The sequence below is a fragment of the Xenopus laevis genome, chromosome 2S (assembly GCF_017654675.1).
Source record: "Xenopus laevis strain J_2021 chromosome 2S, Xenopus_laevis_v10.1, whole genome shotgun sequence".
Taxonomy (NCBI): domain Eukaryota; kingdom Metazoa; phylum Chordata; class Amphibia; order Anura; family Pipidae; genus Xenopus; species Xenopus laevis.
Window position 1 is genome coordinate 15,091,116 of NC_054374.1, and position 144,179 is coordinate 15,235,294.

At 40.4% G+C, this 144,179-nt stretch overlaps 1 protein-coding gene across 1 annotated transcript; it reads right to left on the minus strand.

The window, feature by feature from the left end:
• Nucleotides 1-18,044: 18,044 nt before the first annotated feature.
• c21orf91.S (chromosome 21 open reading frame 91 S homeolog) lies at nt 18,045-43,724 on the minus strand. The gene is made up of 5 exons (XM_018248856.2): nt 43,160-43,724; nt 36,250-36,380; nt 25,414-25,920; nt 21,881-21,943; nt 18,045-19,178 (listed from the first exon to the last, which is right to left on the minus strand). The coding sequence occupies exons 2-5, from the start codon at nt 36,371-36,373 to the stop codon at nt 19,012-19,014; spliced, it is 861 nt and encodes a 286-aa protein (XP_018104345.1). The 5' UTR covers nt 36,374-36,380; nt 43,160-43,724; the 3' UTR covers nt 18,045-19,011.
• Between the last annotated feature and the right edge of the window lie 100,455 nt (nt 43,725-144,179).

Consider the following 144,179-nt stretch of genomic DNA (forward strand, 5'->3'; position numbering starts at 1 on the left):
ATAACACAGGAGGGTTAGCATTGCCCTCTCAGGGTTGACGACTGCTGTCCTGGAATGGGCTTATGCATATGCAGTGGTGTAACTACCATGTAGCAGATCCAGGGTTGGACTGGCCTGCCGGGGCCCCGGGAAAAAACCTGGTGGGCTCCAGACATTAATTGACCCTGTGACCAAGAAAGGCCCATCTGTTGTATGGCTCCATTCCCACCCTCATCTTCCAGCTCTGTTTGCTGAGAACCAGTGTACAAGGGGGGCACTATGAAATGTCATACCAATGAGAAATGCGTTAAGAGACTGGGATGGAGCAGATTTGTAAAGTACTGCAGTAGTGCAAAATGTATGTAAATGAAGGCAGTGATATAAATAAGAGGCTTGTGAGTGGGAGTTGTTATAGAGGTGTGTGTTCTCTCTGATATGTGTAGGCTTTATTGTTCCTATTTATACACAAAAAACAGAGCGTGGCTCTTTGGCTAAAGCCAGTGAGCCTATGATTAAATGCCTAAGCGCACAAAACGTGTAAGGGTTTGTGCATGTCTACTATTTGCCTTATATAAAGTCTGCAGTTCCTTTACTCTGCCTGACTATGGGATCTGTGAGTACCTGCTGATCACTCCATGGTTTTATACCTTCACCTTATGTTTTAGGTGTGGGGTACTTGCACCCAGACCCCACGTGAGAGCTGTGAGATTCTCTACTAACACCATGAAGTTCTTTATCATATTTTAAAGCCAGTGACATGAGCCATAAGTGTAATTTGCATTTATGTCATTAGATGGCACATGTAATGTTAGTTGGAGTTCAGAGTCCTCTGGGAAGGTCTAGGCTAGGGTTGCCACCTGTCCGGTTTTGACCCGGACAGCCCGGTATTTTGAAGTGTTGCCCGGCTTTCCAAATAAGGAAACCTGGGCAGGATTCCCCATGATTGACACTGTGATCAGCCAATCACAGATTGTCACATCATAGCCCCACCCCTCAATGTCACAGCCCGCCCCTATACATCACAGCCCCAACCCTGCCCAGTCTCCACTGGGGGAAAATGTGGCAACCTATGTCTAGGCCCATGAACCTATATAAGTCGGTTGGGATAAAGGAAGTGCCCTCTCTGGTCTGTCAGAACACTAAAAAGTGGACAATCTTGAAGTACCGTATATACTCGAGTAGAAGCCGAGTTTTTCAGCCCCCAAAATATGCTGAAAAACTCTACCTCGGCTTATACTTGGGTCAAGCGCAAAAACGGTCGCCGGCGTCTAAGAATAGTCGCCGGCGCCTAAGAATAGTCGCCGGCGCCTAAGAATAGTCGCCGGCGTCTAAGAATAGTCGCCGGCGTCTAAGAATAGTCGCTGGCATCCAAGAATATTCGCCGGCGTCCAAGAATGGTCGCCGGCATCCAAAAACAAGATGCCGGCACCTCCAATGGGAGCAGAAACCCTCAATTTTGAAACTTACCAGAAGCTGCTGCATTTCTCACCCTAGGCTTATACTCGAGTCAATAAGCTTTCCCAGTTTTTGGAGGTAAAATTAGGTACCTCGGCTTATACTCGGGACGGCGTATACTCGAGTATATACGGTAGGCGTTTCCTCAGCCCAAGAAAGGAAAAAGTTTGGACCCCTGGTCCATAGTTAAAGGACTAAACCCTAAAACTGAATATGGCTAAAAATGCCATGTTTTATTTACTGAACTTACTGCACCAGCCTAAAGTTTGAGCTTGTCAATAGCAGCAATGATCCAGGACTTCAAAATTGTCACAGGGGGTCACCATCTTGGAAAGTGTCTGTGACACTCACATGCTCAGTGGGCTCTGATTGGCTGTTGAGAAGCTAAGCTTAGGGGTCGTCACTAATTATCCAGCAGAAAATGAGCTTCCCCTGTATTATAAGCTGATGCTACAGGGCTGATCATTAAATTCTGATGCTAATTGCACTGGTTTCTGTGCTGCCATGTAGTAATTATCTGTATTAATTACTAATCAGCCTTATATTGTGACATTTCTATTCTATGTGTACTGTATATTGTGAGTGGCTCCCTAAGCTCAGTAAGTGACAGCAGCACAGAGCATGTGCAGTGAATCAGCAGAAAAGAAGATGGGGAGCTACTGGGGCATCTTTGGAGACACAGATCTTTACTGCTAAAGGGCTGTGGTTGCCTTGGGCTGGTACAGAAGCCCAAAACGTAATGTACAACATTTCTAGCTATTTCTTTAGTTAGGCTTTAGTTCTAAGTTAGCTACCAGGTGTGCAGACTTTGCAGCAAAAGGAGTGTGAGTCATTGATGGCCTTTTTAGTTTGTGGTTTTTTTTTTGTTTCTTCAGCCCAGGTCCTAGTTACTGTGTATCAGGGTAGAACCAGTGTTAAATAGACAGTGTGAGATAGTAAGGGCTGTTTTGCGCTCCACCTAAGAGGCTTAGTGAAGTGAAGTTCTCCACCAAGTTGTAGGGACTCCTGTGGGCGAGACTCAAGGAAATCTTGGTGTGGGCCCATGTACACGGGAGGCACTCACCTTTGGTGGAATACTCATGGTTAACCTGGTTTATGATGTGATATTTTGCCACATATACCTGGAGTACAAAATAAGAAATCTACTATTCCTGGATAAGAACCATTGGCCTCCAAGTTTCTGTGTGACAGTCAATGTGGGACATTCACTAAGATTCGTTGTTGCGCCAATGTCTGCTTCGCCGCGCTTCACCGCACTTCGCCAGGCGTATTTTCGCCAGCGCTACGCAAATTCACTAAAATCCAAAGTTGCGCTCAGGGGAAGCGTAAGGTTGCGAAGTTGCGCTAGTGTTAATTCGCCAAGCAAAGCGAAGTTACGCTAGCAATGGTTAATTTGCATACGGCGCCAAATTGAAGTTACAATGGAGGTATATGTAGCATCACTACACAAGCCTGGGAAACCTTCAAAACAGAAAATAAAATTTTTATTTTGCCCTACACATGTGCCCACTGTATAGTTAAGGTGCCATGAGTTAGGAAATGTAGGGGGGAAGGAGGGGAGCTCCAAAAACATTTTCGATCTTTTTCAGCCTATCACCCATAAAAAATTAAAAAACGCCAGCGTTTTTTGGGACTTAGAAAAATTTTGAACTTTTTGTGAAGCAATCCCTATCTACTCTGTTGCACTTCGCCTGGTCTGAAGTGGCGAAGGTAGTCTGGAGTAAAAGGTAGCGTTCAGAAAAATGCGCGAGTCAGTGAATTTGCGTAGTTACGTCCGTTGATCACTTCGTCGTTTAGTGAATTGCCCCAATGTGTTGAGAGAAGTAACGGAGAAAGGATTTGCAGGACAAACTATAATTTTGGGTCCAGTCGAGAGACTGTAACGCTCTGCTGGGAGTTACAGGGAGTTCCAACTTGCTAGGCCAGTTTGGGAAGGCAAAAAAAAGCACAATCCTATATATGAATGAGTAGAACAGTAATAAAAGGTTACTTTATGCCAGGCATATCCAAAGTCAGGCCCGGGGGCCAAATGTGGCCCGTTTTCAAATTTACACTGGCCCTCAGCCTCCATCATGAAATTAATAATAATGCGGCCCGCCAGCAAAGTGCAGTCAGGAATCGCGTAGCTGTAGCAGTCATATCTGGGCAAATTCATGAAATGATCTGCCACTTGGTCTATACTGCTGCCGGTGCGAACACCGGCAAAAAATGCGAACAGTTCGCGAACTTCGAACACCCGCAAAATCGTTCGATTCGAACGATCGAAGGATTTTAATCGTTCGATCGAAGGATTTTCATTCGAATCGAACGATCGAAGCCATTCTATCGAATGATTTCATTCAATCGAATGGCTTCGATCGTTCGATTCGAACGAAAATCCTTCGATTTTAGCGGTCGAAGGAATCGAATGGTCGAATGGTCGAACGATTTTTGTTAGAATCGAACGCGAACTCATATTGGCGAACGTCGCGCGACGTTCGCGAACATTCGGCGGACGCGAACAGTCGAAGTTCGCGCGAACTAGTTCGCCGGCGAAAAGTTCGCTACATCCCTACCGGTGTGCTGAAGGTGTTAGTAATAGACATACACTAGAACGTAGTGATGCATCGATCTCCCATACTTCTTTAGGGCTGAAGGAGTCAATAGACGTACTGACGTGCCTCTACAGTAAACTAAAGAAGTCTGGCGTCACTATTTGTCAGTACGTGTCTATTACTAACACCTTCAGCACACAGGCAGCAGTATAGACCAAGTGGCAGATCATTTCACTAATGTGCCCAAATATTACTGCTACGGCTACTCGATTCCTTGTTTAAATGAGTTAAATGATGTTAATGGTTCAAAGAATGTCAGGCTGAATGGTCGGCCCCCACACATTTTCACCTCACCAATTCTGGCCCTCGTGCAAAAAGTTTGGGCACCCCTGTTTTATAGTATTTTATAATCAGGAGTCCAATCGCCTCAGGCAGAGTCAAAGGGACATGCCCCGGTTCAAAGGCACAACCCACAACATTTTTTATATCAAAAGATACATGTCCCAAGACTCATCTTCAGTAAAAAAAAAAGATATTTATTATTCACATTCTTTAAAAAAGTATTATGATACATACTGACCCCACATGGCCCACCTTACGCGTTTCGCACCCTCCGGCGCTTAGTCAAAGGTGTCTCCATGACTATAGGTGACACCTATGACTACGCGCCGGAGGGTGCGAAACGCGTAAGGTGGGCCATGTGAGGTCAGTATGTATCATAATACTTTTTAAAGAATGTGAATAATAAATATCTTTTTTTTTACTGAAGATGAGTCTTGGCACCCCTGTTTTATGCCTAATTACCCATAGCATTTCAGTGGCTGCAGCTTGAAATCAAACATCTTATTGGTTGCTATAGGTTATCAGACTTGAGCAAGCGTTGCAGCATTAGTCAGGAAGTGGATGTATTAAGTGAGACAACGTTATGTTAGGGATCTTCATCCCATGGATGTTAAATTATCCCGGGAGGTGCAGAATAACAAGGTCAATTCTCTTTAGAAACATCTCTGTTAAACCTCTCGCTCTCTCTATGACACAAATCCTCCTTACTATAAGCTGCTTGGGAGATGGCGCTTCTGCAGCAGGAGAAAAGCGACATGATGTTATTCTATATGTTGGCTACGGCTCAGGCTACAAGCCTCCATGTATTGGCAGATGGCAGTGAGAGTGTAAATACAGCAGGTATTTGCTGAATAAAATCACAGCTAATGATATGAGCGGGAGATGGAACGCTGGCAAGCGGCCTGCACTGGGACACATCACCCTAATTACTAGTTAAAGCCATCACGGATTAGTAGGGATTGCACTAGCTAATTATAATACAGCAAAGAGGCCTTGGGGAACGGCAGAAAAGATCAGCAATGAGTATACACAGAAATGGACTATGCAAAGGCAAGGGTTATGTGAGCTCCCTGAGAGATGTAGCGCCGAAAGAAGTTCCACTTCCACCTCGCTATAATATCTCTCTCTCTCTCTCTCTCTCTCTCTCTCTCTCTATATATATATATATTTATTGACACAGTAGAATCCTGATTTTACATATTCCCAGAATTGATACCGTTTCGTTGCTGTCACATTCAAGCAACCGTTTTTCCAGATAATGGATGTTTCCATATTTTGGATCGTCATACCTTAAGTCTACTAGAAAATCATGTAAACATGAAATAAACCCAATAGGCTGGTTTTGCTTCCAATAAGGATGAATTATATCTTAGTTGGGATCAAGTACAAGCTACTGTTTTATGATCACAGTAATTTTTTTAAAATTTGGATTATTTGAATAAAATGGAGTCTATGGGAGACTTTCTGTGGCTCGGAGATTTCTGGATAACGGGTTTCCAGATAACGGAGTCACAGAGGAGTTTCATGATCATATAAAAAGCACAAGGCTTTCCTACAACAGGAGGTTCGTTATTTGATACACAATTATAATAATACACAGATTTCATTTGACAGAAATGACATCACTAAGTACCAATTATAAGAGATGACATCACTAGGCACCATTTTTAAGGATATCATTTACAAGATGGCTCTTTATAACACAAACACAATCTCAGCCATTAGAGTCAGACTAGTGATGCCGGGTCAGAAATATACAACCCGCACCCAACAATAACCCAATCGCTCCCAACTTGAACCTGGTGTGACAGCTCTATCTATATACCCACCCCTGACCTGCCCATCTCTGATGTCACAAAAGGGCGAGGGGGTAGGATCACAGCTATGAAGTTGACAGTTTAAGGTCGTGGGCAGGGAGAGTGGAAGAAAGAGCTCAACCCAAGCCTGCCCATGACATGGTAATCGTCTGTAGAAGCTGGCCTGAACCTGCACGACCTGTGGGTCCAACATATATTCCTGTAGCACAATTTTCTGCTGCACTATGGCCTGGTCTGTCTTCTGCACATGGACAATTGCACCATAAAAGGGCAACTGCACACAGAGTGAAATAAAGTAAACTCCACTGGGGATGGGGCTGCAGCTGTGGGATGTGTGTATAGTAAGGCAAGATGTTGTAACTGTGGGATAGTGTTCTACCTAGAGAATCATTCAGTGTGTGCATGGTGTGGAGTGTAGGGATGTAGCGAACTGTTCTGCGGCGAACATCGGCTGTTCGCGTCCGCCGCAAGTTCGCGAACGTCGCGCGACGTTCGCCAATAGGCGTTCGCGTCAAAATCGTTCGACCATTCGACCATTCGATCGCTAAAATCGAACGATTTTCGTTCGAATCGAACGATCGAAGCCATTGGATTGAATGAAATCATTCGATCGAATGGCTTCGATCGTTCGATTCGAACGAAAATCGTTCGATCGAACGATTAAAATCCTTCGATCGTTCGAATCGAACGATTTTCGGATGTTCGAAGTTCGCGAACTGTTCGCATTTTTTGCCGGTGTTCGCGAACGGCGTTCGCGAACACATACTCGGCGGTTCGCTACATCCCTAGTGGAGTGATGCCCTGTAGTTTCCACCTGACTGAGTGGCCCTCAGTATTTATGGATCCCAGTAGGTCTTTTTCATAGGGGGATGAGCATAAGTCAAGTTCTGACAGGCTGGTTAGTCTTTGTATAAAGAGTTAAACAGCCTATAGCAAAACCTCATTATTCTGAGCCAGGGTCAGACTGGGGGGGGGCCCTACAACCCCCTACAGCGACACCGCGCATGCGCAAAAGGAACCGTGTACTTGCATGAAAGGAGCCACACTCATGCGTGAACGGCGATGTGCGGCACCACTTTTTTTTTAGGGCCAGGAGTTCCGGAGGGGGGTCTAGCCCAGCAGGGGCCCATGAGGGCCGGGGCCCAACGGGGTTTTTGCCGGTGTCCCGCCGGGCCAGTCCAAACCTGCTCTGAGCTATTTAGTAGAGATCTAGCCAGAAAATGTGGTCTGTTGCCATCCAGAATCAACAAAGCTTCAGATTTCTCTTGGCTGCCTTTAAAGGAAAAGGAAAGTCTTCTTCCACTTGGGGGTGCCAAATGTTAGGCACCCCCAAGTGAATCCAGGGCCATTGCTCCTATCAGCAGAAAACTGCACCGGCCCGGGGTTATTCCAGCGAGCGCCACGGAGCGATCCTCTTCTGGCTTCTTGTTTCTTCAAATTTCCCGGGGCAAACGCATGAGCAGTAGAATGAAATAGGTGACTTTTTAGTTAAAGTTCAACTTTTCGCTCTACTGCACATGCGCAGCCGCGAGAAGCCAGAAGAGGATCGCTCCATGGTGCTCACTGGTATAACCCCGGGCTGGTGCAGTTTTCTGCTGATAGGAGCACTGGCCTAGGGTCTCAGGTAAGTAAATACATTCACTTGGGGGTGCCTAACATTTGGCACCCCCAAATAAAAGAAGACTTTCTTTCTCCTTTAAGAGACTGCTGGGGTTATGTAATAAAATGCACAAAGTTTGCCTAGATGCAGCAGGTAGCTTTTATTGGTCACCAGTTTAAAAGCAAACACCTTATTGGTTGCTATGGGTTACTGCTCCCGGTCAAACATAGCACCTTTTATTACATACAGTATCAAGGTTGGAAGTGAAAGACTGTGGCTTGGCCTCCAGAGCTGAGGAGTGATGGATGAATTTGTCCCGTTTCACCGAAAAATTCACGAATATACTGCGAAATTTCAGCGAAGTGTGTCAATTCTGATGCTCGCGTCAATTTTGACGCTGGTGTTAAAATCAAAGGGCATCTGAAAAATGTTCACGCGAGCGACTCTTCCGACACGCGTCCAAAATTTTTTGATGGCGGCGAATTTTTGATGCAGTTTTGCGAATTTCGCAAATTCGCGCCTGGATAATTTATTCGCCCAAGTCTGGTCGGAAGCAATTTTGGGTACCTGGAGTCATAGCTGGCAAAAATGTACCAACTCTGACTCCTAATAAACTTTAATTATAATGCAAATAAAAATACCATATTTTACAATGTTCTATTTCACAAACATTAATAAAGTACTTGCCTGCTGTAACAATACAGACCAGTGCGTAGTTGTTTCACTAGTGTGAAGTCCATTATAACCTAATGGTTTTCATTTTTTGTATCTTTTGTTTAAACTTTAAGGAATGTTTGTAGTTTAATTTACAAATAAAATAAAAAGCCTTAATGGCATAGGCCTAGGACATGTTTACTAACATTGGAGAGATTTCTGGAGATGTTGCCCATAGCAGCCAATCAACAATTAGATTTAAACAGCCACCTATAAGTTAGAAAACAAAAGCAAAGAACTGATTGCTTGCTATGGGCAACATCTCCAGAAATCTCTCCAAATATTTATCTCTAGTGTTTAGTTATAGATTTTAAAAGATTTGCTGAAAATAATAAGGGTAGAAACACCCGGTCAGATTCGGGGAGATTAGTCGCCAGGCGACAAATCTCTTCTTGTTCCGGGTGACTAATCTGCCCGAACTGCCTTCCCCTGCATTCCCGTCTGCTAGAATGAAAATAGCAATCGGAGCGCTGCATTTTCCGAAGTCGTCCGAAGTTTCCTTGTGAGGCAACTACGGAAAAAGAAGCGCTCCGAGTGCCATCCCGCTGGCAATTTGGCACTCGGAGTGCTTTGTTTTCCGAAGTTGCCTTTACAAGGAAACGTCAGGCGACTTCACAGAACACCGCTATTTTTAAATTCCAGGCTTGGAGGCAAGTTTTGGTTGTATAAAAACTAGATGTACTCCCAAACAGATCCTGTAGGCTGCCAGTCCACACACAGTTTACCAAATAGCCTATCACAGCCCTTATTTGGCATCCCCGGGAACTTTTTTCATGCTTGTGTTGCTCCTCCAACTCTTTTACATCTGAATGAGGCTCACGGGTAAAAAAGGTTGGGGGACCTGGTTGCCAGTATGTACAGTCCTTTCAGCAACTGCTCGTTCCTACCAAGAATCTGATAAAACTTTAAAGCACTGGACGACAACGTGTTTCCTCATGCTCCTGGGTCAATGATCAGAGCACTCAGGTCCCAAGATGACCAGTCACAAGAGCATTCTTTCTTCTTCAGTTTGACTTTTAACCATGGTAGGTTTTCTGTCCATCAGCCAACAAAACCTACAGGTGTAAGCAGCTACAGAGCTATGTCTCTATACATAAAGAGGGCTTCCAGATCTTCCACCCTCCTCCCCAGAAGCAAAAATCACATTAAACAAAAAAAGTACCAGTATGAAAATATTTTATTTAAAAAAATATCAAAACATGGTCACACGACCTTAACAAGGAGAATATATGATTGAAGCAATGATGTCATCGGTTCCCCTCCCCCAAAAATTCTTCTTGTTAACCAAGCAAATAAAGCTCAGCTTGTGCCAGTGTACAACATCCACCAAAACCCCTGCCATGTACAACGCTTCCCCGTCTTAATGCAATAGGGCATTGTCAATAAAAAAACTGTTGTCTAAGTAGATCTGCACACGCTAATTCTACTCATAATAATAATAAACAAAGCGTTGGATTTCTACATAAAAATATTTTTTAAAAATGAAAAAAAGATTCTAAATATTAATGGCAGATTTATTAAGGGTCGAATAAGAAATTCGAATTTCCAAATACTTTTTTTGGTCAAAACGTCCAAATTCGAATTGGGAATAATCCCAAATTTGCTTTGAATTCGAAATTCAAGAAAAAAAGGAAAAATACTGTTGTTTAATTAGATCTGCACACGCTAATTCTACTCATAATAACAATAAATAAAGCATTGGATTTCTAAATAAATTTTTTTTAAAAAACTTAAAACAAGATTCTAAGGGGCAGATTTATCAAGGGTAAAAAATACTTCGAAATTCGACCATCATATTAAAATATTCGACTTCAAATATCGAAGTCGTAGGATTTTTTACCGAATTTGGCAATCAACCGATCAAAGTAAAATCGTTTGATCGTAAGATTAAATCGTTCGAATGGAACAATTCGAACGATTTCAGCGATCGAGCGGAGGATTTTCCTTCGACCTCTAAAGACTTAGAAAACTGCTCTAGAAGGTCCCCATAGGCTAACATAGCACTTCGGCAGCTTTAATTTGGCGAAGTATTGAAGTCTAAGCTTTTTTTAAAGAGAAAGTACTTCTATTATCGAATGGTCGAATATTCTAACTATTTTTACTTCGAATCGAAGTAAATTCGAAGTCGTAGTATCTTATTCGATGGTCGAAGTATCCAAAAAATTACTTTGAATTTAGAATTTTTTTACTTCGAAAATATCTCTCGAATTCACTTCGACCCTAGATAAATCTGCTGCTAAATATTAAGTTTAAATTTTCAAATAGTTTTTTTGGTTAAAACTTACAAATTCGAATTAGGAATAATCCAAACTTGCTTTGAATTCCAAATTTATCGAACATTTACCATGGGAATAATTCAAATTCAACATCTAAAACCTGCCAAGTTCATGTTTCAGTCAATGGGAGAGTTCTAGTGACCCATTTGAAGATGTTAATAGCCTTCCTGACATTTGATTTTTTTTTTCGGAGAAAAAAACTCTATTCGAGTTAAGTCTAATTTGAATCCAATTCAATTAGTTTTCGAGTCAGTAAAATTCATTCTTTCTTAAATAACCTCCCAAACGAATTTTGAGTCTATTCAAATTTATAAGAGTAAAAAAAAAAAAAAAAAAAATGAATTCGAAATTCGACCTTTGATAAATGGGCCTCTAACTGTACAGGAAATAACGTTCAGCTTGACTGAGAGTTGTAGTTCTGCATTGGCTGGAGTAAGATTACTCATCTCTCTGCATTATAAGCCCATACCAATTGATTCCACAAATGGAGAAAAGTAAGCAGATTTACTGCTTTATAGCGAGTCACAGTTAATTCAAACGGGAACGGTATTGAAGCAAAACACATTGTATTCAATTAAAAGTAAAATTCTAAAAATAATCCGATTGCTGAAATATAAGAGTTCAGCATCTGGCGCACACAGTCATCCATACTCCTACTGGGAGTGTTAAGAATAAGCAAGATGGAGTCGCTTACGACAATGGCATAAAAAGACAAAGATTTCAGCTCCACTTTTTTTTTTCTTTTAAGTAGGGGGTGACTTCACTACTGGTTGGCAATTTTGAGAAATAGGCCCACCCATCTGTGATCCGTTGGATTGCCATGTCCCATACAATAAGGGGCAGATTTATCAAGGGTTGAATAGTCAATGAGAATTTGAACTTTTGAGTTTTCAACCATGGAAACAGTCCTAATTCGAATATTAGCCATCTAAAACCTGCCAAGTTCACTTACAAGTCCGCTGAACCACTTGGAGATGTTAAAGGGATAAGGTCATGGGAAAACATGGTTTTTTCAAAATGCATCTGTTAATAGTGCTGCTCCAGCAGAATTCTGCACTGAAATCCACTTTTCAAAAGTGCAAACATATTTTTTTATATTCAATTTTGAAATCTGACATGGGGCTAGACAAATTGTCAGTTTTCCAGCTGCCCCCAGTCATGTGACTTGTGCTCCGATAAACTTCAGTCACTCTTTACTGCAAGTTGGAGTGATATCACCCCCTCCCTTCACCCCCCCCCCACCAGCAGCCTAACAAAAGAACAATGGGAAGGTAACCAGATAACAGCTCCCTAACACAAGATAACAGCTGCCTGGTAGATCTAAGAACAACACTCAATAGTAAAAGCCAAGTCCCCCTGAGACTGGTTCAGTAACATTAAGTAGGAGAAATAACAGCCTGCCAGAAAGCAGTTCCATCCAAAAGTGCAGGCACAAGTCACATGACTGGGGCCAGATGGGAATCTGACAATATGTCTAGCCCCATGTCAGATTTCAAAATTGAATATAAAAAAATCTGTTTGCTCTTTTGAGAAACGGAATTCTGCGCAGAATTCTGCTGGAGCAGCACTATTAACTGATGTGTTTTGGAAAAAAAAAAACATGTTTTCCCATGACAGTATCCCTTTAATAGCCTTCCTGACATTCACGGTTTTTTTTTCGGGAGAGTATATTCGAATTTTAAAAAAAACTCACATGAATTCGATAAATGCGCCTCTTAAACGTGGCAATACCTTGTGCCATTGCTCTAAGGCAGTCATTCCCAAACTGTGCACCTGGAGCAGTTGCTGGGGGGGGACCAAGCATAAGGACTGGTTATGGTGAGATTTGGTAAGGATGCCAATTTAGTCTCATTGATACTCCTGGAAGACCCAATTATAGGCAATTTATGCAGTGCAGAACGATCAAACCAAAAAGTCTGGACCAAATTTATCTGAATTTAGCATTGGTGAACCCCCGTGGCTTTACCTTAAAGCCTCTGATTGTTTGAATAGCACCAATGTGGCAGTTAGTTATTTCACAGGTGAGTTTTGGTGACCATTACACGATACAAGAAAATACAAGCTCCTTTCATTTGGAAAAGCTCTACACATTTCACTAAAATGTCGTCTAGCGTTCGCACCCACAACGGATTATTCAACGGATGAAAGGGAAACTACGTCCAAATGAATGGAAGAAATGCATGGGAGCATGTGACTGAATCCAGCCTATGACACAAAAGGGCTCTGAAATTTAAATTGTTGTTACAGGAAGTCATTGCGTTTGCCGCAGTTACAAAAGAATCGTTAAAATACAGCAATACAGGTTTTTTTTCTGTTTGTATCTGGTCATGCAGCACCTACAAATAACCAATGTTCTATTTTAAAAAAACTAGGGATGCACTGAATCCAGGATTCGGAATTCGGCCTTTTTCAGCAGGATTCGGATTCAAATCCTTGTGCATGGCCGAACCTTAATTTGTATATGTTAATTAGGTGTGAAGGGAAATCACGTGACTTTTTGTCACAAGACAAGGAAATAAAAAACATTTTTTCCCATTTTTTGCTTTCCCATCCCTAATTTTTTTATGCAGATTAGGATTTGGTCAAATCTTTCACGAAGGGTTCGGCCGAATCCCAAAAAGTGGATTCGGTGCATCCCGAAAAAAAACATTTAATAGCGTAGCTTATGACCCCCGGTTATGTAAATGTGGCCCCTACTGACCAATTTTAACATGGATGGCCCCCTGGCTTCACAGCATTTTTTTTATAGCAAAGACACATTGTCCCCCAGTTGGGGGTAACAATACAGTATATCCCAATATATACATAACCCTTTCCTTTTTTGGTGTTACTGGTCCTGTAAATTCAAGTTGTGTGAAGAAGGCAACCAGCATGCTCGAAATATAGATGAAATTTGTTTTGTTTTCAACATACTGAAGGTCAGATTTAATAAGGATCGAATTGAAAATTCTAATTTTTTTTATGGTAAAAACTGTCAAATTTGACTAAGGAATTTTTTTTTTTTAAAAAATCGAATTCGATTTTAGATTTATCATACTCTGGCCCTTTAACAATTCGAATTTGTTTATTCGCCACCTAAAACCTGCCGAATTACTGTATAAGTCAATGAGAGAGAGAGAGGTGCAGTGACCAATATGGAGTTGTTTGTAGCCTTCCTGACATTCAAGGTTTTTTTTGGGAGCAAAAACTCGAATCGAGTTTGGTCGAATTTGTTTAGATTTTTCGAATCGGTAAAATTTGTCCGATTTTTGCATAGTTGTTTTTTTAAAATAAATAATCGAATTTTAGTAAAATCAAATTCATGTGAGTTTAAAAAAAAAAAACCTCACATGAATTCGAAATTCAACCCTTAGGGGCAGATTGATCAAGGGTCGAATTTCGAGGTGATGGGAGTTTTTTTTTAAACTCCCATCAACTCGAAATTCGAATAAAAAAAAAGGCTAACCAAATGACTCCAAATAGGTTGTAGGAGGTCCCCCATAGGCTAAAACAGCAATTCAACATGTTTTAGATGGCGAATAGTTGTAGTCAAATTTTTAAAGAGACAGTACATGATATTCAATTTTTTTTTCAAATTCAAATCAAATTGGGACTATTCCCTAGTCGAAGTTGTACTAGAATTTGCTCGAAATTTGAATTTAAAAATACGATTTTTCAATTCAGCCCTTGATAAATCTGCCCTTTAATAAATGTTCCTCTGAGTGTTGAATTAAGGGGCTACAACCTCTAGGGCCACCGATGGGAGCAGACCCGGGCCAGTGGGTCCCACCTTTTTTTCCCCTTTATCCCATCAGCCTAGGCCAACTCTGTTAACACACCACATATCATTCAGTTTCTTCTTGCATAGATTTGGCACAACTATACAAGAAATTTCAAAAAACAATAATAACAAACAGCATCTGTGGTTATGACTGTACATATGTACTTGCATATATGTGCATGCAGTCTAATGATGGAATCATTCCAAGAGAGCTGCACTTTGCAGTTTTCTACTCATTTTAAGCCAGATAAACCCTATATGGAATAACCGATTCAGTTAAAGGGGTGGTTCACGTTTAAATTAACTTTTAGTATGATGTAGAGAGTGATATTGTGAGACAATTTGCAATTGGTTTTCATTTTTTTTTATTATTTGTGGTTTTTGAGTTATTTTGCTTTTTATTCAGCAGCTCTTCAATTTGCATCTTAACCAATCTGGTAGCTAGGGTCCAAATTACCCTAGCAACCATGCACGGATTTGAATAAGAGACTGGAATATGAATAGGAGAGGCGAAAATTCGACTGGCCATAGAGTGCGAATGAGTGGTAGTGTCTGTCTCTTTCGCTAGCGAAGTTACTACAATGCCCATTAGTAAATAGGCGAAGTGCCTGAAAGCGGTAACGCTGGCGAATCGCCCTTTAGTAAATCTGCCCCATAGACTCCATTTTATCCAAATAATGCACATTTTAAAAAATTATTTCATTTTTCTCTGTAATAATAAAACCGTGCCTTGTACGGGTATGGAATCCATAATCCCGAATTATGGAAAGGCCGTCTTCCATAGACTCAATTTTATAAAAAATAATCCAAATTTTTTTTTCCCTGTAATAATAAAACAGTAGCTTGTCCTTGATCCCAACTAAGATATAATTAATCCTTATTGGAAGCAAAACCAGCCTATTGGGTTTATTTAATGTTTAAAGGATTTTCTAGTAGACTTGAAGGTTTGAAGAACCAAATTATAGAAAGATCGGTTATCCTGAAAACCCCAGGTCCCGAGCATTCTGGATAACAGGTCCCATCCCTGTACTTGATCCAAACAAAGATATAATTAATCCTTATTGGAAGCAAAACCAGCCTATTGGGTTCATTTAATGTTTACAGGATTGTCTATTAGACATAAGGTTTGAAGAACCAAATTGCAGAAAGATCCATTATCCGGAAGACCCCAGGTCCCGAGCATTCAGGTCCCCAAACCTGTAGTACTATTTCTTCTAGTCATTTGATTGCCCAGTAAAAAAATGTGATGAAGTTGAATTTGTCATAACAGAAGAAGAAGTGAAAGCTAGAAAGAAACTGCACTACGAACATGACAATTCCGTTCAGAATGCAAACTTAACGGACACTAGTGATGTGCAGGTTGGGCTTTTCCTGACCCGCGCCAGCCCGAACCCGACTTCCGGGTCTCTTTTATAGACCTGCGTCGCCCCACCGATGATGTCACAAAAGGGGCGGGGCAAGAGGCACACGCATCTATAAAAACTCAACCCAGAAGTCAGCATTTGGAAGGTCGCGGGTGGGGAGAGCAGTAAGAAGAGCTCAACCCAGAAAGAAGCGTGCAAGATCGGCCCAAACCCACGGGTAAACCCGCACATCACTAACGGACACGGATATTGGGAATAATAAACCCCCCCCCTGTAGCCAACAAGATGTTTCAGGAGCACAGGAAGGCAAGAGGTCATGGGCCTATTGACTTTTCTACAGGTTGTGAAGCCTACAGATCAATGCAAATATCCTTATATTTTAGAACTCATACACATGTCCATCACACCAGTGCCTTTACTGAGCACTGCTCATATGGATATATATTTATTTTTTTACACATTATTCATGGCTTGTGTATTACAAAATGCCAACGTACAGATAATCTTTAACCTGCTATTGCATAGCAATTTATAAGATAAAAATATCCTATTGGTCGCATCTCTTAAGCACCAATACATAATATATAACATTTGCACATATTCTTTAATCATGATAGGTTTATTAACAGGGATGCTCACTCTTAGTGTGGTATAGATTGATCTAGTCTTGGCAGCTTTTAAACTGGTCTTGCCTTCCTATTCATGTTGTTGGGTCACTGACCCCAAACGATTCTCTGTAAACTGCAGTTTTGTTGTTTCGGTTTACTTTTTAATTGCTTATCCTTCTGTAGAAGGTCAAACCACTATCTGGTTACGAGGGTGTGTGTAAAAAAAAAAAAAAAAAAAAAAAATCTAAACTTAAGAGCTGAAGAGCAAACAATTTATATATAAAAAACAAAACAAAAAGAATATATTCTAGGAATACCATTCTCTTCAACACACTGAAAGTTAACTTTAAAGGAGAAGGAAAGGCTAAAACTAAGTAAGCTTTATCAGAAAGGTCTATATAAATACACCAGTAAACCCTCAAAGTAATGCTGTTCCGAGTCATATGAAACACTGCATTTATTTCCTTCTATTGTGACTTCCTGTTTTTAGCATTAACCTTTAGGGCTAGGGCTTGAGCATGCTCAATTTGCTTCTCCCCCCCCCACCCCGCTCTAATCTGAGCCCAGAGCTACGAGTGAGCAGGGAGAGACTCAGGCAGGAAGTGATGTCACACCAAGCTAATATGGCAGCTGCTATCCTAAAGAAACAGAGTGCTTCTAGAGCAGTTTACTCCGGTATGGTAAAACATTCTGTAGAATAAATATAGTGTTATAGCTTGCACTATTGTGGCTAATCTATTGGCAATAAACTGCTTTGTTAGCGAACCTTCTCCTTTAAGATAAACTCCTCTTTAAAGGTATGCATTTGTAAAATTGTATGCGTATAAATCCTTGTCAATACCCTTGCCAATTTTACCTAGGGTAGAACAAAAAGTCTAAAAGATTCTGGGGCACATATTATCACGGTTAGCATGGCACAGAAAGCCCATGAAACTTTCTTGTAGGGAAGCACCGAATCCACTATTTTGGATTCGTCCGAACCCCCGAATCCTTCACAAAAGATTCCGAACAAAATCCTAATTTGCATATGTAAATTAGGGGTGGGAATATGGTTCAGCCGAGCAGAATTCTGGATTCAGTGCATCCCTACTTTCTTGCCAAGAACAAAATGTTGATAAATGCGCCACAATATTGAAATGTAACCAATTAAAACCCTTAAAATGTATGGAAAGGTATCACACTGTTTTGAAAGAATATTTTAGGCCTAATTCACCCCGCAGATTTTCACCTGTATTTTCAGACCAATGTCCTTCTTACAAGAAAACCCCTAAAAATCAAACCTTGCCATTTGCACTTTTTATATAAAGTGCAATTTCTTTGAAGCACCACCTAAAAAGGGAATATGATTGTCTTCCTTACTGAAGTCAGATGCTGCAACCCATAGTGAATTATAAGGGTAAATGACCCCCCCCCCCTTAGTTTGAGAATCTCAGGCCTATTTTATGAAGGTCGGCCATGACAGATAAAAATCTGCAGTATGAATGAGGCTTAAACCCATTTTAAGACGGTGAACATTTTACACACTGAAATCAGGATTAGTAGTGCAAACGATGTATCCAGAGTATCTGCGTAAATCAATAATGGAACAGGAAGGGTTTCGGTAACAGGATCTTATTGCTACACAGTCATAAATAATCTTTCCTGCTTTTATAGGGAAGAAATTGTAAATCAAAACAAACAATTTCCTTGAATTCCTCCAGCGTGCATGAACCAGATTTAGAATCAAACATTTTTTTTTTATATAGAACTGTTTTCTGTACCCAAAATATTCATCTCCGTAAAAAACGTAGCTTATAAAAATGTTGCTGTAAACATTGAAAAGTTACTAATACAACCAAGCATTTCAAGCAATTTATAAACATTAGCTAAAGTTTATATATATATATAAAAAAAAAAAAAAAAAAAAATTAAAAAAAAAAAAAATACTCCGGTTCGAAATAATCAGATAGACTCAGTCTTCGCATTGAGATGCAGCTCCTTTTTTGGAAGTCTTCAGTTGGACAACCCTGTCCTCAATGACTAGACACGATATGCAATATCTGCCATCTTGGTTCAGTCAAGAATCTTTCCAAATAGGCACAAAAGTGGCGTGCAAATGTTTTTGTCCCCAATACTGATCAATGTTAAAAATGTACATTAAAAAAAAAAAAAAAAACTTTTTTTTGTACAAGGCCAATGATGGACTTATTGCCTCACTGAATTTTGGTAATAATGTCCCCCCGTTCACAAGTTGACGTTGGTTTGCCGGTAATTGCTGGTAATGAGACGCAGCGATCATCAACGGCTGAAGGTTTTGCATATTTTGCTGTGCTCTTGTTGTGCAAAGGAAGAATTCCGCATGTTGAAATTACTCCGCAATAATAATAATAATCAAAACATTTCTGAAGTTCTTGCTAAATGCAACAAAATGTTTTTTAAATAGGATTGAAAATTCTCATCAGTTCCAGAAGCAAAATGAACTAAACACAATTTACAAATTTTTTCTTCATTTCAAAACCAGAAAAAAAAAAAAAAATGATGGGAAAGGAAATTGGAAGATTTGGAGTGTATGTGGCAGGTTCCTCAGTTGTTGACTGGAACGTTAGCCTTGAGCCCGGCTCGACCCATCTGGAGACACGGAAGTTTGGAGCAGTTCTTCAGTAACTGTTCTATGGCGATGTGCCGTACGTGAAGTTCTGAAGATAACGAGTCCTTGTCTTGCACTACAGCACTCAGATCTTCAAACACATCTGAAGCCAAAGAGACTTTTGTTAACAAACATTTGCAAACTGCACCACTGTTGCTAGAACTAAAATTCCCTGCACCCAACAGACAGCTGGAGACTGTCAGGGTTTCTGAGAGATTTCATTTAAAGGGATACGGTCATGGGAATTTTTTTTTTTTTTTTTCAAAATGAATCCGTTAATAGTGCTGCTCCAGCAGAATTCTGTACTGAAATCCATTTCTCAAAAGAGCAAACAGATTTTTTTATATTCAATTTTGAAATCTGACATGGGGCTAGACATATTTTAATGTAACTGAATGTGTCTCAGTGGGACCTGGCTTTTACTATCGAGTGCTGTTCTTAGATCTACCACGCAGCTGTTATCTTGTGTTAGGGAGCTTCTTTCTGGTTACCTTCCCATTGTTCTTTTGTTAGACTTCTGGGAGTGAAAGGGAGGGGGTGATATCACTCCAACTTGCAGTACAGCAGTAAAGAGTGACTGACGTTTATCAGAGCACAAGTCAAATGACTGGGGGCAGCTTGGAAACGGACAATATGTCTGGCCCCATGTCAGATTTCAAAATTGAATATAAAAAAATCTGTTTGCTCTTTTGAGAATTGGATTTCAGTGCATAATTCTGCTGGAGCCTCACTATTAAATGATGCATTTTGAAAAAAACATGTTTTCCCATGATAATATCCCTTTAATGAAGTTACATGCTGCAACCCATAGGGAATTATAAGGGTAAATGACCGCTCTTAGTTTGGGAATCACAGGCCTATTTTATGAAGGTCGTCATGTCAGATAAACATCTGCATAATGAACGAGAAGAACGTATCCTTCAGGAAGCAGAAGCCCACCACCAGTAAAATGTTATCATCTACATGTGTTTCCCAGATCAAGAACAGTTTCCTTCTAAAGAGTTATTTTTAGAGCAAATCAATATAAGCCATTAATACAATAAAGCAGTACTAAGTCTTTCTGTAACATAGAGTGGCGTAGCCATCCTTACATATGCAGTTGCCTTGAAGTTTGTAGCGGAACTTGCTGATGTGCCATGACTTAATGCAAACTAATGGGGAGGATTGGAGCATCGTTTGACAAATTATAAAAACTGCTTCCCGAAGACTATTGTGCATATAAATGTTCTGCCGAAGAGCAGAAATCAACTGACCTATATACAATGTTCCAATCTAAACAATATGGTGCCTGCCCTTAAGACAGTTCTAAAAAAAAATGACTCCAAAGAAGGGGAAGAAATCAAACTTTTTTTTTTGGGGGGGTGGGGGGGATTGGACTAGTTTCCCCTTTTTAATAGATTTTTTTTCCAATACCCAACGGACATATGGGCAAGGGAGCTTTTAAAGGATAAGTAAACTAAAGAACTTAACTAAAGAAGTAGCTAGAAATGTTGTACATTATGTTTTGTGCTTCTGTACCAGCCCAAGGCAACCACAGCCCTTTAGCAGTAAAGATCTGTGTCTCCACAGATGCCCCAGTAGCTCCCCATCTTCTTTTCTGCTGATTCACTGCACATGCTCTGTGCTGCTGTCACTTACTGAGCTTAGGGAGCCACTCACAATATACAGTACACATAGAATAGAAATGTCACAATATAAGGCTGATTAGTAATTAATACAGATAATTACTACATGGCAGCACAGAAACCAGTGCAATTAGCATCAGAATTTAATAATCAGCAAACCTGTAGCATCAGCTTATATTACAGGGGAAGCTCATTTTCTGCTGGATAATTAGTGACGAGCCCTAAGCTTAGCTTCTCAACAGCCAATCAGAGCCCACTGAGCATGTGAGTGTCACAGACACTTTCCAAGATGGTGACCCCCTGTGACAAGTTTGAAGTCCTGGATCATTGCTGCTATTGAAAGCTGGTGCAATAAGGTCAGTATAAAATATGGCATTTTTAGCCATGTTCATTTTTAGGGTTTAGTTCTCCTTTAATCTCAAAGTCCAAGTTTAAGAGTGTTAATGTCACAGCTGCCACAGCCCTGTTAAGTAGCCTCGTGTTGCCAGAGTGTTTAAGAAACGGATCCGCACACACAGATTAATGCAGTCGGGGAATATCCCCTTTTATTCAGCCACCAAACATCGTCATCAGGGTGGGTGTTCCCCCCCAAAACGTTGATCCGTTTCTTATACACATTGGTTGCTAAGGGCCCCGGCCGGGTCAACGGAAGGAACGCACCACCAACTGCAGGATTGGTGAACTACAGGTGTGCGGTAGGAGAATTACATTGTAATTTGTGTTGCCAGAGGGCAGACATGATGGAGGCATATGGTCTGAGAGCACTTGCGTGCCTAAACGCAGATAAAATATTCCTGCACCCCAAATACATATTCAACTAGGGATGCACCGAATCCTTTTTCAGCAGAATTCGGACGAAGCGAATACAAATCCCAATTTGCATATGCAAATTAGGGGTGGGGAAATCTCGTGACTTTGTCCTTTCCCCATCCCACCCCTAATTTGCATATGCAAATTAGAATGTGGTTCGGTATTCGGTTGAACCTTTTGCAAAGGATTAGGGGGTTCGGCCGAATCCAAAATAGTGGATTCGGTGCATCCATATATTCCAACGACCAGTAATAAAATAAAATGATCTGAAGAGTTCCTAAACTCATCATACAATACAGGCATCAATGGGTCCCTTTACTTACTACTTTTCCCCAACGCAAGTCCTATGTAACATGTATTTGAACCTTACCTTTAATTTGTCGAAGGAAGTTTTCTTTTAAGTGCCCCAACTCTTCAATGCTCAGTAAACTTACTAAGACAGAAACAAAAAAATAAAAACAGAAAATAAGATACATGCATGCATTCATGCAGCTACCTGGAGTCAAGAAGACGCATCCTTATAGTGACTACTGATTACCCAATTGTTTCACAAATAGGAAATATATGCAATAGACATAGAGAAGGATAATAATGTTGACTGCAGCAATACATTTTACTAAGAAAACTTACAAGGCTCTTTGTTCAGGAACTGGTTATTATGTTTTGCATTTTGCAATCCGTCACCTTCAGCTCTCCCTAATCTTCAACTGTAATGCCAAAGCTTGTCTATCCTTGGATTAGTTACAGTAAATATTGCAGAGCTATGGAGCATCTTTGTACGGAACGCATTTTAGGACATCGTCAGGGGAAATCGTTGTCCTGCATGAGCAGTCCTAAGCAAGAGGAATGCGACATGGCATGCTTTTTTACTCACCTATCCTCCAAGGCTGATGTCACACCTCGCTCCTCCCTCCTCAGCCACCAGTTCTTGCTCCTCAGCCATCCGTCCTGGGTCCTCGCTTCTCACTCCTCAGCCTTGAGTCCTGGGTCCTCGTTCCTCACTCCTCCGCCCTTGGTCCTAGCTTCTCCCTGCTCAGTCGTCAGCTCTTGCTCCTCACTCCTCAGGGTGCCCATATTCAGCCCTGCGCCCTGATTATAGTTACTTGTTCTTGTCATTTGTTTTAGCCAACAGGCGGTTTAGGTTTAATTGCAGCAATCAAATTCCAGCTACAGCTGACGGCTGAGGAGGGAGAAGCTAGGACCCAGGACGGATGGCTGAGGAGGAAAGAGAGAGAGCCCCAGGTCGGATGGCTGAGGAGGGAGGAGCAAGACCTGACAGCTGAGAAGGGAGGAGCTAAGTGTGACGTCTGCTTTGTGAAAAAAGCAGGCGACGTTGCATTCCTCTAGCATAGGAGATCACACACAGGAGATGGATTTCCCGTGACGATGTCTTAATATGCATTCCGTATCTTTGATAGCTTGAACTTGTATACTTTATAGATGACCAGCAATTCTTTTGCCAATTGCTCTCTTACGTTTTACCTGCAGAAATGCTTCCCAAGTTTAAAACTAGCAAATGTTGCTCTTTTTGTTTAAAAGGGAGGGCATTTTTTTTTTTTAGTGCACAAAACGTTTTCCAAAATTTTTAAGTGCAAGAGGACCTTTTTGTTGCATGAATTTTATGGTCACACCTTAATTTTTGTGGACACATGCCTCACCAAATGGGTTTAAGTGGGGAGCACAACTATCCCTTTTTTGTTGTAATTTATGCAGGAGCAGTGGCCAGCGCCATGTTGTAGCTTTCATCACTCCCAGATAAAGTCACGTGATCCCAGCGGTGGCCAATAAACGGGCAAACATTTGGGAGTTTTAAACTTGAAAGCAAGCAAGTTAAAGGAGAAGGAAACCCTTTCGGCGCAATCTTCCTGGATTCCCCAGCGTTTGGCGGTGCATTCGCCGGTTCTAGTTCAGCTCTTGTGTGCCTTAAAGTCACAAAGTTTTCAGATTTCTTTTTTCGGCAACTTCGTGACATTCGGTGCATGTGCAGTAGATTCCAACCGGCAAATGCTTCTACTGCGCATGCGCAGCCAAAAGCCAGGGAATCCAGGAAGAAGACCGCACGGGAGAAGATGGTGCCTGCGAACTTCACGGGATAGGACCTGTGCTGAGGGGTAAGTAGCAACTTAGGGGCATTTCCCCGGTGGGGGGGAGGTAGGCCGGGGGGAGGGGTTTGCGCCGAAAGGGTTGCGCACAAAGTCCATGTGTAAAATGTATCATGAAGAAGTAGAATTCTTTCTGAATCAGATGAAAGTTAAGTGTAGGACTGGCCATACCAAGGATAACTTTGACGTAGTTGGCCAGCTTAAATATATTGCAATATATGGGCAAACCTTCCCGGTTTTGTTTAAAGGGAAGGGCATTTTTGGTAACTTTATGCACAAAATGTTAATGTTCTTCATAATAGTAGAGCTGTTTTACAGAATAAATATAGCTTCTAGAGTGCACTATGGTGGCTAATCTATTGGAAATAAACTGCATCTGTAGCTTTCCTTCTCCTTTAAAGGATTTTAAGGTTTCAAAGTAGATGGTTGACATTCTGTGCTGCAACAGGAATTGTCATTTTCTATTCTCGCAGCCACTGTAGTATGGGGTAAAAAAATTAATGGTTTAAAATCAATAAACTATACATATGAGAAGTTCAATTTATAATACAAACAGTTAGGAATGAAGGCACAGCGTATTGTACTACTATTGCTTGCAGACAATCATATGCGAATAGTATGCGACTGTCACTATTAGTTCCAGGACAAAGTAGCTGAGCCTTTGAGGAGTTGCGCATATGAGGCAATTCTCTACAGTGCCCAAGGCCTCTTTTTGGAATGCCAAATGTGGGCTCCTTCAGCAGGCTGTCTGAGAATAATAAAAATAGCAGTTTGCTAAGAACCAGACATCCTGATTAATTCACACTTTAACCAATAAACACTGTGTGAAACCAGGCATATTACAATTAAACGAATGTCTCAGGTGGAGGAAAAAGTATAGCACCCCTCTATCCCTATGAATGCACATTTGCTGAGCAAGGGCACAGTGATTCCTCATACTTCATGAAGCTCACATCAAGTGACCAAATGTTGCCCCTAAATTCAGCAAACCCTAAGGAATCTCTATGGCCACCTTCAAAGGTAAACTATTGCTAAAAATGGGATTTTTTTTCTATGAGCTTCAACACACTGAAATAAGAAACTTTCTAAATACAATCAATTAGAAAGTCTGTACTGTTTTCCCGAAAAAAATCGAGCTAATCTTCACTATCCCTCTCTCAGCATCGGTTTCTCTTCATTCTTTCTTCATGCAGGAGTCAGATAATCATGGACAGTTAGATCCAGTATATCTTAAAGGAGAAGGAAACCCTTTCGGTGCAAAACCCCTCCCCTACTCCCCCCAGCCTACCTCCCCCCAGGCAAATGCACCTAACTTGTTAGTCACCCCTCCATGCAGGTCCTCTCTTGCCGAGTTCACGGGCACCATCTTCGTCCGATAGCTCTTCTTCCTGTATTTGGCGGTGCATGCGCAGTAGGAGGCATTTGCCGGTTGGATCTAATGCGCATGGGCAGAAATACATGAAGTTTCCGAAACTTTCGCCGCCTGTGCAGTTGGAGTAGATTTCAACAACTGCGCATGTGCCGAAAGTCGTGAAAATTTCCGAAAAATTTCGATTTGGGTTGCGACCGGGAATTTACTCCAACTGTGCATGCGCCGAAATTTCCGCAAAAGGCCGAAGAAAGAACATGGCACCCGTGAACTCCGATGGGCAGAATCTGCATGGAGGGGTGAGTAAAAAATTAGGGGCATTTGCCCAGGGGAGCAGGTAGGCTGGGAGGGTTTTTTTAAATTACGGGTTGAATTCTCCTTTAAACAAAATAAATTAAAAAAAATGGAGACTAAACAAAGTATTACACTTACGGTCTTCCCTGCAGTAATGCTCGTATCTCCTTTGAATACAAGAGCCAGAACTAAGGTGGACGTTTTCTATCTTTTGCGGTTTATTAGTGCTGGGCCACAAAGTGTTCTGTAACATGCTTGCTCTGAATTCTCTGGATTTGCTTTGCTCCAATATTCCCTGTGCGCAACTGGAGATGCCACCAGCACTTGCTTCAAGCCACTTGGAAGAATACCTGGGCACCTGGGAATCATTTTGAGGAAGAAGAGTCCTGTCGCTTTGGTGCCGGAACCTACGGAGTTTGTGCTGGGAAGATTTAGGACATTCGGAATCCGCATACAAGTCCTTGTTTTGTGCGTACTGTACAATCCAGTTGATTTTTTTGCTTACGATATTCTTCACTTCCTCGTAGGGGCTCTTCGAATGTTTGGACTGGGGGCAGTCCTGATTGGCTATCAGATGGAATTTCTCAAAGCAATCCTTGTGCCCTCGTAAGGATCTCGTGTGTAGGAGATCTGACCTGGGAACTCCTGTGGGGGCAGAAAAAAAAAATGTGATATAGTAGTAGAAATAAACTTTTATACAATTCTTGGTACATGCACCGTTGGTAGGTTTAAAAATCACATCTGTCAATGCTCCACCTCACAGGGCACTGGAAATGAGGGAGTGAAGAGAAGCCAATGGGTTTTTTTTTTCACTTGCTTCTGCTCCCATCATTTGGAATGTCAGCCCAAATAATTGAACAATAGAAAGGTGGCCTTACCATGCACAAAAATATAACCCAGAAAACTCCATAATTAAGTTAAAAGGTTAGCTTTTATTTAACATAGAATCAAAAAAGTAGGCATACAGACCAACTAGTATTCCGCCTTACGCGTTTCATACCCTCTGGTGCTTATTCATAGGCATTAATGATATCAACTTTATGAAGGGAGGGGTTGTCTTGGGTTTAAAGGAGAAGGAAATCCAAAATACGAATAGAACTAAAAATGCCATATTTTATATACTGAACTTATTGCACCAGCCTAAAGTTTGAGCTTGTCAATAGCAGCAATGATCCAGGACTTCAAACTTGTCACAGGGGGTCACCATCTTGGAAAGTGTCTGTGACACTCACATGCTCAGTGGGCTCTGAGCAGCTGTTGAGAAGCTAAGCTTAGGGGTCGTCTCAAATTATCGAGCAGAAAATGAGGTTGGTCTGTAATATAAGCTGATGCTACAGGGCTGATTATTAAATTCTGATGCGAATTGCACTGGTTTCTGAGCTGCCATGTAGTAATTATCTGTATTAATTACTAATCAGCCTTATATTGTGACATTTCTATTCTATGTGTACTGTATTTTGTGAGTGGGTCCCTAAGCTCAGTAAGTGACAGCAGCACAGAGCATGTGCAGTGAATCCGCAGAAAAGAAGATGGGGAGCTACTGGGGCATCTTTGGAGACACAGATCTTTACTGCTAAAGGGCTGTGGTTGCCTTGGGCTGGTATAGAAGCAAAAAAAACATAACGTACAACATTTCTAGCCTACTTCCTTAGTTTAACTTTTCTTGTCCTTTAAATACCGTGGTTAAAGTTGATATCATTAATGCCTATGAATAAGTATCAGTTGGTCTGTATGACTACTTTTTTTAATTCTTGGTTGAAAGGCCATCAAGCAGCAGCCACCTCCCAAATCTCTTTGGCTGGATAATATCCTAGTAAGAGGAAAATACACAATGGGAAACTTCCGAGTATAAAAACAGTTCCAGCATTTAAATAATGTCATTTCAAGTAGAACAACAGGCCGCGTGCTTGGTCCCTATTATATTTGTGCATTCCTCTTTGTAAAGTCGTTACGCTTCATTTTTTTGTTCTGCCCCGTCAATTTAAATTAATGTTAGAGAGGCAGGACTCCTCAGCCATTGGCTTCAGATCACTAAAAGTTTTCCAGTGGCTTCTCACATTTCAACAACTGAACACGGGACATATTATCCAGTGGTGGATTTTACCTAGAGCCTTGACGTGCCACGTGAGCTTACATATTTTGGCTAGGGGATTTCAAATTCACTACATACTTAGGATATTAAAGGAGAAAGAAAGGCTAAAATTAAGTACGTTTTATCAGAAAGGAATATATAAATACACCAGTAAACCCTTAAAGTAATGCTGCTCTGAGTCCTCTTTCAAAAGAAACACTATTTCTTTCCTTCTATTGTGTATACATGGACTTCTGTATCAGACTAACTTCTTTCAACTTAAACCTCCAGGGCTTGGGCATGCTCAGTTTGCTTCTCTCCCACTCCCTCCTGTGATCTAAACCCAGAGCTATGAGTGAGCAGGGAGAGACAGGCAGGAAGTGATGTCACAGCAAGCTAATATGGCTGTTGCTATCCTAAACAAACAAGAGAGCTTCTAGAGCTGTTTACTCTGGTTTGGTAAAGCATTCTGCAGAATAAATATGGTCTTATAGCTTGCACTATTGTGGCTAATCTATTGGCAATACACTGCTTCGGTAGCTTTCCTTCTTCAAGTGCAGGACTAGCTTACAATGAGGGGGTCTTGACATGGCACGTGAGCTTACATATTTTGGCCAAAGTGTGGTACGAACACCTCATTTTTTTGTAATAATTATTTTTAAAGGCTAACCGTGGCAATTGTTCTCTTTCTCTAGGTGCGCACTAGTGTTTGTGAAAGCAGTACAACTGCATTATGGCAGCTCCCGGTCACATGTTAAAATGCAAAAGAAGAAAAAAAAGGAAAAAAGAAAGAATTGCATCTCTGGGGTAAAGCACAAAAATCCTGACTGTGGAAACATTAAGGCAGCTAATGTGCTAAGCAAAATGTTATGGTTGCCAATAGCCGGCGTTGTTACAGATTTCACAGCAAAAACGTCGTTCTGTTCCACAGGGTAAAGTTCTCCCAGCCCATTAGCTCTGCTCAGTAAAACGTGCCTCTTTCTGTTCATTTCTCATTATACAAGTTGATTAGGCAGATTTTGGAGAGAGATCTGCACGGAACAGTTAAATTCCACATTAGCCGCAACCGTCCGATGCACCGAGCTCACAAAACAGAAGCTCTTGTTCTGAGCAGACTCCAGCTTTAAGGGAAAGTAAACACTGTTTTATGGATGGACACCCCTCCTAGAATTGTGTGAGATTCCATAAGAACGCTGGCATCCACAGCTAAGCTATGCCATTCCACTGGGTGTGTGAGATTTATCACAACAAAAATATAGTTCTTTGCAGGGTGGCGAGACATTCTTGTGCCTTCATAATTGTATTATGTACTTTGTGATTCTATCCTGGTACTGGACTTTCTGAAGGCCCCATACAAGGGTCAGCAGGGTACAGACTTGGTCAGCTTTACCCTAAGCAACTTTTCAGTTGGTCTTTGAATTCTGTCCCCTTTCTCAGCAACTGATAATGACATTTTAGGGGTCACTGGTCTCTGATTTTACAGCCATTTTTATTGGTCCCCTAAGTGGGTTCTACTGTATTCATTCTCAACTTCCACTGCTACTTCTGAACTGCTGCCTTTTTACTATGGGAATGAATAACTAGCAACCAGACAATGGTACAAATTCTCAAAGCTGCATACAAAAAAAATATGCAGGTACAGGATCTGTTATCTGGAAACCTGTTATACAGAAAGCTCAGAATTACTGAAACGCTGTCTCCCGTAGACTCCATTTTATCCAAATGATTTTTTTTTTTCTCTGTTAGGCAGACACACCGTCGTCACATTTGGGGGGAGATTAGTCGCCTGGCAACAAATCTCCTCTTCTTCGGGGCGACAAATCTCCCCGAACTGCCTTCCCGCCGGCTAAAATGTAAATCACCGGCGGGATGGCAGTAGCTTGTACTTGATCCAAACAAAGATATTTACTGGAAGCAGAATATTGGGTTTATTTAATGTTTACGTTATTTTCTCATCAACTTAAGATACAAAGATACAAATTACGTAAATATCTTATCTGGAAAGCCCCAGGTACTGAGCATTCTGGATAACAGCTCCCATACCTCTATATATATATATATATAAAAAAAAAAAAAAAAAAAAAAAGAAGACTGCTATTATTATGTACAGTGTATGTAAAACCCCCAACATATTCCACATCATTGCACAAAAAAGGGTATATTCATTAAACACACAGGAAAACACACAAATACAAGAGGTTAACAGGGTCCTGCCCAAGAGCTTACAACATCGGCCTCCAATACCACGGTCTACATCATACTAAAAGATCATTTTAAAATGAACTAACTCTTAAGCTGGCCTTAGACACAAAGATCCGATCGTTCGAATCCTCGAACGATCGGACTTCCCCATCTCCCGACCTGCCACTAACCTTCAGTTTAAATAAAGTAGTAAAAGAACAGATCAGCCGTTATGCCCCTGATCGCAGTCCTACAAGTTTTATGTCCTACAAAGCTGGTGACAGTCTCCCTCTGAAAATCGTCAGATCGGCAATACATGCAGAGATATTATCGGAAATAACCAGGAATCTTTTAACCTGGCAGATTGTCCATACGACCGATCTCCGTGGGACGAAAAATGTCAAGACTCTATGGCCAGTTTTAAGAGGGAGATCCGCTCATTTGGCGACCCGATCGTGGGCTCAAGAATTGGGTCAGAATGGAGGCTATATGGGCGGTTGGATCGCAACAAAGAACAGATGCGGCCACGATTCGACAGGAGTTTTTACCCTGCCTGATCGGTATCTGGCCAACTTTCGGGCAGATATCAGTTGGGCACGCCTATCAGATGGCCCCATACATGGGCCAATAAGCTGCCGACAGCAGCTTTTATCGGCCGTGTATGGGGGGGCCTTCAGAAAGCTGGTGAAGAATTGTACCCTTTCACCAGCGTTACTTTGTTACATACAAATTACAGCCATTGATAAGTCTCAGAACCTCGTGTTCAGGTCATTCCAAGCAGCTGGATTGTGCTTATGGGAAACCCAACAATAATCAGGAAATCACCGGCCCATAAAGTTTACAGTTCTGACCTTTTATACAGAATGGTTGAAAACAAGTTTTTCTTTAGAGCTTCCTAAAATATTGTTCTTGAATAAAGCTACAAAGGCGGTCGGTGTCAAACAGGAAACGTCCTGCATTTCAGCTCAAAATAAGAACTGTACTTTTAAAAATAAATATTTATCCTACTAAAAAGGTGCAAATTCCATGATACCAGGATCTATTAAGAAGGCCAAAACAGGATTTACAATATTTGCACTACAGGCAGCAAGAGCGGTTATACCCAGAAAATGGAAATCGAGACGGCCTCCCTCTGTAGAAGACTGGATTAAGGAAATAGAAACAATGAGAAAAATGGCGGAACTGGTCTCCCAGGCGAATGGAACACAGGAGAAACACTTAAATATATGGACAACATGGATAACTTATAAAGAAACAAAAAAATATAAAAAAAAGATATAACAACAGAAGCGTTATAAACAAGAAATGAAAAGAATATAAAAACAATAGAAGTTCTGTAGAACATAAGCAAAGATGGAAGTGAGATGCTCAGTTAAAATGGAGATATAATGGGATGGCTACATGTTTCCTTATGTTCCTTCTTCTCTTTCTTTTCATACACCAATAAGCGGCTAATAAAGAAATGGTACGGCAAATGCGTTTGTCTTAAAAATGGTGTAACTTTTTTATGTGATGTATATTTTTTACTATGAAAAATGGAAAAATAAAGAAATTATAAAAAAAAAAGTGCCAATTCATGGATAAGGGAAATTGAGCTTTATAAAAGAAGGATTTATTTTATACCTCTTATTTTCCTTTAGTTATATAGGGCCAATAAACACAGCTTTATAAACAAACCCCTATGTGCCCAGGACATATTTGCAGATCTACAAAAGCTGGAGCAGTTATACGCTCCTGGGACAGGCTCCAAAAAAAAAAACAAATGCCATCTTATATTATTTTTTATTTAATCAAAAAGTAAAGTAAATGTAATAAGTCTAATTAAGAATGGCATTACTTCATCCTGCTATTAATATTTTTTTTCAGCTTCACACTAGTTCCTCTCAGCCGGAAAGTTAGCACTTACGGTATATACGAGAAAATATTTTATGGAAGCTGAAAGATTGTAATAAATATTGTTTATGCAGTGGAAGCCCCTATACATGCCCCAAGCTAAATGGAAACAACTTTAAAGGAAGCAGCGCCCTGAATTCGTTATTTACTTCAAAGTACCCAGCACAATAAACAGGAAACACCTTCAAATCGCTTACTAAAAAGACAAGTTGTGTCAGGAGGGCTCCACTTCAGAGGGTCTCTCCAAGCAGGGTTTGGTGGTCTAGGAGGCACAATTAAGGGTCTAATTTCAAAATTCATGCTTTTTTTTTTTTTAACTCACATAAACTCTATTTTACTCGAAATCTGAATATTCGACAATTTATTAATAAAATTGAATATGTAAAACTCAGACTAATTTTAACTAGGGATGCACCGAATCCACTATTTTGGATTCGGCTGAACCCCTGAATCCTTCACGAAAGATCCGCAAAATTAGGGGGGGGGGGGGAACATTTTACACTTCCTTGTTTTGTGACAAAGTCATGTGATTTCCCTCCCCGCACCTAATTTGCATATGCAAATTAGGATTCGGTTCGGCCCGTAGGATTCGTCAAAACCGAATCCTGCAGAAAAAGGCAGATTCCTGGCCAAATCCCGAACCGAATCCTGGATTTGTTGCATCCCTAATGTTAACGAAATGAAAACTCGAATCAAATTCAACCAAACTCGATTCGAGTTTTTTTCTCCGAAAAAAAGAATGCCTGGAATGCTACAAACAACTCCAAATTGGTCACTGCACCTCTCCCATTGACTAATACAGTAATTTGGCTGGTTTAAGGTGGCGAATAGTCAAATTGTTAAAGGGCCAGTGTATTATAACTCTAGAAAACTGAATTTGAATTTTTTAAACTTGAATCGAGTGTGGATAATTCCCTCGTCGAAGTTTTGACCCCCAAAAAAAAAAAAAGTGAAAATTCTAATTCGATCCTTAAATAAAGTGTCAGATTTGGGGTACATACTGATGTTCTGTCCTAGACAGTGCTGTATTTAGGTCTGATGCTGCCCTAGGCTGTTTTTTGCTGCAAGTATCTGCCATTGGTTTTGGGAGGATTTTGTTTTCATGGAATTTTTATTTACCATATACCTGTATTGGCACCTGAGGCCGCCCCGTAAATTTGCTAACCCACCCCTAATGCCTATTTGGAAAATGCAGCCCTGGTTCTGGATACACACAGAACTATAGTGGGGTGACCATTATGACCAGGTTTTCTAGGGATGCAAGATATCCAAAATTCAATCTGGGATCAGAACCAAATTCCAGTACTTTTTTAGGAAGGGTCTGTAGAGCCATTAGCCTTGCATTTTATAGGAACATATATTTTCTTTAAAAATTAAAAAAAAAAAAAATGTAAATCTATATTGCAAGCAACAAACGAACAAATGTATAATTTTCCAGATCTCACAGTACAACAATGTATAAACAACAGCTTCCAGCCCACAACTTCCATTGATTATGCTAGAGATTGTTAGAATGACATAGTTGTCTTACTAAACTATACAAAATACAAGTTTTACCTTGTGAAGCACCTATAAAAAAAAAAAAAAAAAAAAAAAAAAAAGCTTGATATAAATACATCACAAAGACCAAGTTATCAGCGTGATTTCCATGCAGATCGATAACTGCAAACGACAGCAAATTTGCGGATATTCAAACAAAACCCATTAGCAATATCTTATGTAAACTAAGGCCTGGGTCACCACATCAATACATATATTTTAATTGTACTAGCCAAACCGGTTTAAGTAAGTTAGTTATCAGGCCTATATGTTATTTCAGCACACATACCCTTTGCCCAACTAATCTTCAGAGATTACTTGCGACTGTTTCTCATGAGCTAAAAGCTCAGTCAATTGATGGTTTAAAAGGGGAAGGAAACCTAGTTGGCGCAAACTGCCCACCCGCCCACCCGTTTGTTGCCCACCCTCCCTCCTGGCCTACCCGTGCCGCTGGGCAAATGCCCCTAACTTGTTACTTACCCTTCTGCGCAGGTCCAGTTCAGGGAGTTCACAGACGACATCTTCTTCCATGCGTTCTTCTTCTTGCTTTGAACAGCGCATGCGCAGTAGGATCATTTCGCCGGTACGATCTACTGCGCATGCGCATGACTTTTGGCACATGCGCAATAGTCCGTACCAGCGAAATGATCCTACTGCGCATGCACCAAAACGCCGTTCACAGCAGGAAGAAGATCGCGTGGAAGAAGATGTCGTCTGTGAACTCCCTGGACTGGACCTGCTCAGAAGGGTAAGTAACAAGTTAGGGGCATTTGCCCAGCGGGACGGGTAGGCCAGGGGAGAGGAGGGAGGGTGGGCAACAAACGGGTGGGGGGTTTGCGCCGACTAGGTTTCCTTCCCCTTTAAAGGGGTGGTTCACATATTCTTTTTGTATTTTGCCTTCCTCTTCTTTATTATTAGCAATAACACAAATTCATTAAGTGGCAACACATTCCACAGCGTTGTACAATAGATGCGTGTATACATCAAACATACAGACTACATACTTAGCATTTCAAGGGCAGTAAAGGCAAAAAAAATCAAATCCCATTTTTACTTTCTTAAAAAAAAAAATATCTCCAATATACTTTTATTAAAAAATGTGTACCGTTTTTATAAGAAACCTGACTGTATGCAGTGAAATTCTCCCTTCATTTACTGCTGTGGATGGGAATTGTCAGACGGTCCCTAAGTGCTCTGCAGTGAAACAATCATACTTATGAACAGCAGGGGGAGGCCCCAACTTACTTCCCAGCAATGCAGAACTTAAGCAGCTTTGTTTGTTTCCCTGTAGAGCAGTCAGCGACTGTGTAGAGATTTGTATTGGATTTTATTTTTGCCTTTACATCCCCTTTACTGTTTCCAACTGCAGCTGCAGGGACAAAGATCATGGAGCCAGATATAAATAGATAAACTGGGATTCTATTTGGAGGATTATTTTGCTGCAGCCACTGGTTCTGCAGAATTGGAAATTGCACAATACAAAAACGATAAAATCCACAATAGATTACATGACAACAAAGGACCCAGTGCAGTCTGTATATTTTGATTATTAATCAGTCTTGCTGTATCGGCTTCTGGCAGATATTATTTGACTTGTGTTGTTTTGATCAAAAAAAAAATCTTTTTGGACAAGAACTACATGAACACAAAAAGGCAGTCCCCTCCAGATGGGTTCCATAGGCCTGGTATGCTTAGTTTATATACAATGCAATTTGAAAAAAAAAAAAAAGGATTCAATACCCAATGGTTAATTGTGTGTTTAAAAACACATTTCTGGTCTCTTTCAAACAGAAATCAAATATTGTATACATTACAGATAGAGATCTGGTACCCCCCAGAGCACAATGTAAGCACAGGATGTGAAACAATTACAGTCCAGATTCCATACTATAAACAGGTGGCTGCACAAATATCCGTCTCTTAAGTAAAACACAGAGCACCCAAATGCAACGTCATACGTCAAAATGCTTACAACTCTTTGCCAGAACAAAAAAAAAAAAAAAAACCAACACACACACACCAATACAGGTATGGGATCCATTATCCGGAAATCAGCTATCCAGAAAGAATTATGGAATGGCCATCTCCCATAGACTCCATTTTATCAAAATAATCCAAATTTTAAAAAAAATTATTTCCTTTTTCTCTGTAATAATAAAACAGTGCCTTTTACTTGATCCCAACTAAGATATAATTAATCCTTATTGAAAGCAAAACCAGCCTATTGGGTTTATTTAATGTTTACATGATTTTCTAGTAGACTTAACGTATGAAGAGCCAAACTACGGAAAGATCCAAACCCCAGGTCCCAAGCATTTTGGATAACAGGTCCCACACCTGTAACAGTGAAAGCTGAGGCATAAGGAAGAACTAAACCCTAAAAATGAATGTGGCTAAACAAAATGCCATATTTTATATACTGAACTTAATTGCACCAGTCTAAAGTTTCAGCTTGTCAATAGCAGCAATGATCCAGGACTTTAGACTTGTCACAGGGGGTCACCATCTTGGAAAGTGTCTGTGACACTCACATGCTCAGTGGGCTCTGATTGGCTGTTGAGAAGCTAAACTTAGGGCTCGTCACTAATTATCCAGCAGAAAATGAGGTTGGACTAGAATATAAGCTGATGCTACAGGGCTGATTATTAAATTCTGATGCTAATTGCACTGATTTCTGTGCTGCCATGTAGTAATTATCTGTATTAATTACCAATCAGCCTTACATTTTGACATTTATATGATAAATATTCAGTATATTGTGAGTGGGTCCCTAAGCTCAGTAAGTGACAGCAGCACAGAGCATGTGCAGTGAATCATCAGAACAGAAGATGGGGAGCTACTGGGGCATCTTTGGAGACACAGAGGGCTGTTGTTGCCTTGGCCTGGTACAGAAGCCCAAAACACAACGTACAGCATTTCTAACTACTGCTTTAGTTCTCCTTTAAAAGAATAATGGTCCTTTAGAGGGAATAATATACATTGTATTTCCTTACTTATGTAGGGATTTCAGCATTGTCATAGCAGCAGTAACTTAAAAAGTTGAATCACCGGTGAAGTCAGAGTAAACTCCTGAAGAATAATATTAGGTGATTTTTTGATATTCTCCATAACAGCAGACTCTGGATTTTTGGGTAATTTACACGCTTCTTTAGCTTTAGAAAAGACTATGAAAACAAGATAAAATTTCCAAATAGATTCTACAGAGGAGACCAAACATTTGCTGCCTTGTTAGAAGAACATGACCTGCTCGTGACACCATAAATGAACATAACCAGAGAAGACAGCCTTACCCTCAATGCTTAGCTCAAAGCAGATATGGCAGAATGACAGGGTTTCAATGTCGGTGCCCAGTTTACATATACTGCAGACATTGTCGTCCAAGTCGATGTTGACAAACTGCTCCTCTTCAATCATGTTGCCCCTAGCAAAGACAAGGCAAATTAAAATCAATATATAAAGTATATCACAGTGGTTTGAAGAGAAATAGTTTATTCAAAGCTGAAAAAGAAGAAAATGCACAGGATACATATCAGATAAGCTCTGCCCTCATGGCTACACAGCAGCTTGTTTATATAAACTATAGTAGTACTTATCTGTTATCTACTGTGTATCCTGTGCTTGAATGGCTGCCCCCATGGCTACACAGCAGCCTGTTTATATAAACTATAGTAGTACTTATCTGTTATCTACTGTGTATCCTGTGCTTGAATGGCTGCCCCCATGGCTACACAGCAGCTTGTTTATATAAACTATAGTAGTACTTATCTATTATCTACTGTGTATCCTGTGCTTGAATGGCTGCCCCCATGGCTACACAACAGCTTGTTTTTATAAACTATAGTAGTACTTATCCGTTATCTACTGTGTATCATGTGCTTGAATGGCTGCCCCCATGGCTACACAGCAGCAGCTTGTTTATATAAATTGTAGTTGTATTTCTGAAGCAAACACACCAGTAGTACTAGTGCAGGGCAACACTACATTATGTAACAGCTTTATCAAGGGTCGAACTGAAAATTCAAATTTGAAATTCAAATTGAGGGTTTTTTTTATGGTCAAAACTGTCAAATTCGACTATGGAGTTATTCAAATTCGATTTGAGTTTTTGCGACCCTTGATAAATGTGCCTCAATATTATAATTTCTTTACAACACATGCATTTTTTGTAGAGACGCTCCAAATCCACTTTTTGGGACATCGGCAAGGGTTTTGTGCTAAATCTTTAGATACAGGTAGAATTCTATTGTTTCTCTCTGTATATCTGACAATTCAGCTCTACACGTGTGTGTTGAAACAAGAGATCTTTCCTGGAAAGATTGTAATATCTATGGCCCCCTTTACAATCTGACATTTACCTTTCTACTATATGTTATATCAACCGTGCACAGACCAGAATTAAAAGTGAGAGACTAATTTAAAAGAAAAATAAGACATAAAAAGACAAAAAGCAATTGCTAGATATGTTGCTCCATTAACTTCCGTCTGTTTTCATTGGCTTTTTCTTTGTAAAGCCTGTGTCAGATCTAATTTTAGCAAAGAAGTATTAATGTACTATAAAATGGGCAACTCAGCAGATTTAAAGAACAATTAATTCTGGAAGCGACTGTTTAGTCTCTTTTCTTCTTGTGGTGTGTGGGGACGAATTGATGTTATTTCTAATTATTTTACAAACTCAAACCATTAAGATACTGACTGCAATAAAAGGGTATGGGACTGGTTATCCAGAATGCTCGGGACCGGGGATTTTCTGGATAACGGATTTTTCTATAATTTTAATCTTCATACTTTAAGTCTGCTAGAAAATCATGTAAACAAATAAACTCAATAGGCAGGTTTTGCTTCCAATAAGGGATGCAACGAATCCACTATTTTGGATTCGGCCGAACTCCCGAATCCTTTGTGAAAGATTTGGCCCAAATACCGAACTTGCATATGCAAATTAGGGGTTGGAAGGGGGAAGACGTTTTTTACTTTCTGGTTTTAAAACAAAAAGTCACGCAATTTCCCTCCCCACCCCTAATTTGCATATGTAAATTAGGATTCGGTTCGGCCGGGCAGAAGGATTCGGCCAAATCAGAATCCTGTTAAAAAAGGCCGAATCCCGAAGCGAATCCTGGATTCGGTGCATCCCTCCTTCCAATAAGGATTAATTATATCTTAGTTTGGATCAAGTACAAGGTATTATTACAACTGAGAAAATGGAAATCGTTTTTAAAAATGTGGATTATGTGGATAAAATAGAGTCTATGGGAGATGGCCTTTCCCTAATTTGGAACCCCTGTAGCCTTCTGATTAACGTCTCTATATAGAAAAGAATTTGCTGCCCTGAAGGGTTATTTACACCAAGGTGTTAGAATCTGAATAAGGAGAAGCCACTTTTGTTAAAAGCCACTTTTAACGGTTGTTAAAAGTTCTATGATACAATATGCTGTGACTAAATATACCAAGAACTGCAAATTTAACTGAAGCAGAAACAATGTGGCACATGGAACTGATACGAGGCATTTCAGAAGAATCATGTAAAAGGGGAACTCCACACAAACATAACTTAAGCTTTTTGAAAACTAACCCTAATTTCAAGCAACTTTGCAATATACATCAATTAAAAAAATATGCTGATTTTTAATGCTTTGGAACTAAGCCAAGCCCCCTGCTCTCCTGCTGATCTGTCTGACTACTTTGCTGAGCTGGCTGACTACTGTTACTTTGTATCAACAGCCATCTGTACTCAGCCTGCATCCTCCAAACCCCACAATTCCCTGCACATGTGATTTAATTAAGGAACAGAACATCACAGTGCAATGCATTGTGGGTTATGTAGTTCCTGCATGATGTCTGTAAGCTGTGGAGAAGTTCTTACAGTTTGTAACATCAGTGTTTAGTCCCTGCTCCACTGCCAGAATTTCAAATGATGCAGAAAGAGAAGAACGGTTAAACAGCTGGATTTTTTTGAAACTCGTATCCGACCCGTAATCAGGGTCACCATCCGATGGGCACAGCGGAGACAGTTGTCCCAGGCCCGCAAAATCTAAGGTGAAAGAGCGTGCGAACTGCCAAGACTCGAATCGGCAAGACCTGAAGTCGTAGAAAGACGCGAAGCCAGAAAGGAGCCGAATGCTGTAGAAGAAAACCAAAGAATCTGCCATCGCTGAGGACAAGGAAAAAGAACCTAAGGTAAATTTCATTGAACACCAATGTTAAGGGGGGGTCCAGCCTTAACCAGAACCAAAGAAAAGACAAAGCAGATTGTATCTGAGTAGCGGATGAGCCCCAGCAAAAGACTAGGAAATATATTTTATTTTATTATTACTGTGCAAAAGTCCTGAGGGCATAGAGAATGTGATGTAGCAACTAATAAGATACAGTTTATCATTTATTTACAACATATACTACCTGCAGAATAAACCACACAAAACAAAACCATGATGTGATGGGCCAATCACAGTGCGAGCTTTGGCTTTTCTCTGGAAAGTCAGAACTGCTTTTTTAGTCATATGGGAAACTGTGCCCCCGGGGTATGTGCACTTTGTTCTTTCCTGAGCCTTTTGTTGTTCAAAGCACATTTTTTAACACATGATGTGTTGGGGGAGGCGGGATGAGGTACAATTTACAGTCTCCAGTATTATAATACAGACCAGGCTGTTAAATTATATATATGATCTCAGTTAGGGAGTTGGGATTGTTTTCAATCCAGATGAGGTGCTTGAGGAGGTTAGAGGCACCCAAAATCCCCTTGCTGATTGCTATTGACTATAAAGGCGACTGCCTGTCAGCAATTTGTACAGACAGCAGATTTTGGCCTAAGGAAAATAAATGTGCTGAAAAAAAAAAAAAAATTATATATATATATTTATTTATATTTATATTTATTGTATTACATTCGCATTACCAGCACTGATGTATGAAATGCGGGAATGTAAATTCAGAATCTTATTATACTTAGTCCAGCGTTTATCCGAGAGCTGCTCTAATTGCCTTTTAGGAGTCAGAACCTTTAAAAAGGGCAAAACTGGCGATTTGAGGCAATTTAGTCGCCCGGCGACAAATCTCTCCGAACGGCTTCCCCCTGTCTTCCGTCGGGTATAATGAAAAATGTGCGGCATGGCACACACGGCGCTTCGTTTTCTGAAGTTGCCTCCACGAGGCAGGAAATGTTTCATTATAGCCGCCGGAAGACAGGGGGAAGACGTTCGGGGAGATTATTCGCCCCAAAGAAGAGGCGATTAGTCTTCAGGCGACTAAATGTCCCCGAATCGCCAAGTGTGCATTTACCCTTAGTTTTCCTCCAATGCTGAGGCAAACTGAAGCTAATTTCATTAGGGGAAGCCTGAACTCTAAAGATCAGCTTTAGACTGTTTTAAAGGGAAACTACACTTTGTACCCCATTTTCACCCTTTGATATTGTTCCCCTTAAAGTGCCTCAGCGTTCTCGGAATAAAACCTGCAGGCTGTGCAGTACTGAGCTCTAGGGCCGGCACAATAGTACCAGCATAACCTCTAACAGCCTTCACACATACACATGAGACTTAAGCATAGGAAAAGCCACTGAGGCTCACATGAGTCACAAACACAATGTTACTGAAGGAAAAGCACATTAACCCATTCAAAGTAATGCAGAATTCATTATTGTCCAACTACTCTGAAGTAAACCAAAGTTTTAAGTTAAAATGAACCAGCACTCCAGATATTTTCAAATCAACGATTTATTGAAACATCACTCGTGTATCCAACGTTTTGGCTCTCGTTGGTCAAGGCCCCAACGAGAGCCAAAACGTTGGATACACTAGTGATGTTTCAATAAATCGTTGATTTGAAAATATCTTGCGTGATAGATATATATATATCTCTCTCTCGTAGGATGCCTCCTGCACTCAACTTATCTGGGTTGTTGCCCTGGTGCTAACAGAATATATGTATAAAAGTAGAATGAAAGCTGTTGCACAACAGGGTCTTGCAAAAAAAGTAATTATTTATTATTATTTCACAAATCAACGTTTCGACCCTCACTATATTTATATATATATATTTTTTATTTTGTTTTTTGAACACTCCTGACGAAGATCCCCGTGAGGGTTCAAAACGTTGATATTTCAACAAATTTTGTTGTTTTTTCATACTCAAACCCTTTGAGTGCTGCAATCTCTTTTGCACCCAGGTATTATTCGGTTTTTGCACCCAGGCATTGTAGACCTCCATTGACGAGAGTGCTGGTATTCCATTGGTGTGTGATATATATATATATATATATATATATTTATTATTTGCTCTTTTCACTTTCACTTTAAGAACACTTGGAACTGAGGCATATCTAAAGTGTTCCCGTAGTTCACAGCACCGGCTCAACACTCAAAGGGGGGGGTGGGGGGGGCTATATAAATTCATATTATTTTGGCAGCATCTTATTGGGTTTATTTAATGTTTAATTTTTTTAAGGTTCAGAGATCCAAAATGATGGAAAGATCTCCTGTGCGGAAAACCCAGGGTCCCGAGCTTTGTGGGAAACAGATGATATTGAATCATCCTTCCGAGTCCTACCCGAAGGCATGGGCTCCGTTGCCCAAGCTGTTCCCAGCTACCGCCAGCGAACAGCTCGAACGGGTGGGTCGCCCTTCGCCGAAGCTAGGGAGGGCCCACCACCCCGCCCCCCCGAAGGGGTTTGGGGACGTTTGGACTCCCCTTCGCCGAAGCTAGGGGGAGTCCCGTCTACCCTGGGTTCTGCCGAAGCTTCCCCCAGGGCGTGTCATGGCCTGCGAGTCCAGCCAAAAGACCGTGACCCCATCCAGGGTGCTCAAACCAGACACAAAAAAGGTGCTGGAGTGGGCGGTGCAAGGCCATTGGTTGCCTTTTGCAAGGCTCTGGTTGGCAGCCAGAAAAAGAAAAGACTTCCCGCCCACCGAATGGTAAGCGCAAAGGAAGTGACGCTTGATTAAGCATGGGTGCATGTGCATCTCCCCCGACTCAAAATGCAAGTCAGGGGCCACCCTCATGGGAGCACAGCGGCCCAGCTTTCATCAAGCTTCTGCTTCTCAGACTAGTCCAGAGGACCAATGGTTTCTCCGTTCTTCAGATAGGATCATTAGAACAGATACTCCTCTTTGGTCTTGCCAGCCAGAGGACCAAGTGGTTCCAAAGGTACTACACTTGATCTTAGCCAAAAGGCCGAACAGATACTGTACCATCCCAGTGTTGGTTCCTCATGTTAGCAGTAGGGCGCTTCTTTTACAATAATTGGTACAGATCAGTTGTTGATCTGGTGTTAGAAAACGACTACTACTCCCAGCACCCTTCACTGGAATTGCTGTTTGGAGTTCCGACGCTTTAAAAAATGCAGCCGTTAACCACCAGGATCTCCAAACTACAATTCTTTACAGCGAAGGGTGCTGGGAGAAGAAGAAGTAGAATATAAAACGTCTGCGAAACAGTAGAAAATATATAGTGAATAAAGTACCCCCTCTTGTAAAATAGAAGGATATTATAAGTTACAGAGGAGTTTCAGGATCACATAAAAACACAAGGCCGAAGGCAGAGTGTTTTTATACAGGTCATGAAACTCCGAGGTTACTTCTAATATCCTCATATTTTACAAGAGGGGGTACTTTATTATAACACACAAATTTCAGCGAGTCATGTGACAAAAACGACATCAGAACTCACCGTTTATAACTGATGACATCAGAACTCACCGTTTAAAAGGATATAATTTACAAGATATTCAAGGCTTTTGTGTATTATACAGATAGAACGAGCATTTCCTTTGCAATCATTCAATTCATCATTTATTTCTATAGCGCCGACAAGTCAGGCAGTGCTTTACCTTTAGTTCTAACAAACAGGGAATAACTGGTTTGTAACAAACAAGGGTTTACTGGGTACAGTAGGAAAGTGAAAATGAGCTGTAGGAGTAGGACAGTCCCTGTGGTGTTTTATGTTTAAGTTCAGCACAAGGAAACTTCACAGTCACATACAGGACACTCTCCTTGTGAACTGTCGGTTACCCCCTCTGATTACACACACACAGCACAATCAAACATACACATTTCTATACAAGGATTTAAAGCTAAGACTGTAAAGGGATTCAGGCAGAAGAGTCAACTTCAGCTCCTGTTAAACTACAACTCCCCCCCCCTCCCAGTAAAGCAGCTGTAGAAGAAGAGAATGAAGGCGCCATCCAGCCGAGCAGAGGGCATTGCCTTCCATTACCTGAGCGCGCTGCCAGTCCAGGAGCTTTCACAATGCGTCCGTCTCAGCCACTTCCACTATTGTCTGAGCCTCTCTCTTACTGTACAAGCATGGACATCCCTTATTCTCCCACACAGTCTGCTGGGCTGTACCACAACATCCACAAGATAGGGGGTGTGAGAAAAGCACAAAGCCACTAAGCGTGTAAAAGCTGTCGATCCTTCAGCGAATTCATATCTCTGTTCTTATAAATAAAGATAATACGATTACACATCCCCTTGCTCGGGCATGGCACGCGTTAAATACAAAGCAGGGCGCCCCTGTTTACAAAGCGTTTGGAATCACCCAACTGAGAGCCTGGCGGACTGATCCATACCAAAACGGGGGTGAATGAAACAGGAAACAATTTCGCTTCACACTTCCCAACAACAATAGATGTTACTAATGTAAAGTTGAGTACAAGTATATTGTTTGGATACTAATAAAAACACTGCACTGACTGAAATTACTTCACTCTCAACACTTGGCTAGATGGTACAGTCCAGTGCTGTGCGTGTGTCCCGGGAAAGTACACGCTGTTACTGTCGTCACAAGAAGAGACGCGCTGCTGACGTGTGGAAAGCGGATGGTGAAAACACTGGTAAAACCCCGCCCCCATCATCATTTAAAGGGGCGGTTCACCTTTAAATCAACTTATAGTATGTTATAAAACGGCAAATTCTAAAAAAACATTTCAATTGGTTGTCATTTCTTTATTTTTATAGTTTTTTTAATGATTTGCTTTCTCCTTCTGACTCCAGCTTTCAAATGGGGGTCACTGACCCCATCTAAAAACAAATGCATACCTCCCAACTGTCCCTTTTTTCTGAGGGACAGTCCCTCTTTTGACAGCTCAACCTGCAGTCCCTCATTTGTACTGGAAAGTCCCTATTTTCTCTGCACTGAACATCCAGAAAAAGAAACAAAGTTTCTCACTTATATGGCTTTTAGCAGAGAGCAACAGCTAACAGGTTCAAGATACTTTGTAACGATATTGACATACCTCCCAACTGTCCATTTTTCGGGAGGGACAGTCCCTCTTTTGACAGCTCAACCCGCAGTCCCTCATTTGTACTGGAAAGTCCCTCTTTTCTCTGCACTGAACAGCCAGAAAAAGAAACAAAGTTTCTCACTTAATTGGCTTTTAGCAGAGAGCCCAGAACAGCTAACAGGTGCAAATAAGATACTTTGTAACAAATTTGAGACACAAAAACACAGTTTAGATACGGAGAAATATTTTCAAACTTTCATAACCTGCCAAATTTTGTAAAACAAACATGGGGGGTGTGGCCACAGAAAGGGGTGTGGTCAAAATAATTGCTGCGCTACGTGCGGAGAAAAAAATGTTGTCCCTCTTTTTACTTCCAAAATGTTGGGAGGTATGTATTGAGACAAAAAAAAAAACTGTTTAGAGAAGGAGAAATATTTTCAAACTTACATAACTTGCCAAGTTTTGTAAAATTAACATGGTAATTAGGGGGTGTGTCCACAGAAAGTGGCGTGGTCAAAAAATTCTACGTGCGAAAAATTTTTTTTTTGGCCCTGTTTTTACTTCCAAAATGTTGGGAGGTATGCAAACGCTCTGTAAGGCTACACATGTATTTGTTATTGCTGCTTTTTATTAATGGCTTTTCTGTTCAAGCCTCTCACATTCATATTCCAGCCGCTCGTTCACATCATCAATGCATGGTTGCTAGGGCAGTTTGGACCCTAGCAACCTGATTGCTGAAATTGCAAACTGGAGAGCTGCTGAATAAAACTTAATAATTTAAAAACCACAAATAATAAAACATGAAAACCAATTGCAACTTGTCTCAGAATATCACTCTCTACATCATTATAAAAGTTTATTTAAAGGTGAACAACTCCTTAACTGGCTTGTCTGCCCATTTTTCCGTGACGTCACATTCCACTTTCTCAAAAGGTAATTAGGGATTTTAGGGAAACTTTATGAGGTGTGACGTTATCTGTTTATTTTGTTGCTGTGAGGAATCGCCTTCGTGCTTTCACTTTCCATTGTTGTGGCAAAGAAATCTGTCTCATGCTCATGTGTGCTATGTTTTAAGGTTTAGACAGTTTGCAGTTGGTCTTAAAATTTGTGGATGTTGATTTTATTTTTATAATTCAGCATTTCTCCAGTTTGGATTTTCAGCAACCCCCCCCCCAGCTGATAAAACTGCCAGATAGAAAGAGCCCGAGTTACCAAGTTACCAATTCTCTCCCACAGTCTGTCTGACTTTCTCCCAACCTTTCTGCTTTCAAAAGATCTCTAATAACACACTTATTTAGAGAAGCCTACCCTCACTCTCTTTAGCTACCAAATGCAATACCATATGCTACATCTCTCACCTGCTTATTTCTGATCTTGCCCACTCCCACACTTTGCCCACTCCCACACCTTGGGGCAGATTTATCAAGGGTTGAAGTGAATTCGAGGGACTTTTCTAAGTAAAAAAATTAGAAAATCAAAGTAATTTTTTGGATACTTCGACCATCGAATAGGATACTACGACTTTATATTTACCTTGAATATTCGAAAACTTCGACTTCAATACTTCGCCAAATTAAACCTGCCGAAGTGCTATGTTAGCCTATGGGGACCTTCTACAGCATTTTACAAAGTCTTCACACATCGAAGTAAAATCGTTCAATTGTACGCTATAATCGTTCGATCAAATGATTTTACTTAGATCGTCGATGGCCAAATTTGGTGAAAAATACTTCGACTTCGATATTCGAAGTATTTCAATTCGAGGGTCGAACTTCGAAGTATTTATCACTTCGAAATTTGACCCTTGATAAATCTGCCCCCTTCTGTCTCATTCACTTCCCCTTTAGATTGTAGGGTTTTTCGGTTTTTCTAAGGCTAAGGCCACACGGCGCGATTTCGCCGCGATTCTGCGCTGGGCGAGTTGCGAGTCGCTGCGGTTTTTAAGCCGAAATAGCTTTGCTAACTTTGGCGCTGGCGTCAATGCAAATCGCGGCGAAATCGCTGCGCTAATTCACACGCGGCGATTCTTTTTCTACTGTCGCCCGGAAACGCCCAGCGAGGCAACTTCGGGCGACAATAGAAAACGAATCGCCGCGTGTGAATTAGCGCAGCGATTTCGCCGCGATTTGCATTGACGCCAGCGCCAAAGTTAACAAAGCTATTTCGGCTTAAAAACCGCAGCGACTCGCAACTCGCAACTCGCCCAGCGCAGAATCGCGGCGAAATCGCGCCGTGTGGCCCTACCCTTAGGCCTGTTTGGGTCTCCAGTTTCTGTTCGGTTTTCAGCCTTGTGAAAACCGAACACTTATCTGGCCAATAAATTATCAAGTGAGGTTAATGTCTTATTACAGAAACAAAAAAAAAAGAACAAATCAATCAAAAATAAGAAAACTGTATTTCTAAATTAGTATTGCTGTATTTCATAGCTTTCTATGTATGTAATTCAAGTGATTTCTTTGTATAAACACATTTATTTTACAGCGCTGCACAATATGTTGGCACTCTAAAAATACATGTTTATAACAATTGTATAACTTACATGTGATTAAAGGTGAATTATTCCTTTAGGGTAATTAAAAATGCAATTTCTTGCTCATGGACAGGTGACAAATACACACCCCCTGACCCACAACCTAACTGTCAGCTCTATAAGTTACTCAATTTGGACCACTTCCCGTCCTTACATTATTTTCCCGGGGTTTTCAGGATTCTCCATCAAATTAAATGCACACGTGCAGCTTTTTTTAGCCATGCGCAGTAGTGATGTGGAGGCTGGCCCGATGCCCATGGGACCCTGGGTGGCAGGAGGGTGCGGGTTGAGCTCTTCTCGTGCTCTCCCCGCCCACCACCTTCAAATACCGGATTTATAGCCATGCGCCTGCTCGCTCCACCCCTTTTGTGTATGGTTGCCACCTTTTCTGGAAAAAAATACCGGCCTTCCTATATATTTATCTTTTTTCCCTATTAATAACATTGGGATTGGACGTCATCAGCAGTGCGGGTCGGCGCGGGTCTATAAAAGGGACCCGGAAGTCGGATGCGGGCATGAGCTGAGGGAGGGCGAGTTAGGGTCGGGTCAGGAAAAACCCGGCCCGCACATCACTAATGCGCAGAGCTATCATTTGCTGGTATATTTATAATACTCGTCCTGGCTTTATTTACCAGCTAGGCCCAGCGCTGATCCCTCACCTAGTGATCACTCCCCTGCAATACTTTCTTAGCACCAGAGTGGGTTGGGCCGTATTTCTAATGGACTACAAGAGCTAAAATTCTGATTTTTCCTCTTGAAGTTACTAATTCAATTAAATTGCATGTGCACATTTGAACATTGTTCAGACCAGTCTTTTTGGAACAGGAAAAATCTGTCTCCATCTCAAGCCGGGTAAAAACATTTCTTCAGTTATTGGAGTCAACTGCTGTTTTCATAGAGATGCAGGTTGCAGGGCTGCATTGATTGAATTTACATTAAATTGCTGGATTTCCTAGATCTGGAACCCCTAGGTTATTAGCACCCATCCATGGGTTGAGCATGGCAATTGTCCAGTCAAGATAATGGTGGTATAAAGGTGATGCCTCTATTGGCCAACCAAGAAACCACAGCAAGCTTTCAGAACATCCCAGCTCAATTTTCAAGATGAAATAAAGGAACTAAAATGTTCTGAAAGCTTGCCACGATTATCCCAGCCAGCCAACAATAGCATCACCTTTGTTATAGTTTTGTCCTGTGACTGGCTAACATGGTACAACAACTTTGTACAATGGTGCTTAATTTATTGCTGGAGCTATTGTAGTTATCGTGACAATTTTAGCTAGCTCCGTCAGACTAAAATGATTCATAGTTTTGACTGTCAATTATCAAATAAAGGTTATATTATTGCAGGAGACACAGGAATGTAAACAGTTACTGCTTTTAAAGAGACCCTTCCACCAACCTGGGCTACGGTAGCAATTGCATTAAATCCTTTTGGGGTCCGAATTTCGGGACAGTTGTGTAGAAGACACGGACAATTGAGAGGTATGTAATAACCAATGACTAGGCTACGCCAGTCTTCCCTTAACAGATATTAAAATATGAATTTTAAACCAAAGCTAACCCAGGCGTGTGAATCCAAGGCAAGCTAGCATTAGATGCATGTGAATTATATCTTCTTCCAGACACTTAGAATGATTATTACTATTATAAATATAGCTTATACTTACACTATCCGAGTATACCAGTCAGAGATCCGGAGAAGAAAATTATGGTATTTAAACTCTTTCAGTACGGGGGGGGGGGGGGGGGGGTTACTGCAGGATTTACAATATCCAAACTATTTAAACTAGCCAGGGACTGAAAGAGAGTCATTGTATATAGATGTTTAGATTTTAAGCGCACAGTCAGGGACATCTAGGAGCACATTTACTTAGCTCGAGTGAAGGATTAGAAGGAAAAATACTTCGAATTTCGAAGTATTTTTTTGGCTAATTCGACCATCGAATTGGCTACTTCGACTACGACTTCGAATCGAACGATTCAAACTAAAAATCGTACGACTATTCAACCATTTGATAGTCGAAGTACTGTCTCTTTAATAAAAACTTCGCCCACCTACTTCGCCACCTTAAACCTACCGAGCACCAATGTTAGCCTATGGGGAAGGTCCCCATAGGCTTTCCTAGCAATTTGTGATCGAAGGAAAATCGTTCGATCGATGGATTAAAATCCTTCGAATTGTTCGATTCGAAGGATTTAATCGTTTGATCTAACGATTTTTCCTTTGGTCGTTCGATCGAACAAATTGCGGTAAATCCTTCGACTTCGATATTCGAAGTCGAAGGATTTAACTTCGATGGTCGAATATCGAGGGTTAATTAACCCTCGATATTCGACCCATAGTAAATGTGCCCCTACTGTAGTTAAAAGGCTCACTTTGGAAAACTCATGGTTATGAACCTCAGCCACAGGAGAAGCATAGAGCTGCCATGTTGATACCAGCAGCTGAGATCTGGAATAGACACAGGAGGGGCTGCTGCATCCCTCAGGTCACATATACCAGATAGAAATAACTAGTACTGCAGACTTTCTCATCTGTGTCTGAGGACTTTATTCTGCTGGACAGCATTTGCTCCCGAGCTGCGTTGGGCTACTTAGACTGCTCATAGAAAGAGACTATTGTATTTAATATATGATTAATACATGCTGTGCTGTTCATCATTGTACCATATTGCAATAAAGTGTAAGCTTCTGTTAATAATTTAGCCACTGCTTGGCATACAGCGTTCAGTGTGAGTCAGTTGAAATGGGCAGACAGCAGGAGGGGATTAAATGTTTAACCAACTAGTACTGTTTTTAACACCCTGGCAAACTTAAACAGGTTTTCTGCAGTGTAGTTTAATCAGTGCAGTACCCACGCTGACAGCCATTCAAACTGAAATTGAGCTAACAGGCACAGGTTACATTGCAGATCATCATCATCATTTATTGACATAGTGACGACAAGTTACGCAGTGCTTACCCTAGTTATAACAAACGGGAAATAAATGGTGTAAAACAAACAAGGGTTTACAGAGTACAGTAGGATTAGAGGGCCGTACAAGTGGGAATTTACAAACTAGAGGTTAGGGTACAATTGAGACATTAGGATTTTAATTTTTTTAAATTGCATCTCTGTAGAATACGATGGGGTTATTTCTTACCGTACTCAGGAACTTAAACCAATTTTATTCTAAAGAGCTTATCGGCTATGTAACCTATGTTTTTTTTTTCCTTTTCAGGCTGAATGGCTGCCCCCATGGCAATTCGGCAGCTTATTTATATAAATTATAGTAGTGTTTCTGAAGCAAACATGCCCGCTTTACAGTTACATTTTAATAACGTGAATTTTTTGATGTTACTATTTCTTTATGGTAAAATTGTGTTGTGATAAACTGTATTTTATTGGAAGAAATTAATAATGCAGAGGATCATCAAATCTTGTGGCCTTCTGACACTTAAGACTTATTTGGGTCTCATCTGATACAGTGCTAAGCAATATGTTGGCGCTATATAAATACATATTAATAATAATAAATCTGATGAAAGGGTAAGGACATTGCTGTAGAGGACAACACTATCTGATGAACATACTTTGTAGGGTGTCCGTTTGCAACCCTAGAGAAGGTAAAACAAGAAGCTAAAGATGAAAAAGAAGGGAATGAGAGGAAAGGAAGAAATAAAGAAAGGGTGAAAAGGAAACAAGCGAAAGTAGGCTGAAGAGAAATAAAACCATGGATGCAGAAGAAGGAACAGAACAGAAAGAAAAGAAATAAGCAAAGAAGAGTAAAACAGTCTTGCTCCCGTTGGCCCATAAAGCCCAAATAGCAATACACTAGCATTGGAAAATAAATATATTCGTACATCTCTACCTTTTGCGGCAGATTTGCTAAAGGGTGAAGTGGCTGTCGCTAGCGAAAATTTGCCAAAACGACAATCCGCAGGGTCATCACCAATTTACAAAAAAGCATAGAGGACAATTTGCTGTCGAAAATGCTCAGTGCTAGTTTCACTCCCTTTTGCCAGGCGAATTTTCGCACAGGTGAACGATCATTACAAATTCATCAAAGTGCAAACTTTCCAGTACATTACCCTTTTCGCCAGAGTCTGTTTCGCCAGGTTATACCTGATTATACGCCAGGTTATACAACTTGATAAGCTGAAGCTACAGCCTCCTCAATCTTATGTCAATGATTTGCCTGATCAGAGCCGGGCCAACCTGGCCAGGCGCCCTAGGCAGCCTGGCGGGCCAAGGCGCCGGCTCTGTGCGCGCTCGACTGCTCATGTGCTCCAGTGCTCATGCGCGAAAGTGCGCATGCGCGAAATGTGTGCGTGCATGCGCAGAAGCGCATTTAAGCGGAAGATGCCAGTCGAGGAGAGACAGGACCGGACACGGGGTAGGCGACAGAGCAGCTGGCGTCCCCTCAGCTTTGCGCCCTAGGCACGTGCCTACTCTGCCTACCCCTAGTTCCGGCCCTGTGCCTGATATATCCTATATGCCGAAAAGTCATAAAAAAAAGACAAAATGATGTTTTAACTTTTTTCATATTTTAATGTGGGCTTATGTTTAAAAGTTGTAGCCTGCCAAGACGTGACTTTGCAATTTGTTAAATAAGCGTATGCATTATGAATTAACGTCTGACGAAGTTGCTGGAAGTGTGGCTGAGCCTTCCGAGGGGAAAATTTGCCCTTTGATAAATTTCCCCCTTTGAATTCTGTGGTGCCCAGGCTTTTAACTTCCATTTGAGGCACATGAATAAAGAAAGCAAAAGACATCCTGACCTACGACCCCCTTATATTTGGTTGGGTTGGTCAGATATTGGTAGGGTTCCACAGTGTTCTCATTTGTCTTATTTGTTCACCAAACTGTTCTCATCTACCTTACCCCACTGATATTATAAATAAAAAAAGCAAATATCCAGCAAGCAATCTCGCCTTAATGGGCTTTCCATAAGCCACTGAAAGTAAAGGGCCGTTACCCTTAAATCTTATGATATAGTAATGCCTTCCTGCCTCCTCCCATGCCTACCAGCAATTTTTTGGCATGCAAAGAAAATAGCATTATTGATATGAATATAGTAATGATAAATGGTTAAATAATAGCTACACAAATTTGTACTGTTGCAGTTTTATATTAAGCTATACAATGTAAAACATAGAAAGACTTATAGTTATACTACAGATATGACTGTTAAATGAAAAATTCTTAGCAGCACAAAGACAAAGTACCCGACCTTCACATTTTATTACCGGTCTAAAAAAATACTTCTTTTCTATCATCATAAATCTGCAAACTAGATACTAGAAAATACCATCTGTTCCACAGCCTTTCAGCGAGCATGAAGGTCAATTATAGTCCATATTTAAATGCCACTGGCACCATCATAAAACCTTGACAACTTGGAGATTTGTATGTGCAATATAAAAGTGAGGCACCTGAGTTCTTTGTCTGCTTTATTCAAGACTATGGGTACGTACGAAGTATTGGTTTGGTATGACCATAGTAGTTTAAAAGCGTTAACGTGACACATAATTAAAGTTTTGTCACTTGAAATGAAAATTTGATTTCATGTAAGGGACAAGGAAAGCACAATTCCCTAGGGGGGTGCCACTAGGTTTTTCCCCCGTACTGGTGCTCCTGTTAAAGGAGAACTAAATCCTAAAAATGAATATGTCTAAAAATACCAAATTTTATATACTGCACTTATTGTACAAGCCTAAAATTTCTGCTCCTCAATAGCAGCAATGATGCAGGACTTCAAACTTGTCACAGGGGGTCACCATCTTGAAAAGTGTCTGTGACACTCACATGCTCAGTGGGCTCTGAGCAGCTATTGAGAAGCTAAGCTTAGGGGTCGTCTCAAATTATCCAGCAGATAATGAGGTTGGTCTGTAATATAAACTGATGCTACAGGGTGATTATTAAATTCTGATGCTAATTGCACTGGTTTATGTGCTGCCATGTAGTAATTATCTGTATTAATTACTAATCAGCCTTATATTGTGACATTTCTATTCTATGTGTACTGTATATTGTGAGTGGGTCCCTAAGCTCAGTAAGTGACAGCAGCACAGAGCATGTGCAGTGAATCAGCAGAAATGAAGATGGGGAAAACATTGGGTTTCCCCCTTATTTATCAATACATTTTTCCTGTGCAGGAAAAAACTCGAAAACTCGTGAAAAAAAAATCAGATCTATGATTTCTTTTGGATTTCTGCATGAAAAGCCCAAAATCAAAGAAGGACAAAAAAGTTGGTGCGCGTATTGCGGCAATTTTTTTTGACCACGCTTATTTTTGTGGCCACCCCTCCTAATTACCATGTTCATTTTACAAAATTTGGCAGATTATGAAAGTTTGAACATATTTCTAGGTTTTTTTTTTCAGTTATTTGTTTTGCCAATGAAGGTGAATTGCCCTTTAAACTGTGAGTCTAACTTTTCCCAAGGGACCTGTTATCTTATATTGTTACAATTACTTATTTGCTTATCTTGAAATTGTTACAAAAGTATCTTATCTGCTGCTGTGGCTGTTCTGTGCTCTCTGCCAAAAGCCAATTAAGCTAGAAACATTGTTTCTTTTCTGGCTGTTGTTTGAAGAGAAAAACGTGACTTTCCAGTACAAACGAGGGATTGCGGGTTGAGCTGTCAAAAGAGGGACTGTCCCTCTAAAACAGGACAGTTAGAAGTTATGCAAAATATTTGGATTTACGGGCCAATTCCAGCACAGATCACAGAAACTTCCAAATAGGATAAGGACGTCTCCCATTGACTTATATACAACCTTGGCAAGTGTGATGGCGGATTTTTGGATTCAGACTTTTTGCATCCTCGGGGCGTAATAAATCTCAAAAAATGTTAGTTTTTTTTTCACTAAATATTCCGTTTTTTATTATAAAAAAAACCTAGAATTTTTTGCTATTTGGACTTTGATAAATAACCGCCTTAGCATCTGCTTTGTTGCACTGCTTGTCGTGTTTACAACTGCAGAACTGTTTCAATTGTTTAACTATAAAACCGTTAGAGATTTTCCTTCCTATGTAAACCCAGTCACAATACACAAGACTATCCAGCTGTGAAGGGGTTAACAACATTCAGTGAACTAAGACTTTATTTACTACTGATTATACAGTAAAGGACTCTTACCCTGCTTGTGCCCAGGAGTACAGAGCATGAAAACATTGGCTGTCAGGCGTAATTGCAGCTGTTCTGCTAAGACGAGTACTGTGGAGCTTGAAGCCTAAATGACTTACTGCTGTTCCGTTGCACCTCTTTCCTCTGTGAACAAAGCAGGATAAGTGTCTCAACCTACACATTCTCCCCTCTGCACATAATACAGGCTCCCTTTTAATTCTTATCATGTAATTGGTATAGTCACCTGCATCGAGAAAGAAAAGATTTGAGTATTTATTAGCTAACAGCTGCTCTGATTTCACAGGGAAATATATAGTGAATAAAGTACCCCCTCTTGTAAACTATAAGGAAATTATAAGTTACCGAGGAGTTTTAATGACCATATAAAAACACGAGGCCGAGTGTTTTTATACAGGTCATGGAACTCCGAGGTATCTTCTAATATCCTCATATTTTGCAACTGGGGGTACTTTATTTACTTTACAAGTTTCAGTGAGTCATGTGAGAAATGACATCAGAACTCACCGTTTATAACTGATGACATCAGAACCCACTGTTTATAAGGATATAATTTACAAGATATTCATGGCTTTTATGTATTATATATATATAATATATAATATATATATATACAGATCCTTAGTGCTATGATATGGGAATGCTATAGAATTCCAATTTTATATTTCCATAACATAGCACTAAGGATCTGTTTATATATATATATATATATATATATATATATATATATATATATATATATATATATATATATATATATAAAATACACAAAAGCCATGAATATCTTGTAAATTATATCCTTATAAACGGTGAGTTCTGATGTCATCAGTTATAAACGGTGAGTTCTGATGTCATTTCTTTCACATGACTCACTGAAACCTGTGTATTATAATAAATAAAGTACCCCCAGTTGCAAAATATGAGGATATAAGAAGTTACATGGTTATATATAAGAAGTTATATGGTCATAAAACTCCTCGGTAACTTATAATATCCTTATATTTTATAATAGGTGGTACTTTATTCACTATATATTTCCCTGGGAAATCAGAGCAGCTGTTATCTAATAACATAATATGCGGTTTGAAGACACACATATCCCTTAAAAGGTCATTAGTTAGTCGGGATAGGGCAGTTTCAGTGGAGTGTTGTGGCTTAAACCCAGACTGTAGGGGGTCCAGCAGGTTATTGTCAGGTCCCGAGCATTCTGGATAACAGGTCCCATACCTGTACATCCATCCTCGTGCAGCCTCATAAGGATGAATAAAACTAGGGATGAACAAAAGTCCAGTATTACAGTGATCTAGAAGGAAGGAGATTAACCAATTGATCACATGTTCAAGTGGAAAAAGTGCAAAAAACGATAACGTTTCAATTTTTTTTTACTGTTCAGCTTTGCACACAGTTTCACTTTAAAATGATAAATAAATAATATAAATGTCTTTAGCGTCCTTCTCATGTACACGACTATACAGCAGAATAGATAAGTAACAGGCTCTTAATATCCGGCAAGGAAGGTGTTACAACAACAATGTATCTGCTAAATGACCGTGTTCAATTAGGAAACACAAAACGAGGCTGATTTTAATTTTAGTAAGTTTAGCAGAAATAATGTAACCAGTGAACCGACAAATGCATTCTAATTCCCATTACCATCTGGAGTGATATAAGATGAAACATTTTTTGACATTATAAACCATGTTTAACACGTCTACTTTGCCAGCTAAAGCAGTTTATAGAAAACCTATAAAAAGTTTCAGGCAAGAGAAACAGGGCAGGACTGCAAAAGAGTTCTGTGCCGTATTATATGGGTGTCAGTGGGTGATGCTCATTAATTGTCTCTATGCACTCAAGGAGAACCTTGCACTGCCACACTAAGGGGCCGATTCACTAACTTCGAGTGAAGGATTCGAAGTAAAAAAACTTCGAATTTCGAAGTAAAAAAACTTTGAATTTCGAAGTTTTTTTGGGCTACTTCGACCATCGAATGGGCTACTTCGACCTTCGACTACAACTATCGAAGGATTCGAAGTAAAAATCGTTCGACTATTCGACCATTTGATAGTCGAAGTACTGTCTCTTTAAAAAAAACTTTGACCCCCTAGTTGGCCATCTAAAAGCTACCGAAGTCAATGTTAGCCTATGGGGAAGGTCCCCATAGGCTTGCCTAAATTTTTTTGATCGAAGGATATTCCTTCGATCGTTGGATTTAAATCCTTCGAATCGTTCGATTCGAAGGATTTAATCGTTCGATCGAAGGAATTATCCTTCGATCGTTCAATCGAACTATCTGCGCTAAATCCTTCGACTTCGATATTCGAAGTCGAAGGATTTCAATTCCCAGTCGAATATCGAGGGTTAATTAACCCTCGATATTCGACCCTTAGTGAATCAGCCCCTTCGTATTGTCTTCTGTATTTTCTATCCACTGCCATCTCTCCTCCTTTTCTGTTTCAAGACCATGCTGTAAATACATTACACATGTGCTAATAACGCCTAAACTTAACTTCTCCTTTAAAAGAGAACTAAAGCTTAACTAAAGAAAAGGCTACATTATGTTGTACATTATGTTTTGTGCTTTTGTACCAGCCCAAGGCAACCACAGCCCTTTAGCAGTAAAGATCTGTATCTACAAAGATGCCCCAGTAGTTCCCCATCGTCTTTGCTGCTGATTCACTGCACATGCTCTGTGCTGCTGTCACTTACTGAGCTTAGGGAGCCACTCACAATATACAGTACACATAGAATAGAAATGTCACAATATAAGGCTGATTAGTAATTAATACAGATAATAACTACATGGCAGCACAGAAACCAGTGCAATTAGCATCAGAATTTAATAATCAGCAAACCTGTAGCATCATCTTATATTAAAGGGGAAGCTCATTTTCTGCTGGATAATTAGTGACGACCCCTAAGTTTAGCTTCTCAGCAGCTGCTCAGAGCCCACTGAGCATGTGAGTGTCACAGACACTTTCCAAGATGGTGACCCCCTGTGACAAGTTTGAAGTCCTGGATCATTGCTGCTATTGACAAGCTGAAACTTTAGCCTCGTGCAATAAGTTCACTATATAAAAGATGGCATTTTTAGCCATATTCACTTTTTGGGGTTTAGTTCTCCTTTAAGTAGTGAGTCAAATCTGATGTAATATAGTGTCGCTGTTATTGATCTATGGGGATGTAATGATGAGTTACTGTGTATTGGATGTTTATTTATTTTATATTGTCCGTAAAGCATTTTGTAACTATGCTTCGAAAGGTGCTATATAAATAAACTTTTATTTACTTACCTCCGAAAAAAAACTTGAATGTCAGGAAGGCAATCAATATATTCAAATGGTTCAACTGACCTCTGGCATTGACTTCTAAATGAACTCGGCAGGTTTTCGGTGGCGAACATTCGAATTAGAACTGTTTCCATGGTCGAGGTGTGATAAATTTCACATTCGAATTGGGGGATTCAAATTCGAATGTGTGAATTTTGACACCAAAAAACAAAGGAAAAATGTGAAATCAAATTTACTATTCAACCCTTAGGGCTCTTACTGACGAGCGGTTGAAGCTGCGCTCCCCTGCATTCCGTTTTTCTGCGTTCAGCCGCAGGGGAGCACAGGAATAGACAAATTATGTTTTTTTTTCAATGGGGCTGTACTCACACAGGCGCGTGTAGGCGCCGAACGCAGGTTGAGACGCAACATGCTGCATTTTCCTGCGTTCGGCGCCTACACGCGCCTGTGTGAGTACAGCCCCATTGGAAAAAACATAATTCGTCTATTCCTGCGCTCCCCTGCGGCTGAACGCAGAAAAACGGAACGCAGGGGAGCGCAGCTTCAACCGCTCGTCAGTAAAAGCCCTTAATAAATCTACACCTTAGTAACTATTGAATAATCTATTATATAGTAGCAGGTGAGATACAGCCTTACATGAATAGAGTCATAGGCCAAACCTATTGGAGCAGCTATGAACGAGAAGGTGCTTTAATAAAAGGCAGATACAACCCATAACATTTGCTTACAGCTTTCAGAGAGAGAGAGAGAGAGAGAGAGAGAGAGAGAGAGAGAGAGAGAGAGAGAGAGAGAGAGAGAGCCTTACATTTTGTCTAGCAAACATAATCCCTTTCTCTAGGCACAATTAAGCAAAGATGATTTTTGAAGTTAGAATGCCTCTAATGAAAAGCTGTTTTCCAAGGATGACTCCCTATGGAAAAACTGATTGTGCGTTTGCTTTACAGCTTTGCATATGGTTTATTGATTTGTGACTTTGCACATTATTGTTATTTGTGTCTGAATGAAGTTCTATCTGTCATTTGTCTGCAACATCTTCTAGATCCTTGGGGACAGATTTATCAAGGGTCGAATTTCGAAGTACAAAAAACGTCGAAATTCGAACATCGAATTTAAAAACTTCGAATATCGAAGTCGACGGATTTTTCACCGAATTTGGCCATCGAACGATCGAATAAAAATCGTTCGTTCGAACGATTAAATCGTTCGAACCGAACGATTCAAACAATTTTAGCGTAAGATCGAAGGATTTATTTTCTGTGTGTAAAGACTTTTGTTTGTAGAAGGTCCCCATAGGCTAACATAACAATTCGGCAGGTTGAATTTGGCGTAGTATTGAAGTCAAAGTTTTTTTTTAAAGAGACAGTACTTCGATTATCGAATGGTCGAACGATTTTTACTTCAAATCATTCGAATCGAAGTTGGAAGTCGTAGTAGCCTATTTGATGGTTGAAGTATCCAAAAAATTACTTCGAAATTCAAACTTTTTGTACTTCGAAAATTCACTCGAACATTAGTAAATCTGCCCCTACGTGTATCTCCAGGGAATTTACACCCTGCTGTGATTTTAATACCATTTTTGATCGATTATTAGCTACTTTTTCTGAGACTGCTCATTTCCTATCTTTTTCTAGTTAAAGGTCATCGCCAAACCGGATCTTGGAGTATTAAGTCCGAAAGAACATAATTTTTTAAACAAAAAACACATTTAATGATTTATGCAAAAACAAATCCTTTAGAAATATAATAATGCACCACAATGTTTGCCCTGTTCCATAATATATATATATAATATATATATATATAGCAATCAAAAATTATTTTCTTTACACTTAGGATAATAACTGCAAATATTTGATTGTTTAATATGGGTAACTGAACTTAACCCTTATTTATACAAAATGTTAATATAGATTAGAAGCCCTGCCCCAGATCCCAAGCCATTGATGGTGAGGACCCCCTCATAAACTGTGGAGCCAGGGCCCCCATAAAAGTTTTTAAAAAAAAACATTGGTGGTCAGGGCCCACCTACAAGTTAAAAAAATAATTGGTGACTAGGGCCCCCCTATAAATGAAAAAAAATTGGTGCCAGGGCCCCCCATACAAGTTCAAAAGAAACATTGGGGCCCCAGAGAATATTTTTAAAAAAACATTGGTGGCAGGGGCCATTAGAGTATTAAAATAATACATTGGTGGCTAGGGGTTTAATAAAATAAAAAAAACACACTTCACACTTCAACCGGCTCTTTTTGTGGCTTTGGGTCTTTTTGTGGCTTCAGGACTTTAACTTTGGCTCCTTTTGTGGCTTCTGATCTTTTCGTGGCTTTGGGACTTGGGTTTTTCAGTACTTTGACAAGTGCGCCACGGCTACGGTGCTGTCAAGTGGAGCTCGGGACCCCCTTTAGGGCCTGTACAACAGTACCCCCTGTGCCCCCTGATGGAGGCATATAATGACAACCCATCAAAATACACAGGTCAAACTAAAGGTCGGGAACTCAGATTTTGGCCCCAGGAGTGGACGAGACGCAAAGGGCTGGGTTGTGTATAGCGTTGATTTTACCCGGCACTGGTAACCACACAATTCCTTGCACAGACTGTTCCCCTAAATATAGGAGAAAAGATCACTGGCACTCGCAGCAATTCAAGCAGGGAGGACCCCTTGCGTATTTATTAACAGGAATGCAACAAAGGGGTATAGCCCTGAAACGTTGCATTCCTGTTAATAAATACGCAAGAGGTCCTCCCTGCTTGAATTGCTGCGAGTGCCAGTGTTCTTTTCTCTGAGATTAATTGGGAGGGTGACGATCCCTCCAACACCGAGCACCAGGCATCCAGAATTGAAGGCCAGGGTGTGCGAGCGGGCCTACTATCCAATCCCCTAAATATAGGGGCAGATTTATCAAGGGTCGAATTTCGAGTTTATGGGAGTTTCTAAAAACTCAAAAAATTATATCCTGGAAGCCGCTATATATAAAAGTCAAAAAGTTTTATCAAATATACATAGTAAACGAATGATAAATAAATATAGGGGCAGATTTATCAAGGGTCGAATTTCGAGTATATGGGAGTTTCCAAAATCTCAAAATATTATATCCTGGAAGCCGCTATATATAAAAGTCAAAAAGTTGTATTAAACATACATAGTAAACAAATGGCACATACTGACCCTCCAATAGTATGTACCATTTTTTTACTATGTATATTTAATATAAGTTTTTGACTTTTATATATAGCGGCTTCCAGGATATCCTTTTTTGAGATTTTAGAAACTCCCATAAACTCGAAATTCGACCCTTGATTAATCTGCCCCTCTATTTATTTATTATTTGTTTACTATGTATATTTAAAAAAACTTTTTGACTTTTATATATAGCGGCTTCCAGGATATAATTTTTTGAGCAATTATCCCATAGAACCTTGGGAGCTGGGGTGAAATCCTGAAGCCTCTATTGCGCTATATGGACTGGTAAACTGGACTCCCCGCAAACTAACATTTTTTTTAGTTTCTAAAAACTCCCATCAACTCAAAATTCAGGAAAAAAAATTACCAAAATCAAAATTTATTAAAAAAAAGCAAATTTTTTTAAAAATGGGTGAATGGATGGAATAGGTGGATGGGCCGCAAATTCGAATCAATTCGAGTTTTTTCACCAAAATAATTTAAAAAAAAAAAAATATTTCAAAAGTCCACCAAATGACTCCAAATTGATTGTAGGAGGTCCCCCATAGGCTATAACACCAATTCGGCAGGTTTTAGATGGCAGTCTAATTCTAATTCTTAAAGCAACAGTGCAAGATAAATTTCAAAATTAAAATTTTGACTTTTTTTCAAATTCGAATTGAATTTGGACTATTCCCTAGTCGAATTACACTAAAATAAACTCGAAATTTGAATTTAAAAATTCTAATTTTCAGTTCGACACTTGATAAATCTGCCCCATAGTGTTGTTTACAAGGGAACCTTTCGGGTTTTTTTTTTTTCTGCTGCTCTTTTAAATCCACAACTTTCTTCTGTTGTCTAGCAACGTTACTTCATTGAACAGGACCAGGAACAGTATGGGATACATAGAACGGTGGGATCGGCTCAGGGAGGGAGGGTTAAGGTTCTCCATCACTATCACTATACAACTGCCAATGGCTGCTTTGCATATGTTCGTCATAAATGGGCAGAAGTACATGATCAGCAATCATTATAATAGGATTAAGTGTAATAAATAAGCTTCCCTTAATTTATACAGTTGCTTCCTAACTTATCCTTGCTTTCCAGACGAAGGAAACGCTTGCGAAGTTCAGCCTGCCAATCAGTCCTTCCCCGGGATCAGCACCGGCTAAATCCTCAAGTAAATCCTTCAAGCGAAATTAGGCCATGGCGATCAAACGCTTTATAATGTGATTTGATGTTTTCGAGATAACGTAATGCATCAGTCAACTGATCCCTGCAACCGTTAATTAGAAGAAATAGAAGGATTTAACCATGTGTATCCCCTGGCTGTTTAGATAACAGAATGGGAATGGCAGAAGCAAATTTCTATAGACACTTCCATAATAAAGTCATATAAAAGTCCCCCAACCTAATTACTTTAGCTCCATTAATATATATATATATATATATATATATATATATAATATATATATATATATATATATATATATATATATATATATATATATATATATATATATAGCGCCCAGGGCTGAGATCAGATTTATAGTTAACCTGCCAGACTTGGGTGAAGAGGTGAAAACTCTATAGACTCATCCAGGGTATTGAGATTCTCATTGAACTGTATCTGTTTATGCTTTGATAATTATGAGCCTTTATTTCCCTTGTTTATATCATTCCATTTCCTTATTGATGCACATTTGATTGTTGCCGGGTGCTCTCTTGCTAATTATATGAGGATTACATTTTTAGAATGTTTTCCCTCGGCGGAGAGACACATGAGAATTGCAATACGATGTATTGTGGATTAAAGCACAAACAGTATACAGGCATGGGACCTGTAATCCAGAATGCCTGGGACCTGGGGTATTCCTGATAGGGTTGCCACCCTGCCGATATTTTACCAGCCTAAACCAGTGGCATACTATAGAGGAAGCAGACCCAGGGGGGCTTGGACTATTGGGTCTGCTCCTTCTATAGCCAATTAAAAACCTTCCGCAAGTCGGACAAGAGTGGGCAGAGTCGCTGCGGGAGTGAGATGTAGGCGGGGCAGAGGTGGGATGGGAAGTTGGCGGGAGGATGGAGATAGGAGTGTACTGGGTCCCTCTGAAGATTTTTTTGCAGGGGGGCCCGGCACACTCTAGTTACTCCACTGATGTAAACATTGAAGGGGTGCTTCACCTTTTAGTTAACTATGCTATAGAATGGCCAATTCTAAGCAACTTTTAATTAGGGTCTTCATTATTTCTTTTGTATAGTTTTTAAATTATTTGCCTTCTTTTTCTGAATTTTTCCAGCTCTCAAATGGGGGTCAGTGACTCCGTCTGAAAACCAATGCCCTGTAAAGTTAAAAATTCTTCTACTTTTTTTTTTTTGGTAATCATCGGGTCTTCTTCCGTCTCTTCGGCAATTTCCGTGACTTTCGGCACATGCGCAGTTGTCGCGAAACAGAAGATCGTTCCAACTGCGCATGCGCCGTTATGCTGCTCTCTTCCCGAAGATTACCGAAGAGAAGCTTGCGTGAAGTCCGATGCCCTGAATCTGCACCGAGGGGTAAGTAAAGTGTTAGGGGCATTTACCAAAGGTACCACTTAGGCTAAGGGGGAGCAGGGAGTGGGGTCTATGTAGGGTAAGGGGGTAGGGGTTTTTATTACCAAGGGTTTGGTTCTCCGTCAATAAGTATGCACTTAACAATTCGGTAAAATAAAACAGCAGAAAGCAACATGTACTGTACACACTATAAAATATGTGAAGTGACTAAGGGTGCACAAGTGCTGTGCTAAGCTTTCTAATTTCAGAGACGCTCTGCTAACTAATATGAATACCTGTTCCAATTGTGACAAAATGTTCTATCATGAGGATTGTTAGATTGTTGCTTTAACATACAGACATGTTAATTGGCTCCTAATGAAAGTGACTATAGTGTGTGTGAGTGCACTAGGGACCTATCCTCAGAGAGCAGTGAGTGGCCAGTTACAAGGGCCGGCAAAAAGCTGCCTTTTGTGGCTTTAAGAGACAAATTTCCGGGTTTTACCTCAGACATTTGGGAGAGTGCCATTGTGCTCATTGCAGTAGCGATGCAGTCCCTCTTTGTCCCGCTCTGACTCTGATGTTTTAAGCCGGATCGGACAGTGGGCGGCATCAGCCCCATGATTGCCCCTGGACCTTAGAATGTAAGCTCCACTTCTGCAGGGAATGATATGAACGATGTAGGACCTCTGTAAAGCCCTGCAAAACATGTCACCTCTACATAAATAAAGGATCGTCATAATGAAGTGCAGCAAGCGTCAGATCCATGCACTGGGTTAGAATGTCACCACATCCCCCATCAGTGCGCCCAGAGCATTGGGGTCAGACAAAACCTAGGCCCACCCTATGGGCCAGTCCAATCCTGATCTTATAAAGCAGGACAGGGCTGCAGTTATTTTCTAAATATATTTTATAAAGTATAGAATCTAGTATCTGGAATGCGCTGCACCTGGAGTTTTTTGATAAGGGATCTTGCCATAATTTGGTTCTCCATACATTAAGGGGCAGATTTATCAAAAAAGAGATAGCTCACCACCACCAAAAAAAAAAAAAAAAATCACAAAGAAAACCACTTTTTATTCATTCCTATAGGATGTTTAGAATTGTATTTATCTATGGTGTTCACCATTTGATAAATATGCTTTTAAAAATCCCATAGGAATGAATGGAAAGTGGGTTTTTTTTGGTGGTGATCTCTAAATTCACACTTTAATAAATCTGCCGTTGATCCAAATTACGGCAAGATCCCTTATCAAAAAAAGCCCCTTAGTCTACTAAAAAATCAATTAAACATGAAATAAACCACCAAGATAGATTCATGCAGCTTAGTTCCCATAAAGCGCCAGCTAATGATTTCTTATTACAGATAAAAATGAAATAAAAAAATTGAATTATTGATGACGGATCCCATGCCTGTACTCTATAGACCAGTAGAACTTTGTGAGCTTATAACTAATAAGTAATTCCAGCTGTTGCTTTACAAGGGGGATTCTAGGAATACCTGTCTGCATCTTTTAAATGAGCTTTTCTTCCATATAGCATTGGAGCCCCTGACATCTTTATGGTAAAATAGCATAGATTAAACATGTATTTGTCAGCAAGAGGCATCAGCACATTGAATTGTCAGTTTGAAAACAATATGAGGGGCCATAAAGGGCCAAATGGTATAATCCAAAATCAGACAAATTCCCTGATCATTTCTGGACACAAGGCTGCTGTGACTGCAGTTGTGGTCTTCAGGAACACTATCTCATAGTCTATTTATAGCCGGCACTTTTCTTATTACATAGGGACAAAAAGTCCATTAAAGGTTTCTCAGGGTTGTGTGGATATTCAAACAGGTTGGAATTGACTCATTCATGTTCCACCAGGGGAATGTCAGTGTGTATCCTGCCACCTAGTGGAACTCAGAGAGTGTTACATCACAAACATATACACTGGCCTAATGCTGATACCAGGGCTGGACTGAGAATTAAAATAGGCCCTGGTATGTCAGGTACACAGAGGCCCAATGAGCCCACATAGAGGCCCAATCAGCCCTCATCAGCCCATTTAATACTGACTTTCTATGGCACCTTATAGCAGCCCCTCTGGCATTTGCCAGAACCCACAGATTGCCAGTCCAGGCCTGGCTGATACTACTGTTATCATCCAGTGCTCATCTAACTGTGCTCTGAATCATTCAATAATAATTAATCACTACCTCTGTGTATTTGTATTATGTGTGTGTATTTGTTTTTCACTGCCTACAATAAGTACTGTATGCAGGGTTATTTGGAACCCAATCTTTAACCTGTTACTGCCCTCTGGTGGTGTTTTAGATTTATTACTGACATTTTGAGTTCATATGAATAGCACAGTAGTAGTACAGGTATTATTATTATTATAACATGTTTTTATAAAGGACCAACATATTGTGCAGCGCTGTACAATAAATGGGATCTGTTATACGAAATGCTCTGGACTTGGGTGTTTCTGGAAAAAGGGTATTTTAGTAATTTGGATCTCCATACTTGAAGTCTCTGGATAAAAGATCCTATACCTGTACTAGTGGTTCATGTGCAAGTGCTGGAGTGCTAAGGGGTGTAGAAGTGGAACCCTTAGGCCCCCTTGATTTTGTGCCTGTACCACTGGCAGGTCCAATCTATCCTCTGCTCTTTGTGTTAGTGTGTTAGAATATTAGTGTGTTAGTGTATTAGTGTGCTAGTGTGTAGATGTGTGTTAGTGTGTTAGTGTGCTAGTGTGTAAGTGTGCTAGTATATAGATGTGTGTTAGTGTGCTAGTGTGTTAGTGTATTAGTGTGCTAGTGTGTAGATGTGTGTTAGTGTGTTAGTGTATTAGTGTGCTAGTGTGTAGATGTGTGTTAGTGTGTTAGTGTATTAGTGTGCTAGTGTGTAAGTGTGCTAGTATATAGATGTGTGTTAGTGTGCTAGTGTGTTAGTGTGCTAGTGTGTAGATGTGTGTTAGTGTGCTAATGTGCTAGTGTGTAAGTGTATTAATTTGTTAGTGTGTTATTGTGTTAGTGTACCAGTGTGCTAGTGTGTAGATATGTGTTAGTGTGCTAGTGTGTTAGTGTGTAGATGTGTGTTAGTGTGCTAATGTGCTAGTGTGTTAGTGTATTAATGTGTTAGTGTGTTAATGTGTTAGTGTATTAATGTGTTAGTGTATTAATGTTTTAATGTGTTAGTGTGTTAATGTGTTAGTGTGCCAGGCTGCTAGTGTGCCAGCTTAAACATCCAGTGCAATGGGCAGAGGGCAGCTTGATGGGCAGCATGATGACTCCCCTTGCTGGGGTCTTGAGTTTGACTCTGTCCTGGGCAATATCTGCAAGAAGTCTGCCTGTGTGGGTTTTTACTCCAGGGAGGTCACTGTATCCCATAACTTCAGGCTCATTGCATACCCCCCAACATTTTCAAAATAGAATTTCGAAGTTTTTTTTGGGCTACTTCGACCATCGAATGGGTTACTTCGCCCTTCGACTACGACTTCAAATCGAAGGATTCGTAGTAAAAATCGTTCGACTATTCGACCATTCGATAGTCGAAGTACTGTCTCTTTAAAAAAAACTTCGACCCCCTAGTTCGCCATCTAAAAGCTACCGAAGTCAATGTTAGCCTATGGGGAAGGTCCACATAGGCTTGACTAACTTTTTTTGATCGAAGGATATTCCTTCGATCGTTGGATTAAAATCCTTTGAATCGTTCGTTTCGAAGGATTTTATCGTTCGATCGAAGGAATTATTCTTCGATCGTTCGATCGAACTATCTGCGAAGTCGAAGGATTTTAATTCCTAGTCGAATATCGAGGGTTAATTAACCCTCAATATTCGACCCTTAGTGAATCGGCCCCTTAATGTTTACACGGTTTTCTTGTAGACTTAAGGTACGAAGATCCAAATTACGGATAGGTCTGTTATCTAAAAAACCCAAAGCATTCTGGATAATATCCAACATTCTGTAATGTGCTTGCTGTGTGTCTGCAGTGCACCCTCCTTTCATTCTACGTTGAATGTCGTGGATCAAATATTCTCTTACTCAACATTGCTACAGTATTTAGTTCCTCTCTAGACACAGTGGAGAAGGTATTTGTACAGACCCCAGTATTGTGCTAGTTACCCTTTAAACAGGTATGCCAGCAGGCTAGCGATGGGCAAATTTGTCCCGTTTCGCCAAAAAAATTAGCGTAACGTGAATTTTGACTCCAGCGACAATTTTGCCGCCGGCGTTAGTCAATGGGCTTTCTGAATAATGTTGGCGTGTGATGGTTTTGATGCAAGCGACTTTGACGACGCGCGTCCAAAATGTTTTGATGCCGGTGAATTTTTGCTGCAGCTTCACATATTTATTCGCCAGTGGCGAAACATGGGAATTCGCAGTGAAATTGCATCTTTCCATGTTTTGCCACCGGTGAATAAATACGTGACGCTGCTGCGAAAATTCGCCGGCATCAAAACATTTTGGACGCAAATTCGCAGCTAATTTACATGTTTCCATGTTTCGCCACCAGTGAATAAATTTGTGAAGCTGCCGCAAAAATTAGCCGGCATCAAAACATTTTGGACGCAAATTCGTGGTGAATTTTCATGTTTCGGCGTCAGCGAATAAATTCGTGAAGCTGCCACGAAAATTTGCTGGCATCAAAATATTTTGGACGCACGTCGGAAAAGTGGTTATTAAAGGCCACTGTAGTTTAAAGCGATACTGACATGTTCCTATAAAAATCATAGGAAAGTGTCCATATCTAGAAGCTGCTGCATGCCGAATTTTTTCGACTTAAAGCACCCCTAAAGCTTCCCCACCCCCCCAAACCTTCGTTAAGCCGACCCTCCAACGCTGGTAACGGATCTTGTTTCAATGACACTGAGCTGGGGGCGGAACGATCCTTCCAGAGGCTGAAGTCCTGTTTTCATTTGTAATTTAAATTCGCAATTTGCTAAACTATTTTGCGAACATTTTCTCCGCCACCAAAGTTGTGGTGTGAGTGTAAGCATAAACATTTGCAATTTGTGATTTTTGCCATACAGGTATTTAAAAAACTCTTAGGGTCATGGCACACGCTCAGATTCGGGGAGATTAGTTGCCCGGCGAAAAATCTCCTTTTCTTCGTGCGACTAATCTCCTTGAACTGCCTTCCCGCCTGCTAGAGTTTAAATCGCCGGCGGGATGGCACTCAGATCACTTCGTTTTCCGAAGTCGCCCGAAGTTTCCGTCGAAGGGCGACTAATCTCCCCGAATCTGAGCATGTGCCCTGACCCTTATGGACATTGGCCAGGGGAACTCCGGCTTCCAAACCAAAATGTGATAAAGAGGCCCTAATGACATAGAAACCCCTAATATACAAAAGTCTGAATAAATGTAATTTTTCTTTGCTGAAATCCAGCTGTTTAACAGTTTTTCTCTTTCTGCATCATTTGAAATCCTGGCAGGGAAGGAGGGACTAAACACTGATGTTACAGATTGTAACAACTTCTCCGCAGTTTACAGACAGCATGCAGGAACTACATAACCCACAATGCATTGCACTGTGATGTTCTGTTCCTTATTGGAATCACATGTGCAGGGAATTGTAGGGTTTGGAGGACAGATGGCTGTTGATACAAAGTAACAGTAGTCAGCCAGCTCAGCAAAGTAGTCAGAAAGATCAGCAGGAGAGCAGGGGGTGAGGCTAAGGGAACTGTCAGAAACTATTCAAAATCATGAAAAGTCTGCGTATTTTTTAATTGATGTATATTGCAAAGTTGCTTGAAATTGTGTTTACTTTTCAAAAAGCATAAGTTATGTTTGTGTGGAGTTCCCCTTTAATAAATAACTCCCTTAGAGTTACTAAAAGAGTCATTTTTGCTGCCCATATTAACCAGGTGCAGGTGGTTTCTGGTGCTTATGGAATGAAGAATTTGGCGGCCTCCTCCTAATACCCAATCTACACAAACCCTCAAAAACAGGACATTCCTAAGGCACACTATCCATATGATCTTTACTAAGCAAAATGTACTTAATTGCACTATAATAATAAAGGGTTTATAACCCTGGCAACAAGAAAGCCTGATTTTTCCTGCTGTCGCTCATCTTCTGTTTTGACCTCCTGCATTTTATCTCTCGGCTTGACAAACCCCCTGATTGCTATAGTCAGTGATAACAGGTTTAATGCAAATGGGAAGAGCCTCAGAATCGTTAAAATAAATAATTGGAGATTGTATGTGACCCTCATTGTATCCAAATGATCTTAATTTTCCCTTTAAACAATTTAAAATAGAAAATTGCGAGCATTTCCGACCTACGCCTAACCAGAAAGTTAGGATACGGGCAGTTTTATTTAGAACAATGGACAGATTTTTAGAACAAGCCTCTGTGTAACCATTCTCAGCCATGTCACCGACTCCTGGATTCCACTAGAGGGCAGCAAAGCATTAATTACACTTTACCACCATCCGTCCACATTTGCAGCCCAGGTAATCCTAATTGAGAGTTAGATTATCTGCAACGAAAGAAAAGAATCCTACGGTGCAGCCCTTGTTTATTTCAGAGCAAAGTAATACGACGAGATCGCAGTTGAGCCTCGAATCAATCAGTTGACAAGCTATTATTTTTTTTATACATATATTTTAGAGGGGCATTAAAGATTCAGCAGCTTATCTTGTAATGAGCGCCTTCGCACCTCTTCTCCCAAACACCACTAAATACATTTTGTTATCTAAAGGGAGCCAGCTCTATAAGGGCCCTTACACACGGGCGTTTTTACCTGCGCTCCGTTTTTCTGCGTTCAGCCACAGGGGAGCGCAGGAATAGATGCATTACATTTTTTCCAATGGGGCTGTACTCACACAGGTGTGTGTAGGCGCCGAACGCAGGTTGAGACGCAACATGCTGCATTTTTCCTGCGTTCGGCGCCTACACGCGCCTGTGTGAGTACAGCCCCATTGGAAAAAATGTAATGCGTCTATTCCTGCGCTCCCCTGCGGCTGAACGCAGAAAAATGGAACGCAGGGGAACGCAGGTAAAACCGCTCATCTGTAAGGGCCCTAAGGGCCCTTACACACTGGCATTTTTACCTGTGCTCCCCTGCGTTCCGTTTTTCTGCGTTCAGCCGCAGGGGAGCGCAGGAGTAGATGCACTCTATTATTGTGAAGGGGGCTGTACTCACACAGATGCATGTAAGCGCGAATGCAGTAAAAATACAACATGCTGCATCACAACCTGCGTTTGGCGTTTACATGCATCTATGTGAGTACAGCCCCCTTCACAATAATTTAGTGCGTCTACTACTGCGCTCCCCTGCGGCTGAACGGAAAAAAGCGCAAGGCAGGGAAGCGCAGATAAACCGCCCATGTGCAAGGGCCCTTTTAGAGTTGGATCCCTTTAGACACTCACACAGACGCATGTAAGCGCTGAACGCAGGTAAAATACAACATGCTGCGTCACAACCTGCATTTCGCGCTTATAAGCGTCTATGTGAGTACAGCCCCCTTCACAATAATTGAGTGCGTCAATTCCTGCGCTCCCCTGCGGCTGAACGTAAAAAAGCACAACGCAGGGGAACGCAGGTAAAAACGTCCGTTTGTAAGGGCCCTTATAGAGCTGGCTCCCTTTAGACAACAAGATGTTTTTGGTGGTATTTGGGAGAAGAGGTGCGAGGGCGCTCATTACAAGATAAGCTGCTGAATCTTTAATGCCCCTCTAAAATATATATATATAAAAAATAATAGCTTGTCAACTGATTGATTCGAGGTTCAACTGCGATCCCCGTCGTATTACTTTGCTCTGAAATAAACAAGGGCTGCACCGTAGGATTCTTTTCTTTGTTGCAGATAATCACACTCTCAATTAGGATTACCTGCAAATGCGGACCTGGGCTGGTAAAGCGTAATGCATTGCGCAGGTAAAACCGCCCGTGTGTAAAGTGCCTGTACCTGCACGTCGTTCCTGAAGGCTCCATGGGACACTCAGTCCATCCCCCGGGCCGAAGCTAATTCCACAGAAAGCCTGTGTCCAGCCATCAGAAAAGAAAATGAAGAGTATGATTCGCTTTTTCACAGATCAATTTTATTTAGTGGGAATAAATGTATAGAATACTGGGCCTGCCGTGAGAGGGGGAGCGCTGAATGGCATTCTCTCTTAATACATCATTTTGCTGAAATTGAGAAGAATTTTATGCCCCGTTGAAATAAATCCAGCAGGCCCATGCGTGAGAATGAGTACGTGTCCCTGTGGGAAGGAGATGCTGGTGAGTGCCTATTAGAATTACATACTACAAGTAGGGATGCACTGAATCCAGGAAAAAAAAAATGAAGACCAGTTGAAAAGTTGCTTATAATTAGGGGTGCACCGAATCCACTATTTTGGATTCGGGCGAACCCCAGAATCCTTCGCAAAAGGTTTGACCGAATCCTAATTTGCATATGCGAATGCGGTGGATAGGGAAATTGCGTGACTTGGGAAGTAAACATTTTTTTCCTTTTCCACCCCTAATTTGCATATGCTTCAGCTTCGGTATTCGACCGAATCTTATGCGAAGGATTCAAGGTTTCGGCCGAATTCAAAATAGTGGATTCGGTGCATCCCTAATTATAAGAAACTTTTTAATTGGTCTTCATTTTTTTAATAGTTTTTTTTTCCTTTCCAGCCTACAAATGTACTGTATTGTTATTGCTACTTTTTTTTTTTTACTAATCTTTCTATTCAGTTCCTCTCTTCATATTCCAGCCTCTTATTCAAATCAGTGATGGACCCTAGCAACCAGATTGCTGAAAATGCCAACTGGAAAGCTGCTGAATAGAGAAGAGCAAAATTATTTTGCCGCTAAAATGACACCCATAGACTCTAATGGGTGAAAAAAAATGTTGCGCATTGAAATAATTTTGACGCCATAGACATAGACTTCCGTGCATTTCTGTAAATTTCCACTGCTTGGCGAATTTTGTTCTCGACAATTTCTCGACAGCAATTTTTCACCCTTTCTAAAAATGGGTTGTCTGGGTGAAATCCAGACAGGCAGCAACCCTAAGTTCTAGACAGGGTTGTAAGGGCACATCAGGGTCCACCAGAGCAGCAATTTATAGGAACTGAAATGCCCTTCTCCTGGCAGCCAACCTCACACCACTCCTAAAATTTGCCTCACCCCCGCTCATGCTTGTGTGACTTCCCATACGTCTGTGCTTGTGTCTGTATGGGGGAGAGGGTCCTCGTGCGGGTGGAGGAGCGAAACTGGGTTGGTGAGGCCCATGAAGGCTGGGTCTCTTGTTTTTTTCTAGGACTCTACCTTTGGCTATGTCCGTAATGCACTTGTGTGCATTTTAGTGCATTTATGTTTAGCACAGAGCCAAGGTCAGATTGGACTACCGGGGTATCAGAAAAAAAACAGTAGGCCCAGCTCTGTTGGTCTCCACCAACCTTGTGGTGTTTCATTGGTGCATTGGTGGATAATAATCTATTGCTGTAGTAATTATCTGCACTGGCAGCTGTAATTATTGGGCGGTTGGGGAGATGTGCATGAGTGGTGTATCTTTAGCTGAAGAGGAGCCTTTCCCTTGGGTTTTCTTGTTGGACCCCACCTTACCCAATCTGGAACTGCACAAAGATGATGGCGGGAAGAGAGGACTTTACACAATGCATTTAAAAGAATAAAGTTATATATATCATATTAAACTTTGGCTCAAAATTCAAAAATCTTGTTCGGCAAGTATATTTACTGTTCATTGAGGTTTTTATCCCACGTTCATTTGTTTATTCCTATGTTCCCAGAAACAAGCTCCACCCATGTAACATGGTTACATAACTGAATCAAGAAAGTAAAGAATACGTTATTTATACTAGATCAAATTCATTCGTTCAAGGGTCCCAAAATGTCCAGAGGTTGGCCTTTTTTATAAATATATTTTGAAATTGCGCCTTAGTGAGGGTCCTCCATGAGCTGTTGCCATGTCTAGACCACCCTGCAACCGCAGGGTCTGCTTCTTCTACAGTTGTTCCTCCACCCATAAGGCAGTTTGTGCTTTTCTCCTTTGCTTCTAGGGTTTAATACTGTTAGAAGTGCATTTAAGCAGCCTGTTTTTCTTTTTTGTAGAGCATAATTAAATTCCATCCTATTCAACAGTAAAAGTAGTCTGTAATGAATCTCATATCAAAGATAATAAGGAACCAGGAGACTGGAAAGCTCTAAAAAAGCCTCCTTTCTAACGGCAGCACGGCAACTCCAGAGGCGAAATAATCAGCTAAAAAAATCTGTTGTGAATGCATTACTAGGGAGCTGGGCACAGGCATCTGTGATTGAACTGCAAGCAATTGGGGAATGTGATAGATTAGATACCTAAAGTGATACACCATCTGTTGGGCTGTTTGGGATACAGAATAATTCCGTTAAAAGACAGTAACCTAAAACCAAAAAATGAAATTGCCAAATAAATATTAATTCAAGCAGCGTTACAGGATTTCAATGAAAGTCATATTCGCTCGTTTACTCGGGAGGATAATGTGAAATTCATCCGAAAATGTTTAACCCAAAGAAAGAAGACAGACAGAGAGATAGACAAAAGGCAAAGTATCAGCACAGTGAGGCTCGTTTAGTAAGCTGCAACTTTGCACCCATAGCAACAGGCCCGGATTTGTGGAAAGGCCACCTAGGCCCGGGCCTAGGGCGGCAGGATTTTAGGGGGGGCGGCATGATGCCCAACCACACCCTCTTTGGTTGAAAAACACTGGGGATGTGCTGGAGATACAATATTTTTTAAAATTTCCCCATTAATGATGAAAATTTGCACGAATAAAGGGGAGGGGACAGGGGCGCCGAACGGCAGTTGGCCTAGGGGCGCCCTCTATGTAAATCCAGCCCTGCATAGCAACCAATCAGCAAACATCTTTAGGCAGCCTAATGCGGTCAGAAAAATAAAAGGAAGCCTCTGATTGGTTGCTATGGATTACAGTAAATTGGTGTTTCAATCTAATTTAGGATTGCTACATTTGCCCGTAGATAAAAACTGGATAAAGGGGTGAGCGGATGACATTGGGGGAGGTGTAGTGGTCAGGGGTGGGACCAATGATGTTGGGGGTGGGGTCATGACATATTCGGGTTATGGCATCAAGGCTGGGGTTACTGTGCTAGTTGGGCCCTATTGGCTGGATTTCTACATGGTTTTCAGAAATATAAAGAAGCTTCTTGCGATATTCGGGTCTCTTGTATATATATAATAATCACTCACCACATCAAGGAAGTGGCCCAGGTGCACCGCCCTGAGCCCTCAGCACACGGGGGCGGACTAACCGACGAACAATGAAGCAGGCACTCAAGAAGGCAAGACTTCCACCAGGCAAATGTTCATGTGAAGAATTTATTGTGTCAAGCAGCCTGACGTGTTTCGTGTTCCAAACACTTAATCATAGGCTGTGATTAAGTGTTTGGAACACGAAATGCGTCAGGCTGCTTGACACAATAAATTCTTCACATGAACATTTGCCTGGTGGAAGTCTTGCCTTCTTGAGTGCCTGCTTCATTGTTCGATGGTTTTCAGAAAGTTTTGAACTGGGCAGCCCTCTGTAAAAAAACAGATGGGGGACACCCCAAAGTAACTTGTTGAACATACAAGTTAAATTATTTGTTTATATGAGTTTTTATATGTCATCCATCACCTAGCTTATCACTATTTATCTCTTTTTAACTATTTCTCCATAGATACTGCCCCAAAATTCCACATCAGATGCCCAGCACTTTCCGGCAACATTTTTTTCATATTTCTCCATTGTACCGTCGCTATCTGGTGCCCGTCAGGGTCATCTTGGGGTCTTGTCCTAAGATGCAGGCACATTAAGAGACTTGCCCAAGGGTTTTGGACTTGACACATTAATTGAATCATCAAGGCCTTCCTAAATGTGAGCTCATTAAAAATACATTGCATATATTGTAATAAAATGAGCCTGATTTACCTTCTGTTTCATTATAAAAATTATTCCAGAATGGTTTGGATGCTGTTAATAAGCCTGCCGTTCTATAGTGCATTCTACCAGGCAAGATAATTAAGCATTCTAATCTGAACCACACAATTGGCTAATGTCTTCCATTTATTTTGGAAACAATGTTGCCCGTTTTATTCCTCTGCAAATAACACTTCACTCTGAGGCTTTCTGATTAAGTAATTGCATACAGCAGACTGAAATATTTTCTATAATGCCCTTTTTTTCCCTCCACTCTTTTTAATAGAGAAAGCTTTTACATAAAAGGGTCCAGCTGAGCATTTGCATTTTATTAAATGTATGAGGCTGGCGGGGATAACAGACTCCCCTCCCACGTCACATTTGCCCAAACGACAAAAGCACAGATATATTCTCCATTAGATATGAATCCCCAACGAGCTATCAAATAGCAGAATGCAAAACATTGCATGGAATATATGTGGTTTCCGGGACTTACAAAGTCTACGCTAATACATCTTTAAAATGTTTTCTTTTTTTTCTCTCTCTCCAGATTTGGCGGTGATTATGGGAATACAGAAACAGAAATTCAGTTCACCTGGCTAACGGATCTCTTCAGAGCTCACACTACATTAGGTTTATTATATACTGGAAAATTCCATTATTGGAGGGTAACTGTACTGCCAAGGAGCTTCAGGGTTACCGTTTTAAAGGCGTAAGCGGGAAAAGTGTCATTTCCGACTCACTCTCCATGTTTTTTACCCAAAATGTAGCATTTGTCTCATAAATCTGTAAGGATTCATGGTACATGAGCCAACATGCTGTATAACTTAAAGTTTTTAACAAGTTTTTAATAAACAAAAAATGTGCACAGACCTCTGCAGAATAGTACAACAAGGCAGCAAAAAAACAAGTCCGGGTTCAGGCCAAAAGTCAAGGGCAGGCGGCAGACGAAAGGTCAAGATGGGCAGAATACATGCAAGGTCAAAAAACAAGCCGTCACATTCTGCACCCTAAATCCAGAACCAGTGCTGTGCTCCCTGGTCTCGGCTCTTGCTTCTGCCTTAACAGCCGCCTTTCACCTTGGGAGGAGCCCTCGGCTAATTGGATGCCGCCAGGTCTTACTAAGAGAAGAGCAAAGCTAAAGGTTCTGGACAAGCAAAGGGGCATGATCGTTTCACAAGGATACTGGAATGGAAGACCACTCAACTTGGAAGGCAGGCCAGATAACACAGAGTGGAACAGGCAGGCAGGGCCAGAACAAGCAGATACAAGAATAGTCAAAACAGGCCGGGTCGGTGCAGGCAGAGGTCAAGGAATGGTCAGAATCAGGATTGGAGAGCGTAGAATAGTCAGGCAGGCAGGGATTAGATTGGAGAGGTCAGAATAAACAGGAAGGCAAGGGTCAGGATACAGAGTTCAGAATAGTCAGGTATCAGGCAAGGTCAAAATCAGAAGGAGCAAACAGGAATCACATAGAATAAAGCACCAGGAACTACCAAATAGAAACTAAGAACGGACAACACCATTGCGCCGTAACGTCATCACGCCGGAGCATAAACCCGGAAGAGTGCTGCTACGCACGTCATAGGAGAACCGGCACAGGAGGAATACGGCAGCACGCGGCGGGTGACCCCGCCGCCCACTAGACGACCAGGGTGAGTCCTTACACAAGCTGAGGTCAATACCAGATACAAAAATCAGAGGGAACAGATTAGAACAGAGCAGGAAACAAGACATGATTACTGGATTCAGGGACAGGAACAGAAACATGATCAAGATTTCACAAGGCTTGGAGTCAGCAGTAGGGTGCCAATAATCCAGCACAGGGAAGTCTGGGATGCAGGCTTAAATAGCCCTCAAATGAGCAATTGCCCTCAGCTGGATAGATGGCGTGGACTAGGGGAAACTGACAAACAGGCAGTAAGACACAAGGCATCACATCACCAAACACAAAGCTGTAACCACCCTGCCTTCTGTGGCTCAAGCAGGAGGAGCAGTGCCTGGAATACAACAGGACCCTGGTTCGAAACCAGCGAGTTCATTGCAGTCACTGTAGAGTTGCCAACTGTCTGATTTGACCCGTGCTGCCCGGATCAAAACTAGAAAAAAAGTATGTGCTCAGAAGTGCTAATGTAATGTATCTGAAAAAGGAAACAGGTCCTGCTGGACCTGGTCAGTTCACAATTTAGAAACATCAGGTGACTCTTCTCTGCTCATTTTCTGAGCAGATCAATATTCCTAAAACAATCCATTCAAATTCCGCAGTGCTGTATTCATGAGGGGCGGCTGCAGGGAGGCACATAGTCATTTTTGGTTGTGTATAATATAGCTGGAGAAGGCTTTGTCTGCTACGCCAATGCAAATTAGCCCTGAGTCACTGCAAGTCAAAACCAGAGCCAACATTTTAAGCAGGTGCTAATTGCATGGCTTTCAAGTGGCCCTCATTGCAGACAAGTTATTAAACTGTGTCCAACTGAGTTGTGTTTTTGGTTACTAACTTGAACACTGGCAAGGAGGTGCAACACAGCAAAGGTTTTCCATGTTTGTCTCCAAGGAGCAATGCAAACACCTTGTAATGTAATGTGTCCAGAGGGCAAACATTATTTGTATCATTTAATTTAGTTTTGCTCCTGTGCCAAAAAGGATTTCCTTGCAAACATGTACGATATGAAATGCCTCCCATTATAATTCTCGTTGCACACACACCACTGTATACATGCATAACATCCTCTCTTTCCACATGGTTATCAATTTACCTTCCTTTTTCTAGTGCCTGTGCCAAGATGACATTTACAGATGCGCCATTTATATTTCCATTCGGAAGACCCCAAGGTAGAAATGTGGGGAAAAAAAGGTATCCGTATAATGAGCTACAAGAAGGAAACTGGGCAATAAGAAGCCTCAGCAGCACTTAGACATCTGTTTTTCCAATTATTTGCCTGAAAAAGGAAAAGTGTATACAAAAGGAAATTGATTTTGTCTTTAAAGAAAGTCTGGGTAATACACACAAAAAAAAAAACACAGTGAGGGGAAGATTGCCTTTATTCTGCAGGGCATACAAATCTATATATTGACTCCAGCATAAAGAATTAGTCAAGGAGGAATTTTTGCCCTAATGTAACTCATGCCTAGATCAATATGGGCATAAATAAAGGAACACTACTGCAACTTGTAACAATTTAACAATGGTTGAAAGCTGTTGAAATGTCATTTTAACTCGGACATGATAGGTTGCTAAATTATTTCACACAGTGTTAACCTATTCATAGCTTTACGTCAAACAATGGGCATTGATTTGATTGATTTTTTCAAATGAGCAGTTGGGCGATATGAGCCATGATGGTACTGGTACAGGAATCATATCTAGTTATATGGTACCTGTCTTTAACAGGGAAGATTTGTTTAATGCCTATGTCTGTTCCCTGTTGGGTTGACAAGTTCATTTATATCCCAATGCCCAATACCATTATTAACTAACAAGTTGTTATAATATAATAATTGTGCAGAGTATATTAGGTTAGAGCTAAATGAGACTAAAGATGCTAAAGATAATGGGCCTTCTGATAAGGGGCAGATTTAAATAGGGTCGAATATTGAGGGTTAATTGTAAAATCGAAGTCGAAGGATTTACCGCAAATAGTTCGATTCAAAGGATTTTAATCCATCGATCGAACGATTTTTCTTCGACCTAAAAATTGATAGAAAGCCTATGGGGACCTTCCCCATAGGCTAACATGGCACCTCGGTAGGTTTTAGGTGGCGAACTAGGGGGTCAAAGTTTTTTTTAAAGAGACAGTACTTCGAATATCAAATGGTAGAATAGTCTAACGATTTTTAGTTTGAATCGTTCAATTCAAAGTCGTAGTCGAAGGTCAAAGTAGCCAATTCGATGGTCGAAGTAGCCAAAAAAATCATTCGAAATTCAAAGTTTTTTTTATTCTATTCCTTCACTCGAGCTAAGTAAATGGGCCCCTTAGCATTGGATTTAGTTTCGTATAGGAACATACCTATTTACACATTTTTTTTACCCTACAGATCAAACACACAATTGTAAGTTGCTTGGCTTCCAATGAGACAGACAGATCGGAAGGGCACATCCCTCTGAACGGGAGAAACCACGGAGGTGCTCTGCTGGCCTTTGCTTATACTGTGGTGGCAAAGCTCATTTTGCCAATAGCTGTCCCTTGAAGCAGGAAATCTCCAGCACTTAGATAGGATTGGAGAGTCTTATCTGGGCAGCATTGAACCTTCTCCCCAAATGAACTCTTATAAATTCCTGCTCCTGGTGTAGTTTCAGCTGGCTTAATTTGCAAGCCTTGCTCCATCCTTCTTCTCCAGTGGTTTTGGATTTACCTTTGCTCTACCTGCCTAACCCTATCATTGATCGGTGTGCCAGCCAAATCTCCTGCTGGAGAAAAATGGTCCACCGTCTACCTGTGTTTGTTGGTTACTCTTCCATTGACCTTCAAGCCCTGACATCTGCAAAAAGATTGCCTTCCCAAGAGATATCTTGCCAAAGATTGTCCAGATATCTGTTGAGTGAGGATTTCATCAGCGTGTTAATTCACCCATCTCAACAGGCTGCATAGATGGCCATTGTGATCGGATAGTTGGAACAGGTGGTACATACTCGGATCAGCCTGATTTGACCAAACATTTATGAGTCAAAGTCAGAAAAAAACTTGGTGTCCTTGCCAAAGGAGTGTAATGTGTGTTGCCATCTAATGTTTAAATAAGATACAATTTTCCCAATTCAAATATACCAGATAAGGTTAAACATCTCTTTTTTGCACTAGCAATGGTGCTATTAGTGATCAAAAGCTGCACCTCCCCATGAGACTCAAACATGAGACTCAAGCTAAGAACCCTAGAAGGAAAATATCTTCACATTACAGATGATTTCCTGCTGTATTTTGACAGTCCCAAAAACCCATAGAAAATCCACAATCCGTATATACTCGAGTATAAGCCGTCCCAAGTATAAGCCGAGGTACCTAATTTTACCTCCAAAAACTGGGAAAGCTTATTGACTTGAGTATAAGCCTAGGGTGAGAAATGCAGCAGCTTCTGGTAAGTTTCAATCAAAAAATTGAGGGTTTCTGCTCCCATTGGAGGTGCCGGCGTCTCGTTCTTGGATGCCGGCGACCATTCTTGGACGCCGGCAAATATTCTTGGAGACTATTCTTGGACACCGGTGACTATTCTTGGATGCTGGCGACTATTCTTAGACGCCGGCAACTATTCTTAGAAGCCGGCGACCGTTTTTGCGCTTGACCCGAGTATAAGCCGAGGTAGAGTTTTCAGCATATTTTGGGGGCTGAAAAACTCGGCTTATACGCGAGTATATACGGTATTTATTTTGCTAAAAGGTTTGTTGTGGGGTAAACTAAAAGCCCCAATAGTAGACAGGGGGTTCCACAATAGGATGATACACATTTCATGCCTTTACAGCTCAGTTCGCCAATTCTGAAAATAAGTTTAAATACCTGGCTTTTGACTCTCCATCTCCATTCTCCCAGTCCTTTGACAAACGTAAATGCAATCTTCGAAACATAGATTTGTGGGACTGATGATAAGGGTGCACAAACAAATCTATGACACATAAACCAGAAATAGGATGTTACTGCTTAAAGAATTTACATCATCAATATGTTACCCTCAGCATCTGGGATCCATGGACAGGGCCACATTTTTGGACAGGAGAAGAAGGCTCAGCATATGAGAAAAAAGAGATATAAGAATAAAATGTACAGTCTTTAAAATTATAGGGGATGTGTACTTAGAAATGGTCAGAGATTTCGTTTTGTTTGGTTTGTTCACTCGTGTTAGATGAGTATAAGAGTTCCCGGGCACTGGTAGCAGACTAACGGGGGAATGTAATAAAAATTGCTAACGGAAAAACTATTCGCAATGCGAAAAGTTATGCCTTTGCGCGAACAAATTTTGCTTTGTGCGAATTTAATATAGCTTTTGCGAGCCCGGAAACTGTTTAGCGACCACTTCCGACAGTGAAAGACCATTTGCGAATTTTATAGTTTGCGCCAATGCGCAGTCAATGTAATAAAACTTCTTACTGAAAAAGTCGTTATGTTTGCTCCAAAAGATTACGACACCTTCAAGCACTTCTTATGAGTGCGCAATTAAAATTCGCAATGCAATAATAGTTTAAGGAACAATATTACATTGCGAGATGTGGATTTTTAGTCTTATTGGTGCGAATTGTTTTGCTCTTTGCGACTTTTATTACATTCCCCTGTAAGAGTTAAGAAAGGGCAGAAGTAAAGGGAGAAGTTCGCAGAATTTCATTAGGAGTTGTCTAAAGGTAAATGACCTGGTCATGGGTTGCAAATGTGAACACAGATTAAAATTGATCACCCAGAAAGTAGGGGAAATGTATTTTATGCACTTTTGTGAGTCTGCTGCTCTTAAGGAGGATGTGGTTTGCCAAATGGAAGAATTTCATAAATCCCTGAATTTTCAGCACTGTCAGGAAGAAGTTAAAGCAATTAGAGAAGGGGAGGAAAATCATAGTAATGATCGAAACTGACAGCTTGAGTGGGCTGCAAAAGAGAAGAAATATTTCCAGATCTCCCAGGGTATTAGCTGGTACAGGGCCTCAAGTGGCTGAACGATATAACAGGAGCATAATAATGATTGATAAATAAGCAATATCCATTAAAATCCACCTGTCTGTCTTGTCTCTTTATCAATCAATGTATTTCTAGGGATCTCAATATGTTCTACTGTCCTCATTGGCAGGGCCGGATTTACATAGTGGGCGCCCCTAGGCCCACTACCTCTAGGGGGACAGGAGCAATGGGGATTGGCATACGGGAAATTTATTAAATTATTGTATCTCCAGCACATCCCCAGTGTTTTTGAACAAATGTGGGTGTGGTTGGGCAGCATGCCGCCCCCCTAAAATCCTGCCGCCCTAGGCCTGGGCCTAGGTGGCCTTTCCACAAATCCGGGCCTGCTCATTGGTTCCTTTCCACTTGAGTTGAAGATGTGGTGGAATATCACAGTAGACGTTGCTATGCTTTGGTGGATGCTTTCTGTGGGATGCTGAGAAGCCATTTCTGAGGTTGGCCAAAATAAAGAAAAGTTGAATATTTTTTGAACAAGAGCTCAAGCTTGAAGCCACAATAGCATTGTACCGGTATGGGACTTGTTATCCGGAATGCTCAGGTCTTTCGTAATATGGATCACCAATAAGGATTAATTATATTTTAGTTGGTATCAAGTACAAATTACTGTTTTATCATTACAGAGAAAAAGGAAGTAAGTTTTTAAAATGTGAATTATTTGTTTAAATAATGAAGTCTATGGGAGATGGCCTTCATGCAATTCGAAGCTTTCTGGATAACGGGTTTCCAACATACCTCATAGCTGTAGTGCTCATCTGCAGGAGAGAACCTGAAAATCCACCGTGGACAACATAGTGGAGCAGCAGTGCTCTAGCATAATATGTACTTAGATGCAGGGCCGCCATCAGGGGGGGACAGCGGGGACAAGCGTACCGGGCCCGGGCATGAAGGGGGGCCCGGCAGCGCTGCATTTCTTGAAGATCCGGGCCCCCCTTACGAGCGCCCGAGCCGTACGTCTTGCCTCTTGCGTGCAGAATGCGGAAGTGCCGAAAAGTCGAAGCCGATGCGCCGAAAAGACCCGAAGTCACGGAAAAAGCCGAAGTCACGAAGCGCCGAAAAGAACCGAAGTCACGAAAACAGCCGAAGCCGAAGTCCTGAAGCAGCGCAAAGACCCGAAGTCACGAAAACAGCCGAAATTGATGTCCTGAAGCGGTGAAAAGACCCGAAGTCACGAAAGGAGGCGAAGTTGAAGTACTGAAGCCATGAGTTCAATTCTACTGAACACCAGTTTGTGGTTTTTTTTTTTTTAATCCCCTGGCCACCAATGTATTATTTTAATATTCTATAGGCCCCTGCCACCAATCTTTTTTTTAAAACTTTTTTTTTGGGGCCCCAATTTTTTTTTTAACTCGTAAGGGGCCCCTTGCCACCATTGTATTTTTTTGTTTTGTTTTTTTTAAAAAAAATTAATTTTCTTTTTGGTGGCCCCAAATTTTTTTAACTTGTAAGGGGGCCCCTGCCACCAGTTTTTTTTGTTTTTTTTCAAAAAAAATATTTTTTTTTCAAATTTTTTTTTGGGGCCCCAATTTGTTTTTAACTTATAAGGGGGCCCCTGCCGCCAATGTTTTTTTTTTTTTTTTCAAAAAAAAATTTTTTTCAAATTTTTTTTTGGGGCCCCAATTTGTTTTTAACTTGTAAGGGGGCCCCTGCCACCAATGTTTTTTTTTTTTCAAAAAAAAATTAATTTTTTTTTCAAATTTTTTTTTGGGGCCCCAATTTGTTTTTAACTTATAAGGGGGCCCCTGCCACCAATGTTTGTTTATTTTTTAGTTTTTTTAAAAAAAATTTTTTTTGGGGCCCCAATTTGTTTTTAACTTATATGGGGGCCCCTGCCACCAATGGTTTTTTTTTTTCAAAAAAAAATTAATTTTTTTTCAAATTTTTTTTTGGGGCCCCAATTTGTTTTTAACTTATAAGGGGGCCCCTGCCACCAATGTTTGTTTATTTTTTAGTTTTTTTAATTTTTTTTTTTTTTTGGGGCCCCAATTTTTTATAAGGGGGCCCTGACCATCAATAGCTTTTTACAACTTGTGTGGGGGGGGGTTACTTTTTTAGCGCTGATGTCTGTGTGGTCTTTTAACTGCGATGTGGAGTGGGCGGAATATGGGGTGGAGCTTGGTCGTCAGTGTGGGCGGGGCCCAGGGGGCCCCAAAAATTTTGTTGTACGGGGCCCCGTGATTTCTAATGGCGGCCCTGCTTAGATGCAAGGAGTCGAGGGTAGAAGTGGTAGGCAGTGATGATGAATTTATTCGGTTAGCAAGTTCTGCTTCAGTATGTCTGGTCCTTTATTTACTGAAACAAACTGGACAAAATGTTCCACTGCCCAAATGAAAAAGCTCATCATGGAAATTTTAGCATGGCTCTTCTGTAAACCGAATGTTCTCTTTATACTTATTCACCAAAAAAAATGTGCTTGTCTTGTGTAGGCACTTGTCTCATTTCATTTAATTGCTTAATCGGTAAAGAGCAATCACAGGCTAGAATTCGTAAGGGTTCTCATTTCATTTTCGAATAAAATGGCTTAATTTTTTAAATTAATCAGACCAGACGCACCGGGAAAATCGGAATACTGTGTTCCTTTTAATGAATGTTTTAGGGGTAAATTATAACGGCATAAATGTAATTCAAGAGTAGTTTACGTCACTGAAATTGGTCTCCAGGAGGAGTTTTACATCCCAGTCGATTCTTTTATTCTCTGTTTTATTTCAAAGACATAAAACAGATTCATTTGAAACACAAACAAATGAATGGTCAGATGAACATCAACACCTTGATGTAACCAACTAATTAAATACATTAAATATTGTAGCAGAAGCCAGCACTCCTCCAGACAACTCTTCAGCACCCACAATGCATTGCATGATTCTTCACAGGTCTGCTAATCAGCTGGCTTCTGCAACCTTACTTGAAGAGTGAGCACCAGATTGATTGTGGAGTCACTGAACTCAGCACTTTGTACCAAGGATCCCTGGTCAGTGTGCAGCGTGCAGGCAAAGTTCAAACAGAAGCGCGCAGGTCAGGACAGCGTCCATAAGTGCAACACTCAACGGGAACCTTATACATGGCATCTATTCAAAGCAAGAGTTATGTATACAGCTCCTTTGCACTGAAGTTCTGTGCAACATGAACCTCATTCACCCAAATAGACCAGCCATTTAGCCCAGAGCTAGGATAGATAAACACAAGTAGGTGCAAGTGTAAATGAGCAAATTCAGGGTTCTTTTCTTGCTGTGCTTGGTCTTTGCCATGGCCATTTTATTTTGGCAATTTCTTCAGTGACATGGTCACCAAAGGTGAGGAGCTCTCCCCCATATGGGCAATATCAGCTGATCCGATCATAGTCCCTAGGACCCAATGATCGGATCACAATGACAAGGCCTTCTTTGTTCAAAGTCTTCACTTGCTAGACCCTGGAACCTATAGAGTTCTGGAAGCAACAGGCAAGCCAGACATTCTATTCCACTGGTCTGGCTCGCATAATGGAGATCACTTTCCACAGGAAGGCTTTAAATATAATGAGAGTGTTAGGATGGTCTCTTTGAGCAGGAAGGATACCTGGCTAAGTAAGGAACACAAGGAGCAGAGGGAGCCCATGACTGTAATTGTGACTGTGACCAAGAGTCTGTCTGAGAAAGTGAGGAAAGCCAGGAGGCTGAGTGATTTCCCACTGTGAGTACAGGTGTGACCCCAACATATCTGGTTTTGCTGGTAGTCCACAAGGGCCCAGGAAACATGTGAAGATAGCACCCTTAGGGCAGGAGTTATTTTCATGCTGAACCCTGTGGATGAATAAACTGCCTTAGTGTGAAAAGGTGAATATGTGATGATGCAACGCTGACATACTGTTTGCCAGTGCCTTTTGTTGAAAAGTGGGGAAAATGAACCTGTGCTTTTCCTGAAGTGTCTTTCTGCTCCTTCTACTACATGTACCTGCCTACCATTGCTAATTTCCCTCAAACAATTATGAGTACAAACAGCCAGCTTGTCGCAGGTCCTTTAGGGTCAGGGCACATGCTCAGATTCGGGGAGATTAGTCGCCCGGCGACAAATCTCCTCTTCTTCGGGGCAACTAATCTACCTGAACTGCCACCCGCCGGCTAGAATGGAAATCGTCTGAGTGTTTGGTGGCACTTGGAAAGCGTCGTTTTCTGAAGTTGCCCGAAGTTTCCTCGTGAGGCAACTTCGGAAAACGAAGTGATCCTAGTGTCATCCCGTCGGCGATTTCCTTGCTAGCTGTCGGGAGGCAATTTGAGGGAGATTAGTTGCCCCGAAGAAGAGGAGATTTGTCTCTGGACGACTTATCTTGCCGAATCTGAGCGTGTGCCTTGACCCTTAGAAAGGAAGTAAAGAAGATAACTGGGAAGAAGAAATCAAATATAGTTAAAGCAAAGTAGAATATGCAAACAGGGTCAATAAAACCTTAGCAGGACAGAAGCCATACAATAAAAGGTAATTACTGTATACACTAATCTCTCTGTATTTCTATTGGCTGAACAACAAAAAGAAAGCAAAAACAAGAACATGGAGAGCTGAAATGATGCAACGAACCAAGCTGCTTTCTTTCTGCTCTTTATGTACTTTATTCTCCCTGTATCTCTCTCAGCCAGATCTGCTCTCCACTTTCACTTCCAGTTCTTACTGTTTCCACATTTAGGGGCTGATTCACTAAGGGTCGAATATCAAGGGTTAATTAACCCTCGATATTCGACTAGGAACTAAAATCCTTCGACTTCGAATATCGAAGTCGAAGGATTTAGCGCAGATAGTACGATCGAGCGATCGAAGGAATAATCCTTCAATCGAACGATTAAATCCTTCGAAACGAACGATTCGAAGGATTTAAATCCAACGATCGAAGGAATATCCTTCGATCAAAAAAAGTTAGGAAAGCCTATGGGGACCTTCCCCATAGGCTAACATTGACTTTGGTAGCTTTTAGATGGCGAACTAGGGGGTCGAAGTTTTTTTTAAAGAGACAGTACTTCGACTATCGAATGGTCGAATAGTCGAACGATTTTTACTTCGAATCCTTCGATAGTCGTAGTCGAAGGTCGAAGTAGCCCATTCGATGGTCGAAGTAGCTCAAAAAAACTTCGAAATTCGAAGCTTTTTACCTTCAAATCCTTCACTCGAAGTTAATGAATCGGCCCCTAAGTGTTGATGGCAGGAGCCTGAAAAACCTTTAAAAACCCCCCATGTTTTTTTTATTTCTAGATTCAACTTTGATTGTGAGGTAAGTTCAGCTAAGCCTCCTCAAGTGTTCGCTTTTGTCGTGTTTCCATTAAAATTCCTGGGACAACCACATAAGTCTAGAATATTAAAGAGATGTAAGCTTTTTATTTTTATGAGCGGGGTCAATGACATTATAACTCATTATATTTTACAATATTCACTTACAGACTTTCAGAGTCTACACGAAGGAACATTTGTAAATTATTTTGCAAAGGAAATATAAAATTAGTCTCTGCCCTCGGAGAGCAAGATTAAAGGTTAATATTCTTTAGCAATATCTGATGCTAATGTAAATATGGTTGTTGTAGTGGGAGTAGTGGACACGCCGACCAGCCGAATAAGAATAAATGCCTCCCTAAAAATACATTAGGAATTTGAATTACTTTAATTTTCACCACAGATAATGGCTCATCTGTGGATTATACATTCCTAAAGAATATGACTAGAGAAATGGCCAATTTTATCCATGGGTACTTAACTTTAGTTGGCCCTTCAGTTCCAGGAGAACAGTGGAATTGCTCTTCATTGTGCAATGGACATGAAACTCGGAGGAATAACTTTCTCACAATAACAACTCGTGCCTAATAGTCTTCAAGTGTCTTCCCTTTCTTACTTTTTTGCCCCCCCCCCCCCTGTTTTCTTGTGCCTGGAGCATACTGCTAAGCTTAAAGAATCTCACAACTCATTGTTTATATAAACTATAGTAGTACTTATCTGTTATCTACTGTGTATCCTGTGCTTGAATGGCTGCCCCCATGGCTACACAGCAGCTTGTTTATATAAACTATAGTAGTACTTATCTGTTATCTACTGTGTATCCTGTGCTTGAATGGCTGCCCCCATGGCTACACAGCAGCTTGTTTATATAAACTATAGTAGTACTTATCTGTTATCTACTGTGTATCCTGTGCTTGAATGGCTGCCCCCCATGGCTACACAGCAGCTTGTTTATATAAACTATAGTAGTACTTATCCGTTATCTACTGTGTATCCTGTGCTTGAATGGCTGCCCCCATGGCTACAAAGTAGCTTGTTTATATAAACTATAGTAGTACTTATCTGTTATTTACTGTGTATCCTGTGCTTGAATGGCTGCCCCCATGGCTACACAGCAGCTTGTTTATATAAACTATAGTAGTACTTATCTGTTATCTACTGTGTATCCTGTGCTTGAATGGCTGCCCCCATGGCTACACAGCAGCTTGTTTATATAAACTATAGTAGTACTTATCTGTTATCTACTGTGTATCCTGTGCTTGAATGGCTGCCCCCATGGCTACACAGCAGCTTGTTTATATAAACTATAGTAGTACTTATCTGTTCTCTACTGTGTATCCTGTGCTTGAATGGCTGCCCCCATGGCTACACAGCAGCTTGTTTATATAAACTATAGTAGTACTTATCTGTTCTCTACTGTGTTTCCTGTGCTTGAATGGCTGCCCCCATGGCTACACAGCAGCTTGTTTATATAAACTATAGTAGTACTTATCTGTTCTCTACTGTGTATCCTGTGCTTGAATGGCTGCCCCCAATGCTACACAGCAGCTTGTTTATATAAACTATAGTAGTACTTATCTGTTATCTACTGTGTATCCTGTGCTTGAATGGCTGCCCCCATGGCTACACAGCAGCTTGTTTATATAAACTATAGTAGTACTTATCTGTTATCTACTGTGTATCCTGTGCTTGAATGGCTGCCCCCATGGCTACACAGCAGCTTGTTTATATAAACTATAGTAGTACTTATCTGTTATCTACTGTGTATCCTGTGCTTGAATGGCTGCCCCCATGGCTACACAGCAGCTTGTTTATATAAACTATAGTAGTGATTCTAAAGCAAACACAGCAGTTTTACTAGTGCAGGCTACACTGCATTATATTTTTATTACTTTAAAACACTTTCATTTTTTGATGTTACTGGTCCTTTAAGAGCCTTTTGTGCCAAAGACTGTTTGAGAACATGAAGTTACTACGACAACAATCTTTTAAACCAATAGCATAAAACACAGAGGGAGCTTTTTTCCCCCCCCCCTTAACTAAGCGGATGAATAATATGAATAATACCATTCAATTAAAGAATTATTTGTTATAACATATTTACTTTTTTATCTCATCCAAACAAAAGCCCATTATTCGGGGCGCTGTAAAAAAAAAGAATCCGCCTGCATGAAGAATTTTTTCTAGAAAATACACAAAACAGCTGAAATTGTAAAGCAGGCCAAAAATATGGCTGTCATTAAACAAAGTTGCCTTTTTTCTTCAAAAGTAACAAGAAGAAGAGACATAAAAAGCACTTTTGACGATTATCAAATAGAAATACCGGCAATAAAATGCCATTCAGTTTGTTCTAACTAATAGAAATGATATACAGTATAAATAGTATGTGACAAGGACGTGTGCCTATTGAATCATTTCAAAGTAGGGCCTTGAATTTCTGACAATAATTGTGATTCTTTCCCACATCATGATAAGAATATGGGAAGCAGTGGAAATTGAAGATTTGAGGGTTCATTTACAAAGCAAGTACAATGTTCAGGGCTGGCAGGGCACCCAGGAAAATATCCGACGCACCCCAGCTCTTGTGGGCCGCACCACCTAGGCCCACTACTCTCTCCCTGCCAGGAACTTTGATCGATCCACTCCACCCTTGAAGGGGGTAAGAGTGGAGAAATCCACAATAGTGATGGGCGAATTTGTTGCTTTTCTCTTTGCCGCAAAATTCGTGAAAAATTTGCGAAACACGGATTTTGATGCCAGCGTCGGAATTGTCTTCCGCAAATTTTCGCTGTAATTTTGCAAATTTATTCACCAGCGACGAAGCACGGAAATTTTGCTGTGAATTGGCGCCTGGCGAAATAAATTTGCCCATCACTAATTCACAACTGTGGTGGTTGTCCCGGTGGTAGGCCCTGGACCCTACAGTCTGACAATGATTGGCACCAAAGTCAAGGATACCTGCTCACCCACCCCATCTGCTCACCAATAACAATGCCCTGTAACCTATCAACTTGCCACCACACTTCTCCTGCCTTCCTTTGCCCTCACCCCAATAAATCATTCTTTCACCCTTAAAGGAAAACTATACCCCCCAAACAATGTAGGTCTCTATTGAAAGATACTGAGTAAAAAAGCTCATGTGTAAAACCCTGCTTCATGTAAATGAACCATTATCATAATAATATACTTTTTTAGTAGTATGTGCCATTGGGTAATCATAAATAGAAAATTTCCATTTTATAAAATAAGGGCCGCCCCCTGAGATCGTAGGATTCACTGTGCACACATACAAACCACATGTAAGGTCACATGAGCCAATTAACAGACAGAGTTCTGCCTTTTGCTTCCTCACTTCTTCCTGTTACAGTTAGTGTTGTAGTATTTCTGGTCAGGTGATCTCTGCGGCAGCACAGATAGAGTCACGAAATAGTGGTTCAAGGCAATAGATGTAAAAGGGCAATATTTATGTAAATATATATTCCAGTTTGGTAAGATTCTTTAATATGTCATTCAATTTGATATAAACTATCTGTTGCTTAAGTGTTCATTTTGGGGGTATAGTTTTCCTTTAAGTGTCCACAGCAACTTGAATCTGATGTGTCTATACTGTGGTTCCCAGTTGCTTCCAATGCACCATGGTTGGTGGCATCAATAACTGCATTAAAGTCCAGTTCAATTGGTGCTAGTCAGTTGCTTCCATAGATGCAACCCATTTGGGGTTTCTCTATAATTACTGCCAGGTCCAGTTATCATGGAGGCAATAGCTCTCAGTTCATCACAGCAGACTGACCAGGCACATTAGTGTTTTCTGCAAGTTGGCTGGAGAATATATGGGGGGAAGTACCCTTGTCAATAGCATCAATGTGCAGACATTTGGGTGCTTTGTGTTTATGGATGAGCCCTCCATATATTGGATATATACATATATACAGTGTATATACACCACTAGTATACCAGGGTAAGTCCAGGACGGAGCTTATTTATGGCCCAGATTCCTAACAGAATGGTTCCGGGACCGCTAGTCCAGCCCGGTTGTTTTGGGTCTACCTAAGGCATCTCAGGTGGATAATAAAAAGGCAGCTCAAGCCAAAAGGGGGTTGTGCTCCAGGCTGGGAAAAGACACAGGGAAGCTGTCTGTGTAAGTACAGAAAGATTTTTGAATCACTACAAGGTTGGAACTTTTGTTGTACTTTTCATTTGTGTTGGGAAGACAGACGGTTGTATTTTGTGCTATTTATTTTGTTTATGTGAAAATAAACTGCCACAAATAAAGGGCTGCTTTACCCCAGAAAGCTGATCCCAGGTACCTAAACCCTTACAATATAAATCTATCTATATCAATATATCTATAACAGGCAAATTTTGCCAGCGTCAGTTTCGCACTGATCACACCGAATTCGCTACAAATACGCTAATTCAGGAAAATGCAAAGTTTCATCCCGGGCGTCGAACGCTGGCGACTTTTCACTAACGTTACTTCGGCTGTGCGAGCATTTTATAGCGAAGATGCGCTAGCGTTCATTTATGCCAAGTGAAACTTCACTGGTGATCTTGCGCTTGTCAATTTGCATAGGGCGGGTAATTTAAAGTTGCATGGACGTCTTTATTTTAAATGTTGCGGCAAATGGTTTAAGTTACCACTTGTCTGGAGAAAACCGCTTGCCCAAAAAAGTAAGTCAGGACTTTTGCAGCCAATCCCGCTTAAAAAAAGCAAAAGTCGTCAGCATTTTTTGAACTTTAATGCATTTTCAGCTCACAGGATATGATGTAAGTGAGAGAAGATTGAGGAATATTTAGCTGCTTTATAGCACTTCGCCTGGTGTGAGGTGGCGAAGTCAACTGGCGAAAGAGGTAACGTTCAGTAAAATTTAATGAATTGAGTAATGAATGAGTAATGATCACCAGAGGGAAAAGAGTGATAGAGTGCGACGATCCAATTTGCTAGCGAATTGACGACTGCACCTGTTAATGAGTTGGCAATGTCCCTGCGGAAGGCGATGCTGGCGAAAAGTCGCTAGCGTTAGTCACTTCGCCCTTTAGTGAATCTGCCCGTAGTTGGTAAGGACCAATTTACATTATCAAATGTCCGTGCGGCTTGCTATATGTGGGCCAAACCACTAGGATGGTTAAAGAAAGAATAAGAGAACATAAGTCGGCAATCAAACTAAAGAAATTAGATCAGGCAGTCTCAGCCCATTTTACGAATAAGGCTCATGGGGTTCATCAATTAAAATTTCAAGTGATTGATCAAGTCCCTATGCCCCACCGGGGAGGGAATAGGATAAAAGAATTACTAAAGAAAGAAGCAAAGTGGATTCGTACACTGGAAACCCTAGAACCCCGTGGCCTTAACCGTGAATACGAGCTACATCCTATTTTCAGATAATCTCTATACTTCAAAATTTGATGGAATTTAAAATTTTTTTTAATTCAGTTGTAATTTTAACATTTGTATTTTTATATTTTTCAGAATATGGACTGATCTGTAAGGATCACCAGTATACCCAGATGTATAAAGACTATGACATTTAAGTCAGACAGATAATTCTAAAAGTTACAGAGAAAGATAAGTGAGACTAGGTTAAAATTGTCATTTTTGTTGGAGTACTGAAACAATGTAGCCAAGAGATGGCGCTGTGATAATGAGTATAAATTGTAACCTCACAGATATATCAGTAATTTGAAAAAGGGCTACAGGTGAGCCCGAAACGTCATGTTTGTTGCAGATCTTGAAGCCATGTGCAAATAAAGGCTTTTTAGATTATTATCTTGACTGGAGCTGTGTCATATATTGGAATACTTTGTGAAGTCGGTTGGACAGTGGGCCACTGGACACGGGCACCGCCAGAATCACTAAAGAGGTTAATAAGTGGGTGAGTGCTGACTACAAAAAACTTATAAGGACCAGCACTCTCAGCAGGTGCCATTGTGTATGTTTATGTTCCATTTAGCTCAGCCCATGTCTCAGGGCTGTTACACACGGCCATTTTTTCCTGCACTCCCCTGCTTTGCGATTTCTTGCGTTCAGCCGTAGGGGAGCGCAGGAGTAGAGACGCTTAATTATTGTGAAGGGGCTGTACTCACACAGACGCATGTAAGAGCCAAATGCAGATTGGGACGCAGCATGTTGCATTTCACCTGCGATCGGGAGTGCAGGAAAAAATGGCCGTGTGTAAAAGCCCTAAACATCCTTGCACCACCCCAATCTGCCTTTCCTTGTCATGATGACATTGACATATGTCCTGACATTTGTCGAAAATGAATAGTGAGTGAAAAAAGATTTTTCAGTGCATTTTATCCAAAGCCTAAAACTCACTTTAGTTTTTGCATCTTTGGCCCATATATGGAAATTGTATTATTTAAAGGAAGAGCCAAGTCATAAGAATAATTTGTGCTGCTCTTCTATCAGATTTCCATTCTGTAGAAAAAGCCTGGCATACTCTGTGCATAGTTTGTACTTTTTGTGCAATACCGTATTCTCTGGGGACAATTAAAGGAGTCCCCTAAAGGTCCATTTATAGAATGCATTCAATCGTTTGAATTGGCAGTTATGGCAAAAATGTGTTTTGTTTTAGAATTTTGGAGGCTGTTCATTTCACAAAACAATGTCAATTCATTTTATTGCATTTTTTTCCCTCTGTTAAAAATTCAGCCCAAGTTAGACAAATTCTACTTTAATATCTTTGTGTCAGAAGTAGTGATGCACCAAATCCATTATTTTGGATTCGGCCAAATACCGAACCCGAATCCTAATTTGCATATGTAAATTCGGGGTGGACAGGGGAAAACATGTTTTACTTATTTGTTAAGTGACAAAAAGTCACGCAATTTCCCTCCCCACCCCTTATTTGCATATGCAAATTAGGAGTTGGATTCGGTTTGGCCAGGCAGAAGGATTCAGCCGAATCCTGCTGAAAAAGGTGGAAACCTGGCCAAATCCCAGACCAAATCCTGGATTTTGTGCATCCCTAGACAGAAGCCATCAGTACACCAAAAGTACATTTAAAGCAATGATTTGTATTTTACTGTGCAAACAAACCCAACATTTCAGGAAAGGTCATTATTTATCTCTGAGCTGAAGTCAATGAAGTCCCTACTGCTAATTGAGTGGTCATGAGGAAAACATAAAGAAAGTGATTATATGCACAGAACCATCTTGAAAGTCTTATGGGGTTATGCATTCTCCTATTCTTTTGTATTGTTCTCTAGGTCATCCATGCTCTGGGCCAAATAGGACTGACCTTATTGTTAGTCTAGGGTCCAACACTCTAATTGTAATGTGATTCTACATCAGTCCATCAGATGAAGTCCTCCCCAATGGAGAACCTACCGGATTAATTTAGTCTTGATTTTTGGCCGTCCTAAGGGCATCATACATAGGTCAATAGTCTGGAGACTTGGTCTAGAGGGGCCATCTTTACTGATTCATTTTGAAGATTCTGCCTTGCACAATCGTATCTCTTGCCTTAAGCCTTCCTGTTGTGTGATAATACATCTTGCAAGCATTCATGCAGCAAGGGGTTCATCCAAATCATTCAAAGGACTGCCATGATTGGGGGTGCAGAAAACTGTTGTTGTGCACCCCCTTCTTCTTCCTCTTCTTTTATGGTGGGTACCCCCTTCTCCTCAACAATGCAAATCTCAAACCATGTTGCTTATAGTGATGTGCATTTCGAGAAAAACTTGACCCGCACATGATCCAAACGCACTGCACCCCAGCCTGCACCCAACTCTAACCCGGTGCACTCCTCTATTTATATACCCATGCACGCCCCTCTATGACATCATGAAATGGGCGGGCAATATAAAAAACACCTACAGAGGCGAAAGTGATGCAGAAGAAGGCTGCAGGCGGAGAGAATGGAGGATAAAGTTCAGCATGAACCCACCCACCCGGATGTATTGCGAAAGTTGGCCTGAACTGACCCGTATGTAAACCTGTGGGCTTTGGGCTAGCCCACACATCACTAGTTGTTTCGACCACCAGCTATGGGTCCTTTATTCTAGGGAACTCTCCCCCCATGTTCCACTTCCTAATTATTCCCTGTGCTATCATGGGTGGGGTAATGTAGGTCTTTCTTAAGATTACCTTTTCTCTTCCTAATATAAACAGTGGAACTATAGCTATCGCATCCTCAGGGACCCAGCTAATGAGCTTAGGGGCCCCACACAATTATTTTTTTAATGCTAGTGTTCCATTGGAAGCAGCTATATAATAACATACCCTGTTGAGTTTATCGAAATATGTTTATTATATATATATATATATATATATATATATATATATATATATATATATATATATATATATATATATATATTAGAATGAAAACACATCAATATCAATTTTAGCTAAATTTTATTAGAATTTTACTAGTAATTGCTTTTCACTCCCATTCTGGGCTGTTTCCGAAGCCTAGTATTCTGGATGAAAGAAAAATAAAATAAAAATCTACTGTGTGTTTCATTTGCTATTCCAGTTCAAACACTTTCTCTGCCAGCAGTTTACCAAAGCATAGACAAAAATCAATTTTAATTAGTATTTTTGGCTTTAATGAAAAGTGATTACAGAATTGGCATTTGTGCTAATACCCCTGAGATTTATGGTTGGGTAATGCTAATGAATTTTCCTTGGGATTGCTCGCGACCATGAATAACAGCAAGGAAATGGCAGATCTGCTGATATCACAGCTAAAGCAGCACTTCAAATCTTCCTAACAAAAGGGTGCTTAATGGGCTGCAGGTATATTTTACATTTGTTCTCATAAACTACACATTATGGTTTCTTTATAATATAGATTAGGAAGCCAAAGGCAAAGCATTTTATAATTATGGTAGGGTTTCATAATATATTAGTGTCAGCAAGTGAAAGATTTCTATCAAAACCAGCTCTTTAGCATTCTGCTGATGAAGGATTTGGCTGGGCTAATGACATGATTTGTGATGTGATACCTGGATGGGGTGTAATCAATTAGGAAGGGAGCCGTCAGTTAAAGAGACATCACAAACAACAGACGTTCTGTGTAGGAAGGCCTACTTTTACTTTAGAAAGTCCCCTAAAGGGTTAATCCATCATAGGACTGGGCCTGTTCAGACTTGGGAGGGGAAGCAGTTTCTCATTCCAGGTTAGTGTATTCCTGGTAGTTTCTTATTGACCAGAAGTGTTGGATGTCCCTATTAGCGATGAGTGAAACTGCCTGTTTTGCAAAAAATGTCATGAAATGGCAAGATTTCATTGAAATGAGGCTATAACTTTTGCCAAATGCATTGGATTGAATGCACTAAATGGATTGGAGTCCATGGACATTTTTTCTAATACCCAACTCATTGGAGTCCATGAATAGGTTTCTTGTTCGAAATGCATTTGATTCAATGTTATTTTCTCAATCAGCATTTTTTCATGTGAAAACATTCATTCATCCTTAGTCCCCACTTGCTGGAGGGTGTGGGTGATGCTGGAAAGGCTGGGGTTGGAGGCCCAGGTAGAAGGAGAAGTTCCAGAAGAGCTAGGATTAGCTAGTATGAGATTAGAGTTTGTCATAACTTAGTATATGCGTGGTAGTCAGGATGGGGGTAGTTAGCAAAGCAGGTAGAGGCTCCAATATGGAAAGCAGAGGGGTTAGTACCCTTCAGGCTCAGGAATAGAGAGATTGCTGGAGGGGTACCTCTGTGAAGGCCTTATACTCTGGAGACTTGCTAGTGAGTACTATTGCTGGTTTTTACTAGTACAAAAGAACACACCGGCACACGAGACTTGTATCTGCAGGGCAAGCCCTTGCAAAAGTTTTTACTGCGGTGGTGCAACGTTTCGGGGCTCGGCCCCTTTGTCAAGCATGATGCTTGACAAAGGGGCGGAGCCCCGAAACGTTGCACCACCGCAGTAAAAACTTTTGCAAGGGCTTGCCCTGCAGATACAAGTCTCGTGTGCCGGTGTGTTCTTTTGTTCTAGTTACCGGGAGGTTACCGTACCCTCCATTCATCGAGCACCGAGCTAATCTACACATCTATATAACGGGTGTGCGAGGGTCTACTCCAATCGTGGTTTTTAATAGTGCCCTACCTGTGTCTAATACCATCAAGGAAAGTAACTGTGTGTGTGTGCAAGGGCACACCTGAGAGTTGCAGCTGGAAAGACCAGTTTAGGAAGACAGACAAAAAAGACAGTGTCCTCTGTAGAATTGGTACAACTGCTAGGGGCATATTTATTATGCTGTGTAAAAAGAAATTCGCCAAAAAAACGGCGTAAAAAGCTGTGTAAAATAAAGGGCGAGTTTATCAAGGTGTGTATAATTTTACGTCAGATTTGACGCTGTTATTTTACATCGCTTCCAGTGGCACCAGTACTTCATATCCCAGGCTTCTTGATGAACTATTTGGAAGTGCAAGGAGCGTGTTTGATCAGTAAGCATATTAAGGGCAATATTTTAAGTCACTATGTGCAGCATTTGCAATAGTTATAGTGTAAGCACACTCGTGGCTGCATTCATCAGTGACTCCGAAGTTGCAATTTAAACAAGAAAAACCTTTAAAGGGATTCTGTCATGATTTTTAAGATGCAGTTTTTATGTCTAAATTACACTGTTTACACTGCAAATAATTCACTCTGCAATATAAAATTTCATTCCTGAGCCAGCAAGTGTATTTTTTTGCAATACAGCAGTAAAGAGTGCCTGAAGTTTATCAGAGCACAAGTCACATGACTGGGGGCAGCTGGGAAACTGGCAATATGTCTAGCCCCATGTCAGATTTCAAAATTAAACATTTCTCTTTTGAGAAATGGATTTCAGTGCAGAATTCTGTTGGAGCAGCACTATTAACTGATGCGTTTTGAAAAATTATTTTTTCCCATGACAGTATCCCTTTAAAGTTAACTATATATATATATATATATATTATCGGTACATTTTACGAGTCAGGAATTTGTCAACATGTAAATGAGCAGCAGATCTGGCAAGAAATATACATGCTTACTGGAACCACATTGCCTTATTTTAACATTATTAAACTAAATTGCATTAAAGGAGAGAAGATAAAAGCCAAGCTATACTAAGTGGAACAAGTGAATTTAATTGCACCATCTGCTGACAATGATGGTAATAATTAGTAATAGTTACACTTCTGAGTTTGCTTTCCCCTGATGGGGACTTCATATTTTTACATTTTCCTATTTTGCCAGATTTGTCATATATTTATTAATACTGTCACAGAACAAAGAGACCCAAATATTGGCTTTCATTTGAATGAAACGTCTATATTATTTAAAAATGGTCAAAAGTCAAGAGTGAGTTTATTGTCATTTCATCCACATACGTTTGTACAGTACACAGTGAAACGAAACAACGTTCCTCTAGGACCCTGGTGCTACACACAACATAGATGTACCGGACAACAGACAAAAACTGCAACTCCTGCAAGACAGGACAGGACAGTGCAGGGACAGGACAATACAGTGCACACTCAGCAGATGTAATATGTTAAGTAAATAAGGCTAAACGTCAGACATGATGGGTGTATCATTGTGATATGATATTAGTAAGAACATGATAAAGAACATGATAAAGTGCAGATGTGCTCATAGAGAACAACTGTATCCAATGGCTATTTATTTATACAATGGCGTACAGTGGCTGTGTAACGTTGTGGTATATAGTAAGGACAGATGGAGTGTGTGTGTGAGAGATCTGTCCGGTCCCTGAGTATTCAGGAGCCTTATGGCTTGGGGGAAGATACTGTTACACAGTCTGGTAGTGAGGGCCCTAATACTTTGGTACCTTTTTCCAGATGGCAGGAGTGTGAACAGTGAGTGTGAGGGGTGTGTTGGATCAGTCACAATGCTGGTGGCTTTACCGATGCAGCGAGTGGTATAAATGTCGGTGATTTAGGAAGAGAGACACCTATGATCTTCTCTGCTGTCTTCACTATCCTCTGTAGGGTATTGCACTCCATGACAGTGCAGTCCCAGCTCAGCTGCTCAGGATGCTCTTGATAGTCCCTCTGTAGCAGGTTTTGAGTATGGATGGTGGGAGATGGGATTTCCTCAGCTTGCACAGTAAGTAGAGGCACTGTTGGGCTTTCTTGGCTAAGTAGCTGGTGTTGTGGGACCAGGGGAGGTTCTCCCTCAAGTCCTTAATGTAAACTTTAGTAATCTACTGTACTGGATTTATCACTTCCCACAGAATGGATTGATGCTGAGAAGTCAACTTACCGTACTTCATAATATCCAGTCCTGGCATTTCCAAGTCAGCTTTTCACTTCATAGCAAATGGAAATAGAGCAGAGTCCCCAACCTTTTTTTATCCGTGACTCACATTTAAAGGGATACTGTCATGGGAAAAAATTTTTTTTCAAAATGAATCAGTTAATAGTGCTGCTCCAGCAGAATTCTGCACTGAAATCCATTTCTCAAAAGAGCAAACAGATTTTTATATATTCAATTTTGAAATCTGACATGGGGCTAGACATTTTTGTCAATTTCCCAGCTGCCCCAAGTCATGTGACTTGTGCTCTGATAAACTTCAAGCACTCTTTACTGCTGTACTGCAAGTTGGAGTGATATCACCCTCCTCCCTTTCATCAGCAGCAGCCAAACAAAAGAACAATGGGAAGGTAACCAGATAGCAGCTCCCTAACACAAGATAACAGCTGCCTGGTAGATCTAAGAACAACACTCAATAGTAAAAACCCATGTCCCACTGAGACACATTCAGTTACATTGAGAAGGAAAAACAGCAGCCTGCCAGAAAGCATTTCTCTCCTGAAGTGCAGGCACAAGTCACATGACTAGGGGCAGCTGGGAAATTGACAAAATGTCTAGCCCCATGTCAGATTTCAAAATTGAATATAAAAAAATCTGTTTGCTCTTTTGAGAAATGCATTTCAGTGCAGAATTCTGCTGGAGCAGCACTATTAACTGATTCATTTTGAAAAATTTTTTTTTTCCCATGACAGTATCCCTTTTTAAATATAAAATGAGTTGGGGAGCAATACAAGCATGAAAAAAAGTTCCTGGGGTGCCAATTAAAGGCCATGATTGGCTATTTGAATGCCCCTATGCAGACTGGCAGCTTACCGGAGGCTCTGTTTGGCAGTACACGTTATGTTTATGCAACCAAAACTTGCCTGGAATTCAAAAATAAGCACCAGCTTTATGGCCACTGGAGCAACATCCAAGGGGTTGGTGAGAAACATGTTGCTCATTAGCCACTGGTTGGGGTTCACTGGGATATAGAATAAAGCCTTCTAAAAGCAATGTTTTAGTTTCCCCAATGACAATCTCCTGCCACTTGATGTAAACAAGACCTTTAGATGTAATCCCATACTCATACTTTTAGAAATAGATGAAAAATAGGGTTTCTTTTTGGTTATGCCTTACAGTATATAGTGGACATATAACATGACAGGAAGGGATGGAGGTATCTAATAGTGACATACCAGGCAAAAAGAAAAGATTGAAGCCTCTATACACAGCCTCTATAATATGAGACCAAACTGCAGGGAATATGAGGGAGAAAAAGGCATAGAAAAGATAAAAGGTGGTAGTCCTGGAGAGACCTCTGTCTCCCCCCCCAAACCACACCTATGTACCCAAAATACTGACCCGTTTTCATTACATGTTGAACTAAAGCAGTGCAACAGGGATGGCAGTCGTTGTCTCTCATTGCTTTATCTTCTCCAGCAAACAATGGGCAACATGCACACTTAACAGTAACACCAAAAATCACCAAAGTGTTTTAAAGGAATCACAATTTAATGTGTTGTTGCCATGCACTGGTAAAACTGGTGTGTTTGCTTCTTTTATCTGCTGTGTATCCTGTGCCTTTTCTCATTTTTCAGCTTTGAATGGCTGCCCCCATGGCTACACAGCAGCTTGTTTATATAAACTATAGTAGTACTTATCTGTTATCTACTGTGTATCCTGTGCTTGAATGGCTGCCCCCATGGCTACACAGCAGCTTGTTTATATAAACTATAGTAGTACTTATCTGTTATCTACTGTGTATCCTGTGCTTGAATGGCTGCCCCCATGGCTACACAGCAGCTTGTTTATATAAACTATAGTAGTACTTATCTGTTATCTACTGTGTATCCTGTGCTTGAATGGCTGCCCCCATGGCTACACAGCAGCTTGTTTATATAAACTATAGTAGTACTTATCTGTTATCTACTGTGTATCCTGTGCTTAAATGGCTGCCCCCATGGCTACACAACTATAGTTGTTTTTCTGAAGCAAACACATCAGTTGTACCAGTGCAGGGCAACAGTACGTATATTTTCATTACGTTAAAAGACTTAAATTTTTTGGTGCTTTTTCTCAACAGGTAACTATAATCTTTCACAGGACTTCTCCACACTATATACCTTTGCTCCACACTGCAAAAAAATTAGTTTTCTCGCTTTCCTGTACTTTCAGAAACACGAGTACAAAGCTATAGTTTCTATATAGACACCAATTGGCCCATGCCTGGGGTGGCCGCGTTAGGGGTAGCCTTCAGGTGCCTACCTAATTTAGAAATATACCCAACCCATCACCATAAGAAGAAGGGGTGGTGCCCTACTCTCCACTGTTGGCACACGTGAAGAGGGGTCAGTCAAATGTCTGTTCCTAGGGAAGCCTTAGACCCAAATACAACAAAACATGGGAGAAGCCCTGTAAAGGCTAAATTTCCCCCTTCCAAACTGCCCCAATATATGCCCTAAATACCCATGTTTTGTTGTATTTGGCAGGACCGTAACATGGATTATCCAGAAGTACCTCTGGGTAACTCTACCTGATGATTAGCATTAGCCCCTAAGCTTTGCTTCTTAACTGCTGCCCAGAGCAAACTGAGCATGTGCAGTGTCACTGACACCCCTAACAAAATCTAAGATGGTGACCCCCTCTGCACAACTTTGAAGGGCTGGATTATTACTGTTAGAGAGATTCTGAATCTTTAGGCTGATTCAGTAAGTTCAGTATATAAAATATAGGGTTGCCACCTTTATTGTGTTGGGAAAATGGGCAGGGGCAGGCGAGGTGAAGTTAGGGGGGGGCTGTGTGATGTCAGGGGTGGGCCAGTGACATCGGGGGCAGGGCGGGTGAAGTTGGGGGTGGAACAGTATTTTTCATACAGCCCCAGATAATTAAAGGTTAAAATGCCTTTATTGGGTTTACATGGCAGAACCTGGTTAGGGGGTGGCACTTAAATGTCCTGTCCGGATTTCCTAATTTGGAAATCTGGATAGGCACTTTCCACCCAGGCAGCCCTTCTAAAAAACCGGACTGTCTGGGTGAAATCTGGACAGATGGCAACCCTACTTGCTTTTAGTTCTCCTTTAAAAAAAAAATATTGTAGATGTAGATTTGGTTTATTCTAGGGTAAAGTCATATCACCCAAAGGCAGTGAAATACGAAAGTTAAACAGTAAAAATACTCATTATCTACTCTCCCCTACAATGCAATGAGAAGCACCACGAGTAGCCCTAGGCCAACAACCGTGTCCTAAATGGTAAGTATAGTGGCAAGTTTAAATGCTCCACCATAGCCCAAACAGTGCAGCTCTACAACTATTTTTGACACATCACTTTACTAAGTGCTTTTTTTGTAATGAACTAATGCATCTCCCGCTGGTACTCAATTTGTTAATTCTAATTAGCTTGTAGAGTAAGGCTATCTAAGGTTCACTGCTGAGGGATTCAGGCTGCACTAAAATTTACAGGCTTTATCCGCTCCCGGAATGTTCCTTTGGCACCCAGTTTGTTCATTTAATTTACTTATAGAATAAGGCTATCTGAGGTTTACAGTTAAGGGATTCAGGCTGCACTAATTTTTATAAATGTTCACACATTTCTGAGTCAGCAAATTATTGCAATCCAGTTAGAACCATCAACGGGCTGCTGACAGTTACATATATTCTGAATATAGCTGGCAAATGGAGCAGGTGATTTATCAGGCAGACGCTGCTGGCGCTGGATTACTCTGATAAAGCCTTTATTCAAATGTTTCACTGTAGTGTCATTTTTATATCGTGGTTCTGATACAAATCTGTTTGCAGGTTCAGGTATGCAATCTTATCCATAGGGTGGAACGACTGATAAATAGAGTTATATGGATGTAATTGCAGAATAATTAAGCCATGCATCTTTTCAGTACTTAGAATAAAACTACCAATGTTTAATATGAAAAATAGCAATGTTGTGGGCAACCTAATATAACAGATCATGGAACATTTCAATGTAGTGGAACCTGTACATTTCCCCCATACAACCTTAAAGCCAGGAGGCAACTAGTGATGGGCGAATTTGCGAAAAATTCGGGAAACGGCGTCGGCGTCTCATTTTTGACATTTTTTTTGACGCCGGCACCGTTTTTGATGCTGGCGTCCGTTTTTTCGGAAAAATTTTTTTGACGCCAGCGAATTTTTGCCGCGAATTTTTGCTGGCGTTTTGCGAATTTATTCGCAGGCGTTGAATCGCGCAAATTCGCCGCGAATTCACGCCTGGCAAATAAATTCGCCCATCACTAGAGGCAACTTTTACATTGAAAACTAGGGAACCTTGACAGTACAATGCCTGGAAGAATGCTACCTTCACAGTGAAAATTGAGAGATCATTTAAGAATTCCATGTAAACAAGCTGCCTCTGCATCCTCTTGATTGTAAGTATGGAAGCTATGTAACTGTTATAGAGTAAAGTGAGGTGCGAATACTTGGGGGGGGGGTTAATTTGGTTAATTTGTAATGTAAGCAAAGTAGGCATGGAACCATCACAGTGTGAGCTGAGAGGCCCAGCACCCTTAGCATTTGAATGCTAGGGGGTCATGAGAACTTTACAAAGGAAGCTGGAAGGCCAAGAATCCTTTAAAATAGAAGCTGAAAGGCAAAGGAGCCTTGAGAGTAAAAGCTGTAAACCCATACAGTCTTCAGCATGGAAAAATTTAAGTTATTTGACAATCACAATTCAATTGTGGGGTCAATGTAATTATGGAGACCTTGTTCAGTCTTGACAGAGTAAAGTGAATGGTTGCATGTTCAGGCTTCACAATGTATGCTGCTAGATCATGTCTCATCATAATGGTATCAAAGAAGCTACACAACGGACACAATTGAGCCTTGGAGACCAGGCAGGCTTCACAGGAGAAGCTGAGATGCCCTTCAACATTGTCAATGTAATGGCAACCTTTAAAAATGATCCTCAAATCAATGCCTTCAAAGTCTAGGTTCACCTTTGCAAGTTTTGGTTACTTTCTGGTGGTAACACAGCACCGCAAATGTATTGCCCACCTCGATTCACAGGGGACCTCACACAAGAAGAGAGGCTTAGACAGCTCAGTCAGAAGTTGTCTAAATTGTATGAAATTGTTATCCTTTTATCCTGTTTTATCCTTTAACATTGTCAGAGCTAAAGCTAGCCATATATGCCTAGATTTGATTCCTCAAGCAGTTTTCCCCAGTTCAACCATGCTTGCTTGACTACCTTTACATTTATGACACTGTAGTGGGCAGCTTTGACAGCCCATGTTTCAGTCCTGTTGGATCACAGTTGGTCTGTTTGAATTCAAGATGTTATCTCCTTATACCCATTCTTGACCAGTGAAGGATACATCAACAGATGAGGTAGGTAGTGAGAGGAACCTTTTAACCCCCCCCCACTAGATCCAGCACAATCCTGTTTGATTATTACTATGAATGACCTCATCTCAGAATATTTGGCTAGTTGGATAATGCTAAGGTCAGTAAGTCCATAGCCTCCTTTACCCTGTCCCTGAAAAGAGCGGATAAAGACCTTCCTTCTTGGACTTTGCTACTGAGAATCATTAGCTTATATCTTTCAATGAGTATCTCAGCTTCCACTATGATTATAGTAGAGTTCAGGGTTCCCCAACCTTTTTTTTTTTTGTTTATCCATGAGCCATATTCAAATGTAATAAGAGCAACACAAGCATGAAAAAAAGTCTCTGGTGGTGCCAAATAAGGGCTGTGATTGGCTATATTCTAGCCCCTATGTGGACTGGCAGCCTACAAGATGCTCTGTTTGGCAGTACACCTGGTTTTTAGCAACCAAAACTTGCCTCCAATCAAGGAATTCAAAAAGAATCACCTGCTTTAAGGCCACTGGGAGCAACATCCAAGGGGTTGGTGAGTAACATGTTACTCACAAGTTACTGGTTGGGGATCACTGGTTTAGAAGAAGATATTCTTTAAAAAAAGACATACCCGACTTTCCATCACTTACAGATTTTTAAGTCTTCCTGTTGAGCAAATGCAAGATTAAATTGGCCAAAAATATCAAGGAGAGAGTGATGTTTCTATTCTACACTGATATCAGATCAATCACTGCTTCTTCAGATATTGCTTCTATCACCTCGCTGAACCCCAAAAAAAGAAGAAAAACATGGTTGCTGTCAATTTATTTTAGTCTATAAAGATGAATATCTTTCTATTAAAGCATTTTCGTATGAACGTATATTCATCTGTCTTTGATGTATGTAAGCTCCATGACTTATCTGCCACTAATGCGGTATCTCTATTATCTGCCTGGAACTGCAGATCATTAACATTTAATTACAATAACATCTTCATTATTCCTAGTGAGTTTTCTGAAAACACATTTGCATTGATAAAATAACCCAATTCATTTATCAAGCGTTCAGGTCCTCTCGTGCAGGCCTGTGAAGAGTCGGTGGCACTTTATTTGATAAAAATCGGCTTTGGTCGTTTGAATTGAAATCTTTAATTTCTTCTCCCGTGAGGAACCTTTTTGAGATATTGTAATTAGTTGTAAAAATAATGTTGTATTAATATTTGAACATCTTAAATAATGCACGGATGCTATAATGCTATTTCATATGCGCGGGCAACCAATGCTGGAGGAGGGGTAGAATTGATTGAATTGATGATTTCTATGGAAGTTTCTGAGCTGGAATGGATATGGGTTAACTACTGTATATCAACCACTTTATTGTAGTAAGCTGTTTCCTTGCGTGGATCAATATATATATATATATATATATATATATATATATATATATATATATATATATATATATATATATATATATATATATATACTGTATATATATATATATATATATATATATATATATATATATATATATTCTCTCTTTCAGATGGGACTTGCTGTAGGATGGAGGAAGGGTTAGCAATTCTGACTTCACACACTCACACTTTCAATAACTTGGGCACCAGTGGTTCTTAAAACAAATACTTTTTGTTAGATCACATACAGTCTCTTTGGTGTTACTACATAGATGGTACGATAACAAGAACAGGCTGTAAGATGCGCCGGGAGATCCCCGGGTCTTCTTACCTCCCAGCGCAACGCTCCTCGAATCTGCGGGTGTAGGTGCGCACCAGCACTCACATCAGGAGGGAATTGGAGGTGGCGTCGGTTCGCCGGCTTGGACGGTGAGTGTAATGACGCTCGCATTTCGATGCCGAGTGTCATCACATTATCATTCAGTTCGAAATTTGACATTTTGGTGCCTAATTCCCTTTAAAAGGGGAATTCTCCATTTTGACAGTGCCTAAGCTGGCTTCTGTTTACAGATCCTGCTGAAGAGTTTATTCTGTTTTTGAACTCCTGGTTTTTGACTTCTGCCTGATTATTGACTTTGATTCCTGCCATCTGCCTACTACGTTTTTGCCTAATCCTTGCTGGTACCTCGTTTTTTGGACTTGTTACTATTTTTGCACTTATCCTTGTAGGTTCCTCAGCAGAAAGCCCGGGGCCTCAAAAGGGCGTCAGTGAACACCGGAATCCACACGGGTGCCCTGTGCATCTGTCAGGATAAGCCCAGGATCGATCCCTGGTTTCCTGGGTTCTGGACACGGCACCTTGCCAGATGAGCCACCAGGGGCTCTTGGGGCTCATCATGAACTCTTGTTGTTACTTATGTTATCTGCCTGTTCACAGTTTGTTCTTCTGTTCCTCCCTATTCTCCACCCACCTCGTTTACCCTCATGTGTTCCCCATTCCCAATTACCTGCCCTTTATTAACCCCGCCCTGAGCTTTGCTCAGGGCTGAGTCATAAATGTTTCTGTGCTGTTGTATCCTGGATCCTGTGCCCTAAATGCTTTGGACTTTGATTACCTTGTTCCTGAAATCCTTGTTTCCTGTGTGAGTACCCCATTACCTCGTATCCCGTGGAACCCCTGTTTTGACTTTGGCCTGACCCTATCTTCACCTTGCCCTTCTTGCCTTTGTTTACCCTTTTGTTGCTATTAAATCATCGTTTCAACCCTGCCCATGCCTCCTACCATCTTTGGCTACACCCCAGGGCTTCCCCCATATCCGCTCCCCAGGGAGTGGCTCTCCTCGATCACCCTGGTTCCCAGCGGTGATCATTACAGCATCTGAGTGTACCCACCACTTCTAAGGTTCCTAACTGACTAGTATGTTACACAGGCACAGATATTAGTTACAACCCCAGGTAGTTTTTACTCATAGATACATTTGTCCCCAGCTCACAGTGGTACTTATTGCAGAAATATAAAGGACCTATGCTGGCAGGTGACACCCCTAGAATCTTCTGGTCTCCTAGTTGGATCGTCAAGCTACTCTACTAACTTCCCTAAGTGTCTCTTCAGTGAGCTGTTACAAAATTCTTCCCACTAGTGACGGGCGAATAAATTCGGCAGGTCGCGAATTCGTGGCAAATTTCCACGTTTCACCGCCGGTGAATAAATTCGCAAAACTGAGGCAAAAATTCACAGACGATTGACGCCCATTGATTTCAATGTGTTGCGTAAATTTTTCTCAGTTCCGCAAATTTCACAAATTCGCCCATCACTACTTCCCACCACTATCTACACCTCCACCTTAGATTCTCCAGCACTTTCCACCACCTCCAAAAAGTGAGGTCCAAAGGAACAGATCACTTTGCAGCAAGTTCTGCTAATTGGCTGAGTTCCTGAGTGAACCGTTGGAGCTTTGAATTTGATACACCTGTGGCGGGGGTGTCCACCAGGATTAACAGCCTCGAACGAACCACACTTAGTCACCTCTACAGATTTGATTGTACAGAGACAAGTAGTGAGCAAATGGCACATTTCTTGGGTCTTGCAATGCTGTGTACAAACTGACTGAACTTGTTGTGGGGATGGACAGAAAATGATGCTGGCAGGTGCAATATAAGAACTTGGGCCTCATTTGCAAAGCTGAATACAGAGTGAAAAGTGCAGAAGTGAGTTGCAACAGGCCATTTTTTGCACTTTGAACATCGTGGAGAGCAGTCTGTAAAGGGGCACAGGCTAAAGAGTGGCGGCATGGCTTTTGGATCTAGCGGTGACTGTGTTAGTCAGTGTAGGATCCCAGAGAGGAAGATTGGGGGGAGGAATTTAGGAGTCGTCCTTCCCCTGCAACCACATTGCACATCAAGCGCTTAGGAAATGAACACTAAGGGCTCTTACTGACGAGCGGTTGTAGCTGCGCTCCCCTGCGTTGCGTTTTTCTGCGTTCAGCCGCAGGGGAGCACAGGAATAGACGCATTACGTTTTTTCCAATGGGGCTGTACTCACACAGGCGCGTGTAGGCAGGACCGCCATCAGAAACCGCAGGGCCCCATACGACAAAATTTCCTGGGACCCCTCGGCTGAGCCCACCGAAAGCCCCACCCCACAGGTCCGCCCTCCCCACCCCACAAGTCCGCCCCCACCACACAGTAAAAAACACAGGGGTTCCCACATGTTAATAAAAAATAAAAAGATATTGGTGGTCAGGGCCCCCCATAAAAAAAACATTTGTGGCCAGGGCCCCCCCATTTAAAAATATTGGTGGCTAGGACCCCACATGAGAAAAAAAAATTGGTGGCCAGCCCCCCCCCACATTATAAGAAAATTGGTGGCCAGGGCCCCTTAAACATCCATGCCTTCCCGAAGTCAGCAATTCTCAGAAAGATGGGGGGCCTGGCTTATCAAGTACCCCCCTGATGGCGGCCCTGTGTGTAGGCGCCAAATGCAGGAAAAATGCAGCATATTGCGTCTCAACCTGCGTTCGGCGCCTACACGCGCCTGTGTGAGTACAGCCCCATTGGAAAAAACATAATGCGTCTATTGCTCCGCTCCCCTGCGGCTGAATGCAGAAAAACGGAACGCAGGGGAGCGAAGCTACAACCGCTCGTCAGTAAGAGCCCTAATAGTGCTCTTGCACCCCACCCCCTTTCAAGTATCCACATTTTCTCCATTTTTGGTAAAGCAAAGTCAGATTCGCCTATCGCTGCAGTTGCTGCATGATTTGATTCTGTGGATACAAGTCTTACTACTCTAGGGAATAAGCTGTTCCTGAATCTGTTCTTCTTATTTGCCAAGATATTTGGATTGCAATTTATATGGATCAATTCTGTAATAAATATCAAGGAATCAACCCACTAAAGGTTTTTTTTTTTGATAGCTTAAGCTGTTTAACCCTATAATGGATTTAAATTTAGAGCTATTGCAGAAGGACTTAAGGAAAGTTATTATTTTTTATTTCTTATCCAGAAACCCGTTATCCAGAAAGCTCAGAATTATGGAAAGGCCATCTCTCATAGTCTTCATTTTATCCAAATAATTCAAATTTTTAAAAATGATTTCCCTTTACTCTGTACAGGTATGGGACCTGTTATCCAGAATGCTCGGAAGCTGGGGTATTCTGGAAAACAGATCTTTCTGTAATTTATTTTATAATGTATATTTATAATTATATTTATAATTTATGGCAAGAGTAAACTGTACTGTATTAATATTAAAGAATAATTTAGTAAAAAACACAGTTCTGTTAAACTGTAATACAGGTATGGATCCATTATCTGACAACCCATTATCTGGATAGCTCAAATGTGAATGGATTCCCCATTTTGCTCTGTATTAATAAAACAGTACAGGTATGGGACCAGTTATCCAGAATGCTCGAAACTTGGGGTATACTGGATAACAGATCTTTCCGTAATTTATTTTATAATGTATATTTATAATTTAATTTATGGCGAGACTAAACTATACTGTATTAATGTTAAGGAATCATTTAGTAAAAGTCACAGTTCTGTGAAACTGTTATACAGGTATGAGATCTATTATCTGGCAACCCATTATCCGGATAGCTCAGATGTGGATGGATTCCCCATTTTCCTCTGTAATGATAAAACAGTACAGGTGTGGGACAATAGACTGGGTTTGCTTCCAATAAGGATTCATTATATCTTAGTTTTTATCAAGTACAAGGTACTGTTTTGTTATTACATGGGATCTGTTATCCGGAAACCCGTTATCCAGAAACCTCAAAATTACAGAAAGGCCTTTTCCCATAGACTCTATTGTATCCAAATAATCCAAATTGTTAAATATGATTTCCTTTCTCTCTGTAATAATAAAACAGTACCTTGTACTTGAAGATACAATTAAACAGAAGCAGAACCAACCCATTGGGTTTATTTAGGGGGCCGATTCACTAACTTCGAGTGATGGATTCGAAGTTAAAAAACTTTGAATTTCGAAGTTTTTTTTGGACTACTTCGACCATCGAATGGGCTACTTCGACCTTCGACTACGACTTTGAATCGAAGGATTCAAAGTAAAAATCATTCGACTATTCGACCATTCGATATTAGAAGTACTGTCTCTTTAAAAAAAGCTTCGACCCCATAGTTCGCCATCTAAAAGCTACCGAAGTCAATATTAGCCTATGGGGAAGTTCCCCATAGGCTTGGCTAACTTTTTTTGATATTTTGAAGGATATTCCTTCGATCGTTGGATTTAAATCCTTCGAATCGTTCGTTTTGAAGGATTTAATCGTTCGATCGTACTATCTGCGCTAAATCCTTCGACTTCGATATTCGAAGTCGAAGGATTTTAGTTCCTAGTCGAATATCGAGGGTTAATTAACCCTCGATATTCGACCCTTAGTGAATCGGCCCCTTAATGTTTACATGATTTTCTAGCAGATTTAAGGTATGACGATCCAAATTATGGAAAGATCCATTGTTCGGAAAAAGCCCCAGGTCCCAAGCATTCCGGATAACAGGTCCCATACCGGTACAACAGATTGTTGCTATTTTGCCTCTGAACAGAGTTTATTGTCATATCTCTTTTATTTTTTATTCCCACTTGAATATTTGCTGGGCTGCTAATAAAGTGAGCCTGGAATCATCTTATCAAAGGCCTGAATTTGCCTACAGATACAGCAAGGCCAAGCTGATTGTGCGCCAAGAAATAATGTTCATTTTTAAAGCGCTTCCATCTGCACAGTTGGCATAACAGAAGTAATAATATAAAGCTTCCAGCCGTTAGTGCAAATGATTATTCATCTGCCTGTAGTCAGCAAAATGGAAAGATCCAGAAAAAGTGCTGACTCATAACATGTAGCCTCTAAAAAGCACTTAATTAATAAAGCAGGTTAAATGAATTCAGTAATTACTGGACAATTTCTCAGGCTGGAAGCCTTTAGTATCAGAAAGGAAGTGCGGCAGATCATCATAGAACAATACTGATTGGGATTCTGATTCTATTTGGACTATAGCAACGTAGAACTAATCTGTGTCCTCTCACCTCAATACACCAGCAGCACTCGCCTCTCTTTTATTTAGTCCTATTATATTCTATGAACAAAAGGCATTTGCTGCATGAAACGTTCACTTGTGAGTTAATAACCACTTATTATCAAGCTCTACATGTGTCAGTTAAAGGCTATACTTCCCCTTTGTTAATGTGTTCTATAGCTTTGCAAAACAATATCTATTCCCAAGAATAATTACAGTTCCTCCAGAGCAGAAATTATATAACAATTGGTTTTTAACTCTTTCATGACTGCAGTGGCAAAGTGAGTTTACTCTCCATACCCACAATGTACTCTGCATGAGCGACTATCTATATTTCTATCTATCTATCTATCTATCTATCTATCTATCTATCTATCTATCTATCTATCTATCTATCTATCTATCTATCTATCTATCTATCTATCTATCTATCTATCCGTCTGTCTGTCTGTCTGTCTATCTATTATCTATCTATCTATCTGTCTGTCTGTCTGTCTGTCTGTCTGTCTATCTATTATCTGTCTGTCTATCTATCTGTCTATCATATCGATCTATCTATTATCTATCTATCTATCTATCTATCTATCTATCTATCTATCTATCTATCTATCTATCTATCTACGGTATTATCTATCTATCTATCTATCTATCTATCTATCTATCTATCTATCATCTATCATCTATCTATTATCTATCATATCTATCAGATCTATCTATCATATCGATCGATCGATCTATCTATCGTCTATTATCTATCTATCTATTATCTATCATCTATCTATCTATCGTGTACCCATTGTGTTGTTAATAGGACAAGCTTGCCATACTAAAAATCATTACTTAAATAATTTGCCCCCTTGTCCAACACCTGGAACATAAAGTCGGCCTATGACAATTGGTCCCCATCAATGCTGTCCTCTACTATTTTGTTTTTTTAAACCTTTCCAATCAATATCTGGCCGATTTTCCATATGACAGGCACCGTAATTGGGCCAATATGCTACTGACTTATTCTGGAGGGGCCCAATTAACTATGGTAGACTTGGAATGGACCAGAGATACGGTGACCTGACCAATTTGCAGGAAAATATCTGTAATTGCTCCAAATCCACAAAGCAAGACTGGACAGGCTTAATCTTTCAGCAATGGCTGATTTCTGATTGGGTGCATGAACTAGTAAGACTGCTGCTTGGGGTTAACAGGCCTCAGTGAAACAACCCTCCGTCTGACCTATTTAACTGAATCAATTCACTGCCCATCCCACTGTCATATGTATAGTTAAATATTAAAACAGATATTAGGCCCAGCAAATTACATCTGAAGCTAAATTGAATGGGAAAGTGATTTGTGTATTGTGTCTGTGAAACTGCCGCATGATCAATATTTCATAATCCTCACATGGGATGATTTGTTTGCAATGCGAAGAAAAATGAATGACCATTAATCTAGCGGACAGATAATAATCTCAGGATGCAGCTTAATACATGGGGCTCATTTGCTAATAAGCTGGCTAAGCATGTCTGTATCAATTGTGCCTATGGCTACAACTAAACCCTTTTCTATCCATAGTAAATGGAGGAATATTGGTGTAAAAATACCTGGGAATTCCCGCTGCCTCCTTTTCAGTCTTCTCGTTCTAAAGGGGCCACAGCAAATTTCTCGTTGCTCAACGTCTATTGTACGTAGTTCCTGGGTGCGCTTCTAGTCTGGTTTCTTTGTTACTGACCCTTGCATGTCCCTGACTTCTGCCGATGCGCTGCCTGTATTGACCTTAGGACAAGGTCAGACGTGGCGTTTTTATGTTGCGTTTTTAAAAAAGCTGCATAATAAACTGCACTACTGCAGCAACGAATGGAAAACACACTATGGCAAGCTGAAATCCGCCACGGGACGTCAGCAGAAACGCCAATACATCAAGAAACTACCAAATCAATAGACTCTATGGGATTTGCACGTTTGAAACCACACTTTTATAAATATGCAGCGTATTTTAAATATGGCATCCAAATTCTCGCAAGATAAATGATGCATATACGTTTAGGCCGCTGAAGTAATTACGTTGCGCATTGACGGTCATTCCTGCTCCATTTTACATGTAAATTGCTTTTCTGTTTTTAAATAGTTTTTCTATTTCTAGCCAGTGGAAATTCGGGGAACGAGAACAATGAGAATTACATGTTGGGAAAAGAAACCGACGTGCTGAACAACGCATGAAAAACGTCTGTTGATGGGCGCGTGTGGTTTCAGTGGCATATTTATGCCCGACCAAGCTTTTTTAAAACGCAACTTAAAAATTCGACATCTGGCCTTGCCCTTAGACTGTTGTTAACCGTTCTTCCAGATCCTGACTTTATACTGCATTTACTGTTTGGATTGACCCCAACCTGTGTCCTTGACTTGCTTCTGCTTCCTGATTCTGCACTGTCTAATTGGTTTTTATCCTGCTTGTTCTACAATTACTTGCCCTAACCCCGTTCCACCTGTTGCATGTTACAGTTCTATTGTCTCTCTCCTTGGTTCTCTCACTTTAAGGCGACATCTGAGATGAGGAGGACTCCTCCCGAATCGAAAGGCGGCTGTTATAGGAGGAAGCGTGATTGATCATGCCATAGATATACAGTAAAATAGTAAGGCTTGTGCATCCTACCGGAACTCTTTGAAGCAACTTCATGCAGATTTGGTAAAAGTACACTTGGTGAAATGCAATAAAAGTCCTAAATAGAATAAATAATGAACAAAATTAAGGGGCAGATTCATCAAAGCTCCAATTCTTGCTTTTACCAAAATTCTAAATAGTTTTGCGCTGAAGCTCATGAACTCATGAATGTAAAAATGCGGTGCCTAAAAGCTGATGAGTTAGGGCTCTTAATGACGAACGGTTGAAGCTGCGCTCTGCTGCGTTCCGTTTTTCAACGTTCAGCCGCAGGGGAGCGCAGGAATAGATGCATTTAGCTTTTTTCAATGGGGCTGTACTCACACAGGCACGTGTAGGCGCCAAACGCAGATTGAGACGCAACATGCTGCATTTTTCCTGCCAACCACCCTGGTGAGACTGGTGGGCTGTTGGGTAAAGCAGAAATAGAGCCACTATCAGTCGTCAATGGATCCCATACAATATAGAAAATCTACGCAGGGAGGACAAGCATTATAATAAATAAGTATAAATATACAAAGAATAAGTACCATGTGCTAAGAGACACAATAGGAAGGAGGTCCCTCTCAGGAGTGACCGATGACGCTCCTGTATCCGTTGGTGTCGCATCCAAGTTGGCAGCGCCCATAGTCCGCGTGGGCAGCTTCGCCTGCGACGAGACGCCAGAGTGATGACATCACATGCTTGTTGCGATAATTCGAAATAAGAAGTCGCCATAGTCACGGGTTCAGTGTCCGATTATAGGAATTGCTGACTTGTGTTCCTAAATGTATTATTACTTGTTTCCTGGACTTTTGACCTTGCCTGAACCTTCTGGCTTTGATCCCTTAGGGCAGTGATCCCCAACCAGTAGCTTGTGAGCAACATGTTGCTCTCCGACCCCTTGCATGTTGCTCTCAGTGTCCTCATAGTAGGTGATTATTTTTGAATTTCTGTCTTGGAGTCAAGTTTTAATTGCATAAAGACTATGTATAGAGCCAGTCAAAGGTTTTTTTGAAAATACTTTGAATCGAATATGATCCAAATTTGATTCGAACAATCGAATACAGCCTATTCACTCGAAGTAAAAAAATTAGATTTTTTGATACATTTCAGTTGGTCTTTTTTCATTTGAATTTTGAGTTAATGGGAGTTTCAAATAACTATAACAAACAAGGGAAAGTTGTGCTCACCACTATTTTTTAAAACCATTAGGCGGGGGTGCAATGAGGCTTTGACCACAAAATACATATAGTCAAATACAAGAGTCCTCTGCACTCAACCCATTATCAATATATTTAAGACAGAGACATTTTGTGCATACTGCTACTGAAAAATGCCTTACCCTTTAAACAAAACAGGGATTGTTTGTCCATATATTGCAATATATTTAAGCTGGCCAACTACGTCAAAGTCATCCCATATCTGGCCAGTCCTATGCTCAATTTTATCTGATTCATTAAGAATTCTATTGCTTCTTTATACATTTTACAAGTTTCAAATAATTCTCCATCAATTCGAAATTCGACCCTTGATAAATATGCTCCTAAATAAACCCAATAGGCTGGTTTTGCCTCCAATAAGGATTAAGTATATCTTAGTTTTTATCAAGTACAAGCTACTGTTTTATTATCACAGGTATAGGATTCATTATCCGGAAACCCGTTATTCCAAATTTTAGAAAGGCCGTCTCCCACAGACTCCATTCTATCCAAATAATCCAAATATTTTAAAATGATTCCCTCTTTCATGTAACAATAAAACAGTACCTTCTACTTAATCCAAATTAAAGTATTTTGATAGCGACGGCCACTTCAACTTTTAGTAAATCTGCCCAATGGTCTGTTAATTTCATCCACGGGTGTCCCCCCCGCGTGCTTCCAATATAAACCCAATACAAACAATGATTCCAAAGCCATAGAAGAACAAGAACATTCTACTGCTTCATATTTTAAAGGCGTCTCATTTTCTTCCATCGTTGAATGTCCCTTTGTATGATATCTAATGGAAATCACTTGAAGACTTTCACCTCCATATTCAAAGAACAAACACATCTGATTTGTATTGCTTTTCATGCATCACCTATGGGCTTGTTTCTTTTCAGCCGTTCTTTCTTTCACATTGTCCATGTTGGAAGATACACTTGTGGCGCTACAATAAAAGATTAGTCTCCCCCCCCCACCTTCCTTTTCTCATTTAAGAAGTAAATGAAATGCACAGTGGGAGTCGCCAACTTCTTGGAAAATGTAAAACAGAGCCGGGGAGCCGTGGAATAAACATGTACTTTTCAGTGATGACTGTAATTAGTGACAGGCGCAGAGCGTTGGGGTTTTCCAGGAAGGGAAGTGAAATCTTCTATATCTGGTAGGAACCATTTCAATTGCAATATTATAGGCATTGTGCAGCGCCAATTAAGGCTATTGTTTTTATTATGAATAACCTGTTCCCCAGTGTCATAAACAAATCGACCTGCTTCTAGGAAAGAAGAATAAAACATTTAAGAACACATTTTCCCCACAGGGTATGAAGTGGAGGTTCTTTGCTTATTACTTCTTATCTAGCGATTACATTCAATCTTTAATATAAGTATTCTCTCATAAGTGTCGTAATTACCTGATTTTCAGTGCACCATATGATTTATAGTAGTATAGTTAGCTTGGATATTTTGACCAAATTTTGATACCTACAGGTATAGGATTCATTATCCGGAAACCCGTTATCCAAGCTCCGAATTACTGGAAGGCTATCTCCCATAGACTCCATATTAAGTAAATATCTCTAATTTTTAAAAATGATTTACTTTTTCTTTGTACAGGTATGGTGTTTCTTATCCCCGTTAGCAAAAAGCTCTGAATTACGGAAAGGCCATCGCCCATAGATTCCATTTTATCCAAATAATCCAAATTTTTTAAAAAGTATTTCCTTTTTTTGTGTAATAATAAAACAGTAGCTTGTACTGGTTCCTAACTAAGATATAATTAATCCTTATTGGAAGCAAAACCATCTGGGTTTATTTAGGGGCATATTTATCAAGGATCGAATTTCGAATTGAAAAAACTTCAAAATCCGAATTCAAAAAGACCAACCGAAATTAAGTTGAAGGGTTTTTTTTTGGTCGAATAGGTCTGTTTTAGTCTGAATAGGTCCGTATTCCGAATTCAAATCGTATGAATCAAAGGTATAGCAAATTCGATCAAATTCGATTCAAAGTTTTTCACCAATTGACTCCAAATAGGTTCTAGGAGGTTCCCCATAGGCTAAAACAACAATTCGGCAGGTTTTAGATGGCGAACACATCAGGCTTTATTTATCTGTTGAGAAAATGTCTGCAAAATGCACTGTTGGGCCCAATCCCCATGTTTTCCCCACAGAATTCCAGGGTCGTCACCGATGAAATTGAGATCACACTTCAATATGGACGCATATGTATTGAAAGATTCATGAGGCTGGTTGGCGTCATTCCCAGTGTGGGTGATTTGTGTGCCCCATTCTTTAGGAACCAACGTGCTGTGTATCTATTGATGGAATTTGCAGGTCCACAATGGCACTTTTGGTCATAAATAGTGATGGGCGAATTTTTCACGTTTCACTTCATGGAAAAATTCACAAATTCCCAGCGAAATGCACAAAAATTTTTTGAAATGAGAATTTTAATGCCCTCGTCAATTCTGACACTTGAGTCAATTTTGCCGCCGATGGTCAACGGGTGTCCGACTCTTCTAACGAGCGTCCAAAATTTTCTCAGAATTTTCTCAGAATTTACTCCCAGCTCAGATATAATGAATCCTTATTGGAAGCAAAACCAGCCTATTCGGTTTATTTTATGTTTACACGATTTTCTAGTAGACTTAAGGTATGAAGATCCAAATTATGGAAAGATCCATTATATGGAAACCCCAAGACTCAAGCATTCTGGATAACAGGTCCCATACCTGTATTATACATGACCAATTTGTCCAGAGTCTCACCATGTGATTCCTTTTAACAGAACACTCACAGGGGCAGATTTATTATGTGGTGTAAAACATGGAGGGATAATGGATCACACATCGCCAGGCATTGCAGTGTAAAAAACTGAGTAAAAATTTCATTATTATTTTTTTACTCTTTCTTTGAACAACTTCTTACTTACACAGGTCAGAAGCAGTGTAAAATAATGGCGGAAAATCTGGCGTTCGCATGGCAGAAAATATCACACACCTTCATAAGTTTGCCATTTATTTTACACCAGTTTTTTTGTTTTACTCTGCATAATAAATAGGCTCCTAAATACACACCCTGATTGGTCATTTCACAATTCATTTAGAGGCAATTGGAACACAATGTTATTCTCTCTGGTATCCTTCACTGCACACAAATCATGTGCCATACATTTGATATACATATATACATTCAGGGGCAGATTTATCAACGGTTTAAGTGCATTTTCGAATGGAAAAAAAATGTGAATTTCAAGCTATTTTTTTGTATTTTGACTAGGGAATAGTCGAAATTCAATTTAAATTTGAAAAAAAATTGAAAATTTGAATATTGAGATTTATCGTGTACTTTAAAAATTTGACTTCGACCATTCGCCATCTAAAACCTGCCAAATTGCTGTTTTAGCCTATGGGGGACCTCCTGGCGTCAAAGTTTTTTTGTAATCAAGCATGTAATCACTAACCACATAAAGACAGGGTCAAACCAAAAAAATCATTGAACTGCTGCCATATTGAAGACACTATATATAAATTGGGTTCTTATCTGGGTGGGACATAATGGCACCATTGCAGTCTCCAACAAGTGAAGTCTCACAAATGAGTAAATCTAATCTGCCAATAAAAAGAGCGGGGGGTCTATCGTGCATAGGTTGATGTGCAAATTTCTTGTATAATAAGGTTATTCTTATGCAAGAGAGCTTGTTTGAAGAAGCTGATAAAACTGTCATGTATATGGACTCCATTTCTTCATCTGCTCTCCATAATCGACAGCTGGTTTGCTCATGTTGGACTAGGTACCATCACATTCCACTGCCTAAATATTTACATCTGTATGACATTAAATAGGTACCCTAGATTAGGGGGCAGATTTATCAAGGGTCGAAGTGAAAATTTGAATATACAAATTTGAATTTTGAATTCAAATTTTTGAGTTTTTTAAAGTGGACCTGTCACTCAGACACAAAAATCTGTATAATAAATGTCCTTTTCAAATTAAACATGAAATCCAATTTCTATTTTATATTAAAGCATTCATATCTGTTGTAAGCTCATTTAATCAAAGTAATATCACATTCGATCAGATTAAAAAAAAAAACTTTGATTTTTCAAAGTCCACCAATTGGACTAAATAAATAACCTACCTTACCTTCAAATCAATCAGATCATCTCAATTTAGCATACCAACAAGTGGCCAATAGTGATGGGCAAATAAATTCGGCAGACAAGAATTTACTACGAATATCCACGTTTCACAGCAAGCAAATGAATTCACAAAACTGCGATGACAAATAATCCGCTGTGTCCAAAAAAAATTTACACTTGTCAAAATTGGCGCACGCATAAAAATTGTCGCACGTTAAAATTGTTCCGACGCCAATTGACTTTAATGCATTTGGACCAAACAGTCGAGCGTATAAAAGTTGTCCCTGCTGTCAAAATTGACCCGTGTCAAAATTATTATGACGCCCATTGACTTTAATGTTTTTCGCAAATTTTTCAGCACAGATTCGCCGGTTACTAGTGGCCAACTTGCACAAAGAACAAGAGCCAAAGTGCAGCCAGCTTGTTGAGGAACATGTCAGATGGTGCTTCCTCGTTCTTTAGCAGGAGATCTGGTGAATGCCGAAGTCTTTATTTACTAAATGCAACACTGGATTTATAGGGGGTTACTTACTAAAGTCTGAATGCAGAAAATCCGAAAAAATTGTGTTTTTTTTTGTATAAAATCAGAATTTTAATTTTTTTTTTGGAATTTACTATACCCAGAGGATGGAAAAACTCAGAATGCTAAAATCTGGCATCTCAGACCTGCCGAGGTTGCATATAAGTAAAAGGGAGAACCAGTCCCAAAGATTTTTTGATCTGTGCTTGGTTTTGTGCAATAATCTGAAATTTTGGGGATTTTTGGGAAAAAATATACGGAAAAATCTGACTTTTCGGGTGGAATTTTCTAAAACATTCCTAAAATCCAGATTTTAAATCCAAATTTTTGGGAAAGTGTATTAATAAATAATCCGAAAAAAAACCCGGTCTGAGTTTTTTTCAGAAAATATTGAGATAAATTCGGACTTTGATAAATAACCCCCATAATATGCAAGAATGTTTATACCAGTATAAATGTAGGAATAAACATGCTGCTTTTATGGTCATATCTGAATAATCTGTCTCAGATGATAATCAGAGGATCACAAACTCTACTTTAATGAGTGTCCTCCAGGCTGTGATCTGTGCATGTCAGATAGTTATTTTATTTGTAAATTTCGCATCAGTGCAAGCTGTCTAGCAGTGTAGTTGATGCTGGTCCATGAATTGTGCATAAATCAATAAATTACAGATCTTCAGGAGAGGTTTGATGCAGCAGTTGACCTCTGCCGTTCATTTCCAAACTGTCAGTCAAGCAGATATAGGTTTCATGGAAAGGTTAGAAACAAAAAGCTGATAACTGAACCAAGCTGTCAGTCTTACAGAACATCCTTATATTACCGTGTAAATTGTTAAAAATTTGAAAATATTTGTAGGGTATGTCATGATTTTATTTTACCCTTACGCAGAATAGCTCGTGTTAGGACGGAAATATTGTACACGAAACATTCCACTACTCTATTCTCATTTGTACATTTAAATGGGAGCTGTACGACCACAGCATTGTCCATAGATCATAGCTGAAAAACCTCATCCAAATGTTTGATACAATAGATATGTGGCATTTTAGGGCAGAAAAACCGTCAGATTCTGGGAGATTAGCAGGATATGTGCCAGTCCGTTATTTTGTTATCTTCTGTTTGTGCTAGAATCAGCTTTTTGAGTTAGCTCTAATAAAATTTATCATGTACTGTCTCTTTAAAAATTCAATTTCAACCAATCGCCATCTAAAACCGGCTGAATTGCTGTTTTAGCCTATGGGGGACCTAGAACCTATGTGGAGGCAATTGGTGCACTTTGAAAAAATGTTTTGGGAAAAACTTAGAATCAAATTGGATTGAATGCGCCATTCCTTCGATTCTTTCACGCAAATTCGGCATAATACGAACCTATTCAATTGAAAACTGACCTATTCGGCCAAAAAAATTCAACTTAATTTTGGTTGGTCTTTTTGAATTCGAATTTCTATGTTTTTTCTATTAGAAATTAGACCGTTGATAAATCTGTCCCCTAGTGATGTTGTCCCATTATGAACTACATCGGAAAAAAAACACTGTTTGAATTCTGCTCCATTGTAGGCATTACTTAATAAATAGTTGTTAAACATAGCAATATACATTTGTTCATTGATCAATATAATAAGTAATGTATTTTTAGTAATATAATATTAAGTGATGTAACTTTAATAAATAAACTGTAATAAATATCTGAATGAAAAGAATGAAACAGGAGGATGATTTAGACAAGCTGTTTGTTGACAGTGTCTTGAGATCTACTGATTACCAGCTAAAGGTCTACTGGTAGATCCCGATCTGGTAGATACTGGACATTTTCACGAAAAATCATGAAAATTGGAAATTGACACCCACGTCCAAGCTGCCGCTGGCGTTAAAGTCAATAGGCATCCGAATAGTGTTGCCACGCGCCGATTTTGACACAATCGACTTTTCGAAAAATTTTGTCGAAAAATTTCGCCGCCGATTTTTCACGGTTGATTTGCGAATTTATTTGCTGGGGCCAAAGTGGAAATTCGCCACAAATTCTTGCTAGCTGAAAGGAAATTCGCCACAAATTCTTGCTTGCTGAGAGGAAGATAGTGAAGACCAACTTGATTATTTCAGAAACTAAGAAATTATTTCCAGAAACAGGACAAAATTGATTTATTAATTTATTATATTTATACAATTTCATGAACTAAAAATTAACTAAACTAAAACACAACTATATATTTTACAGGTATGGGGCCTGTTATCCTGAATGCTTGGGACCTGGGGTTTTCCGGATAATGGATCTTTCCGTTATTTGGATCTTCATGCCTTAAGTCTACTAGAATATCATGTAAACATTAAATAAACCCAATAGGCTGGTTTTGCTTCCAATAAGGATTAATTATATCTTAGTTGGGATCAAGTACAAGCTACTGTTTTATTATTACAAGGAAAAAGGAAATCATTTTGAAAGGTTTGGATATTTGGATATGGGAGACGGCCTTTCTGTAATTCGGAGCTTTCTGAACAATGGGTTTCCAGATAATGGATCCCACACCTGTATCAACAATCTGCTGTGTAGCCATGGGGGCAGCATTTCAAGAACAGTATACATAGCAAATAACATCAGTTCTGAAGAATCCCATTGTAGACAACAGAGCTTATCTGTTATCTACTGTGTATCCTGTGCTTTTCTCCTTTTTTCCAGCTTGAAAGGCTGCCCCCATGCAGGTCCGGACTGGGGGGGCCCGGGGCCCACTGGGCCCCCCTCCGGGCCTCCCTACAATGACACCATGCATGTGCAAAAAGAGCCGCACGCATGCATGTTTTTTTGGGCTGGGAGATTGTGAGAGGGGGTCTGGTCGGCAGGGCCCATGAAGGCTGGGGCCCACCGGGTTTTTTCCCAGTGTCCCGCCAGTCCAGTCTGCCCCTGCCCGGTGGATTCTTGTAAATACTAAATAGTATTAATGTTCCTGAAGCAAACATGACAGTTTTACCCAGTGCATTGCAATACTACATTATATATATTTTCATTACATTAAAACACTTTCTTCTTTGGGTGTTAATATTCCTTTAAGGAAAAATGCTGTCTTGCCTCTCTGAAATTGCTGGTCTTGGTGGGCTAAGGATATTTTAGCTGCTGGTTGGCACAATATATTGAGAGCTTCAAGGCAACTGAATATATATGATATTGCTGCTGCAATGCAGAGAGGGAATAATAATGAAAAGGAAAAAAAGTGAAATGTGCTGTTCGGCACTCCCTAGATCTGCAGGTACAGTATAAGTGCAATATTGTATGTACAGATTCATGTACATTCTTATAAAAAAATAAAACAAACAAGGTTGCCTTTATATGCTTTTTATTATGTACAGTATGCTGCATCTTCTGGGAAGCCGACTTTTATTACACTGTAAAAGTGTCAAAATAAAGTTATTTATACACAGCATCACGTAGACTATAGAGAGCAAGCCCAGTCATCCTATGCTTGTATGCAAATTAGCCAACACTAGCGCAACTTCACCAGCGTTCGGTGCCCTGGACACAACTCGCATGTTAGTGCATTAGCGTTGTCTTAGCTATCTGTGTGTCTTTTGTGCATTTTGTCTCATGCAAGTAAATTAATATATCATTATTTCCCATGTTTTGTAATTCCCTCTGAGTTAATAGGAAGGTGTTGTTACTAATGGTTCATCTGGCAGCTTTAGCCTTGCTATTATGCATAAATTGCTAGTATATATATATATATATATGTATATATATATATATATATATATATATATATATATATATATATACACATATACAGTCATATGAAAAATATATAACATGCACCACAAAAAATATCTAACATGCGGCGCGAAAGTTTTTTCTGGAGGCCACGCCAGACACTCCTAGATGCGGATGACATTAGGGTGCTGGCTCTGAATACTCTGCAGCACCCAGAACTCCTGTAGCTCCACTGTTTCGGGTTTGATGTACCGAATCCCCTTCAGCACCACATGCCTATCCGTGCCGGCGCTGCTCACAATCGTCTCATACAAACTGCAGCGGCCAACGTCGTGCTCCAGCCTGGTGAAGAGAGCCTTAGTGGGGGCGGGCTGTCAGACTAGGTTCATAGGTGAGAAGGATCTTGATGGAGAAGGGAGACTCCTTGGCCCGGGGATTGCTTCTTCTCTCCTTCCTTGCGTGTGATGTCAATGCCGGCTTGTCTGCAGGAACTGGTTTTTCTGCTGGAGCCACGGAGTACCCAGTGGTTGGGATAAACACTCCTCTCCTGGGTCTGCTACCAGCTAGCAGCTCACAGGGGAAAAAAAATCTCTGGCCAGGCAAAAAATAAGCTCTGGTATGCTAAGCCATGGCATCCCACCTGAGGGGATGGAAACCAATGAAAAAAAAGAAGCGGGATGCCATCCCGCCGCATCCCGCCACAATTCCAGCACTGTTGTGTATTGCCAAACAGAGCCTCCTGTAGGCTACAAGTCAACACAGAAGCTACCAAAAGCCCTTATTTGGAAGTCTCAGGACACTTTTGCATGCTTATCTTGCTCTCCAACATTATTTTTAGGGATGCACCAAATCCATAATGTTGGATTCGGCTGAACCCCCGAATCCTTTGTGAAAGATTCATCCGAAGGGGAAAACATTTTTTACTTCCTTGTTTTGTGACAAAAAGTCACGCGATTTCCCTCCCCGCCCCTAGTTTGCATATGCAAATTAGGATTCAGTTTGACCGGGCAGAAGGATTCGGCCAAATCCAAATCCTGCTGAAAAAGGCAGAATCCTGGCCGAATAGCTATTAATAGAAATAATTCTGTATCCATTTAAAGGCATGGGACCAAAGAGTGTAGTTATAAAGGTCTCAGTACTATCTGCTGGGGATATGCAGAAAGGTCCAAAGATGGTGAAACTATATGGCCACGTATTATATAAATAAACAATATATATAGTACAGGCTAAGAATAACTGAGATGAAATAACTTACCTACCAGCATTCCCAGAGCAATTTGGGTCTAGCATGACCATAGATAGCCTTACCTGCTTTCTAGTAAGACCTTCAGGATCTTCTTGAGATACAAGCTTGGCAGATGTGTTATAATATTTAATTCTGTTCTTGATGGTTTCTTGATGTTGACAATTTACACCATCATTTATTTTAAAGGTCCACAGAAAAAATGAAGAGGGGAATTTTATCACAAAGCATTTACAAAGGAAATACTCAGGTTGCTACCTTGGCCTTGTCATTGTTGGCTCAAACCTACCGTATCACCTGTCATAGCCCTACTGTTTTGTTGTAATCCCAGTTACTAGGAGCCAAGAATGAACATGGCCCAATAACATAGAGAGACATGACCTAAAGGTGTCATAGCTGTATAGCAGTGTAAGTGACAGGGACAATTCCCTTGGTTTGCTCTTAGTGTTAATTCTACAGTAAACATCTCTTTCACTCTTCAAAATAAGAAACTCAGTTACTGGGAATACTCGTAGGTGCACATTCAGAATGAATAACATTCAGATTTGAGGATCTCGTTTAGATAACATGGCGACGTTGTAAATACACCGACACGTTAATGCGCTCCTTTGCTTTTTGTGCGAATGTAGAAACACCGGCGCCCAAATGAATGTTTATTGCTGGTTAAAGGTGGTGAAAGACAAGCATACCCCTTATCTGAGGCTGTCAGTGCGAATTTATCTCAAAGCCAGAATAACCCAATGCAAGCGACACATCAGCGCCTCCGCATTCCTCTTAATATGGATGCACCTTTAGTCTAGCGTATAGTGCAGATAAGCACCCATATCGCAAAATCTCTTGAGAGTAATTGCTGTTGTTTGGCAGTATCTGAACTGTAAACTGGGTTACAGAATAAACAAAGGGAGCGTGGCTGAGCCGTGTTCAGGTGATTTATTTGGCTTGTCACAATAATATGCTGGGCTTGGATATTGCCTTGTTTCTCTTTTGTCATCTATAATTAGTAATGACACAAATGACACGCTAGGGTGCACTGGATGGTGTCTTTAACTGTAGCTTCTTGTCTTATGGCCTTATATCACACAGGAAAAACGAAATATCGTTTTTTGTACAGAACAGCCAATATATGACATTTTATGAGCATTTTTGAAAAGTAGTCCTAGTCGGCATGGGCGTAGGGAGTTCTGATTTGAGTTGCACCTCCATTATGGGAAGGGAAGCATGGGATAGAGTTCTATGCAGAACAAATTTCTAAAACCATCCGACCAGACCCCGCACCATCAAACAGGAAGTGATGTTGCTGCAACCCGGAAGTGACATCATCAAAACAGAGCGGGGACAGAAACAAGTTTTGTAAAATTATAAAGGACTAAAATATAGACAATATAATAAGAAATTTAGATGAGACCTGCATCCTTACCCACAACTCGCAGACCAGCATCTATACCCGCACCTGAAAATCATACCCTCATGGTACCACAGGGTACCAACTTTTTTGCGGGTAATCCCCGGGTACTGGACCCGCTGCAGGACTCTAGCATGGGAAAGACTGTGCTACTAATGCTATCACTCAGCAGTGTTCCCAGGCCCAGATATACTAAACAGGTTCCCCTAGGCCAGCTTCGCTCACCCCTGCCCCCTCCCCCATCCACTCCCTGTCCTCTTCCCTTCCCCATCCTCTTTGAAATGGGGGTCACTGACCCCATAAAAAAAACAAATGCTCTGTAAAGCTACACATCTCTTGTTATTGCTACTTTTTCTTACTCGTCTTTCTTTTCAAGTCGGTGTATGGCTGCTAGGGTAATTTGGACCCTAGCAACCAGATGGCTGAAATTTCAAACTGGAGAGCTGCAGAATTAAAAGCTCAATAGTGCAAAAGCCACAAATAATAAAAAGTAGTAAAGTAGTAAAAATAGAAGTAATCCTTCCAGAAGACTGAATGTGTTGTTTCCATTCTTTTCCCTTCACATGCTGAAGTAATATTCTAAGGGGGAAAAAAATACTGAACCGTTATTGAAGTTCCTTTCTCCAATCACAAATTTTCTTTCAGGCGTGATAATAGAATTTCTGTATGGTTAGCAGTGCCTCTGCTTTATTGGTATCAAACTTCTTAATCTGAAGTGGCATGGATACCTTACGTTTTACTGCTTCTGCGCTGGCATCTTATCTGTTTAATAGCATATTCAATAGAGTTCTCACAGCAATGATCATTTCAGTGTGTGAGAAGCCAGGCCTTTGCTGAATCCATCCTTGAAAGCATCTGTTTCAATGAGCTAAAAAAGGGTGGTATTTGTGCATGAAAACAAGTTGCAACAGGGAGAAAATTGAAAGAGTTGTATTGGGAAACTTGGTCCTTGCACTGATATTCCTATGACTACTTATGTCCTTGAACATTAAAGGATCAGTAACACTAAAAATGAAAGTCTTTATTATTAAGTCTCTATATATTAAGTATTTAATATAAATTAATGTTCAGATTGTGCTGCACTGGTAAAACTGGTGTATTTGCTTCAGAAACTCTACTATAGTTTATATAAACAAGCTGCTGTGTAGCCATGGGGCAGCCATTTCAGCTGAAAAGGAGAAAAGGCACAGGATACACAGCAGATAACAGACAATCTCTGTGGTATACAATGGGATTGTTCAGAACGTATCTGTTATCTACTGTGTATCCTGTGCTTGAATGGTGGCCCCCATGGCTACACAGCAGCTTGTTTATATAAACTATACTAGTACTTATCTGTTATCTACTGTGTATCCTGTGCTTGAATGGCTGCCCCCATGGCTACACAGCAGCTTGTTTATATAAACTATAGTAGTACTTATATGTTATCTACTGTGTATCCTGTGCTTGAATGGCTGCCCCCATGGCTACACAGCAGCTTGTTTATATAAACTATAGTAGTACTTATCTGTTATCTACTGTGTATCCTGTGCTTGAATGGCTGCCCCCATGGCTACACAGCAGCTTGTTTATATAAACTATAGTAGAGTTTCTGTAGCAAATACCACCATTTTACCAGTGTAGGGCAACAGTACATTATAGTGCAATTCCTGTCAAATACTTTCATCTTTTGGTGTTACTGTTCCTTTATGCATTTCTTTTATACTAGAAACCAAAATGCTCCTGGACATGCCTTTCATGCTCCTGGCACTGACCCCATTCTGCACCACCCCTGCCCAACCCCTCTGCCAGGCTCCCTGCTCCACTGCCTTGGACAGTATTGGAGGGCTTTAGGTGATGATGGACCTGTTACTACAGGAGAGAGGGGGAGGGGATTATATCCTGGTGACTCCCATTCAATATGGGAGGAGTTGACAGTACTGTATAGGTTATATGATTAGGGCTTGCATTGAACATAGTTTCTCCTTATTTCTAGCATTGATCAGTATAAAATGTACTTTAATTTTTTAGCTGTCTTGGTTCTTTGGAAAAATTGTGGGTGGAGGAAAAGGCAGTTTATACCTAGTGTATAATAAACTCCTCCTAATCTGTGAACCCGAGACCCATGAAGCAAATGGAGAAAAGAGGGGCTATTATACAGATTCCATCATATCTAGTTAAACTTGGTAACAGAGCAATGGTCCATTATGACTTTTTAATAATATTTATAGAAACTGAAGGGTATTTGAGCAGTGGAAATACCATCTAAGGTCCCATTGTATACAAATAGGAGGGTGTGGCTTTGATTAAAGATTGCTGCACACAGCAGAACTGATAGCAAACTCATTGTAATAAAAAACTAGGACTTCTGCTTCAGAGAAAACACTCATTTGGAGGGGTTGAACTTGATGGACTTTGTCTTTTTTCAACCCAATTTAACTATGTAACTTTCTCATGGACTCGAGGAAAGTAACTGCGATGCCAATTCAGGTGAATAGTAGTTGTTTTTGGTTTTACTGGTCCTTTAACATTCTTCCGCCTTCTTGTGGAGGTGAAACACAAATGTAAAGTAAAAATCCAGGTTTACAAACTCACCAGAGATGAATCACAGTCTTTAGAGTTAGAGAGATACCCCAATAACTCACAGGCAGGCGTGTGCAGTAGGCAAGTTCTCTTATTTGTGTCATTGAAAAGCTAACGCAAAGGTAAGGCCTTCTGGTTCGGGTTTATGTCATACCTAAGATTAATATTACCGTCCCATTTAAGACGAATAGCTGGCTAGAAAAGGTTTCATTGTTTCTTATGGGAATACAGTATAGTACTTGTGCCAGAAAACAACAAAGCATACTAAAATCTTTTTCTTTGACAGCTACAAGATGCAGCTACTAATCTACCCCCTGTAACACTGGGTTTAAGGGACATTTTATCAAGCCTTAAAGGAACAGTTCAGTGTGAAAATAAAAACCGGGTAAATAGATAGGCTGTGCAAAATAAAAAATGTTTGTAATATAGTTAGCTATGCAAAAATGTAATGTATAAAGGCTGGAGTGACTGGATGTGTAACATAATAGCCAGAACACTACTTCCTGCTTTTCAGCTCTCTAACTCTGAGTTAGTCAGTGACTTTAAGTGGGGTCACATGGGACATAACTGTTCAGTGAGTTTGCAATTGATCCTTAGCATTCAGCACAGATTCAAAAGCAACAGATATGACCCATGTCTATGATTGGTTTCTGTTTGGTAACCAGAGTAACCAGTCAGTGTAAACCAAGAGAGCTGATAAAAAAGGAAGTAGTGTTTTGACTGATATGTTAGACATCCAGTCACTCCAGCCTTTATACATTACATTTTTGCCTAACTAACTATATTAGATACATTTTATTTTGCACAGCCTATCTATTTACCCAGTTTTTATTTTTACACAGAACAATTCCTTTAACAGGAAACAATAGGTTACAGGTGCCTGGACTTCCTTGGCAGATAGAGAAAAAATAATACCAGTAAGGGATTTAACCAAAACCAAGACATAGACAGTGTTAACTTGTTGCCCATAGACTTCATTTTTAAGCGAAACGGTTCAGAATCGACCATCACGAATAATAATTGTAAATTTTAGTATCACAATAGCCTTGGATATTATGTCTGTCCATGAAATCATCCAAGCCATTCTTATAGTCATTAACTGAATCAGCATCACAACATCACCCGGCAGTGCATTCCACAACCTCACTGTCCTGACTGTGAAGAACCCCCTACGTTGCTTCAAATGAAAGTTCTTTTCTTATTGTCTAAAGGGGAGGCCTCTGGTACAGTGATCCACTTTATGGGTAAAAATGTCCTCTGCTATTTGTCTATATCTTCTACTGAGATGCTATTGTAACGTATAGAGTCCCAAACCCAGAACTAACTCCAAGTTTCCAGTCTAAGCTGACTCTTCTGCCTGTAGCATCCGCCTTTGGCTTCAGGTGGAGCCCGCCGCTACTCAGATGCCACCAGGTCTTAATTGGGGAGAACAAAGGAGAAAGTTGTGGGCGAGCAAGGGAACAGTACGTGCAAACAGGAACGGAGAATAGAAGCGTAATAAAGGACAGACGAGGTCTATACCAATACAGGAAACACAGAACAGAATCAAAGGCAGAGATCGTAGTCGGGGTCACAGGCTAGGTCAATACACTAAATGGCATATAAAGAGTGATCCGATAGAATAGTCAAGATACAGGCAGGAGTCGGGACAGGTAGCAGACAAGGGTTGGTCAGGATCAGACAAGGTCAAGAAGAGATCAAAAATACAGGACACCCAGGAACTTTGTGAATAGACCTACATTGGGCAACAAGTAACTGGCCAAGGCCCCTTTCAATTTTTAAATTTCGCACCAAATCGTGATGCCAACGTGGGTAAAACCCAGGAGTAAAAGAACAGCGCACATAGGCAGGCCGAAGTCAAAGTTGCGGCCGTCCCTGCACTCGGCATGGCGAGCATCCCCGCCGCCCCACTAGACAACCAGGGACAGGTACATTCACTACATTAATTGACTGACAGTTTTAAGATGGCCATAAAAGCAAACACTGGCAATACAGGCATTTGGGGGCGAGGAGCACATCAAATAGCTGATGAGATAATTGCCTGATCAGCATCTAGTCAATTTTCAGCCAGATCTGGAGGTTGGTTTTTTGGCCACCTTAAAGGAAAACTATACCCTCGAACAATGTAGGCCTCTATAAAAATACATTGAATAAAACAGCTCATATGTAAAACCCTGTTTCATGTAAATAAACCATTTTCATAATAATATACTTTTTTAGTAGTGCCATTGGGTAATTCTAAATAGAAAATTGGCATTTTAAAAAATAAGGACCACCCCCTGGGATCCTAGGATTCACGGTGCACACAAACATACGAAACAAACTATACTTGTTAGGTCACATGAGCCAATTTACAGACAGAGTTGTGTCTTTTGCTTTCACACTTCTTCCTGTTACAGTTAGAGCTGCAGTATTTCTGGTCAGGTGATCTCTGAGGCAGCACACAGACCATCACGAAATGGTGGTTCAAGGCAAGAAAGGATCTGTTGCTTACCTATTCATTTTGGGGGTATAGTTTTCCTTTAAGTTGAAATTCTTATTCATATCACCTGCTACAGAACATGTATTATGAATCCCTCTGAGAAAGCATCTGGGATATGATATGACTTCACCTAATGGTGCGGTCATTTGGAAATAACCAAAGGTGGACTCTACTATAGACTCCTGCAGCGGGTCGGGTACACACGGGTTACCCGCAAAAACCTGCGGTACCCTGCAGGTTGTGGGCTGAAGTTCCGGGTACGGTTATAGACGCGGGTCGGCGGTTCTGCGGGTTTGCGGGTCGGGCCGCTTTTTTCTCATTTTTCTGACCTTGACTACTTCCGATGATGTCACTTCCGGTTTACAATGACAGCACTTCCTTTTTTAATCCTTTTTTTCTGACCATACCTACTTCTGATGATGTCACTTCCGGTTTACAATGACAGCACTTCCTGATCCTTGATGGTGAGCGGGTCCGGGTTGCAGATAAGGTACTCGTGGATCAGGTCAGGTAGCGGGTCCAAGCGGGTAAGAATGCCAGGTACGGGTTCCAAAAAATGGACCCGTGCAAGGATTCTACTCTACTATAGAATTAAAACAAAAATATTTAGGTTTGCCCATAAACAGACAGAACATCTTTTATGTTGCCTTCTAAGAAGGCAGTTAAACAATTTGAATTCTGGGTGACCACAAATTTTCTGAAGACAATCCTGTGATCTGTTGCCCCCCAAAAGCTGGGAAATCAAACTGCCTCTGGGTTGGCAGTTAATCAGAGACCACAGAACAAAACTAAACAAACACAAGTTTGAAGCAGCTTACAATGGTACCATTATTATGGTTTATCAATGGATATCATTAGAGATACATAAAGAATATCCAGGGGTTCTGAACTTCTGAACATGTGATTAACTGGAAATCTTTTTAAATAAGATGATCTCTTGAAGGCAGGTGGATTAAAAGTTTAAAATGTATAAAAGGAACCTTCATTCCCAAGTGAATTAACATATTTGAACGCTGATGAGTCATTAACATACAGCTGGGAACTATTAGACAGAATGAAGGTAATTGACAATTCACGTAAATACACCGAGATCTTGTCTTTTTTTTTTTTTTGAAGTTATCAGTCAGCAATGTAATGTACTGATTCACAATGATGCATTTCAACCACAAGTGGAATAAAATATGAGATGTCATTCGGAAAATTATGTTAACGCGTGAATTGAAAATAAATTTGCATTGAATTATGCAGTTGTACAAAATGATCTTATTTTAACATTTCATAAAAAAAAAAACTTTATTGATGATCACAGGTGCTCAGCTTTCTAAGAATAGTCATTTGCTTGCCTTGTACCAAGAGGCATATTTATCAAGGGTCGAATTTCGAATTGAAAAAAACTTCGAAATTTGGATTCAAAAACCGAAATTAAGTCGAATAGGTCCGTATTGGCCAAATTAGAATTGTACGAATCGAAGGAATAGCCCATACGATCTAATTTGATTCAAAGTTTTTTATCAAACATACTTTGATTTTTCAAAGTCCACCAATTAACTCCAAATAGGTTCTAGGAGGTCCCCCATAAGCTAAAACAGCAATTCGGCAGGTTTTAGATGGCGAATGGGCGAATTTGAATTTTTAAAGAGACAGTACATGATAAATTTCAAAATTATGAATTTTTTAATTTTCTGCAAATTCGAATCGAATTTGGACTATTCCCTAGTCGAGGTACACAAAAATATTTTTTCCATTCGAAAATTCACCTCGACCTTTGCAACCATTATTTACTGTCAAATGTGGTTAATATAGTGGCACCAAGCATTTTAATGGTTGATACAGTTTGATAGATCACAATGTAACTTGCTTTTGTTTTGCATAGGTGCATCAGTGCAAGCTGTACCTTATTCAGCACCAAACTATTCATGAATGTCCTTAAGGAGCAAAGCATGGGAGCATTTTCAGACAACCCCCATGGCTGCAGTTGAACCCAGGATTCCAGTGCTAATATATCTGGATGGATTAATCAACAGATGGATAGACAGACAGACAGACAGACAGATAGATAGATAGATAGATAGATAGATAGATAGATAGATAGATAGATAGATAGATAGATAGACACAGATATATACATACTGTATACAGGTATTGGATCTGTTATCCAGAATGCTCCAGATCTGGACCATTTGTATCAACATCTATTAGAAAATCATGTAAACATTAAATAAACCCAATTGACTGGTTTTGCTTCCAATAAGGATTAATTATATCGTGTGATCAATTACAAGCTACTTTTTATTATTGCAGAGTAAAAAGGAAATCATTTTTAAAAATTTGCATTATTCGGATTATATGGAGTCTATGGGGGACTGTCTTTCTGTAATTCAGAGCTTTCTGCATAAGGGGTTTTCCAGATAACGGATCCCATGCCAAAAAATGTCTGATGATATGCTTATAATACATAAGTTCAATGACATTCACCAGTGTTTCTCCTTGACGATGGATAGGCCAGTGTCAATGTTATTGTTCTGGGAATAAACATCCCTTGACAGGTCCCTCTATTGACCTTGTAGGGCCTCCATACACAATTAATCAAACCTCTTCAAAGTTTCCCTTTTCTTTAATAAAAACAATAGAGTTTAAAACAAATAGCCTTTCATAATAATTCATATCTAGTGATGGGTGAATCTATTCACCAGACGAGAATTCGCGGCAAATTTGCGCGATTCGCCGCCAGCGAATAAATTTGCGAAATGCCCGCGGAAATTCGTCCGAAAAAATTCGCCGGCGTCAAAAAAAAATTTACGCCGTTTCGCGGATATTTCAGCGTTTCGCAAATTTCACGAGAGATTCGCAAATTTTTCGGCGAAACGAAACGGCGCAAATTCGCCCATCACTATTCATATCCTCAGTGCTAATAATGACTTTTTCCTTTTCTGAATTTCTCCCCACGCAGGTATCTTTCTACAGCTTCATGTCCTTAATGCTAGATAATCTCATATATCTTCTCCAAAAGATATCTTTATCGTTTTCTTATTTTATCTTGTACTGCCGGCCATCATTAACATTATATAACATAAAAGGACTTTATTTTGAAGGGGACATTGAAGAATGTATTCTTGTTTGCTTTTCAGAGATATTACAAGTAAAGGATCCCTTATCCAGAAACCTGATATCCAGAAAGCTCCGAATTACGGGATGGCTGTCTCCCATAGACTCCATTTTATCCAAATAATCCAAATTTCTAAACAGTAGCTTGTACTCGATCCCAACTAAGATATGATTAATCCTTATTGGAAGCAAAACCAGCCTATTGGGTTTATTTAATGTTTAAATGAATTTCTAGTAAACTTAAGGCATGAAGACCCAAATTACAGAAAGATCCGTTATCCGGAAAACCCCAGGCATTCAGGATAACAGGTCCCATATCTGTATATTACAGGTATGGGATCTGCTATCTGGAAAATCATTATCCAGAAAGTTCCAAATTACGGAAAGCCGGTCTCCCATAGACTTCATTATAATCAAATAATTCAAATTTTTAAAAATGATTTCCTTTTTCTCTGAAAGCATTTACCTATTTAAATAGGCACCATTAATGGACAACGCTGCTATATAAACTGGGTAGCCATTAAGGTGCATTAGGATACATCTGCAAACAGAATGTTAGTAGTATATTGATTTTGTTTCCAATAAGGATTAATTATATCTTAGTTTGGATCAAGTACAAGCCACTGTTTTATTATTACACAGAAAAAGGAAATCATTTTTAAAACTTTGGATTTGGTGATTATAATGGAGTCTATGGGAGCCAGCCTTTCAGTAACTCTTAGGGGCAAATTCACTAAGATGCGAAGTTGCGCCAGGCGTAGTTTTGCCAGGGCTCCGCAAATTCACTAAAATCCGAAGTTGCGCACAGGGGTAGCGTAAGGTTGCGAAGTTGCGCTAGCGTTGATTTGCTATATAAAGCAAAGTTACGGTAGCGAAGGCTAATTTGCATACGGCGCGAAATTTAAATTTCAATGGAGGAATACGTATCTGCACTACAAATGCCAAGAAAACCTTCAAATCTGGAAATAAAAATTTTATTTTGCCCTACACATGTGCCCACTGTATAGTTAAGTTGCCATGAGTCAGGAAATGTAGGGGGGAGGAAGGGGAGCCCCAAAATTTTTTCGATCAGCCATCATGTAGAAAACACGCCAGCGTTTTTTTGGGACTTAGAAAAAAACGCTACCTTTTACGCTAGACTTCCTTCGCACCTCAGACCAGGCGAAGCGCAATAGAGTAGATAGGGATTGCTTCAAAAAAAGTTAACATTTTTTCTAAGTCCCAAAAAACGCTGGCGTTTTTTCTTTATTATGGGTGATAGGCTGAAAACGATCGAAAAATTTTTTGGAGCTCCCCTCCTTCTCCCCTACATTTCCTGACTCATGGCAACTTAACTGTACAGTGGGCACATGTGTAGGGCAAAATAAACATTTTATTTGATGTTTTGAAGGTTTCCCAGGCTTGTGTAGTTCTGCTACAAATACTTCCATTGGAAATTGAATTTGGCGCCGTATGCAAATTAACTATCGCTAGCGTAACTTCGCTTGGCGAATTAACGCTAGCGCAACTTCACAACCTTACGCTACCCCTGAGCGCAACTTCGGATTTTAGTGAATTTGCGAAAAAATACGCCTGGCGAAGTGCGGCAAAGCGCAGCGGACGTCAGCGCAACTACGAATCTTAGTGAATGTCCCACATAGGATCCATTATCTGGACACCTATTATCCAAAAAGCTCTGCATTACAGGAAAGCCTTTTCCCATCTCCTTTTTAATCAAAGAATTAGCATTTTAAAAAAATTATTTCCTGATGTGCTGGGCAGGAGAATAAACCAGCCCTCGTATAGCTTTAAATGTGGCAGTTTGAGTCGACACTTGCATATTAGCTGGACTGTAGTGATGGGAAAATTTATTCGCCAGGCGCGATTCGCCGCCAGCGAATAAATTCGCGAAACTCCCGCGAAAATTCGCGGCAAAAATTCGCCAGCTTCAAAAAAATTTTTTCGAAAAAACCGATGCCAGCGTCAAAACCGGCACCGGCGTAAAAAAAACGGGTGCCGGCGTCAAATATAGGGCGCCGGCGTCAAAAACGAGACACCGGCGCCGTTTCGCGAATTTTTCGCTGTTTTGCGAATTTTGCACGAAATTCGCTAATTTTTCGGCGAAGCGAAACGGCGCAAATTCGCCCATCACTACTGGACTGAGCTGTATGTATTGTGTTGTAGTTATACACTGAGCAGCTTCCCTGAATGACAGCCGTTAAGATATATATATATATATTTCTGTTCCTCCTAACATAGGAATGAGTAATAAAACACATTTTATGCTGTGTGTGTGAATTGTAATGTGTAGCGTTTGGCAAGCTCGGAACATATTCAGTCCTGAGACATCAAGGCAGGGGCGGAATTTTTCTCACTATTACAGCAAATTTGTTCCTGGTAACTGTTGGATATTGACAGCTATAAAAGCAGATAGCATTTCTCTGCTTAGCAAATACGGGGGGGGGGGATATTGTTACAACTATATAAAGCTGTCCTATTAGATAATAAACACTTCACAGTCATACGCCGCGAGTAAATATTTCCACAACTCATATCATTTGTTATATGCTAAAATATGTCTTTCCCTTTTTAACTGACAGTCGGGAGGATTCCGAGTTTCTTCTGAGCTCTCGTTAATCCCTAATTGCCGAAAATGTCCCTCTTTTATTCCCGATAAGACTTCAATTACACCTCATAATCACGCCGCAATATATTTGTCATAAACATAAGCCAGTACAAATGCTCTGCGTTGGGCTTTAACAATGCCGTTCCCTCCTCAAGAAAACCCCGTCTGCTCTTCTGAAAGAGATGAATTAACATGTAAATTACATTTCTGAGCTGAAAATGGACAATTTTTTCAGAAACAAAAACTGTAAGAAACATGTGCAGATAAGCGTTGTTCTTATTGTCAGCCTGCTAATGAAGTATTTGCTCTAATTATTACTATGACAATAATATATAATACTTTATGCACAATATTTAGTTAAAGTGGACATTTGCCTAAAATTCTTTAAGTCGAAGGACTGTCAGTCTCTAACGCAATATGTTGGCGCTATATAAATACATGTTAATAATAATAATAATAATAATAATAATAACCCAGATTCAACCTTTGCCATACACAGTGATTGCTTCCACACACGAGGGCCTTATTTATCAAAATCAAAATTTTAGTGTTTATTTTAATAAAAAGTCAGACCAAACGAAAAAAATCCATGATTGGACCTTATTTATTATTAAAAAAGCACTATTTAATCAGATCGGGACAAACACGAAAAAAGCAAGCAAAAAAATCTGAATCGTACGTTTTTTTTCAGAGTTTTTTTTCTGAATCAATCAATTTTTGCCCAAAAAGTCCTAAATAGTTGGATTTTTAGGCTAATTCCAGCGCAGACCACAGAAACTTCCAGATAGAATAGGGACCTCTCCCATTGACTTATATACAACCATGGTAGGTCTGAGATGACAGATTTTCAGATTCAGACTTTTTCCATACTCTGGGTATAATAAATCTCAAAAAATTACCGATTTTATAAAATAAAACTGTAAGGAATTCTTACCCTGGTGGTCTAGTGGTGGTGCGGCAGGGACGCCCGCTGCACCGTCCTCCTTCACTGCCGGCTTCCTAATGCGCGCCGCGAGCGCACTTCCGGTTTTTATAGGCGCATGCGCGCTGGCGTGATTACGTCAGCGCGCAATGGCGCGAAATTCAAATGGATTTAAAGAGACATTTTCTTTTATGTCATTGCCCATGATAGGATTTGTTCCTGATGCTATTAGCTGTTGCTATTCTGTTTGAATCTGATCCTGATTATCTGTTTTGACCCTTGCCTGCCTGTTTGACTACTCTGATCTCTGGAACCTGACCCTTGCCTGAAACCAACCTTGACTCTGCTTAACCCTCCTGTTTGACATGCTGGTTTGACCTCTGCTTGTTATTTGACTCCGATTCTGCCTCAGCCCATCTGATTGATTACCCAGTTTGATCCTTGCCTGCCTGACGACTCTGGCTATCTGCCTGCCTCGACCCGGCCTGTCTGACCACGAATCTGTCTTACGTTATTGTACCACGACCTTCGGCCTAACTGACTTTAACAACAGTTGTGCCCCTTTGCTTGCCAGAACTCCTCGCCTTGCTCCTCTCGAAAAGTCCAGGTGGCATCTGAGTACGCTGAGGGCTCCTCCTGAAGCCAAAGGCGGTCACACTACTGGTGAAGCCAAGCCAAGACCAGGGAGCTTGGCATTAGTTCTGGTTTAGGGTGCCGATCGTGACAAAAACTCACATTGTTTCGAGTTTTCAACATTCAGACTTTAATAACAGTGTAACATTGGGGCAGCTGAGCCTGCCTACTCACAGTCCATTTGGGTGCAGTGCATGAGGCACAGAAAAGGGAGACTGATGGTGTTGAAGGGTGAATATTGGTGCAGCTGAATGTGGATTATGAGGTGCATTAGGTAGAGACTGTTAAAAATAGTGAACACTATGTAGAGTTTACTGGAGCAGCCTGAACCATGGCCAACCGGGATTTTTCCAGGTATCCCAGAGGGCCAGTCTGACCCTGTCTGTACAAATACCCCATATGGCCTTATAGTTGTTTATTATGGCTGAGCCATACCTCCCAACTGTCCCTTTTTCGGAGGGACAGTCCCTCTTTTGACAGCTCAACCCGCAGTCCCTCATTTGTACTGGAAAGTCCCTCTTTTCTCTGCACTGAACAGCCAGAAAAAGAAACAAAGTTTCTCACTTATTTGGCTTTTAGCAGAGAGCCCAGAACAGCTAACAGGTGCAAATAAGATACTTTGTAACAATTTTGAGACACAAAAACACAGTTTAGATAAGGAGAAATATTTTCAAACTTTCATAACCTGCCAAATTTTGTAAAACAAACATGGTAATTAGGGGGTGTGGCCACAGAAAGGGGTGTGGTCCAAAAATTTGCGCCGCTACGTGCGGGAAAAAAATTTTTGTCCTTCTTTTTACTTCCAAAATGTTGGGAGGTATGGCTGAGCTAAATTTGGATGAACCTTGGATGCTGTTAGATGCAGTTAAAAATGGACTTGTTTCACAAGCTTGTTTAAAGGGGTGGATCACCTTTAAAGGAGAAGGAAAGGTTAAAATTAAGTAAGCCTTATCAGAAAGGTCCACCCAAATATACCAGTAAACCCTCAAAGTAATGCTGCTCTGAGTCCTCTGTCAAAAGAAACACAGCATATCTTTCCTTCTATTGTGTACACATCTGACTTCCTGTTTTCAGCTTAAACCTCCTTGCCCCTGGCCTGAGCATGCTCAGTTTGTAATCTGAGCCCAGAGCTAAGAGTGAGCAGGGAGAGACTCAGGCAGGAAGTGATGTCACACCAAGCTATTATGGCAGCTGCTATCTTAAACAAACAGAGAGAGCTTATAGAGCTTTTTACTCATGGTAAAACAGAATAACTATAGCATTCTATCTTGCACTATTGCATCTAATCTATTGCCAATAAAATGCCTCCATAGCTTTCCTTCTCCTTTAAGTTAACTTTTAGTATTTATAGAATAGCCAATTCTTAGCAACTTTATTTGGTCTTCATTATTTATTTTCTATAGTTTTTGAATTATTTCTTCTTCTGACTCTTTCCAGCTTTCAAACAGGAGTCACTGACCCCATCTAAAGAAACAAATGCTCTGTAAGGCTGCTAATTTGTTATTGCTACTTTTTATTACTCAACTTTCTATTGAGGCCCTCTTCTATTCAATTTGCAGTCTCTTATACAAATCAGTGCACGATTGCTAACAGGGACGTAACTACAGAGAAAGCAGACCCTGTGGCTCCAGGATGTATAGGAGCTAGGGATGGGCGAATTTGACCCGTTTCGCTTCGCCAAACATTTGCAGCCGGCAAAATGTCGCAGACGCCATTAAAGTCTATGGGCGTCAAAAAAATGTTGTCGCACGACGAAATTGTTTTTTTTTTTTACGCACGCCACCATACAAGTCTATGGGCGTCATTTTTTCAGCGAAACGAGGCGAAAAAATTCGCCCATCCCTAGGAGCCCCATGTAGGGTTGCCACCTGTCTGGTTCTGACCCGGACAGCCTGGTTTTTTGAAGGCTGTCTGGGTCTGTTTTTTCAAATTAGGAAAACCAAGCAGGATTTCCTATGATAGCCCCTGACGTTATGGTTTTCCCCTGCCATGTCATGGACAGAGAGTGGCACCCTTAGCCACATGAGGCTCTAATTCATTTACAATTTCAATAAATAGTGATAAAACATGTCAACCTCTAGACATTTTGGGGGGCCTGAAAAATAATTTGCTGGGGGCCTAGTAATATCTAGTTACGCCACTGATTGCTATGGTTTTTTTGGACCCCAGCAATCAGATTGCTAAAACTGCAAACTGGAGAGCACAGGGGTGCTTCGCCAAAGAGGCAAGTTGAGGCTGGTCAAAAAGACCAAACGAAATTAAGTTGAAGTTTTTTTTGGTCGAATAGGTCCGTATTCGGCCAAATTCGAATCATGCGAATCGAAGGAATAGCGCATTCGATTCAAAGTTTTGATTTTTCAAAGTCCACCAATTGACTCCAATTAGGTGCTAGGAGGTCCCCTATAGGCTAAAACAGCAATTCGGCAGGTTTTAGATGGCGAATGGTTGTAGTCGAATTTTAAAAGAATGCATTTCTATATTCGAATTTTCTAATTTTTTTCAAATTCAAATCGAATTTGGACTATTCCCTAGTCAAAGTACACAAAAAAATAGCATGAATTCGATTTTTTTACATTCGAAAATTCACCTCGACCTTTGATAAATCCGCCCCTAAATAAACCCAATAGGCTGGTTTTGCTTCCAATACGGATTAATTATATCTTAGTTGGGATCAAGTACAAGCTACTGTTTTATTATTACAGAGGAAAAGGAAATCATTTTTAAAAATTTGGATTATTTGATAATAACTGAGTCTCTGGGAGACGGCCTTTACGTAATTCGGAGCTTTATATCCCATACATTTTTATCTAAAGTGCGCTTCCTCTTTAATTCCCTTTCCCTATTCGTTTGAATGATTAAAAAAAAAGAAAAACAGTTCCATCTTCTCTTAAGATGTTTGGTTAATGACCTAAGAAATAAAAGCAGGTGTTCCTTAACTATCTAATAAACATTTCATCAAAGGATGACGCCTTTACAGCACGACAGAATAACAATATCCAACCGCGTTCGCATGAGAGCAAATTAATATCTGAGCTGATTATTAAAGAAGCCTGTGAGACTATGGAGAATGAGCGCTGATATTACATTCCTTCTGGTGTTAATGTTCACTCTACGGCCCTTTAATCTGATAAACCTATAAATTGGCTTGTTGCGCTGAAGGCAGAACACATCTTAATAACTGTGACCCTAAATCCATGGAAGATGCTTGTATACCGCATGCTGAGTTTACTGCATTCTTGGGAGGAGGTTTATGAATCAATAAAAATCCTCAAATATACTAGCGAAAGGTCACAATTTTATTACAACAGCCGAATAGAGCATTTATTGGATATGCCTGTCTCATATAGTCCTCTCGTAAATCAAAATCACCAAAGAGTACGGTAGTCTGTGTTAAACAGTGGTTTTTATTTGTGCGTTCCATATCGTGATAAAGTTTCCTAAACCAGCTGCAAAAGTATTCGAAATAGAGGAATAAGTAAGCTGTTGAGAAACCCTTGTCCTGATACCTACCACCCAATCTGTTACAGAATAAATTGCAATCTTTCTTGATATTTAGGTATATTATATACAGATTTTGTATACAAGTTTTGGAGAAGTTTTGGTGATGTGCAGACATGCTTAAGGGGGTGTTTCACCTTTAAGTTAACTTTTAGTATACTACAGAATGGTCAATTGTAAGCAACTTTTCAATTGGTCTTCATTTTTTACTTTTTTAATTATTTGTCTTCTTCTTTTGACTCTTTCCAGCTTCACAAATAGGGGTCACTGACCCCCTCTAAAAAAACAAATGCTCTGTAAGGCTACACATGTGGGGGCACATTTACTATGGGTCGAATATCGAGGGTTTATTAACCCTCGATATTCGTCCATCGAAGTTAAATCCTTCGACTGCAAAGGATTTACCGCATTTCGTTCGTTCGAACGATCGAAGGAAAAATCGTTCGATCGAATGATTAAATCCTTTGAATCGAACGATTCGAAGGATTTTAATCCTTCAATCGAACGATTTTCCTTCGATAAAAAAATGCTTAGAAATCTTATGGGGACCTTCCCCATAGGCTAACATTGAGGTTCCGGTTTTAGGTGGCAAAGTAAGTGGTCGAAGTTTCTATCGAATGGTCGAATAGACGAAAGATTTTTAGTTTGAATCGTTCGATTCGAAGTAGTAGTCGAGGGTCGAAGTAGAAGTCGTAGGTTGAAGTAGCCAATTCAATGGTCAAAGTAGCCAAAAAAAAAAACTTCGAAATTCGAAGTTTTTTTCTTTCTAATCCTTCACTCGACCTAAGTAAATGTGCCCCTTATTGTTATTGCTACTTTTTATCACTCATCTTTCTATTCAGGCCTCTCCTATTCATGTTCCGGTCTCTTAATCAAATCAATGCATGGTGGCTAGGGTAATCTGGACCCTAGCAACTAGATTGCTGAAATTACAATCTGGAGAGCTGCTGAATAAAAAGCAAAATTACTAAAAAAAAACACAAATAAAAAATAAAAAACAATTGCAGATTGTCTCAGAATATCACTCTCTACAGCATACTTAGGGGCAGATTTATCAAGGGTCGAATTCCGAAGTAAAAAATACTTTGAAATTCGACCATCGAATTGGAATACTTCGACTTCGAATATCGAAGTCGAAGTTATTTTCATCGAATTTGGGTATCCTGTGGTCGATGTAAAAACCTTCGAAGGATTTCAGCGATTGATCTAATGATTTTACTTCGACTTCCAAAAACATAGAAAAATGCTCTAGAAGGTGCCCATAGGCTAACATAGCCCTTCGGCAGGTTTGATTTGGCGAAGTATTGAAATCAAAGTTTTTTTAAAGAGACAGTACTTCAAATATTGAATGGTCGAATATTCAAACTATTTTACTTCAGGGTCATGGCAATGACCAATGAGGGCCATGTAGACTGGTGATGGAACACAAGCAGGACCTTGGGTGCCAATCCTACTTGGCATAATTCTGCACTTTTGCCCTTATTGCTCCAGCACTTGTGCCCAGAGTCATAGTAAATTGCCCCTTACATAGGTTGTTTAAATGTATATCCATTAAGGTCTTTAAAAAATCAGAATGTACAGTAATTGATAAAATGTATTAAAACTAAATTTTTTCTCATTATATAAAAAATTTGACCTAAAAAATCCAGACGAAAAATGTGCAGTACATATGGAAAAACTCACAACAAAATCATTTGGCCAACTTTTCGGAAACCAGTGTTAAACAGCCCGAAAAACCTCGAGCATCATAAAGGCAAAAAACATCTTCCAATTGTAAAAGGGGACATCTGCCATTGACTTTTACTTGACTTCGACAGGTTTTAGCTGGAGTAATTTCAGATTCCGACTATATCTTATTATGTTAAAAGAAGCCTAACGCGTTTCGCACCCCTCCTGGGCACTTAATCATAGGCTATGATAAAGTGCCCAGGAGGGGTGCGTTAAACTTTTTATGCAGCATTTTAGATTGAGGTCCGGTTTGTGCGAGCCTTTGTTCTGTATGGTTGTACGAGGCAGCCCTGGTCAACGCCTAGTCCCTTTGTGTTTCACATATTATAGGCTGCTGTTGTGCCTGTTTCTTTTAGCCCATCTGCCCTCAGACATAGTGATGGGCGAATTTCCCCGCGAAATTCACGAAACGGCGAAAAATTCGCGAAACGGCCCCGGCGTCTCGTTTTTGATGCCGCCACCCGTTTTTGACGCCAGCGCCCGTTTTTTTCGGGCGAATTTTATTCGCTGTCGGCGAATCGCGCAAATTCGCGCCTGGCGAATATATTCGCGCATCACTGCTCAGACACACTGCAAATCTATAAAACTGTTACATGGTAGCACGTTACACTTCTTTATTACATAAACCCTAGAACATATAAAACATTGAGATTCATTTAATTTTTTCTATACCAAGGTCTACTCTAAATTATTTACGGAAACCTAAGAAGTAGCAAGGA

What these genes read in the sequence shown, in the direction of transcription:
- c21orf91.S (XM_018248856.2), bottom strand. Translation starts at nt 36,373, where the DNA reads ATGATTGAAGAGGAGCAGTTTGTCAACATCGACTTGGACGACAATGTC. An exon ending in GCATTACTGCAGGGAAGACC is followed by an intron (nt 21,944 to 25,413) that starts GTAAGTGTAATA and finishes TTTCTGTCTTAG; the next exon opens with TAAGTTTACTGAGCATTGAA. An exon ending in CTTCCTTCGACAAATTAAAG is followed by an intron (nt 19,179 to 21,880) that starts GTAAGGTTCAAA and finishes CTTTGGCTTCAG; the next exon opens with ATGTGTTTGAAGATCTGAGT.